Source organism: Polyodon spathula, chromosome 20 (assembly GCF_017654505.1).
Source record: "Polyodon spathula isolate WHYD16114869_AA chromosome 20, ASM1765450v1, whole genome shotgun sequence".
Lineage (NCBI taxonomy): Eukaryota > Metazoa > Chordata > Actinopteri > Acipenseriformes > Polyodontidae > Polyodon > Polyodon spathula.
This window is the reverse complement of record NC_054553.1, coordinates 22,694,965-22,839,143: the sequence shown is the minus strand read 5'-3', so window position 1 is coordinate 22,839,143 and position 144,179 is coordinate 22,694,965. Positions and strand designations below refer to the sequence as shown.

Sequence of the window (144,179 nt, the reverse complement as noted above, 5' to 3'; positions counted from 1 at the left end):
CCAGTACGGTGACCAACAGCTTAATGACTCTGTTTATCCATGCAGAGAAACACCTTGACCACTGCCCCCCCTAATTGCCCCCTGAATAGACCATCCTAGCAGCCTTTTAAAGGGCCAGATGCACAGAAAGGTGACAAGCTCAATCCCATTACACCAGAGTGTAAGTACTGTAACTGAACATCACAGGATGTCATTTCCAAAAGCTTTCTACTGCCTCCTAAAGGATCCCCACAGTCCAGGTGTAAATCTAATCAACTGTGATCGAATCTCAAATGCACCTTCATAAGACATTAAAAACAGTTATAATGTGCCAAGATAAAGATCTCTGACATACAAAGAAACTTTGGCCCATTATTGTGTTCATTTTTGGGGATTATACTTGAATAGGCCATTAAACATAACTTGACTCACATGTGAAACCTGACCTTAAAGCATATACATTTTGAAGTGGTCAAAGGGGGGACCATTCAAGCAAGAATGTATTTTAAATTTGAACTGGAAAACTTGCAGAAAACCTACCCATATATTAATAAGTTTGAATAGAAATGTATGTCTTAGTTAATTCCCCAATATGTTTAACAAGCTATAGATTGGGTTACTTTCACATACTGATGACTTTTTAAAACTCAAAAGAGCTGTTGTCTCAAAAGGAGTCTCCAACATGTCTTCAGCTTGTATACTAGATTGTAACCATTAACTTGGCTCTTTGCAACACGGCCCTCACTGGGTGTAAGAGATACCACCTTTGTTCTATGAGTTATTTCTTACAGGCAGTGTTGCAGGAAGTCAAGTTAATGATTACACTCTGGTGTACCAGCTTAGAAAGAAGGCTAGAGGCCTGGGTTTGAATCCCCCCCCCCCACCCTCCCCCCTCAGGTTGGTGAGTTTGGTCCCAATCCACAGTGGGCATTTGCCCAAACCTTTTTACAATTTGACAGTCTCTTGACAGATGACTGTATGGTAGGGAGTGGTTTTATAGGCAGTGACATTGTCCTGAACTCTATATATCCATCAATAGTTAGTAGAGTAATGTATATAATAATAATTACTATTGGACAGCAATCACATAGACAACAATATTGCTGTGAATCCAGAGCACTGTTTGGGTTGGGTTTAACTTTTATTAGCTGCTGCTGTCTGTTTTTCCAGAATCTCATTGTAGTTGAGCCACAATCAGAGCGTGTTTAAGATCCTATTCTCATTTGTCCACAGAAGAGCTACACCTGCCAAATTTGCATGGCTGAGCCATGTTTCTGCAAATGAAGTGATTCAAACACCATGGTCTTATTACTACGAGACCTTGTATAGGACAACATCTTCAGTGAAAAGGGTCTTGCTTGAACGGGATGTGGTAAGCAATCAACAGAAGTTTATGGAAAACCATGACAAGGTGGGTCAGCAGACATGTCTCCAACATCAACCAAGGGAATTAGATCTTCACTGAAATCCAGTACAGATTGCATCTTTGTTTGACTGTGATCTTCAACACAGATCAAAGTCAACTGAAGCACACAGTAAAAGTCTGCCACCAGTATGCTTGGTATTAATATTAGCATACAATACAAATATAAAATATAAATATAAAATTAAAGAGAAGTAATAATGTTCCAGTCTTGCATGGAGTAATCTTCACCCCAATATAAATCATCAGCCTATACTTTATTTACAGGAAATAAACTACAGCTATGGGCAAAAGTTTTGCATCACCTGATTGAACTAACTAATTTTGCTTTATAAAGTGGAACGAAACCTGTTGAATAATGTTACATACCACTTTGTAGTTTTCCATATAAAAACTGGCACAGATTTTAAAATGTAACATTTCAAAATCTAACATGAAATACTGTACTACTATTATGGGTTCCAGTTGACTAGTTTCCTTGACTGCAGATGTTAAATAAAAGATCTAAATTATGTTCATATAGTTTTTTAAACAATGTCTCAATCCTAAAATTCTAGGCGATGCAAAACTTTTGGCCATAGCTGTACAAACAACAATCATTCAAAACCAAGAAGAAAGCAACACACACAGATAACCACCCCTTGCCTTTTCCCCCCTTTACCTTTAAACTATAAAATAGCTGTTTATCTCCAGCATCTGGACACAAACAAACAACTAACCTTTACTCATACAACACTTTCACCCAGCTACACAAACACTGAAAAACAGGATGGATAATTGCCAATATTTAGAAAAGAACTGCCTTATAAAGATGGATATCTACAAAAGGGTTCAAGCAAAATGTATCAAGTGGGGGGTGAGGGGTGCAAACATAAAAACATACAAGCTTTCTGTGTTTTACAGAGCCATGTAGTCCAATTACAAGGATAGAAGTATACAACACAGCATGATCAACTTTAAAAATACATACTGCTCTAGTGTAGAATATTTATTTTTTGACTGAATCGTCCTCCCTACACCCTCTTTAAGTGGTATCAATTTTAATACTATGGGAATTTTTAATTTACATAATAGAATATTGAGACAATGAACTCACATGAAATAAACTTGAAAAATAATGGGAATTCAGCCAAAAGTGACAACCAAAAGTGAAATATTTATTATGAAGTTGTTTCACCTTTAATGTACATATTCATTCGTAGTCAAACTCCCAGAACGTAAACACATTGGCTCGCATTTGAGTGCCAATCACTGCTTTTCCTATTACTGACGTGTTTTCAGTGACCTCATCCCTTCATGCGACTTTAGGACGTTGACCAGAAGTACAGCATTAGATTAGCTGCGTGGTGCACTCGATAAATATTCCTCTCCAACAGCTTCAAATAAATCACCATTCAGAAATTTGCCTTTACCATAATGTGTGCATTTTTCACATAGGAAAACCTGAGACCAACTAAAATTATAGCAATATACTATATACTCTAATAGGTAATATTTACTAGGGTTATTTTGTTTGCACCATGTACTTCAATGGCAGTACCATAGGATTTATTATTTGAAAAAAAAAAATTGTAGTGATTTAATGTGAACTTTAATCAATACTTTTTTTATATTTATCTCATAATAATAAACAACAAAATGGATTTGGAAGCTACTTGCTCTAGGTGGCCCGTCTTCATTTCTGACTATGAGATATTAGTAAAGGTTTTATGTATCTCTCGCTCTCTGTCCATGTGAGGCCTGTAGAGTGCTAACTGCGCAGAAAAAGCAATATTTGATCTGCCAACACAATTAAAAAGTCTCCTATTACCTTGTTACCATGATCCCCTTCTTTCAACCACATGTATAGACTTATTCTTCGGGGGAGGAACAGCACTGTAGATGATGTTATTGCAATTTGAACAAACCTGGATTTTCTCAAGAGCTTTGAAAGGTTAGGCAGACATTGGTTGTTTGAGATATTTAATATATATGACCATATTACCTACTACCTGCACTTTTAACATCACTGTTAAACAGATTATCTCTCCTTATTTGGAAAATAATATTTCTACCAAATGTAGAACTAATGCATAATGTTTTCTTTCCATTGGTAATGTACTCCCCCTCCTCAAAACAACAGTTATTATCATTCTATTACAAGAGCTATGAGATTATATAGATGATAAACAAAACCCACGTCTAAAAGCTCCCTGAATATTTTAAATGATCCATTAAGGAAATTGGAAGAATGTTTTTAGTTTTAGAGACAGACGGATGTAGAAATATATTTGTTTGTGTAACTTTTTGAACAGTACAGTGAATTTGGTTAAATCACTTGAGTCTTTTATAGAAAAATGAATCTCATACATGTATGTCCTCTCACAACAGCAACACCTCTCAGAAGATCTGAAGGTCAGTGGGTATCATCTAATCCCAGTGCCTCACACCAGGGATCTTGACACCAGATGCCCACAAGCTACCAGCCCCAGAAGGACAAAGGTAAGACCTGCAGGTGCCTTTTCAGGAGTCTGGCCAGTTGGGGCTGCTATTGCATGCCAAGTATAAACAGTCACTGCCAATTTTGCCTCCCAAATCCATGGTAGCTCCAGAGTCAATGCTACCCTCCCAGTGGAATCCCCAGCCAACTTCACATAGCCAGGTTACAAGCCTGTGCTCCTGTGACTGAATGACTCCCCATCATGTTAATTTTCTGAAAGGGTATGTTGTCAAAATCACATACATATTTTTAGATTTCCAGAAAATCTATTTTTCAAGCCAGCCTCATTGACATTGTGGGTTAGATGTACTAGTTTGTTGTACCTGTCACAATAGTCGCAAACCATTTGCAAATGAGTCTGAAGTCTAGGGTGAAATGTAGTACTGTGACGAACCGAGGTTCCCATAGGCAGGGCTTCTCACAGGCGGAGGTGGGACGCAAGTCCAGGAGCATAGCACCGATACCGCTGTGCAAAAGAGCCGCACCCTTGCAGGATTCATATGTCTTCATATTTGATTGTGTCACTGTGACAGGACTGGAAGGAGTCCCTGTCGTAATTTGCCCTCCCGACCACCGGCAGCGCTGTGTAGGGTTGACCGTGATTGGATCAGGAGGCTGAACTCTGACCATGCAGGAAGTTCCGGGTCAGGCAGCCATCTTGGCCCAAGGTAGAACGATGCGGCCGTCGGGTCCCATCATTGCAATCAGCTGTGCTGTTCTCATTGATTGACTGACGTGGGGCAGCGTGCTGATTGCAGGGGTGGGACTTGGCAGTATTTAAGCAGTATGGTTTTGCCATTCGTTCTTCCTGGGCTGAACAGAAAACACATGCTGTGCTTGTTGTGTTGCTTTCATTCACTGCTGTTATTCACAGAAGCTTGAAAACCTTGGACTCTGTGTTGGATTACCGGAGTGAGGAACCGAGGACTGGCCATTAATCTGTGAAAGGGAGCTAAGAAGCGGTGAGAGGAAACCCACTGCAGTACCACAACGAAACCCAGTGCTTCCTTTGTTGTTATTTATTTTGTAACCGTGACATTTTTTGTTTACTCTTTTTATTTCAAACCTGAGTTTACCATTGCTGGTATTCCAGGTGGTTTTCTTGTTTATTTTTTGCAATACTGGACTGTTCTATTTTTATTGTTTTTGTAAAATAAAACCCTGTCCTGATACCATTGATGGTACAGGGCTCTAAGGACTAATCTCCATTTCCGGCTCCTGTGTGCTGTCATTTCTGGTCCTTCCCAAAAGCTCCACCCACTATCCTCCCACAGTCACCTACCAACCCTGACCTCTACCCCAAAGCACGCTACACTCTCACCTGCCAGCCTCAAGTCTGTCCTCGGACTTGCTCACCAGGCTACAGGCTTCCAAGTGCATGCCGGGTTATTAATAATAATAATAATAATAATAATAATAATAATAATAATAATAATAAAAACTGCTAAAATCATTTAGTTTCAATTTAAAATAATCTTTTATTTGCGTTGTATACCAATGTGTACAATGCAGCAGCATGGTTTATTTTATGTTACCGGTAGCCTATAGTAGGCTAAAGTAAAAAGAAAGTGAGCTAGGTATTAACTTGATTTTACTAGTGTACTGTATACTGTATAGGCCTACTGTACAGATTTATATATTTTTCATAATGTCATGTGTAGCCTACCCAAAACACATCAGTGTTATTTCAGCTCAATGATTTATACATTTAAAATACATTGAGCACTATGAATGTACGTGTGCCATTTTATTGTATATTTTTAAACCCGACGACATATGTCAGACAAACATGTCCAGTTTAGTGTGGGGATACTGTATGATTATGAAAAGCTTTTTCATAGAAACACATTTTTTATTTAGCGGTGATGGGAATAAACTGACTTTTATGATTTATCTTGCTACAATGACGCAACGAATTAGTAAACGGCTGTATTTCTCATAGCAAGGTCTAAATAATTAATTGTACATTTGCGGTATATTTCTTTTTAGAGTTAACATAGGTGATGTATTATGCACGTATGAATTCCAAATCTCATATTGGCATTGTCTTCAAAGAAGAGGTTTTATCGCTGGGGTAACAAAGACAGTCAAGGAAAATGAGTTAAGTCTTGAAATATTTGGTATATTGTATCTGGAACTGAGTAACTTCTTCACTCTTCCTCAATAAAATTGTTCCTGTCCTCCTGTTTCTAATAATCCATGCTCCACGCTCTGCTTAGATGTGCCACAGTCAGTGCCTTGCTGCCTCATGAGCATAGTTGTCTGTTTTTGTTTTTTTTTTTTTTTTTTTTTTTTCTCAGAAAAACTCCTCAGCAGCTGTTTCCCAGCTGTGTCTAACCTCCTGTGCATTGGTAGAGGCAAAGATGATCTGAAATCAGGTTTCGATTTTCATTAAAATACACATACAGGAAGCATAACCCATTGCAGTTAGGCCAGAAAGCCAAGACTGTGCTGTGACTGAAATTCAGTAAACACTTCATGTATGAGTGTTTGCCAAGGCCTTTACCCCTCAGTGTTTTATTTTTTAAAAGTGTAATTTCAGTAAAATACATGCGAAAATGCTACAGTCAGTTAATCGTGAGGTCCAAGGGATAAGGACATGTTCTTTCAACTCAATAATCCTAAATGTCAGTCTCTACGTATAGACAGTTACCCAAATTATGAAAGGACAAAGGATCCTTAAAAAATGATTTTCAATAGCAACACCATGACAATACAAGTATGTTTCCAACTTCAGTTCAAAGGGGAAGGACTGCCCCTCACATACATTACATCACCTTTCATCTTTTCAGTCCCTCTTATCGTATGACTGATTCACATCCTTTCACCTCCCCCAATAGCCACCCTTTTTCAATGACCCCATGGTCAACCACATGGGATCTGTTGTCTTGCCCAAAAGGGCTGACGATGGACCGTCAGACCAAGAGCGTTTGCTATTAAAGTGTTTCATCTTGTAGCATACTCCATGACCATCAAATATATAACATTTTTTACAAATTCTGTGTCATGATGATTTGTCCAGAACTACTTAACATTACAATACAATGATTCTGTACCAGGGGGCAATTGTAGAACAAGGGCAGCCAAGGTGGTGTCAACCATTGACACAAGAGGAAAATGTAAAATGTTAACTTCTTGACACTGGTGATCCATTGCTGTACTATTGTACCTTATCATTAACTGAGCTAAAGAAACACTAAACATTGGTTCCAAATCCTGCTAAATGGTGTTAAGTGGTCATGGTTTGTTGGCTTGATTTGGATAATGCACAAATATTGTAATGGTATCTCAGTACGTTTTCTATTTTATTTTTAAAAAGAAGAGTTTGAGAGTGCAGTGCATTAGAATTGCATTGGCCCAAGGTGCCACCTAGCCTCCTTCCCATTCATTTAACAATGCTGCCAAGAGTTTCACAAGCCTCTGTTCCACTGTTATTGTCTATTTTTTTTTTTTATTTCTGGCAAGAATTTAACATGGTAATATACTATGATGTTAGGGGATATCATCTAGAAAACATTCTTAATGTCATATATACAGTGCCGAGAAAAAGTTTGTGAACCCCTTAGGATTTTCATGTATTTCAAACCTAAAATGCTATTAGATCTTAATCTAAGTCCTAATAAAAGATAAAGATAACCCGATTAAACAAATGACACAAAAACATGATACTTTTTCAACATTTATTTATCCACAAATGAGTCAACATTCAATATCCATGTGTGGAAAAGTATGTGAACCTTTAGATTCAGTAACTGGTGGCACCCCCTTGAGCAGCAATGACTTCAACCAAGCGTTTCCTGTAACTATTGGTCAGTCTCTCACATTGGTTTTCAGGAATTTTGGCCCGTTCCTCCTTACAAAACTGTTTTTACTCTGTGATATTTGAGGGCTTCCTTGCACAGACAGCTCACTTCAGGTCCTGCCACAATATTTGGGCTTTAGGTTCGGACCTTGACTAGGCTATTCTAAAACACGGAATTTCTTCTTCTGCAGCCATTCTTTTGTAGATCTGCTTGTATGTTTAGGATCACTGTCTTACTGCGTGACCCATTTTTGCTTCAGCTTCAGCTCATGGACAGATGGCCTGACATTCTTCTCTAGAATCTTCTGATACAATGCAGAATTCATGGTTATGTCAATGATGGCAAGCCGTCCGGGTCCTGAGGCAGCAAAGCAGCCCGAAACCGTCACAGTCTCAACACCATGCTTGACGGTTGGGATGAGGTTCTTCTGTTTGAACGCAGTGTTTGGTTTTTGCCAAGCATAACGTTTCTCATTGAGGACAAAAAGTTCTACCTTTGACTCGTCTGTCCAGAGAACATTTATGTGCTCTTTAGCGAACTTCAGACGGGCAGAAATGTTCTTTTTAGAGAGCAGTGGTTTCCTCCTGGCTATCCTTCCATGAACGCCATTCTTGTTCAGTCTTTTTCTTATAGATTCTAATTATCCCCTTAATTGAGCTGATAAAACCAGGGGTTCAGTTACTTTTTCACATACCCTGAATCTTAATTACTCATTGTTTGTATAATTAATGCATCATTTTGTTTCAAAAGACATGGAATTGGTTAATATAAACCCTATTGGATATTTAAGAAAAGACTGGTTTTGATTCAAGAAGGCTATCATGTTAAAACTATGGAATTTCCATAATTATCATTGGGGTTCACAAACTAAAATAAGGCATATACTTATATATTTGAAAGATATTAAAGTATGCTTTTACTGTGGGTAAATAATTGAAACACAACCAGTTCAATGCCTTGTTTATCCCTCCTTTGAGCCCAATACACTGGGCGGCTGGTTGCTCAACAGGTTGAACATTTGCCAGTTACTGTACATGCAACCAGACAACTGGTTCTTTAGATTAACTAGTGATCTATATCTGGTGCCTGCTGCTTGCAACACTAAGCAAGCAAACAGTTGCTGTGTAGTTGTGAAGCCTATGGGAGCCTTTGAAAATTATTGTACATCCCATTATACTGACATGGACGTTAGGCAACTGCATACTGCAATCAGTGTTTACTAATAATATGACATAATTACGTTCCAAAGGGAGGTGGACATTATTGTGACTGCTATACATAGCCTGGACTGTCCTATCTACACCACAGTAATGTATCTGTGTAGCGAACATGTCTACACTTGTCTGTAGTTCAGGGCTCTATCCGTACACAGTGCTTGATCAGTGAAGTAACAAAAAATGTTTTTTAATCTACAATGCACTAAAATGAAAACAAATTGGAACTTTAAATAACGTGCACCTTATAAATAGGGCCTGGGGTTTCTCAGATTAGACAAAGCACAAATCATAGATCATATTTGGCTGTACTGTATGTCGAAATTGTAGATGGCAATAGTGGCAGCAGTGCAGTATTGAAAGGAATATATTGTGAATGAGGGGGACCACTAGACATTTTCACCGTGTATCTGCATATAATCAAAACATCTCACTGAAAAGTTCAATTAAAATAGTTAATAGAGCATGTTTATCAAAGACTGGTCTCTTGCTTGTTTACCTGTACTATCTCTATCATTAGGCTATATCAGCTACGCTCTCTCATTGAGGCTGAAAGAGAACAGAAAAGGACACTTTTTACCACAATTTCTTTAATGGTTATCCATGTTTTTCAATATGCTTTACCATGCTTTTCAGGGCTTTACCATGCTTGCCTATGCTTTACCATGATTTCATTATGTTTTATTACACTTTGCTACACTTTGAGTTAGCTTTTATAAGGGGTGTGGCATCAGTTAAAATACCAACAATAGACCTAACAAAAATCCTCTCAATAGGTCTCAAATGTTCTTAAATTAAATGTACATGCATTACAGTAAACATGTATTCATTGTGTAATTGTATTTTGTTATAGAAATGGTGCATTTCCATATTCCAGCATTACCTCTTCAAAACATCACATGAAACAAAAATATAGAAAGCAGAAATTGGTTACTGAGGAGAGGTTATCGTGTAGGAGTTGAAACGACTATAAGATTTCTTGTAAAAGGAAAATATAATATTTAGTTTATTTTGGATTATATGTGCATCATGTTATCCTTAAAAAGCATTTACCCATCTTGAATTGTTTTCAATGCCTTTGTGTGACCTCTTGAAATGCCTGTAAACAGAAACGCAAAAAAAAATAAAAAAATTTACAAATCAAATACATCACGTTTACCATATTGACTTGCATAAAAGAAAATATGAGCCACACGACAATGAAAATTATGCAAGATTTACAGGAATTACTTTGTTATATCCATTTCCTTTAAGCACCCAGACAATGGTATTGAAAGGTTTCCCATATCCCCCAAGTCTCACTTATTAAACCTGAGATTTCTTTGCCCTGCCCTAAAGCATATGAAATTCTCTTAAGACACACAATGCGCTTTTAATGTTTTAACAGGCAATTCAGACACATCATGTCAGATCTAAGGTTTCTTTTCTTTATCAATCACATCTTGTTTTCTTAACCCAGCATAATACTGCTTCCTTAAACTCGGAGAAGTATACAAGCTAATGTTTTGTTTTAACAATAGCACCATGAAAAAAAAAAAAAAGTACTGCAGCTTTGGTGTTTAGTGACGTCCCTTTATGTTGTATCTCAGTGAGGGCTCTTTGTTGACACTCAGGAAAGCTGTTGCTCTGCTTGAATAATTAGTCTGTATGGAGTTGCTCCTTCCCCAGACTAGTGTCCCTGATGCTGTGTCAGTTAGGACTACCTTTCTTGCATATGTCCCTTTCATCTTCTAACAAAGACAAGCGCAGATAAAAACAGCTTGCTTCAAAGTCACACTTCTTAGCGTTTGTCATTGCTGCTGTCTCTTTGATAACTGACTTTGTTTAAGATCCTGAAGGGAAGATGACAAGTTTTGATTCAAAGCATACTATAGCAGTACTGGGTGTACATATACTCTTGTGTTGTGGACGTGGAGAACCAGCATATATATATATATATATATATATATATATATATATATATATATATATATATATATATATATATATAAAAGCACATCCTTTCTTCTCATTCAATAGAAGTCTTCACTGCACTCTACTGGCTAAATATTACTAAAACTGTATCTTGCTTAACTTCTGCACAGAAACTAGAGCCTTGTCTCTAAATTATGAAAGCATCAAATATTACAGCTTTGAGTGTTTCAAAGCCTCTATGCAGCATTCTAAAACCCAGGCTGACTCCAAACTCCACAGAGACAAAAAATAAGCTCTCTCGAATGCAGGGAGACGAAAGAAGCCAGATTCTGGGAAGCATCTGCACATTCAGTTCATGAAGTCATGTTTGTTCAGAAATCTAGGATGTCAATATTTCCACAGATAACTCCAGCATTCTTTGGCTCAGTGTCGGGACTGGCGTTCAGAAAGGTCAGCGTAGCTGAAGACATTTGGAAGCTGTTTAACTATAGCACAGGAGATTCAAAAGGAATATAACTTGTTTCCCTTATAAAAGTTTGCCTTGTAAATGTGCATAATAATTTCCATGTTTAACTTATACAATGTATTTTTTATATCATATCATATCATACTTCTCTGTGATTTACCTTCCTTGACTATGCTTTACTACACTTTATATAGTGGTATAATAAAAACTTGTAACGGCCATGTTAGCAGTCAATAAGCTCTTCATGGAGAAGGAAAATATGGGACTTTGTGTGTTAAAATTAATCATCAAGTGCTAAAGATAACATTTCCCAAGCAAAAAACCCTCATATTTATCATATAACACAATAAAAAGACTTTTAAAACTATGGCAACCAGCACTTAAATGCTGCGTTCCCATGACGACACTGGCTGGAGCACTCGACCGGCAGGTTTGTAAACAAAGATGGCAAATCTCATAGAGCACTGGAAGGTGACGGGGATTATTATTATTATTATTATTATTATTATACATCTCATTAAATTATGTATGTATGTGTGGTAAATCATTTTAACATCAAATTAACCATTAAGAGTAATATAAATAAAAACAATATTCAATGTACTATCATTGATATGATCATTTTTAAGCAGAGTATACAGAGTCAGTTTGATATTAATTTTTTGATTGTAACATTATACATTATCACTTAGCACGGATTTAGTAAATTATGTTTGTTTAAATCGTGGATTTATGTATTTAATATAGCGTTGACAGCACAGAATTCCTGAAAAATAGTCATGCCAAGGTCCACCCTGCATCAAGCAAAATGGCAGTTTTAAAATTGTGTGTCTGGATAGAGACATCCTGGATACTGCACTGCTGCTTTTTACAGACATCTGTGCTGACTATTATACGACCTGTCGCCAACAGGTAGCCTGTGTTTGTATTTATGTGTTTCATAATTCTTGTACTAATACATAATTATAATAATAATAATAATAATAATAATAATAATAAAATAATAATAATAATAATAATAATAATAATAATAATAATAATAATAAATAATAATAATAAGGTATTAAAAAATACATATAACAGCTTTAACGTTTTTAAATTAAATGATAAGTTGTTAACATTATTATTATTATTATTATTATTATTATTATTACTTTAAAGTTTTATCATTCCCCACTTGTATACTTTCTTTCTCACAAAATGGTACTGCTAAGCCACCTCTTGTCCACCTTTGAATCTTGGTATTGGAATGTGGAATGTGGTATGTGGAAGCCTAACAAGCACGGTACATAATCATTCTCCCTAGTTACACAAGCGCTGTTCAAAGATGTTTAAAAATGTAACCAGTGGCATGGAAGTGAACGCTGCCTACACAAGCATGTCCTTGGTTTGGGACAATTTTCATTTTAAAAAGATATTGCTTGCAGTCACTTTCTTAACCAGTTATCGTTGTTATTTGGGAGACGGTGGTAATGCACATTTGAATCTTTGTAGTAGTAGTTTGTGCAACCAGGGGCAACACAATGTACACCTGACCTCCTATTGCATTGCTCACCATTGTTAATATTCCTTTCCTTCACTTTACACACTTCTCCCACTGCCTTTGCCAACTAATGACGTCACAGGAGTGATTTTCCAGCAATGACGGATTAGAGTTTGATAGCCCACGGAATTTAAACAGCTGGCTTGACATATACTGATTAAAAACAATCAAAACAAACCTGAGATTGCTTTGCTTTCCCATCTATTTTATCATTTACAAACAAACTGGAAAGTGTTTCCTATCACCTTTAATTTACCATATTCATACCAGCTTTAATGGACCTACTCTTAGTGGCTAAAGAGGTAATATTACTGACACCAGTATGACACACGTACTTACCTCTCAACTTTGAACCATACGGTCGGTCTGCATCCAGTCCTTGCCTTTGCACTCAATTATAGAGCTTTTAACCTCATCTTTTCACCAGCATTTGCCAACTGACAATTGTTATCAAACTACCTTTTATTGAAAAATAGGGACATAAATAGATTAGTTTTCTATCTGTCAGGACTGTATTTTATGGTTTAAAATTAAGACCCTGCGACGGTTTATTGTTATGTTGTATTAAACACACACAGAAATGTAAAAAAAAAAAAAAAAAAACTATGAAGCAGACTGTTCCAGCATGGTGTAATTTATTGCATACATGCATCTATGTATGACACATACCTTTGAATTGTATATAACATACATTTTGCAACATTTCAGTTTGTTCATTTAAGTAACTGTACGCTTACACCTTGTGAAATATATATCAAGAAAAGGAAAAGCTGACAAATAGATTCTGTTATACATATTAAAATTATGCTTTTGGCATATTTATACAAATTTTTCCAGTACACGGGACTAGTGAAGTGAGGCAGATTTCAAAGCAAATACGAACAATTTTACTAGGAACATTTTAGTTTTAAAGAAGTGTAACAAAGTGCCCGCCCCTGTGTATTATCTGTTATGTGTTGCGTGTGGTGTGTTTAAATGTTGGTGTATAGACATTGGTACACGGGATATAAACGGGTCTGTAACACGAGTGTTTAAAAATGTATATGTGTATTTAGGCACGAGGATTGCACAGCACTTCACGTGCAAGTAAAATGTAGTAATATGTGAGCACGGGGAATTGCACTTTATTAATTCACGTGCTGGGATTCAAGTGAATAATTAAGTGGTAATTGAATCCCAGCACAATAGTATATATAGATGCACGTTGGCACATACTGGGGTTGGGTGTTCGGTGAGCGGAGAACGGGATTGGAGACGGAGGAAATAAGGAAAGTAGTAGTAGTAGTAATAATAATAACAACAACAACAAAGTATCTGCTCACCGTGTTTGTCAGTGTCTGTCCGTGCACCGTTGTGTTAAGTTTGAGTCTGTTTTCGTTTGTCTATTTATTTTGGCGTAGAGTGCCGTGTCCTGTGTTTTTCGTGTTTGTTAAACCTTTTATTTTGTATTAAACCGGCGCCAACAGGCGTCTTCATCATTTCATTTCATCCGTCCTGTGTTTTGTGTATTGCCTTACCTTTCCTGGTTCTGACGCCGCCCACTTCGGCCGTCTCTGTGACACGTGGTGTCCTGAGTGGGATAACAGCGCCTCCAAGCGTCAGACCAGGAGAGGTTTTTTTTTTTTGTGTGTGGGGAAAAAAAAAAAAAAAAAAAAAAAGGGGCGTTTTTGGATTACAAAAAAAAAAAAAAAAGAAATGGGGAGAAGCAGGAAAGAGGATAAAGAGGTGAGGGACAGGGAGGAGGAGTGCCGCCTAAGGGCCAGACATCCCCAGCGATGTAACCAGTCCTTGCCGGGGTGCCTCCTCTGCAACCAGGACCATCTCTTTGCCAATTGTCCCTTCCGGTGGCACTAAGGGAGCCCATCTCTTTGCCATTGATCCTGCCCCTACCAGGAGGGAGAGGAGGAACTGCCGCAGGAGAGGAAGGTGAGGAGGTGGCAGAGAAGGGGAAAGGGGAAGAGGAAGGCAGAGGTCCCACCGCTGTCTCCACAGCCGCACCAGTCCCCTGCAAGTGAGGGAGAGCCGCACCAGTCCCCTGTATCAAGGGGAGACTACACACCGCTCCCACCTCCACCACCAGGAGACTACACGCCGCTCCTACCTCCATGGGCAGGAGCAGAGCAGCAGGAGCTGCCTCTGCCTCCGCCACCTCCACCGGCAGGCGCAGAGCAGCAGGAGCTGCCTCTGCCTCCGCCACCTCCACCGGCAGGAGCAGAGCAGCAGGAGCTGCCTCTGCCTCCGCCACCTCCACCGGCAGGGGCAGAGCAGCAGGAGCTGCCTCTGCCTCCGCCACCTCCACCGGCAGGGGGAGAGCAGCAGGAGCTGCCTCTGCCTCCGCCACCTCCACCGGCAGGGGGAGAGCAGCAGGAGCTGCCTCTGCCTCCGCCACCTCCACCGGCAGGGGGAGAGCAGCAGGAGCTGCCTCTGCCTCCGCCACCTCCACCGGCAGGGGGAGAGCAGCAGGAGCTGCCTCTGCCTCCGCCACCTCCACCGGCAGGGGGAGAGCAGCAGGAGCTGCCTCTGCCTCCGCCACCTCCACCGGCAGGAGCAGAGCAGCAGGAGCTGCCTGCCTCCGCCACCTCCACCAGCAGAGCAGAGCAGCAATGCCTGCCTCTGTCCCTGTCCACCAGCAGAGGGTGAATGCCTGCTGGGTCCCTGTCCACCAGCAGAGGGTGAATGCCTGCTGGTATCACTTCCCCCACCAGCAGAGGGTGAATGCTGCTGGTATCACTTCCCCCACCAGCAGAGGGTGAATGCCTGCTGGTATCACTTCCCCCACCAGCAGAGGGTGAATGCCTGCTGGGTCCCTGTCCACCAGCAGAGGGTGAATGCCTGCTGGGTCCCTGTCCACCAGCAGAGGGTGAATGCCTGCTGGGTCCCTGTCCACCAGCAGAGGGTGAATGCCTGCTGGGTCCCTGTCCACCAGCAGAGGGTGAATGCCTGCTGGGTCCCTGTCCACCAGCAGAGGGTGAATGCCTGCTGGTATCACTTCCCCCACCAGCAGAGGGTGAATGCCTGCTGGTATCACTTCCCCCACCAGCAGAGGGTGAATGCCTGCTGGTATCACTTCCCCCACCAGCAGAGGGTGAATGCCTGCTGGTATCACTTCCCCCACCATCACGAGGAGAGGAGCTGGAGCTTCCTCTGCCTCCACCTCCATCAGGGGGAGAGGAGCAGGAGCTGCCTCTCCCTGCACCAGAAGGACCAGGACTAGATGCTGGCGGTCCTCAGCAGCCCTTGCATAGGCTGCTGAGGGAAGCACGGGGAAGAACCTCCCGGCTGCAGTGGCCGAAAAGAGGGCCAACACCCGCACCCCAGCTTGTCCTGACTGCCAGCCTCGCTTCGCCCAAGGATGCCAGCCTCGCTTCGCCCAAGGATGCCAGCCTCGCTTCGCCCAAGGATGCCAGCCTCGCTTCGCCCAAGGATGCCAGCCTCGCTTCGCCCAAGGATGCCAGCCTCGCTTCGCCCAAGGATGCCAGCCTCGCTTCGCCCAAGGATGCCAGCCTCGCTTCGCCCAAGGATGCCAGCCTCGCTTCGCCCAAGGATGCCTCTGCATCGCCTGGGGTTGCCCGCCGCTCTGCATCGCCTGGGGTTGCCCGCCGCTCTGCATCGCCTGGGGTTGCCCGCCGCTCTGCATCGCCTGGGGTTGCCCGCCGCTCTGCATCGCCTGGGGTTGCCCGCCGCTCTGCATCGCCTGGGGTTGCCCGCCGCTCTGCATCGCCTGGGGTTGCCCGCCGCTCTGCATCGCCTGGGGTTGCCCGCCGCTCTGCATCGCCTGGGGTTGCCCGCCGCTCTGCATCGCCTGGGGTTGCCCGCCGCTCCGCATCACAGCCGGAAGTACTGTGGCCGGAACCCCACGAAGGGGAGCTGCCGGCCACGAAGAAGGGGGAGGAGGTCTGGAGACCGCCAACCCCAGCAGCAGTTTCGCTGCCGGAGGAGGGGGAGGAGGTCTGGAGACCGCCAACCCCAGCAGCAGTTTCGCTGCCGGAGAAGGGGGAGGAGGTCTGGAGACCGCCAACCCCAGCAGCAGTTTCTCCGCCGGAGATCGTGGGGGAGGTCCGGAGACCTGCTCCCTCTGCAGTTTCTTCCCTGCAGGAAGAACGGTGGTTGAAGCCCCACCAAGGGGAGCTGCCGGCGCCGAAGGAGGGGGAAGGTCAGGAGACCACACCCCAAGCAGCCTTTCCGCTGCTAGGACTACCCTGGCAGGAGAATGCTACCCTGCTGACAGCATTACGACCTGTGGGCCCCTGGAAGCCTCTGGTCCTGGCCAAGGACTTTGGGCGGGACTTTTGGGCTTTTAAGGGGGGAGGTGGCCATTGAGGCCATGTGTGCTTTGCACAGGAGGGGGTATATGTAACAAAGTGCCCGCCCCTGTGTATTATCTGTTATGTGTTGCGTGTGGTGTGTTTAAATGTTGGTGTATAGACATTGGTACACGGGATATAAACGGGTCTGTAACACGAGTGTTTAAAAATGTATATGTGTATTTAGGCACGAGGATTGCACAGCACTTCACGTGCAAGTAAAATGTAGTAATATGTGAGCACGGGGAATTGCACTTTATTAATTCACGTGCTGGGATTCAAGTGAATAATTAAGTGGTAATTGAATCCCAGCACAATAGTATATATAGATGCACGTTGGCACATACTGGGGTTGGGTGTTCGGTGAGCGGAGAACGGGATTGGAGACGGAGGAAATAAGGAAAGTAGTAGTAGTAATAATAATAATAACAACAACAACAACAACAAAGTATCCGCTCACCGTGTTTGTCAGTGTCTGTCCGTGCACCGTTGTGTTAAGTTTTAGTCTGTTTTCGTTTGTCTATTTATTTTGGCGTAGAGTGCCGTGTCCTGTGTGTTTCGTGTTTGTTAAACCTTTTATTTTGCATTAAACCGGCGCCAACAGGCGTCTTCATCACTTCATTTCATCTGTCCTGTGGTTTGTGTATTGCCTTACCTTTCCTGGTTCTGACGCCGCCCACTTCGGCCGTCCCTGTGACAAGAAGGCACAGATTTGTATTTTCTTTTTTTTTTTTCAAAGGAGGCTGAATGACTGAGCAAGCTGCATGAATGTTTGTTTCAAATATAATAAAAACAGCTGTATGTTAACTCATACTTTCCTGGAAGTTTAAATCTGTGTTTCTGCTACAGTTACAATTTCAGTGCTAACTTAAATTTAGCCTTTTTCTATTCATAGTACTGTTTTAAAAACTTTACAACCTTAACAATGAGTATTGAATTACTGTGCTGTATCCTTGTGTTATTCTCCAGATCCAGATTGTAGACAGCAGGTGTACGTGTTTATTAAAACCATTGAAAACTCATTTTCAGACTTACAAACAGCCTCCATTCCTAAGGTGTGTATCTATACACACACACACTGCTGTGCAAAAGTTTTAGACATGTTGCATTTTTCTACTCTGATGCATTATGAACATTGATAATTTACTCAAAGCCTCGACCACTGTTTTCTACTATAACAACCTTGACTTGCATATGAAGGAAAAACGTTGAATGAAATAGCTTGCATCACTCAATTTTAAAGCTGTGGTTTCTGAAGCATGATCAACAAATACAGAGAAACATCATCTGTAATTGACAAACCCAGGACTGGAAGACCCAAAAAGCTGACTAACATAATAAGCAATATTATATCCTTAAGGAATAGAAAGACGACAACCTCTGAACTGACAACAGAACTGGCAGAAGGCCTACGTGAAAGCTCTTTTCAAAATGGCTGCTTTAGTACACGAATAGTCAACCAGGTAACACGCAAAAACGATCCATGAAGTGGTATAGAAGAGTAAAGCCAGAGCACTGTTATGTTTCTCTTTTTTTTTAGCGATTTCCCTGCAGTGATTTAGAGAACAGATGTAAAACCCCAATGTACTAGAGCAGCCATTTTGAAAAGAGCTTTGAAACAGACTTTAAAGTTATAATTGTAAAAAGTTATCAGGATGTTAACAATGAGAAGAAAAATTACAAGTACATTATTTAAATAGTTGTAACAATACGCGGGGAAGTATATTGCCATATATTACAGTACCCCACTACTTACTAAATAGATACAACTGAGTATAATTTTTCAAGATGGGGCAACAGTAATTTATACATTCCACTGAAGTCTGGTATTATGCAGAGACAGTGTTTACCCCACGCTTGTGAGGATAAAAGAAAACTCACTTTCTTCTTATTCCTCCTCCTAAGAACTGTTATTGAACTCTAATATATAAGTGAGGCCCCTGGAAAGATGCTTCCAGAATATCTAATATATTTCACAGCCTTAGGTAATCTGTGTGCGGAACAGCAAGAAATGGAATGTCAAAGTGACACTAACCAGTTACTCACTCTGCAGATGACATCACTGTACTAATCAAGCCTGACTGTCAATGAAGAGTTGCATCTGTCTGTATGGTATTTATACAGCTACCCTGTCTCGTGAAATCAGTTATCCTTATAAAAAAAAAAAAATGGGACTGTTATGTTCCAATCATGTGAGATCTGTCCGTCACACACCAATCTTCAAAGTTTTACCATACATCTAGCCTCCTATAAATGTTTGCTTGCATCTGGATAGAATCAGATAAACTCTCAATGTTATGTACTTATTTTTAACCTTTCAGCTACTGTGTTATGTGATTGTGACTACCCTCTATATGTGCGTGCACTGGTTTCAGTGTGAATTGAGGCAATTAAAAAAAAAAAAAGGCAAATATATTATGTTGCAAGCATTTCGACCAAGAGCTTCCCTTTTGTCCTTTAGCAGAACCCTAACCCTGTTCATATTGTTTCTGTATAACTGACAGGGGTAAAGCACCCTTCTTCCTAAACAAGGCACGCTGCAAGGTGGAGGCAGGGAGGAGGGGGAACAAACAAATGACGAACGATAAGGCCGTAGATGAAAGAATGTATTTATATGGTTTGATGATTACTTATTTGATTAGGGTTAGAGTTAGGGTTTTTCCTTTCAGAAATGAAAAAAAGTTTTCAATATAAATCATAAAATCACAATCTTAACTGTAAACTGATATTCTGACAAAAAATGTATCTCAGAAATGCTGTGGCTCATGGTTGATACATACATCAACTCCAGACAAACTGCAAGGTCAAATAAAATTTGGTTTTATTCTTGAGAAGAAAATATTACAGATAGCCCTAATGCAGGGGTTGGTTCTGGCTGTGACAGTTTGATTGAATAATTGCATGAACAAGGAAGAAATGGTGTGAGTGACAGTCAAAGATGTTATCATCAGAGATCCTAGGAATCCGTTTGCTGTGGAATCCATGAAAAATGCAGATTTTCTGTTTTTGGAGATTTTAGTATTACATTAGAGGAGGGTCAAAAAACATGCAAGGCTTTTTTTTGTTTGTTTGATAATAACCAAATCAATACATGTATAATATATAAACATTAACACAGGCAACTCTGCTTTAAATTTACCTAAACATACCTGTCTAATAAAACTGCTTCCTGTGTTCAAGTTCAGTTTACTTCAGTATTCAGAGCTGTTCAAAGATGCTGAAAACAGTAAAAATCAACCCTAAAGACTGGGTCAGTGAGTTTGGCAAATACTAATTCACATCGATGGCAATGTGTTGTTTTGTACAAGGCTGTAATTTACACTCACAGGCAGACCATTGCAGAACACATGGGAAGTGCTAAACATACATTTAATGCAAGGAAACGTAAACAAGATGAGGCTGAAACAGCAGGGCCATTGAAAATACTGAAATGGACCACTGTGTTTGGATCATTTCAGCGTCTTACAGCTGCCAAAGAACAGCGTGAAACTGTTGTTTCAGATTCTGTTAAAATGTATGTAAAAGCTGACATTCCTATGCACAAAGTGGATCAACTGGGAGTTTTTTTAGCAAGCACATTAGGGAGGTGATGCCTTTCCAAAGTCAGACCAATTGAAGCTGGAGTGCTGCAGCTCTATTTAACAATAGCCGTCTGGATGCCGAAGACTAACGTCAGTCAGAGTTGAACTAACTTTTTTTTTTTTTTTTTTTTTTTAATAACAAGGAACTATTTGTAATATTTGAGTAAAAAAAAAAGTATGCTTGTTTTATTGATTAATGGCGCTAGTAAGCTTGTATCTTGCTTATAATTTGAAACTGTAACCATTTTTATTTTATTTATTTAGGACACGCATTTAAACAAAGCGACTTACACATGTCACACTGTAATACAAGGTTACAGTTCAAGAATAATTAAAGTTATGAGACACAACATGTGAAACAAGAACAATGAATGCTTCTTGTGTTAACTATTACCCAGTAATACTGTTTGTGTGTCTTGTATTGTGGCAGGGAAAACTAATTTTTAGCGCTTTTATTTTACTCGTGGAATAACACAGATTTTTCTAGGAATTTCTTTTTTTTTATTGCGGAAAACTAGGATCCCTAGTTATCATACATAATATGAGCAAATAGCAAAGCTGTTTGCTTCTAAGCTTGTATCCTGAAACTGGATGCAAACGTGTGCAGCTTAAAGGGTTACACCCATTGAATGGAAGGAATGGGACAAAATGGGGTTTTCACCAAATGGCCACTTAATTGGGTAACAAAATCTGAAGAGCTCAGCAAAAGCAGCTAAATCCTACCATTCAGTCCTGGGCTTTAGAAAAATGTATGTCTAACATACATCCATAAATTCAAAATCAGAGCCTTGAATATGACCAAAAAAAAGGATGATGACATATAGCATCAGTATGTTCAGAAAAGCTTATAATTAGGAACGGCAAATAGTTTAAGACCTAGATTTCATTAGGTAAGCAAATAAGGAGTTAGTATCATGGTAAAGTATATTAAAATGTAGAGTTGATGTATAGTTGTATAGAATAGCTTTTTGTATTTAAAAGTATGGGGAATACAGAGAGATACCACCATATATCTTCACAATCCGATACACCCTATAACGTATGATAAATACTAATTCAACAGTTTATCAAAACTGAAGTGCTTTTTTTTCCCAGATCTTTGCTAACATAGAAGTGTGCCACAGAGATGGCTAAATGTGACATGCACATGAACATTAAATGGCTCAGATGTTGTTTTTTTTTCCCAGTGGTGTATGAATGAAAACAAAGTACAGTGATGTAAGGCCAATCGTGCCAAAGCAGCCATTTTGGTGTCGTCGTCAAGTGAATACGCTGTTACCATGGTATACTGCAGTAAAGCTTCAAAAGAACATTTTAACCCATGAGCTGTGAATTCATAACATAAATTAAGTTACTGGGGCCTGAACAATTTAATTAAAAATGTAGTATTATATTCATGAAGCAAAGGTATAATTAATTGACTGGTTTTGTTTTTTTGCTAAGTAATGGATTTTCTGTTCCACCTGGTAAAATGAAATATTGTAACATGTCAGTTTGGAAAATACATTTATCAACACTGGCAAGCATTTGTCAATGTGCTTTGTGAAAATTCCAATTACCGAAAATCTTTTTAAAGCTGACATGCAATTACAAAAGAAAAGCATTGTCTACCATTGAATATGACTTGGCAAAGTTGACAAAAGATTCCACATAAACCACAAACACTGCATCTTTTATTGACGAAATGGGCAGAGCATGTTAACAGACAAGTACAAATTCAATAAATAGAAGTCCAGCCACAGCTTGCAATAAAATATTGATTTCCAGCAACAACATGTGAATGTCCCTACAGGATGTGGTACCAGCGCAGTATAGGGGCTCTGTAATTAAAGCTGCCTACTTGCCTGAGAACACACAGCCTTTATTGGATTATTCTTCTATGGAGTTGCTGTAAACTGACTAAAACATGTGTGTGGAATACTTTGAAGATATGAAATGTCCAGAGAGTACTGTAGTTTTGAGAAGTGGAAATAGACTAAGACAGAGGGAAGGTGACAATTCTTCACACAGAGTGGTGAGGGTATGGAATGGGTTACTTGTCATGATGTTGATGCTGAGTAAATGGGATTCTTTAACACCCAAATTGTCAAAGTTTTCAAACCAATAAGCTTCAGTTCTTATGCTCTGCTACACAGATGGAGTATTCTGTTTACACAACAAATACAATGCATGAAAGAGAAAGTACAATTAAACTTAAATTAAAATAATTAAATTTCTTCAGATGTATTTCTGCATCTTCTTGGTAATTGGGGCAAATTCCAAACTGTATATTCCAATATATGATCCTGTAAAGATAAATCATGCTTTTGTACACTGTGTGATTACAGGTTGCTCATACATATCAACGATCAAGTATACTTTAAACATATATGCATTAATGATCCATTGGGCTAGGTTCTCAAAGCCATGTCCTCTAAATTGCCATTAACACTTTTTTTCAGATGATATAAACAGACCGAATATAGTTACCAACCCATAAATAAAAAACACAGGCATTTAATTTAGGGCTTGTGATTAGTCTAAAATGTGTTTATTATTTGTTTTAGAACTGCAAAATATGTATTTTTTATTTCAGATACACCAAATTGTTTTGTTAATTGAGCCTACTGACTAAAGCAATATAAGAAATACAGAGAGCAGCAAAACTGAAAGTAATAACACAAGGTTCCCAACCCTCACAGCAGTTATATAAACATTTGCCATAATGCCTATATTGAATGGAAAATGTATTTTATTTAAATTGAGTGTTAATTCTTTATAACATATACAAAAGATATATATATATATATATATATATATATATATATATATATATATCTTATACATATATATAATATATATATATATATATATATATATATTATAATGGTCTATATTGTAATTTTTCTGCTATCTTAGCATGGTCTATAGGTTGTAATTTTCTGCTAAGACATTTTAGTATTCAACAGTTTTTGGAGTAGTTAATAATGAAAAAACTAAAATCTCTGTTGCATTGTTCTGGTGCAAAGTTGTTATTGCAGTGGGTGGGTTTTAGAAGGTTTTCTCAATACAAGTGGGGATGCTGTTGTTGTAACCCACATAAGCCCAGCCCAGGTTGTTCCTGAGCTTTGAAAGAACATGTTTTGTATTTATAATCCCACAGGATTTTGTGTTTTGTTAGTAAGTGATAATGGGGCTCTGAAGGCTGGATTGTTTCCTATTACCTTCATGTTGATTCGTGGCTTTGAAGAACACAAACCCTGCTGTGATGAGTCAAAGGGGTTTCGGTCTGTGATTCAGCCTCCCGACAGTAGATGGCATCAAACCAACTCGGGACTTCCCTTACCAAGATCTCGTGACCATGGCAAAAGTCATCTTTTGAGGGGCGGCACCTTGGTGAGGGGCGGAAGTACGAGTATGTAACTTCCAGCCACTGGAGTCAAGTGAAGGAGAAGGACACGTGTCGGTTGGGGATTGGTGTTCCACTGACTACAGAGGCGGGACATTACATACTAAAGGGAACGTACTACTGTGTTCGGGGTTGGTCCGAAAGTAAAGTAGGAGGAGTAACGGGTGGAGGGAGAGTCTGGTTTTGTGCAGCGGGAATTTTTGAAACACTAACATTTCTTTTTTTTTTTTTTTGTTTATGTATGGTCACCACGAAGACAAATTAAAGACGAGTCATCACAGTTTGTTTTGGATTCCACCCCTGCACTCCTTCCCTCACACCATTTTGTTTTTCGTTTGTTATTTAATCCTTTTGTTGTGTATAGAAAATAAAAATAAATTATTTTATTTCTGTACACATAAATTACTGTCTGGACATTCCATTTAATACACTCTCGCCTCACACCTGCCCTGATACAAACATAAATGCTATTGACAAATACTTGCCTTTGCCCTGCCACATCTTCTAATCCATAACTATTAAACACTCAATCGTTCTAAATGATTTCGAAATACAAAAAGAAATTAAAATGCTTTGGCTAGAAGTCTTCTAGTATCTTTCAGTATTTATGGGCTTCCTCCTTTACTTCAGCAGCCCTGCAGGATCACTATGCTGCATCGTCGCAGTAGCATTACTCCACCCCCACAAACAGCTCTGGAAAATCAAGTGTTATTGTAATGAAAAACTCATCTCTAAATGTGACCTTTTAATGAAGCTCATGAAGGAGATTCTAGACTACAATGCAGACACCGAGAATGGGGCATGTTCTTCTTTAATCACAACAACAGCTGTGACTTTAATAATGACCGTGGGCTGAAGCTTGCTGCTAGCTAAGCTAAATCCCCATGATATCCAAATCTCCCACAGGTTTTTATTTGAAATACAATGTCTTGTTTTAGTAAAGCAGATCTCTTAAAATCAAGTAAAAAACAAATAAAAATGATTCATGACAGGGGTTTCTTCTCAACTAAACGAGTTCCATCCCTTTCCCTCCCTGGATACTCCAGCACCACTCCTGACTTCTTACATGGTGCGTTTTAGGTTTCCCCTGCAAAGGGAATCCCAGCCTGATTTTAACAGATCACAAGATTGTTGTTGTTCTAACAGGATGCCGCCAGCTTTACCCTAATATTCTTATTGTAAAGACAAATGGTATAAGCAATAGAGAGCAGGCAATTTCCATTACATCCCAGAAAAAAAAGTCTTTCGTTAAACACCACTAGGTTTTATCAGGATTGTTGAATTAACGTTTCACACAAGTGTGGATTTCTGAGGAATATAAACCATACAACCTTATGATATCATCTGGAGTTTTTCACTTTTTCCATCTACAGTAAAACAATGACATATGTGACTCCTAAATAAACATGCCAGTAACACACATAATACATGTAGAGAGCAGTGTCACAGTGAAGGCAAGGCTTGTTTCTGAGATCCTTTGTACAGCCAAGATTTCAATGAAATCAGAGGAAATGCACGGAGATAATATTTATACTAATAATAACAACAACATCACTTTCAAAATTATAATTTATTTTCCTTAAAGGAGAATTTCAGCATAAGAATGAATTTCAAGACAATTATTTTATTCATATTGAATTAGAAATTGCCATGCATGAGCCACACTGAAGATTTTTAATAATGTTTTGTATGCTATGGTATAAGTACAATGTTAACACATTATTCTTAATGTAAATCACCAAAGAGTAACATATGCATTTATCCACATTTAAAAAAAAAAAAAACTGTCCAGTCATTTTTGCCTAGTGTTCTTGCCTGGTCCATTATTCATAACACCACTGTAATTCACTCCTTAAGGGTTAACTGGCTGGTAACATGTTCACTTAGTTCAGATGACTGTGAGCACAGATCATTTTGAAAATACATTCAAATCTGTTAATAGTATACCATTATAATGCTGCACCCCTTCAGAAAAAATAAATAAATCTATAATTTTTATTTATTTTTATACCTATGAATGTGTATATATTTTTTGGTCTAAGCAGCATCCATTTATAAGTTCATTTATAATAAAGCTCTTTTCAGTCTCTACATCCTTCTAAAAACAGTCTTTTACACTCAGTGTAAAAATAGCCACTTAAGTAAATTTGGCAACTTCCTTCACAGCACAAGAATAACCACATACCAGCTTCTTCAGCTGAAAATACCATCTGAGTTCTGTCTAAATAAATTAGCTGCATCTAAACCTTTTATATATATATATTATATATATCTATATATCTATATATATATGCGTATATAATAATATATATCACGATAATCTGCCTTGCGTATTAAAATGCTGCATCACAATGCTGTTGCTGGATTTAGTAAAACACATGAATGTTGTTTAATTTTCAATGTCGTTTATTGCATACATGTATAAGGATCACACATGATTACAGATGCAGTATTAGAAGTTTTTGTTTTATACATTCATGGTCTATTTCAGGAACTAAAAAAAAAAAAACCAAAACATAATTTCCAGGCCATTTGTGGTGCCATGGAAACTGTAGCATCATAATGTCCTTGTCAAATGGCCTGAGGTATTTGACCTTGACATTGGCTGCATTAGCAATGCTGTAAGCTGTAACTGTGTTTTAATTGGTTTTCTCTATTGTACATTGTTTTACCCAATGGATGTTAGATCAAATAATCTTCTCCAATAGCAATAGTTTAAAATAGCAATACAAGTCATGGGTAGTGTGAAGCATGTATAATCTTCATTTGATTAGTTGAGAACATACAGATAAAAACAAGATTCTTAGAAATAAATGTGCAACACTACATTCTTGTGCACTTCCATTCTCTATAGGTCTAATTAGTATTATTTTTTTTTTAAAGAAACATTTAAAAAAAAAAAAAAAAAAAAAAAAAAGGAAGGTATTTGGTACAACATTCAGTTTCATATAGTGTTACACTTGTTTCACTAACATGCTTTGACCCTGAGGTAAAATGCCCTAGGAAGTGCAGATTTCCTCAGAGCAAGTCATCAAAACTGAGAAATTTCTTCAACCAAATGTAGAACCATAAATCATGTTTTAAAATGAAAATAAAGGTTTGCTATAACACGTGTTTCTTTTAAAACTAGACATCAGCCTTCAGTTAATGGAAGTATAAAATGGAATAGGTTACAGCTGAACAAAATTCTGCAACAAGAATACACCCCAAGTCTATTTGCCTTATTTTCCCAGTTTTAAGGTGACTGTATTGGCTTCCAGTGAAACAGCACATTGATTTGAATGTGTTGCTCCTCACTTACAAGACTATTCATAGTTCTGGGCCTGTTTGTGTGAGTTACTTATTCCCTGTAAACTGACTTGTACTTTGAGATTGGCAAATGCTAGCCTGTTGGTTATTCCAAGAACTCCATTAAAACCTAAGACCTTTGAGTTTTTCGAGCTCTTTCACTTTGGAACCCACTTCCAAATTATATCCGGCATGCTGAGTCTATCACTATTTTTAAATCTAAGCTCAAAAGATCTCTTTGATCTGGCCCTTCACAAGTAGTTTGGAGCTCATTTAGGTTTGCAGTTCATTTTTTAATATTATTGTAATTACATTTCATTGTAAAGCACCCTGGGATGCTTGTCCATGAAGCATGCTATATAAATGATATTGCTATGGTATGATATGGTATTTTGTTAGCTTACAAAAGAAAAGTGCAGGATTCTGAAAAGAAAACTGAAGGGATTAAAGACCATGCTGAATTTTTTTTTTTTTTTTACCGAGACTGGAGGACATGCTAAAAATTGGTATTTGACTTTCCCAATAAATAACCAACCCAGCATAAGATGTGACTTCAATATGTTGGAGTTTTATTACTGGAATGTCATTTTATTATTAGTGGCAGGCTGGAGGAATAGATTGAGGGGGGGTTCACAGGAGATGCTGGAAGCAAATTCAAAGGATTGGCTCTGCTGGGAAATAGAAGATAAAGCAGAGATTCTCATTCCAACAAAGCAGTGTGCTTGTTTGTTTTTTTACAGTGAGAAAAAATATGTTCTGTGTGCTAGTGTGTGCTTATGAAGAGTGACAGATAAACATAGTCCAGCAGGAACCTGGGACAAAATATAAATTCTATAAATGCCCAACTGAATTACCAAAGCCCTTCCACCCTACTGTAGTGAACTGGCATCTCAACCCATTGAATTGAGTGGAAAGAAAGGTAAGGGCTGGAATCGTAAACCATAAGGTTCAAAGCCGAAAGTCATATTGTTTAACTGAGAAGCCAGCTCTGTGGTTGAGAGGTCTTGTGCTGGTGTCAGTATTGTTAATTCACCAGCCCCTAGGAAGAGATTCATTACAGACATGGTTTGACTGTTGACTTATTGATCCTTCATGCCATGTCACGAAAGCTGACCAGAAGCATAGCACTGAAGTGCCTGCAAGAAGCACTCAATAAAAAAAAAATGACCACAAAAACATGAAGTTCACAGTTACCACAGTGTGCATTTTTTTATATAGGAAAATGTAAGACCTAGCAATATATTTTATGTAAGATTTACGAGAAACTTCGTTACGAGAATATTTTGTATCATGTACAAAATCAACTAGAAGGGTCTTAGTAGGAAAAAAGATTCTGATATATATATATAATATATATATATATATATATATATATATCAGACAGAGAGGGAGTTTGAAGCTGAAGTGGGATGAACCTTAACCATCTGTTAATATCATGGTTTATTTTTTGGAATAATTTTTATTTAATTCTAATAACTATCACTAAAAATAAATGTCAATAGTAAGTAGGTTCAAATTACATTTTCTTACATCTGTTCACTGTACCTTTTAATTCTTATCAAAATGACTCAGATACTTTGTATTTTTTTTATAAAGTCTGTGTTAAGGTGTTTTCACCTGAGCTTTGGGGCTACTTCAGTTCTAATTGCCAGCAATAGATACAGGTAATGTAGGCTAGATCAGTCAAAGTGTCTTTGTCTTAGTAAGTGCTAGCTCTGGCAGACCTAGTCTGCATTACAAATATCCATGGGAGATCCTGAATTCAAAGCAGCTCCTGAACTAGGGTGAAAGCCCTTTCGCACAGACATAAAAACAAAACAAAAAAAAGCAAGCACAGAACTTGCTATAAGAACCACCTAGAGTAATTGCACACATCATAAAAGGTAAAAGAGCCAGTAAAACCAAATTAAATGTGTAGCTATTTAACAGAACTATTTAAATATGTTATCATTTTAATAAACACATACAAAAATATGCTATTATCTTCAAATAGGTAGAATTTCATCTTTTCTAACACCAGAACTTGACTTTTGCATTTCTACATATATATCTATATCAGTCTGCTCTGTGGGATATGACGTTTTTATAATTCTTGCATTTTAAAATTAATTTTGTAAAGCAATGCATATGCATTTATGTAGTAGAAAATATTCCCCATGCAATACCAAAGAATGCTACTTCATGAATGGAATTGTAGATAAAACTTGCACAAAGTGAAAAACTGGTTCCCAATTCAATTACAAGGCTATTTAGGCTCTGGGGGTGACACGTCTAGAATAATTACTATAGAAAAAAAGGACAGAAGTTTTCACCAGGCGTCTTTACAAAACATAAAAGATCTAACAATCTATAGCAGATGCTGGCCGCTATCCTTATGGAATGTTTTCACATTCATCTTTTCTCTTTTTAAACATAAAACATTATTTGGCTTTCTGTTATGAAATCCTGGAACAGTGTGGATAATTAGTTTCAAATGGTCTACCTAATATGACCTCTTCAACAGAGAATACAAAGATAATCACTGTATGTATTATTATTATTATTATTATTATTATTATTATTATTATGCTGTGTATGGGGCTTTTTGCCATGTGGAATATTCAAGTAACAGCCCCTGGCAACCGAGGGAATATTTGCACATGGCCAGTACAATCATTCCCAAGGCTATCTGTGGTAATATACACATGGGGGTTAACACTAAGTCATATGTTTTTAAAAGGATGTGAATATGACAAAATACATAAAAACAACCTGGGAGTGCCTAAGTGTGAAAATATGGCAATTGGGTTCTTAAAAGCAATACCAAGCCTCTAAAACAAACAACATTTATTGTTATATTCTCAGCAATAAGGAAAATATACACTCAACTTTTGCTGTTCTTTTCTGAAACTGGGCCTGTAGCATGGACTGTGTCCCATCACAGAGTCTGATTGTTTTTGTAAAGTTTTGTTAAATTGGGCAGGGATACAGTCGATGTGTGGAACATGGTCAGTCTCAAATTGGATAAACATTTGCCAATTTGTGTCTGACCACCGTATAACAGAGGAGCGGAGAGGAGCCAGCTCCCTTGTTCTCTAGCTCGCATGAGTAGGCTTTGTCAATCCAAGAGGCTTTAGATCCTTTTACCCAGACAAAGAATACAGTGAAGAAATAGAACAGGCTAATTCCACTCAGCACGGGCAAGCTCTGATCTGGGGACCAGGAGCTGGTTGCAATGAAGTCGGTCTTAAAGTCTAATGCATTGACTGTGTTTAGCTTTATAACACACCCTGGTGATTTTCTTTTGGTTTGGTTCTCTTTGTGCTGGTTTTCCATATAGACTGCAGTCACCAGTCAAGATAAGATAACAAATAAATATATAGGTATTGACTCAGGATTATACCCTGGTGTCCAGGTTCAGAGACCAGTAGCTACTCCCAATGAGCCAGGCTTGGATCCAACAATAATGACCCTTCATTTGATATTGGAAATGTCTTAACTCTTCAGCTCTTACAACAGCTACAGAGCAGCTCTTGCCCAGTGACTGCTCCAGAGGAGCAGCTGTCTGGATTACACAGCAGCTGAGCTGGGGTGTGTCAGCTTTGCAGGGGAGTTCAATTGCATGCTGGCTGAATGAGACTTCATAATGGTTTATTTTATTTACCGAGGCTCACTCTGAGAAAGGGTTAATTGGAATAACACAATGCTTAGAAACATTGCACAGCTTATATAACAACAGCCTGGGTAAAAATAAACAAACAAGAAACATCTCATTTTAATGGCCAGAAGTGATCAAAACACCTGGCATGCATATCACAGGATTTGCTGTGTGTACGCCATCTCCAGTTCAAGTAAGAGACTGTGGAGATTTTACCAGATCAAAAGCGCTTCACAAGGAAACCTGACTGGGGAAAGCTGTAATTGGGTGTAAGAAACAGCGTTTGATGTCACAGAGTTTCTTGTCTATAGATGCCCTTCTGTTGTCATTGTAATTCTTGGATGTTGGTGTCCTGCTGTTGTTTGCTATTGAAAGTAAAGGGCAGTCATCTCTTTGCAGCATTTCCACAGCTTCTCTGATAGACATGCTGCTCAGGATGACAAACAGATACAACTGCAGCCATCAGGCAATGCTGCCATCTAGTGGAAAGCTGACTTGCAAAGAGGAGAGTTGAAGCTGTAATGTACAACCAGAGTCACGTTCATTTTCCTACAGTATACAACAATATTGGCACACTATTCAAGTTTCTTTAGTTTCAGTCATGCAAATATGTTATGCAGAAATCCAAAACTCACAGATTTGCAAAGTAACCAGCCAATAACCAGTACTTACATTGAAGACTTAAATATATAATACATCCAGAGTCTGTAACTGCAGTTTAAGTGCTGTAGTGCATTTTTATTCACAACAAAATAAAAACACAGGAACCAAAAGAAGAGTTTCAAACAACTCGCTGATTTTCACAGTGGATCTGGTGCTCTTGCGGGTCAGTGATATAAAATCTATGTAGCGCCAGTGGGGATGCTTACAAACTTCCAGTTCTCCTGAGCTACTGTGGGGTAATTACGTAAATGTTATATACATTACTAGAATGTCAGTGCTTTATAAATACAGACCATTAGTTATATATATATATATATATATATATATATATATATATATATATATATATATATATATATATACACACACACACACACACACACATAGGTATGCTGTTCCTCACAAACAGAGAGAGTAAACATGATTAGCAAATTTAATGATACCAAGTTATACAAATGCTTTCATGAAACCCTCAAATCAGGAAACAAAATCTAAATCTCTGCAATTACATTTACCAGGTCATCTAAGGCAGAGGATAAATCAGATTGCATAATGCAGCTTGTCATAACACCAGCAGAATCATTTCTGCAAGCCACAAATTCAGAGCAGCAGTTTCACACTGCATTTATGACCCCAAGATAAAAGATAAGGAGAAATCTCTCCGTAGGTCCCTGGTATGGAACCTTGCCAGTTCCTTGCCACAAAGTAACCCTGAAACTCACAAACTGTACCGAACTGCACTGTAAAATACACAGCCATATAATCACAGGGATAACCAAGGATTGATTGTACTAGGAATAGGAAAAACTAACAAATGCTTGCAAATCCATTTCAGTTAAGTAAATAATCTCTTGCCTAAAACATTAATTTATTTTCAGGAAAAGAATGAAATACAAAACTAGTTCAACCCATAACAAACTGAAATGATATTGTACCATAGCCTTGTGTTGTAGCATAGCATTCCCTATCAGCCACATAAAAGAAACACAACACACACACACACACACAATGTTACATATATGAAATTGTGTGAACAGAAGTAGGTCCGGTTTTGTATTTTCAAAAACATCCATTAAAGTAATTACCTAACAAAATAGTTCAATAAATGTTGTAAATAAATCTCGTTCGTTATATTCGTCTCAAATGTGTGCAGTTCTGAACGAAACACATATTTTAGCAAACTGTATTTTCATTTAAAAATGTCATATCTGGTAGTACACTGGGTTAAACGGTTAGACTGTCTTGCATCTCCTGGGTCATGTCACAGAGAAAGGGAAATTGTCTCCACCCCTTCACTGGCTGCTTCCCTTACTGACTAACCTGTTCACCTCCAGTAATAGGACCCAGAAAATACTGCTGGAGTGAAACGAGCAAGCAAATAAAGCAGGAACCGACTTCATGGAAGGCAAGGCAAGAAAACTAGGAACTAGATTTAACCTGATGCAGTACCAGATATCTTTTAAAATGAAAACCCATGTTTGCTAGAACACTTTAAAAACTGCAAATCTGAACTAGTTAGCTACAATAACTTAAGCTTCATATTTCACAGTTTTACTGTCCCCTTTTATGATGTTTGCATTCATTCGGAGTGGTTCTTCTTCCAATGACTCCAGCTTTGTGTTTCCTCTCTGTTTTGTTAAGTCGGTGTTGAGGTTCTTTGAGTTCGAGAGTTGCCGATGCTGATCAAGTTTCCTTAATTTTTTCTGGCAATACACTGTTGTGCACTAGTGCGGGTGCATACTAATATAAGGACTGATTTGCTGATCTAGCGCATATGTCTGTGGCAGACAGCTAGAACTGAAGAGCAGGTCCTGATCTCATTGTCCAATCACCTTAACACAATACCAAATAAAATACCATCTTTAAAAGTAGGAATAATCCACAGTGGAGTTTATAGCTCTGGCCTTGGTCAACTAAGAGACGCTGCTTGGGGAAATATAAGGGGCGAGCCTTTGGCCAGCAGCAGGAGCATAGCTCTTGGTAGCTTACACTATGTAACACAATTTTTGTTCCTGGGTAGTAAGTGTTATTTCCTAATTGCTTCTGCCTCAAAAGTATAGAAAATGGCTATTAGTCCCCACAAACTTTGCTTTTGTGACCAGGACCGTGATATTTCAAAATATCACTATTTCCAATGGGAAAACGGGCAAATGTGTGTCTTTTTGTTCACATAAAAAAAGTCAGAAAAAAACAACATATGAATCCAAATTAACATGTATTTATACTAAAGTAATAAAAAATGACTACAAAATATTTAGAAGAGTAGTTTTTCGAGATTTAGGATTACTGTATTTACAGTATAATCGTAAATCTCGAAAAACTACTCACTTCTAAATCTTTTGTAGTCATTTTTGTATTCCTTTAGTATAAATACATGTTAATTTGGATTCATATGTTGTTTTTTTTCTGACTTTATGTGAAGCAAAGCAGCAAAGCAAAAAAAAAGCAAAGTTTGTGGGGAATAATAGCCATTTTCTATACTTTTGAGGCAAAAGCAATTAGGAAATAACACTGACTACCCAGGAACAAAAAAACTGATAGTACGGCTGCCTTATTCTTAAAAAAGTCCTTCTCAGGCAACCTTTTTTTTTTTTTTTTTTTTTTAGACTCGTGGTTATCAGCAAAACGGCAAACGGAATGCTTGGGTATGTGTGCAAAGTGTGCAAGTGTGCTTGTGTACAGTACAAATCCAAGGAGGCTATGATGAGGTATAATGCAAAAAATCAGGAGAAAAATTATAATTGGACATACTAAATACAATTAAAAAATGGTATTGTTGAAACAGTCGCCTGCAAATTGTATCTTCATGGTTTTAAATCTTCATATAATAACCATGCAGCAGCAGCTGCCATGAAAGACGTCATATTGAGAGGGTGGAAGCGAGAATCATACATTATCAGGGAAGGTGCAATCCCTTGTGATGAAATTTAATTGCATCATGCTATTTTTATATAAACCACTGCTGGGATGCGATGGCCCTGCTAGAGTTTTGTAGAAATCTGAAACTCCATTTTGCTAAATGACAAAACTACTGATTTCAGATGAATATAATCGATATCAGCAAAAGTAGCTTTACACAGGGAGTACTGACCTTCAGCCAAACTGAACTAATAATACACAAGGAAATGAAGTAATACAACATTTCAGAGCTCAGCAGTTTCTAGTGTTTGCTATTTCAAAATTACATTTCTGCATATCTGATACCATTTAAAGTGGAAATTGTATGCAAGGTCAATAGTACTACCGCAATAAATTGCCATGTTTCCCTGCTGTACAGCTCAAAGGTGGTTTCAAAGTGCTCAAGACATATTCCAAACTTTCAGCCTTATAAGTATCGAACAGTTGGAAGAAAGGTAAGCTGTATTAAATGGCTCAAATCAAATCTTGCCTGCCTCAAAAGGGTAAAAAATGCATAAGCAGGAATGTGGAAGGCAGGAGATTTTTATTTATTTTTTCTCAATATACTCTAGTTAAGTATTCTTTATTAACCTTTTCACTTTTAACCTTCAGTAATTGAAAAGGTAGTTGAGATGCCTTTTTTATGTACAGGGTGATTCATTAACACCACACTATGTGAACAAATTTGCAGAAAGTTTGCAACTTTTAATGACTCTGGGCTGGCAGAATGTGGCCTTGTTCAGCTTTTTTAATGATTGTATGTAGAGGCAGAAAGCAAGCGCAGAAAAAGAGAACTCTGGAAATGGAAAGCTTTTCCGATGTGTGCAGGAATTAATATAAAGTAATGCAATATGCTGACTGGAACCTACTTTACCCTGTACACTCAAATAAAAGATGGCAAGCTGCTGTTATTCATCCACTAAATGCCCTCCTACCTATCTTAAGAAACCCCCCGCTCTAGTGTGATGGACCTTATCCTGCTTCCCAGATTGAGGGGAGATTTCATTACAAACTACATGGAACACTGTCATGTGACTTGGCCTGTCTACTTTTCATAGAGGCACAGGCACTTTGCCCATGACAAACATGTTCTTCAACACTGAATGTGGTCCTGTCCACATTCACTGTAACGAAACCTGAAACGAAACAAAACAGTCTGTAATAATGCTTTGTTTTTATAGTGCATTGTTTAGGAAATCACCCAGTATACAAACTAAAGTGGGTGCAGCTAAGAAAATCATTCTATAGCTCTTACATGTTCTATTTGTGATGTACTGTAGGTCTGAAATGGGTAATTTTGAAAGAAACACAAGGTGCAGCAAACAAGTCTTTGAATTTTAAACCCTGATACCTGGCACTGCACTAGGATTCCGATGTGTGCTTTACTCTCAGGTAGTCTGTTACTGCTTCACTTATATGGATGTTTTGCCACAGCAGTGTCTTCTGTGTCAAAGCATGTTACTGGCTGAAAGCATGCCAATCAACAGATGAAACAGCTGATTGGTTGCAACGCTACCTGAAAAAGAGATGTCTTGAACCCTAGCTGCTACCAGATTATTTCATCTGAGAACAAAATAATGAATGGAAACCAGCACAAAGTAGATGGAATTATTTACACCCACTTTAAGGGTGTAGTATTATTAAAATGATCTCTAATACCAGAGCTTGAAGCTGTGCTGTATATCCTACCACTACTAAAAGAGTACTTTTGGCTCACAGAGACATGGAACACAGAAAGCCAGCTTCAAGATGGGCAGAAACTCCCCTATAAAGGTTCACCATAGTAAACCAAGTGTAGTAAAGCATAGTCAAAGCATGGTCAAGCATAGGCAAGAATTGCAATGCCCAGAGAGATATGGAAAAGCATATTTAAAAAACATGGAAAATCATGGTGAACTATGATACATTCATAGTATAATCATGTTAAAACGTATAGTAAAACTTCAAAAAGTGCCAATTTACCTTGATAAAACTTTTACAAAAGGTGCTTCCTTCCCATAAAATGATATTAAAATGGCATAGAGGAATTACATTTGAATGTAAAATGTGCCAAGGGTGAGTCATACAGTAAGGGGAGCAGGTTTGCATTCTGGTTGTGTATAGTCGCCATCTTAGCAGAGGATTCCTGAGGGAGCACTGGCAATGCCACTCCCACAGAGGCAAAACCAGTAGAAACTGTTTCTCATCGTGGCATGCTACAAAGGACCCTACCATCTGGGCTCCTGCTGGGCTGAAGCAGACACCTGCAGGGCTGTCTTCGAGAGACAGAGTTTCCTGGCATCCGCTCTCAAGTTCCTGGGTGGAAAGAGACAGCTTGTTCGTGGGATCGGGGGACGCCTACTTTAGTTCTCCTGAGCTGTTGTGGGAAATTGCTGCAGTAAGGGAATAATTGAGCGTTGTAAAACAGAGAGAAAAATCAGGAGGTAACATAATTGATAGGAAATTCAAAAGCTAAAATGCATGGTCAGTTTCTGAAAGAGATTATTACATGCACTCTGTTTATGTGCTATGTGTAATGCGCCATGCAAGGCATAGGTCTATAATTCAAGATTAATCATTATTTGTCACCGATGACATATCATAAGTCGTCAACATGAATACACATCCTTAGTTGAAGTGCATTTGTACTTGTTATTAATGACTAGCTTTATAATTCTAGCCTTGTATTGTGTTGTTGCTTTTGAAAACACTTCTACTGAAGAAGCAGAAACAGTTAGCTGTCAAACTGGAGCTGGTATGCCTTGTTAATTATAAACAACACCCACCACCTTATTGTAATATATTGTTGTTCCCACAGCAGGTCACAGGCATAGGACAGACTTCTCAATCTCTGCTTATATGGGAACTAAAGAAAATCATTTAGTTTGGTGTTTTCTCTACAGCAAAGATACAAAGTGATTGTTCATACTGGCTGGATCAATGGTTTTTGTACATAAATGGTTCACTTGGTTAACATTCAAGCATCTAACTAGGGATTGAAATGCTTAGTGCCTGGGATTGCTGTGTAAAAGCTGCTATTTCACTAATGCAGGTGATGTCACACATTGGGTTGTATATAGCAGATGTCTTTGTGACTAATCCAGTATTAAAGAAGTAGCTTTTTAATTGAAACTTTTCATTTCTCTTACTTTTTAATATGGTACTGAGTTCTCATCATATCTGTGTTAAACTGAGCTTGCTTTAAGCTTGCCTGGAAATCCTAACTGCCAGCAATGAACAGCCTTTCTCATTCCATTCAAACCACGTGACAATGTGACCTATCAACTCTGCTAGCCCCACCTACTCTATATTGATAGAGAGATCAATTAAAGAACATTTGGACCATATTATTTTCCAACTTCTTATATAGGATTGAATGTCTAAATTACATGGGCTTTTCTGTAACAGCCAAGTAGCATTTTATTGTTCCTTGGAATTATTCTGCCTTCCACAGACCCAACCCTGATCCTTGTCTCACGATGACCTTCATCCAAGTCAGCAATGACTTGCATACAATATTTGTGGTTGAGGGTCGTTATGTGAAGTTGACGGGCCATTCCCTTTCAACGGTACGGCACCCCGTAGTGGCAGTTTTGTTTTAATTATCACACAACGCTAGTCCACATGGTCCTGTGAATGTATTACCCAAAACAATGAGCTATGCAATGATCCATTCTAAAGTTACGTTTATTTTTTTATTTTTTTTAAAATATAACTCTTGTGAAATGAAACTATTGTGCAGCCCAGAAGACTATTTATTTATTTACTTATTTATTATAATTTTTTATGTGGTGTATATCTGAAGTGCTCTCTCGAATGCAACTCTTAGAGGAAAGGCTTTTTATCCCGGCTCTGCTGTCACCAGCGATCTCTTTCATTTTCTTCTATTAATAGTTTGTATCAATAATGGCCCAGGTAACTGGCCTCCCATTTGGAGCATTAGCCCATGACGTGAACCCTTGATGATTTACGTAGTGTGACAGAATGAGCAACAGCCCGTGCAACAGCAAACAAATCATTCGTCTGCATTCAATAACACACAAAAACACTTGCAATCAGTGAATGTTTTTCTTCAACCTCTTCCCACCACTCTCAACATGCACAGTATTACTACTTACCTAAAGAAGGCAAACTCACCCCATTTCCATAGCTATAAATAAAGTCTTCTATTGTACATTTTGGTGTAAGTTCTCTATACCGGGTATGTATGCATTATGATTGTAATTGGTGCCATTCATATAAAACCTCAAGGTAAAAAACTGACTGAACTTTTAATACTGATGAAGGTTGTAATGGATCACCGCCTAGGCTGATGATTAACATTGCTATATGACACGTACTTACCTCTCCATTAGAGATTGCTCTTTAGCGAAAGGACTGCAAAGCGAAGCTGAGCAGTTGCATTATAAAATCACAAAAACAAAAAGATACCCAGCGATTGCTATTAAACACAAAAAAAAAAATTTAAAAGAAAGTTAACCCCAAAGATGCTGGAAAAATACTTTCTTGGTCACCATATTTTATGCCTTTCTATAGATATATATATATATAGCTATATATATATATATATATATATATATATATATATATATATATATATATATATATATAGAGAGAGAGAGAGTTAGAAGTTAAGAAAAATTTTATTAGCAAACAGACTTCAAAGATTGTGATGAAATTTGGTATTAAACTTTTATTTTGCACGTTATTGGGAGTACCAGATTGTCTGCACACCTGTATATCACACCTACATGCACCTTGAGAAGTTATTCCACAGACTGTAAATCAGTTATTGTATACTATTCGGTTCATAATGTACATCATTGGCATTACTCTTTTCAGCATACTGCTAGCTCTAATTTAGAATGAAGATTCCTTTCATCCTGTTATTTGCTATTAAAATACAATTCCTTTTTAGGAGCCAGTGTGGTCCAGTGGTTAAAGTCCAGGTCTTGTAACCAGAAGGTCAAATCCCACCACTGCCACTGCCTGACTCATTGTGTGACCCTGAGCAAGTCACTTAACCTCCTTGTGCTCCATCCTGCCAATGAGATGTTAAATCAATGTCCTTTCTAAGTGACTCTGCATATAGTTCACAGCCTACCTCTGCGTAAAGTGCTTTGTGATGGCGGTTCATTATGAAAGGCTCTATATAAAAATAAAGATATTATTATTAGACACTGCATTTCAGTACAAATGCAGCAGGTGTTGATTACATATTACACAGCCATAATGTGACATATGTAAACTTGCAGCCTCATTAAAAACGAGTCTTGTATCACTGAATGAGTCACACACTTACTAAAGCTGGCACGTTTTAACAAAGTACAAAATGTTCTGGCTGTCAAAAAACAAGAGAGACCGAGAATGCGACTCTGTGACTGGTTTTGTATATAATATCTCACGTTGACTTCAAAAGGCAATTTAGAACTCTGGGTGCAGGTAATTCCTGTGTTGTTTTTGTCCATATAAAACAGTTGGTACCTGGAAAGACATATTGTTGTAGACTTTAAACCCCTTGTTCTGAAACCACATACTGAGGGCTTTGAACTGCTTAATTGACTATGGCAACCTGTGGAAAAACAAAACAAACAAAAAAAAAAAACAACAAATTGAATATGTACATTCTGCTAAACTTCCAGGACTGTCAATATAAATCACTAGAAGACACAGAAAATAACTAAATGGTGTAACAAAAACAGAACAGGTTACCATCCCATTAACTTGTATCCAGTTTAAATATATTCGAAAGTACAGCTATTTTTGTTTTGGGTTACTCCAGTAAAGCGAGCTAAAAAAACCCACCTGCCTTCAAATAAAAAGCACCAGTATAAATGACATGTTAGCGTGCTGCAGACTGTACCTTCAGGTGGCAATTTTCTTTATGTTCAGAAACAGCACACTGAGCCCATTTCATCATGTCTAAAGGCTGAAGCAGTCAGCCTTGAACTGTGCATCATGTGTTCCATCTCCAGATGCCAGGACATGCTCCATCTTCCTGGAAGCTTAGTGACACCATAGCACTTATGTTTTAAAGGAAACAGGTTGTCGTAACACGATCTCCACTGAGTGTTTGAACACAATGTTGACTGGCAATGGAAATAGGCAAGAAACAACTATACATGACTGGAACTCTTTGGGAGTGTGTTTAATTACAGCAGTGGATTTGAATTGGATCAATAAGACAGTGCCCTTTGTGTGTACCACTGATGGAAAACACGGTCTCTTTAGAAAACGATCTGTGGATTTAAAAAGGACAGTATTTGAATCTGCATCTATGACCAAGAGTTTTGCATCACTGAGAAATTTAGGACTGAGACATAATTACACACACACATATGTTATATATATATATATATATATATATATATATATATATATATATATATATATATATATATATATAACATAATTTTGATCTTTTATTTAACATCATGTAATCAAACTACACAATTATATTGCAAACGTATACCTGAAGCCATAATAGCGGTACATTTCATGTTAGTTTTTGTAGTGTCAGTTTTTCGATAAGTATATGGGAAACTACAAATTGGTATTTAATTCAGTTTGTTAACATAACAATATATGGCAGGTTTTATTTGAAAATTAGTTAATTCTATACATAGCTGTAGAAAAATGAAAATGTATGCTTGCTATAACATGTGTTTCTTTCAAAACGGCACATTTCAGACCTAGGAAGCTAATGGGTAAGATATATGGAATTATTTTGTTAGCTACAATAAGTAAGAATTAGGAGTTGAATACCAATAGCTCAAACCTCCTAGGGACCATTTCTGAACCCTAAACACATTCTTAAAATAGTTTTGAAATTTGCAATTTTATAATTAACGTTTACTTAAATAAACTCTTCCCATAGTCGTTGAGCTACTCTGTTGCACATTCCTCACAGTGCATTTTGCAACAGTTAATAAGCTCTTAATTTCTAATTAGTTAGCAATTCCTGACGGGATCATTTTAGAATGCTATATTACATAAACATGTGATAGACACACAGCTGGTGACATTACATTGACAAGTAGTCATTATAAAATGAAACAAACAGAGCAATCTCATTGGCTAACAAGTGTTCCAACCTGTGCAGATAGGTCACCCTAGCAACACAGCTTGGAACTTTGGCAGATTCCTTTGACAACCAATTCACTTTGGAAGGTGCGGGGTAGGTTAGGGATGCAGATATTGGATATTGAACAGCATTCAATTGCCTCTTCAGTGAATAATGTCTTTATCAGGTATTCCACTATGTGCTCCACAATTCATTTGTACTCTGATAAGCTGCCCGTCATATTTGCTTGAAGGAATCTCCAGTTGCTTTAGTAACAGATACAGTATACACACCAAAGCCGAACTAAGTTCAAAATGAAAGCTAAAGTAAAATAAGAAACTAAGTCAAGTAGATATTTCAGCTAGTGCCTTCTTCAGTGTACTAATTATGAACTGTGTATGGTCTTAAGATTGCAAGTGTATCCAAATTATAAGCACATGTTGTACTTACAGAACAACGTTTACACAATTGAAAGTGAAGAAATTGTGAAATTTATTAACACTAATTATTTTGCCCTCCATACTTTTGTTTAGGGGGCCAGAATAAAATGGAGGGTTAAAACAATATCTTACACCAGCACTAAAAACAGCCAGTATGTACTGTTGACAATTTAAGAGGAATTACTGAAAGTTGTAGATATCTGCTACCACCTGCTGGTAATTTCTTGGAACTGCATGATATGATCTCAATTCAATACAAAGAAAAGGGTGTGCTGTTTTTTGTAATAAAAAGCAGTTTCTGTATCCATTTAAAATTGAGGGTACTTTTAAGGGTTACTATGCTCAATAAAATACTGTATGCACTATCTCATAAACTAATCAACCTATAGGATTATTATTCATTACATCATGCACACTTTGAAATAGAGAAGACACTTGCTTACCTCAGGATCACAGAGCTTGCTTTGAACCGTATGGTTTATGGTTTAAGTCCAGCACTTTCCATTCAGGGTTGAGATTATATTTTTAAATATGGAACAAAACCACCTGCTGTATCACAGCTTAATGTGAACTGCAGTTTATATAACGTGCACTGAATCTACATGCACAAAAGAGGAATATGCTACAAGGTTGAATGTCAAATGACAAATTCTGTGTTTTCTTGGACATGGTATTTCGGCTTTGTAAACATTGCCACCCGGTGGCTGAATGTTCTAATTACAGCAAGAGCTCAAAAGGGAAAGTAATACAAATCACAATGAACACTAAAGTATTCTTATGTAGTTTTCCACAAAGCCCTGCCCCTAACAATGGGCTGATTTATCAATGTCTTTAAATCAAAATGCAATGGAAATACCCAAAGCATCCTCCGCTGGGATAACAAAGCCTGAGTAAAGGCTACCAGATAGATGGAAGATCTGTCTCCATCCTGACCTTCAATGGGAACAACAATCTAAATTAGAATTATTTTTATATTCTAGAACAAAATCTAGTTCTATTTATGCATCACATATACACAATGTCCATGGGGTGAACACCTTACTGGCATATACAAGACTAATAATAAATGCATTTTAGCTATGCAGTATACGACTCATATCTTTGTTAAAATGTATTCGACCCTTGTAAAGTTGTAGATTAAAAGGATGAACTAATATAAAATTGCTTCTCTCAAAATTAATTTGGTAGGTTTTACATATTAAACAGAGTTCTAAAGAAATATTTAGCAGGTCATGGTGTTATGTTAGCAGATTATTTCCAGAAACCAACATCCTATGTTAATAAGAATGTTTCTGATGGAAACAGAGCACCTATAGCATTTGGAGATAAAAGAAGAAAAAAAATGCAGGTTGAGTAAATTGACCGATGAACACGCAGGATATTCAGATTGGTTTTCCTGTACTACCTCAGGCTGTACCACCTGATATGGGTTTCTACACTGGCAAAACAGCGAAGAGAATGGTAGAGAAATTAGAATGGAGTGTAGCAGGGAGAAGAACCAAGACAGGAAGTATCAATCATGTCTAATCCCTGCAGCAAATCAGAAAGACATGCAAGTCTGAAAAGACAAACATTAAGAGTTGTGTTTATTCTGCAACAATAACTGAAAAGCAGACGCATCAGAGTGCCTACACAAGGGGTATGACAGTGGGTGCCCATGCAGCCATTTCATTCTTCAATGCAGTGGCTGGAATAGTAATGTTGAAAAACATCCCTGAAAATCTTCTCTTGCAAGCAGGTCCTGCAGACCAAACCTGCACACATGTTCAAAGGCATATTGCAGTGGCCCATGCTACTTGAACAAAAGTGAAGAGCTACAAATAGGAGGCTTCAGTAGCTGGTTACCAGTCAGTGTATTTATAGTAGGAAAAAGGTGTTACAGCACACATCCTGGAGATCTTGGGTGAGTGAACACACAGAAATCAATATAGGGACCTGTTCTTTTTCAATGCCATACCGAAGTTCCCCTTTTGAACTTGCTGCCATATAAATACAGGTAGAAATTATTACTGGTAGTTGTGGGGCCGACCAGAATGTTTTTCCACTTTGCAGGGTTTCAAGTCGGATGGTTTCAATTAGCCTGAAGGCAAACGTCATTTACACCTTTAGAATAAGAGGATCGACAAATGATAACACCTGGACAGCGCTCTGCCTTGAATGAACTGCTGATATGGTTTCTTCTACGGTTTGTGATGCCCTACGCTATATAGTTACCAGTATAACAACCAATACATGCCGAGTGTAATCAAGCCTATATAAAACATATAATCATGAAATTTCATGAAATTATTCCTAAATAATGTTTTTGATACAAGTTGCTATACATACCATTCCCCCCCCCCCATTGTCAGGTTTCTGATGCATGTTATATAATATGGATTATTTAACACCTTTTGACTAAGATTTAGAAGTCTATACAGGAAGTCCAGTCAAGAATCCTTGCTTGACACAAACCTGGTTTATCATATTTTTAACTATTCTCGTATTTCTTTAAATTTACAACGGGTCTTTTTTGTACAATTTACAGGGGAGTTGTTCAGATTCTATGTCTGATTACAAGTTTGCTTTTACTAATAGGAATTTCAGTTAAGTATTGTATGTGTCGAGTAACATAACAGTCCCACGAAATGCTAGAAAGATAGAAGCTAACATCATTAAACATTCAATGATTTACATTCGTTTTACTTTAGGATACTTTATTACAAGACAGACAAAAGTTCACGCCTTTTAGATTTATCAATTAAGACTTTTCTAGGGATTTTAGTATTAATTTCTAAAGGTTTTTTTTTTCTTTTTTTTAACAAAAGAATTATATTGCATAAAAATAACTAATCAGTTGGTAGCTATGCAATATAAATTACATTTTTAACAATGAATTTTTTATCAAATCCAAATTAAAATCCCTAAAGAATTTATTTGATTAGTACAAAGAGCCAGAAGGGGTTTCTAAAGGATTAAAATGACTTAGCGGATAATAGCTGAGAGAGGAGTACAATTACTTTCAGCAGACTTGGGGAGGCAAACTGGTGCTGTGCAAAGCTAAGACGAGCAGGGTAATTTTTTTTTTTTTTTTTTTACGTTTTATCGTTAAACTTTTCAGACTTAACAGAGAAGGTGATGAGAATTACAAGCTACAGTTATTACTTGCTATAAAGACAGATGAAACAGCCTGACTGTTAAAGCAATTGGTTCAATCTGGTCTTAAACCTTACCCTAATGAGCAGTACCTATGGTAGTGAGCAAGAACTTAAGTCATATTACAAATCTTAGCCATTATACGTTTAACGGTGAAAATGGCTTAAGGCACTGGTGTACAACATCGCAACCCTAACCCTTGAGATCCATTTCAGTCTGGATTTTTATTCGAGTCAGGTCCTAAATCAGTTACATGATTCTTAGCAGGTTCAATTGACTAACTTAGGATCTGCTTGGACACCTGGACTGGAATAGATCTCAAGGGCCAGGTTTGTGCATCACGGATTTAAGACATTAGCCAGAATACTGTCTGTTTAAAGGTGCATGTTTCCTGGCTGTCCGTTTACTACCCTTGCTGGCTTATTTACATTCCCTAAAAGGTAGTTTGAGCTGCAGAAGTCTTTACAAATTTTAAAAGGAGTTGACAAGCCCTAGCCATTACTGTAAGTGTGGCACTGAAACCACACAGTTGGAAATTAAGTGAAGACACTTAGGACAGAGGGTAGGAGACACTTCTTTTCATGGAGAGTGGTGCGGGTATGGAATGGGTTATCTAGCCATACTCATGCTGTATCACCGGGATGCTATAAAACCTAGCAGGCACATTTGAGATTTGTTAGAAACAGGATGAGCTTAGATGGGCCAAATGGTCTTGTCTGTAAATCTTCTTCTCTTCTTAAACAGCATGATTCTGCTGCCAACTAGAGGTTACAGATAGGACCTGTGTTGCAGCTCTGTGTAGTAAGCAAATTAAATACAGCACACACAGAGGGTCCAATTTGAATGAGGATGCTAATAACACTGCCCCCCTTCCCAAAGAAAATAGTGTAGTGTTCTTGTTATACTGATATTACTGAACAATTAAGCCCTACTAGAGGTGCTTATTTATAAACATATGGGGCATTACATCCTTAAAAACATATACTAAACACTGCACTGCATATCAAAATCACAAATGCTGGAAAAGATATTGCAGGAACACATACTGTACACTGCAGGAGACAGAAAGGATATCTTATGAACTGGTTTGAACACTATAGCGTGATTCGTATAACTTCAAGGCAGTTTACAGATGGCTGAGAATCTTTCAGCCAATCAGATTGCATGTTTCACCTGCTGTATTTCATGACACACAGAGAAACCCAATTCATTCATTTTTTACCGTGCTGTGTTCTCAATAGCCAACGCTACCTGCATTAAAAAAAACAAAACAAAAAGAAAACAAAAAAAAAAAAAACAACAACACACAACACATAATACCCGTATCATTTCTCCAAATCTTCATACCAGTACCTTTTAACATCTCACTTGGATCATAATAGAAAGAAACAATATAAAAAGGCAATAGCGAATATTAACCAGGGTTGTTTATTTGACTGAAATGCAACATTCATCTCAAATGACGAATAACAAACTTGTGTGATGGTCAGGTGCACTGACAGAATGAACAAAAGGAAAGGGGAAAGTCAAATGATGCAACTGACAATACACAGTTTCCAAATACAATTCAGTTTAATAGATTGCTATGGCTATGATGCTGTTAAAAGCACATAGCTACCAAGGAACATCAGAGACTGTAGGTACTGCCTGATCTATTTTGGACAGGCATAGTAACTGAAAATCCCCTGCAATTGACATGTAAGTGATACCAGAAAAAGAAATACTCATAATAAAAAAAAGGGAACTTGAAAATCAAAAGTGATGATCTTTAACGTGCATAGCTTAGTAAACAAGTGCAGGGCTTCAGAGTAAACAACCCATGAAATTATTTTTTATTTTTAATTATTAATTTTAGTAAGTATTTACCTATTGTTCATCATTTCATTGTCACAAATGTTATCACTCAGCGCAAAACAATAAAACCAAGCCATTTATGTTTCATATACATATTTATATATATATTTCATGTACAAAGTTACATTCTGAACCACAGAGGGTCATTAATAGAAATAAATACTGAAATGGCTACACTGCAAAAATGAGCTTTTCTGATCACAGAAATAAAGCCCAGTGTTTTGTTTCTCAATAGACAGTAATTCTAACGTTGTAGAATTCTGTTTTCAAATTACAGAGCCAAGTAAAATAGAGAATAGTGTCTAACAGACAGAAATGTACAAAACAAAAGAAAATTACATAGACCATAAAATATTTTAAAATAGGCTTAAAAGTCTTAAAACGCGGCTTTATCAACAAATTAATAAAGAAAATTCCTTTCGAAACATTATGTAATGTGTATAAAATGATTTGAAGTGCCCCATTATTGTGTATCCCTGTCAGCTATGTTTGTTTTTTCAGAGATGTGCATTTCACAGAGAACTGGAGAACTAGGTTCACTTTTAATGACTGCATCTCTCTTCATAAGCCACAGGGCTCCCTCAGGACTGCATAAAAAGAGGTCTCTTGAAGAGAGATTGCTAAGTGAGATTTTTCCTTTGGTAACTTTGCAACACTCACGTAGAAATAAATATTCAATTACACATCACTGTAAATACAAATGTAGTTCCTTAGAACAGTTAGCATAATAATTCTTTAAAACAAAATGGTTTTTTTTTGCGTGTTTGTTACTAAGGCAGCCTATGTTATTTAAAGTGTCTACAATCTGCAAGCTATTTCTCTCAAAAGATAGGAAGACCTATACAGGGATAGAAGGAAAATTAGGAAACAGCAGCTCAGGAAAAAAAAGAATGAACTTCACCATGCATGTATACCTATCCCCAAAACAACTAGGTCTGCTACTTTACAAGATCGTGCTCAAATGTACACACATTATCGGTACACAAACTACCATGACAGAGATATGAGTATTAAAAATAATAATAAACCACAAGTACATTACACTGCAGTTAAAATTACAGAATCCTTAACTATTAGTGACAAGCAAGACAAAGCAGTGTCATTTCACCAGACTATCCCAGCAAAACAGAATATCATATAGGTCCAATGGTTGTCTTTCATGTCTAATATGCAGAACGTTGAATGCACGGCAGTGCTAAAACACAGCATTTGCAGTCACAATTCAAAATTAGGACAATGTCTGCTACATCACTGTCCACTTTTAGGCCAGGAGATCTGTTTTTACAATGGAATGAGTATACATAGTGAAACCCATCAGACATTCTGGTGAAAAAAATATCAAATACATCAAACCAAATAATCAAAAACAGTATTTTTAAAAAAAACACACACAACACACACACATACATACGAAAGGTCATCTCGGTCTTCCTGTAACTTGCTGATGGCATATGTGGGTCACTCGCTGCTGTACATTACCTGCCACACTATTAGATGGCTCCGCTCTGCTTTAGCAAGAGAAGGATGAAGCTGTAGTGTATCTCCTATTTCCTCTGACTCACCCCCTTCATCCCCTGAAACAAAATTCAGGATCTCAAATAAATGAAACTCAAAATATTAAAATCACTGATGTTATTAAATACCGCAGGACTACATACAGAGCAGGGGACACACATGTATTTGTTTGAACACGGAAATCTAGGTCAGTATAAACTATAAAGGTCATATTGGAGGTCACTGTAATCACTCCAGCCATGTTACAATAAAGGATGGGGGTAAAATGTCTTGACTACCTACTGTATACGGGACCAAACTTCATGGGGAATCTAGGGTAATGTACCAGCTATTCCAGTTGTTTCAGTACCATTCAAACTATTTTCTTGACAGCTCTAAACTCTGACATCACATTCAAAAGACATTTTTTATATCTGTGGATGTATAGTCAGCAACAAAAGTATTGGTACCCTACGCTTATTATACCTTAATTCAAGTTAACAGTAAGGACAAGCATTTAGTAAACATAACCATTTTTTAATAAAAAGAGCAAAATACACAGCTTCTAGTAATTTAACAAATAATCTGTGTCAAAAAACAAACACACTTGTTTAATTTAACGTATTTGTCCATGACAAAAAGTATTGGCACCCCTGCTCTAGCATTTGTCTTCCTTTTGCTTTTATTACAGTTTTCAGACCAGTATGTTACATCTTGTTGGTGAAACCTGGACCCATTCTGTGTTGCATATTTCTTTCAGCTCAGACAGATTTATCTTTGTTTCCTTCAAGAATTGCAGAGTTGACTTTGCCACATGCTTTGAGTCTTAGTTGTGCTGGGAGATAAATTTTGCCAATCAGCCTATGAGCAGATGATATCCTTGTACTTTGTAGAATGCTTTGATGCAAGGCTGCAGTCATTCAATCTTCAAGCACATGAATGTCTCCAGTCCCAGAACTGCTAAAACACCCCCATATCATGATCAAACCGCCTCCATGTTTAACTGTAGGTACAAGACTTTCCCCCTTTTTTCCCCCCCCAAACATACTGTTGTCCATTTTGGAGGAAAAGTAATATTTTAGTCTTTTTGGACCAGAGATTTTTGTTATAGAATGCTTCAGATTCCTGTTCATATTTCTTGGCAAATTTCAGACTTTGTTTTGTGAATTTTCTTTAAAAGTGGTTTGCAGCGAGGTCTGCGTGCACACAACTCTTCTGGTGTTCAGGTGCCTTTGTACAGTTTGTTTGTGCACTATTATCCCAGATGCTTCTAAAATTTCTCAAATGTGAATCAAACTCCTTTGTTTTGACCATCATCTGCTGTGTTGCCAAAATGTTATTCTTCAACAGGTGCTGGATCTGACTCTTGAATTTACAATGCAGCTTAGCTACTGTGTAATGGTTTTCAATCAGTGTAGTTCAAATACATTTTTAAAGACTTTGAATGTAAAGGTGCCAGTACTTTTGTCAGGAACAAATATTTAAAATTGCTTTCATTTTTCTATTTTATTTATTTATTTTTTTTAACTACCAGAACTTGTGTATTTTGGTCTTTGTCATAGTAATTGGTGGCTAACATTCATAAAATCCTTGTATGTAACATGTTTTCTTGAATGATCTTATATTAAATTTAGGGTGCCAATACCTTTGTCTGCGACTATTATTCTTGAAGAGGTAAAACATACACTGTGCTGTAGTAATGAAGACAGGCCTGTATGGTGTGTAACAGGGAACGTAAATGTAAAAGTTAAACCAGACAATTGGGGCTACTTTTACATTACTATATCTTTACAGGGTTGAACCTTTCTGTACTGAACTTGTAGATATCACAACTTTATATGGGTGGACCCTTTAATGCAGCTAATTGCCATTAAGCCTTACCCATTCTAAAGTCAATGTAGCCTTCTCCTCCACTCATAACTAGCAATGACTTCATGAGCTCCTGGCTCGGCTGCTCGGAGGTGGAAGGTCCTGCTTTGTCTCCCGCTGACTCGGCTACAATGCCACTTGGGGGGCAGATCACCTGGCCTGGGTGGAAGCATTGAGTTATTTGTCAGCATTAAACCATCAAGCAAAACACAAAGCATTTTAATTATAGCAGAAATGCAGTTCTAAGATATTAACAACTTTTTTCAGTAAAGTAGATTATATATACACTATATGGTGATGAAAACAAGTGTAGCAAAATACAGTATTACACTTAAAATATCTGAAAAAGAAAAGTTATATTTAATCAGCAAGTAACTGCACACGTACTTAAAAATGTAATGCTGTACACAAGCTACCTAATGTTTTCTTTATTCGCGATTCAGTACAAATCAGCCAATCAGTTTCCAGCTCTAGCGGGCTTCTATCAGATAGTAGATGTCCGCTGGAACATCACAACATTAACTATGAATCAAACTTAATCAATCCAGGCAAGTACCAGCTTTTTAATTTTGACTTGCCATAATAATCTATTGGACAGCAAAAATACTAAACCAAGGCCAATTGGTCCACATTATCCACCAAAAACAGCCAATCAATACTTTGCACCAGAGAAAGCAACCTGTCCTGTACCCGCAACTGCCAAGTCAGCCTGTCAGCTCAGAAGCACAGACAGCATCTTTCAAAAATAAACAGAGTTTGTCCTGATAAACTAAGTAACTCTGACAAATAAAAAGTAATTTGTTTAAATAAAGTTATTAGGTTTTTTATCCCTCATTATGTACGTGATCCTTTATGAATTTCCAGGACTATTTTGCTAAAACTTCTCAGGAGAAGGGTACTCGACGTTTTTATTTATTTTTTTCATATTGAGAAATTGTTTTCTAATAGCGATAGTGCCATCTCGGTGAAGGCTCTACCGTGTGTTAGCTGACACTGACTTTCACTAGCGCCCTCGTCTTTGTCTCGGGTAGCAGAGCTCCAGTCGCAGTCAACCGCCACGTGGTAGAGCCTTTATTGATGGACACGATCGCTTAATTAGCAAATGCAATTTTAAAAAGTTTACAAAAAAACTGTAGCGCTATAACAACCCATTGGTGGTGTTAGTTTCTGTTTAATTTCCAGCACCATTTTAATCTATGTTTTAGACATATTGGGAATATTTGTAACCAATCAGAAAATACATCACAGGTTGCCCTCCATCACTTACAAATCACTGCAACATGTCTTTATATACAAGACTATATCTGTACAGCATTTCATTGTACATGGAAGAAATACTGAACATGAAATAAAATTGGCCTACACTGTACACTAAGACCAACACATACACTTGAACTTCATATTTCTGACAACAGTTAAATGTTTAGGCAACATTTTAAACATTTAACACTTGACTAATAATTAAGCATTTAAACTTCTGCTACTAATAGCCCTACCACCCGTTAACACACACAACTGCTGATAATACTGTAATGTACCTTGATGAGAAAGAGAACATTCAGATCTCATAAAACAGTGGAAGACAGTGGAATTGGCTACAGTCGGTCATGGGTCCTAAGCAGAGACTCACAAAAATAGATTGTGGAATTGCGTTTATGGGATGAACTCTTACCTGGCACAGCTGCAAAGAATTTGACAGCATCGCGATGTCCATGAAAGCAGAGCTGAGCGTGGGCCATTGAACAGTAAGGGATAAAAGTGGCTGGTGTCACCTTGTCACTGCTTTCATCTCCATACACTCGGATTACACCCCCTGGACGGTTCCCGGTCCCAGCTATTATTTTATTAGCTTAAAAAAAAAAAAACACACACATGAATATATAATAAATTTGCCTTTGGATCATCACAATTCTTTCCACTAATGAGGCACTGAAAAAAACTGCAGTGCAGCCAAAAGGCTAAAGGAAAGCAAGGAATTAAAATGGGCACAAAAAGACAGCAATGATCATTTCAGCTCAGCTGCGGTGAACTGAAATAAAAGAATGCATGCTTAACTTAACCTGATACAAGCAATGGAGCATGCTAAAAAGTTATCAAACTAGCTTCTAAAACAGAAAGAGTTGATAAATCTAATGCTATCCTGTCGCATAGCTCCATTCCAGTTAGAGAATGCTGACTTTTGTTACAGAGAAAAGAAAGCAAGTTAAAATGAAATACATCTTTTAAAACGGAGACATACCAAATGAATGTGACTTGAAATAACTGGCATACAAATAAATGATGGAATTGTGGAGAAGCTTGTCTGCAGCACAATATGACACAACTAAATCGCCTAGCAAGTTTGTGGGCATTTAGCAAACATGAACCTGCTGCGATGCTCTGACCATTGAGGTGGGTAGGGAAGTTTAGGAACAAACAGGAGGGGAAGGGGGGGGTCTAACAAGGCAGTGAACAGCCTGAAGTGGCTACAGTAAGCCAGAGAGTAGCTTGTTTTAGTTTGTGGTCCGCACTTACCCCGGAGCCCAAGTAAACGTCCCTGGTGGAGGGTTACAGCTACAGTAAGAGAGTCGGAACGGGGGGGGGAGAGTGGACAGGTATGACAGCAAAGGAGAATTAATGAGAAATATGAGGATTCCTTTAGTCTGAACACCAAGTAAAGGGGACTTTATATCAATATGCTAATATTAAATGTCTTTCTTGTTTAGAATGTGTGTGTGTTTTTGTATTGTTTGTTTTGTTGCCATGTTTATTAGCTGTTCCAACAAAAAAAAAAAAATAATAATAATAATAATAATTGAAGACTCCTCAAAGCTGATTTTTCTGAGGTGGGCAATCGTGTTAAGTGTTGAAACCCACAAGTGAAGCCTCATTTCGCCTGCAATTCGGCCTGATGAGTTTTCAGAAGTATTTTTCGCTGTAAGTTAGTAATCATGGCAAACAATAATTTACACTAAAAGTAAGAAAATATAGACTATGTAAAAGCAGACTTTTGCCTTTTTTTTCCCCTTAAAGCCAAACTTCTTAAAGGTTAATTATTTATTTAATGAATTAATGGTACAGACACGCTCCGACTTGAATGAAAGGATGTGATGTAATGGAACAGTGCATTGACAAATGTTCCCAACAAACACAGAATCCTCTGTTGCAGAAGAATTGTGTTTTTTCATGCGAGTGTATAATAATAAAATCAATGATTGTCATGCATTTAAAACTTGTATCTCCACACCAAGGCCATTCATGTTCTACAGTATATTTACAAAATCTAGCCTTAAGGATTTACTAAAATGGACACACACAGCATGGCCACATTATTTGTGTCTGTATCTAATATTAGGTTGGACCACCATTTTCCCTGAGCACATCCTTGACACAGCATTGCACAGAATCAAAAAGGTGCTGGAAGGTGTCATGAGGGATGCTCCATTCAATCTTTAATATTTCATGCATGACAAATGCATTGTTAAAGTTCAACTCAAACACAATTTTTCAGGGTGCAGGTACAACACTGTTGGGTGAACTCGATCCGGACTGGAGGCATCACATATCAAATGTTTGCATCTCTAATTCAGGGTGGTGCCAATGGGGAAAGACAGACTCCATACAGTACCCAGGCAGTGTACGTAATCCTACAAAATCTAGTAATTAACATCAGTGGGAGAATACAAGTACCGCATTTGTATACATGACAACAAAAGCATTGGTCGGGATGATGACAAACTGAAATTAAAAAAGTGAACCGACTTACTTTCAGTGAGAGGAATGGAGATTATCACCCCATTCCCTGTTCCCACCCACAGACGATTACAGGACACCATAAGCGCTGTGATTCTTACAAAAGAGAATCCCAGTTTGCCAGTACCTGGGAGACAGAACAAAGAAGCATTAACAGAGAGAAAGATACTAGGGATGCACCGAATCCAGGATTCGGATTTGACAAGAATACCTACTTTTTGAGCAGGGTTTGGATTCAGCCGAATACTTAGGATTCGGTGAACCGAATCAGAATCCTATATCCGCCCAGATGCACATCCATTTTAATACATCCCTCAAACGTGTGCAGTTTAAATAAAAACACAAATCTGGTATTGAATGTAACTGTTGTATTTAATAACAAGAACAGGTTTGATGAACTCTGTCGCAGCTCTCAACTCCCTATTACTGGTGGCGCACGCAGTAAACAGTCACGCAGCTGCTAAATGCAAACATACCCCTGCATGCAACAGCACAGTCACATCACACTTTTCATGGAGTAAAGTTAAGTTATGCAGGAAACCTGTAATATATAGTAACGGCAAACTTATGGAATTGTGTACTTTGTTGCTTTGTCTGTCAAATGTGTAAAGATCATACTGAGATATAAAAGAAAAAAATCGGTACACAGAAATATATCTTTTTTGTAACTTTACAACTATCAGATGTGCAAGACGTTGTTGAACAATATGCTTTAGTAAATTAAATGACCTTATTGTAATGTGCCAATACAAGTTGATTTATTTGGGAACTGCCGTGTTTTATTAAAATATTTTTTTTTAAACTATTTCGTAGCCTATTTGATATTGCACACACGGTGCATTTAAATCAACGTGGGTTTTATTTCATAGGGAGATTCAGGTCACTCATCACTAATTTTTTCCTCATAGCTCTCAGACAGGGTTATCAACAGGCTCCAGAATCTCAGGACACTAAGGCAGGTCAGGTTCAACACCATTATTATACATAACTTTGCACTTACCTGCACTCTTTCATTTAACCTTGTGACAGCAGGTAAAGTTTCTATTTGTTTAATATTTCTTGCTTCACACAGTCCCGCCCAGTCAGAGACTCGGAAAGCCAGCTGCTGTATAGGTCTGACTGATGGAAACGATCCTCGCAGACATGTGTGTGCTTTTGGTAACAACTAAGTAAAACAATTCAATTAATTTAGCAACAGTTAGCACAATTCACACTCATTTTACTGAATGCATTGCAGTTTAGAGAGGTGAGTTACAAAACCTGACTTTCCTTAGTGCCCCATGATTCTGGAGCCTGTTGACAACCCTACTCTCAGATCAGGTGACACAGGTTGAAACGTCATTCAAAGAAAATAGTGGGTTATGGCAAAGATGAAGCTCTCCTTTCTTGTAAAGGTAAACTGTTCTGTATTTTGACGTTTCTGTTGTGGGGGGTGGGGGCTAGCAGTAAAATGTGTCCGTTTCAAACTGAAATCTTATTTGGGGATACATTTCCATTCGGTAATAAAAATACTATTAACTAAAAGGCTCAAAACTATAAATTGTGCATATCCCAATGTTAATAGCTGCCAGTCTGTTTTTCATTCAACAGGGTCTTCTTCAGTTTTCTTGACAGATTTTGTAGATTCGGTATTCGACCGAATCTTTTGAGATGGGTTCGGTATTCAGCAGAATCCCCAAAACTTGGATTCGGTGCTTCCCTAAAAGATACCCAAATCAAATGCAGAGCAAGTCATAGTAAAATTATTACCATTTGTAACATAATGCAACAGTGCAATCCTTAATTACTAAAATGTTGGAGCGCATGCTTCAAATTCATAGAGACACAGATTTAAATTAATCTATGCACACAAGTTAAGTGTACAGTCAGTCCTCGCACTTACGACACAATTGGTTCCTGGAAGTCGTGTTGTAAGTCGAAGTGTCGTAAGTCGAAGCACATATTCCCATAGGAACAATGTTATAAATTGGGGTTATGTTCCTGACTCTCCAGCCAGATAATATAGTTTTACAAAAATAACCCGTTACATTGTACTCATGAAAATATGTATTTAGTGTCATAAATGTTGTATCGATGTCGTAAAGTTGAAGCAGGGTAATAATGCGACAGATTCGTAAGTGCCGTGTGTCGTAAGTCGAACCATCGTAAGTCGAGGATCGCCTGTAAAATGTTACATTTAAATGATACTGAATTCTTTAGAACCACTCATTGACCAGACCGGGCAGTTCAGCTGAAGAAGAGGAACACAATCCAGAAAAAGGGAAGTCTTACAAAATAATGTCTTAAATTCCTACAGTGTGTTATTCATTTGCTTCATCGTTACTTGAGTATCTTGTTGAAGTACATTCTGCATTATTACATGGAAGCGCTTAAATATACAGCTTAAAATACTGACTTTGAATGTTAACTTTACATTGAGTAAACTGATCCCTGTGGGTTTTTTTGGTAAATTTAACACATTTAGGGCACCAATAAGCACCTTAGTATAAACAAGCAACAAACATCCCCACTACTAGTCAGGTATTCAATTTAACAGTGGTCACAGTTCATCTTATCGTCAGAAGGAAGGCAATATGATCTCAGTGTCAGGGGCTTTATACCACTGTAATGTTACTGAACAAAGCAAAAACTCTTGCATACCTAACATTTTACTGACATATGGTTCAATGTCCACATCTTGCAAGTGCTGATAGGTGTGCGCATGGTAAAGCCGCAGCGTGGAGTCCAGGCGGATAGAGACCCAAACACCGTCTCCTACCCACGCCAGCTGCCTCACCTGGCTTTCCTTTCGGGGGTGTGCATCAAATGACTTCTGTAATAGAGAAAGGCATCACATTCAGGTGTAGAATTATAAAAAAAAATATTTACACTGCTTCAAACAATTACAGCATAACTGCACAGGTACAGTATATTAAGGTTATACATCTCCAAATCCTGTATTGAAATGATGTCACTCCTCAAGTCAATTTAAGTGCTATGCTAGAAATGACCATCTATGAATGCTTGTTTACACATATGGAAATTTACAAATGAGCGGATGCCGTTCAGCCATGCTCGTCCAGTTCAGTATCAACATGAGTGTCTGAATATCATGTAACTGTGTGGAGCAGTGTACATATTGGGTAATGGTACACAATTGATATAATTAACATTACAGTGGTATAATGTGCTGTAGCAGCAAAGTCCCTAATAATGAAATCCTCATGAAATCTTTACCCACATTAATAAGAATAGAGGTCAAACTCTCCCTAAAAGTAGGTATTCAAGCAGACACTCTGTGTATTTTAAAATTACAACTGGAAGATGTGCAAAAAAATCTCTTGGGCCGTGTGTCAAATTTCTAAGGTTTTAATGATAGTTACGTAAAGCCATAGTTCATTTCTTCTTTACCCCAGCTTTGTCATTTTAATGGATGTTTTAAATTGATGCAATGATGCACTGAATATAATGCAAATAAAGTGGTTTTCAGAAACAGATCCCCCCTTACTTCTATTTTCATAGCCTTTGGCTGCACAACATAGATCTTGTTCCTGTATCCACACCACACTTTATCATGTACCACTGTCATACAGCGAATGGAGTGGTGAAGCCTCCCCAGGTCCAGAAGGTGGTAATTTGTTAAATCCCATTGGCCATCTGAGGGGAAAATACATATACACAGTCATTATTAACTCCTTCAACACTGCAGACTTACTAACAAATCTAGGAAAAATAACTGTATAGAATGTAAACAGCAGACAAGCAACACTTCCAGTTTTGGATGGATGGAGATATATATATGTATATATATGTGTGTGTATGTGTGTGTGTGTGTATATATATATATATATATATATATATATATATATATATATATATATATACACACACACACACATATATATATATATATAGTATAATATATATATATATATATATATATATATATATATATATATATATATATATATATATATATATATATATATACACACACATACACAACATACATACATACATACATATACACACACGCAGTGCCTTAAAGTATTCAGCCCCCCATCCCTTTTTTCACATTTAACAGTCTCACACAGTCTGGGATTTTGATGCATTAGATTGGGAATTTTTATTTTTAAGTCACACATTCTTTGACTGGGCCACTCAAGAACATTAATTCTCTTCTTCTTCAGCCACTCCAGTGTGGCTTTGGCTTCGGGCCATTTTCCTGCTGAAATGAATTCCCTCCCCAGTTTCAGAGTCTTGGCTGACTCAAATCCTCAAGGATCTGCCTGTACTTTGCCCCATCCATTCTCCTCTCTATCCTGACAAGCTTCCCAGTCCCTGCTGAAGAGAAGCATCCCCATAACATGATGCTGCCACCACCATGCTTGACAGCTGGGATGGTGTTAACTGGGTGATGTGCAGTGTTGGGCTTGCGCCAGACATAACGCTTGGAATTTAGACCGAAAATTTACATTTTTGTCTCATCTGACCAGAAAACCTTTTTTTTCCACATGTCTGCAGTATCATCTGCATGCTTTTTCACAAACTCCATATGTGCTTTAAGATGAGGCTTTTTGAGTAATGGCTTCTTTCTTGCCACCCATCCATAAGGCCACATACGGCCAGCTTTGTGTAGGGACCGGCTTATTGTTGATTTGTGAACACTGATTCACATCTCAGACACAGACATGTAGTTTGTGTAGATTCTACATGTAAAGTCTAATTTGAAAGCGTCGTGGAGTACACAGGTCCAAACAAAATGTGAAAACTGCAGGGGGATGAATATTTCTGCAAACCGCTGTGTGTGCATATGCATATATATGACACACACACACACATATATACATACACACACATACATTTGTGGCAGAGCTCGAACCTAGAGCCTAACTGCACTTTAAACAGTCCCTAATTATCAGACTGGACGGCTAGGCTCTTTACCAGTGGCAAACACTTTACACAATACCTTTCTTTGTTTTAAACAGTACTTCTCTTCATAAACCAGCTCCCTGGTGATCTCCCTCTAATGAAACTGGAAGCTCACTTTTATAGTATGTGGCAGTTCCCAATTGACACCAATTATCTTGTTTGGGAACAGCCACATTCTTACATGTTTTTTTGGCAGAGACAGGAATTAACCCTGTCCCTGCCAACCACCACCAAAACATAAACACCACCAAGAGTTTAGTTACTTGCAGAGCTTTTCCACTATATGATAGATAGACTGATAGATAGATAATATGATGTATTGATGTAGAAGATACAGAACTTATTTACATTTTTATCTAGAGGCAACTACAATTTGTGCCCTCCTATACACTGGTCACTTGTAACAGAAGATTGGTTATTACACAAATAAAAACACAGTCAATAACAGGTTTCAAGACCCAACTGTAAACAGGACTGACAAATCGTAAACAGTTGCTTGATTCAAAGTGGTTTTTATAATGTTGAGGTTTTGCTCTTATTCAAAACATATACCTCATGCAATTATGTATATGATCCCAAACAATTTTCCACTAGTGAGGTCAAAATCACAGCACTAAGTCACATAAGTCCAAAATCAATTGTTTTTACAGAAAAGCTACAATATATAAGGTCCTGTAATGCAAGTATACTGTACGCCTTGTTTTTACTTTCTAGAACAGCCTAAGATCAAGTACATCTGCTTAAAGCAGCATCATTGAATCACATTTTTAAGTGCACCATGAAAATATTCAATTTTAATATTCCCATTTAAAATATTCCAGGTGTCCTTTTAAATCAATACAATACACAAAGATCTTCAGTTCAGCCCACATCTAAAGCCACTCATTAATTAATTACAGGTCCATTGTAGATGATCTGTGATAATCTGAAGGCTGTACCCTCTCATTTTATCAACTGATTTCTTCTAATGAAAAGACTCATCTTACCGACTCCCCTGTGAAAGATGGCTAAAGTTCCATCGGCTAGCGCAACTAATACTCTTCCTTTAACATGTCTGCAAAAAGAATACAAAACAAATTAAAAAACTAATTACACAATGATTTTTGAAGAATCATTGAATTCAAATGTTCACTAAAACAAAAACCTGCTTTGATAATAACATTTTTCAAATAACATTACTGAAACGCTATCATGAACAGATGCATTATCTTTTGAACAGAAAATATTATTTAGGTAAAACTACGTTATTGCAGATATAGACTACCAATTTTTACTACAACTGTTTATACATAAATAATTTTTATGAAAACACAGTAAGGTTTCTGTGAAAACTAACATATTCTTATTATTTATGCTGTGATGATAGCAATCTTTTATACCAACAACAACACACCAAAGTTCCTTATGATCTTTAATGAATCAAGCTATTCCCGAAGCTTACCACTAGATGGGGTGTTGTAACAGAATAATATAATGGACTGTCATTCTTATTTTTCTCTACGTTTGTTGCAATGCAATTATCCTACCTTGGAAGAAATTACTTACACAATACTGAGAATCGAATCTTTGAGTTTAATTGAATGGAGACACTTCCTCCACTGGGCCACAGAAGAGTGAACATACAAGCTGAAAATATCAAAAGACATTTTAAGAGAGACACTGGCATCACTAAAATAGTCATGTTACCCAAATGCATGCTTTTAAAAGAAGAGTTTACACTCCAGCATCCAATAAAAGTATTTTTTTATTAAATGTATGTATGCAATATTGTTCTTCACTAATAAAGTGCTTTACCCTTTCCATGTCTCGTGTTGTCAATATCAGTGTTACAACATAATAATAATAATCTTTATTTTTATATAGCATCTTTCATAGTGGACCACCATCACAAGCACTTTACATGATACAAGACTAGGGTGTGTGAACTAGCTGGGATTTGAACAGGGTACCTCCTGGTTACAAGCCAGTTTCTTTAACCACTAGACCACACAGTCTCTTTGGTTGATCATGGTTTATAAATCAACTGGGCATTACATTTATCAAAATATATTTCCCAGGAGCGTTCACCAGGAGAAAATAAATAAGTGTATAATTATAGTAGTGTATACAGATCATCCTCTCTCCGGCAACAATGCTGCTTTTCTGTTTCCACAAAGGGACATTCATTTCAATCAGAGCAACAGCAGTGTTGCACGAGGGAGCATGAACTGGATACAATGCGATGTTTAGAAGAAAAGTTCTCTCTCCTGGTGAACGTTACAAATTAAATACTATACAAATGATTGTTTTTAAATCTCTACTTGACATACCTATTATGTGTGAATAAAAATACTGAAACAAATTCGAGATTATGTGAAAATGCTGTTGCTGTGACATGGCAAACATGAGATATAGCAACGGTAAAGCAATGAGTTTCTTCTAAACACTACAAGGGGTTCTGGAACGCTAAGCAAAATAAAACAATGTAATAAAGCAAATGACACCAGGACCTGCAGACTCTGGCCAGACTTATCCATGCTGTTGTATGTGTGATCAGTTCAAAAGAGATTTAGCAGGGAGCTGATTTCTCCAATTCCTGCTATCTGGTCATATGAATATAATATACTAAGCAAGCAAGGAGAGGTCAGGAACCCAGGACATGTCTTGAACCCAGGACATTTACCAAACATGTTTCTAAAAAGCTATGCTTTGTGCATAAAGAACACAGTAGTTCTATCACTGTTTATTGCTATTTCTCATTAAGGTCAAGGGCATGTCTATTTCCCCACTAACTACTTATACAAAATGTAAAATGGCATGACATTAAAATACTGATTTAACAAATGGCACAAATGCAGATATCGAGAGCTCAGGAGTAGTAGATTGTAATGGCTTAAGTTTCCCTACCAATACATCTGTCTTGCTGTATTCCAGACTATGTTAGTTGCACAACAAATCTGTCCATGGGCACAGCTCTGAGGACCAGTGTTCTACAACCTGTACTTATCTTCAAGCAATACCCACCATCCGTTCTGGGCTCCAAGCCACATTGTAGGCAAAGCACTGCTCATCTTCTGTGCCTCCTCTCTCATAAGGTCCTGCTCATCGGGAAGTGCAGACACGTCATCTTTAAGTAAATCTGACTCACTGCAACCAAGGAAATGAAACGCAAAAACAGACCTTAGCACCTTCAGAGCAGGTATGAGATGGGAATAACCTTCCTCACCTATGAATCTGAAACAGCTCATTCATCAGTTTAAATGTATAACTGTTAGACCATGGTATGAAATACATAAGTGATATATGGGTCAGAAAAGTGAAAATCTACAGGTTACATTAATTCAAATTAAATAGGGAAAGTATTATTTGACATATGTAAACAGTTGATATGAACACACATTTCTGTTGTGTCTCATGCAGAACCCCCTCTCACATGATCATTTATCATATTTTCACTAGGAGGGCAATGTGTAGTCTTTTACAGTAATGACACCGATGGAGTTCTGAGATGTTTGATGAAATGATTGTTTACAGACACTACAGATTGAGACTTGCGGCCTGCCTGTCTTGTATGTGTCCGCTGTGCGTTACCATCGTTGGTAACGCCACATGACCTATTAGTTTACTTTCTGTTTTGTGTTTAATAAATCCTGCGTGCCTATGTCGCCATTTCTCTTCATCTTGCAATGCGGTTACCCACACATGTGACACGAGTACCATGTCACAACACCGTTTACATGTTGATCAATGTGAAGGAATCTTCATAAAAGTACTATATAACGACGTTCAATTCAAATTTGCCGTTCTGTCATTATTCTGATACAGAAAAATACCAAACCCTATTATAATGAACATCCTGATATAACAAACATTTCTCCAGGTCCCAGGGGGTTCGTTATAATGAAGTTAGCCTGTAATTTTTTTTAATATTTATTTTTATTCCAGGACTTTTTTTTTTTTTTTCCATAAAAATGTTTTTTAATCATGGTAAGACCAACTTTTGTACAATGCGGTAATTTTCAATAAGGATAGTATTTCTGTAATCAGAGCAGTTACTCTTCAGAGAGATACAGGTTATTGTATTGTACCTTCACATTTCACAGATTACCTGTTGTGAAACACAGGCGAGCTCTCAGATGTGTTCTGCACCCCCAGGGGGTCGGTAAAGACGTGCTCTGTGTAGATTCCTGGCTGACTGGTATCCGCAGCATCGTCACCTGACTCTGCATTGGCTTCTGTCGCCTCTGTGGCCTCCTCTGCTGTGAGAACACCATCATCTGTAGTGACACTGCTTTCTGCATCCACCTCTCCTGGAAGAGAGCAATACATGCTTTTCTTAGGTAGACACAAACATGCAACGTTCACCGATCAGGGAGCTGAAACTGTTAATTAAGACCAATTCTACCACCGCTTAGTTTTCTAGTAACTTTGATCAGTAAGTTAAAATAGTCTACCCCACTTGTGTATATCCCACCTGTCTATTAAATTCCGAAAATCCAAAACAAATTACAGCTTTCTGTTAGTATTATGCCTGTTTTTCATAAATGCCAGGTCTCGTGTCATGCCCTAGTGTTACTAAACAGCTTTTGTAAAACAAATGTGAACGGTTGTTGCTTCCCCGTACCTGTGAGGCGCTCTGCAGTGGGAGAGTCACTGACTGGAGTGCGAGCGGTCTGAGGTACAGCGGTGCCCTCGGTAGTGCAGCCAACCACAGTGATCCCTCCCAGCATGCTGTCACTTCCTGCTGAGCTGTTACTGGCCACGCTGCCTGTCAGGGAGGCATTGTCAGTCTGACTGGGTTCCACGTCTCGGGGGATCTCCTCTCCTGCAGGATAGTCTGTCTCGCGTGCTCCTGAAAATACATGCCTGGATTGGAAACGCACAAGCCACTGAGGAATTTCATATAGAAAATATATCACTTGCATCTAATTAGTGGATTGAGGTTGTCTCCACTTGGTCCACTCTCCTGGATGGTTTGTGCATGTGCCTCTGGAACTAGGAACAGGTCAAGCCTCTTCTTGGTCATAAAACGGTCTTAACTATTAAGTGATAAAGTAAACTTTTTACAGTCAATATATATTTAAGAAGCCATTCTTGATTCTGTGTCTTTCTAAAAGTGGTTTGATTTTTTTCCTTGCTTGAACAACATTCAAAAGGTATCTTTAAATATCCAGCAGACTGCCTCACCTGGTACACTTGCAATGCAAAGGACTTGAGAGCTGCAGACAAAGAAATTATCCAGAATGTTGCCTGGCTGGTTGGCATCTATGACTATGACTTTGGTGGTAGAGTGCGTGCTTGTGCAGATCCAAACCAGACTGGAGAGCTCCTCATGTTGCCTCAACTCCTTCTCCTGCTCCTGTGTGACATTATAATATTAAAAGGTCAAACGGAAATGGGAAAAAGATAAGTGCCATTGATTTGTCCAGAGGTTAAGAACAGTGTGGCAAATCAAACTAGTTACAGAATACATGTGTACAGAGTTCGAAGCCAAAATCTCAAAGCGTTGGCTTTTTCGTTTCCTGATTAAGCCCTATGACCCCATTATAGGCACCCATTTTATGTCACAAGTCAAATTAACCAGCAGAGGACTTTTTTGGTTTTAGTGTCAAGACATTTGGGAGAAATAAAATGATTTAAGCCTCTATTTTTTTCCCTGTAAAAATAAAAACTTTAAAATGTTGCATTCTGGTACCTTGAGTTCCTGTTCCAGTCTGTCCAAACTGCTCTGTGATCCTTTCCTCTGCTTGATCCCATCAGTTTCTGTTCCAGTGACGTTATAGAAAACGCTGGCCCCAACAATGGAGCCTCCATCCTGGGTCTTTCCTCCTGACAAGTTCACCCCCGCTGCACACCACAGCTACAACACACAGAAATACAGGAAATCCAAAAATGCAGGTAATCCAAGTATTCCTTCATGGATCGATAAGTGCTACGTTTTTTATAGATCTAAGTTGCATATTTTCATACAAATACATAGTAGAGTCTGCTGTAGTTCTCAGAATAAAACACACAGCCATTGACATTTTTATTGAGGATCATGAAGACGTGTGTATGGAATGCATTGAAGCGTGTTATCTAGGATTTGATTCGTTTTGCCATGATCGTGTAACAAACACGGGAGCACGTGCACGTGTTGCGCTCATAGTTTCATGTGGTATTTGACTGATCTAAACAGTGGCAGATCTAACTAAAGCCACTGGCATATTAAATTAGGGCCATTTAGATTGATTGATAACCCAGTATATCCACTTTAATTGACATTTATTTTCAAGGCACTGGTACAGCTACTCTAATAGAAAAAAATAAAAGTATAGCAACTTAATTTATAATACTGAATAATTGAATGTTTCAGATTTTATTTTGATATAATTTTCAAAATAGATGTATTTATTTATTTATAACCACTACACATATTTTCCTCACTGTTATGAATTACAAAGGTGGTGAAAAGGTACTATTTTAATTATGTTCCTCAGTTATTGGAAAACAGCAATGTGAGCGCTCCACTTTCCTGTCTAAGAACTATGAAATAGTCTTCGATGAAATAGAAATCTTGCCATACCTTCATAGATGCATCTTTTTCATCCAGCGGTCTAAGATATACAGGTACTGGTAAATTTTTCATCTTGTTTTCTGCTGGTCCACCATTTGCTCCCTACAGACATAAATACAAAAAATAATACAGCCCTACAGTAATAAAAAAAATTAAAAAATTACAAAAAAAAACATAACAGGAGACAGTCCGAAAAAGATAGTTAGTTACAGAAAGGGCCAAATTAAAGAGCATGAAAATTAATAATGGTTAAGAAGACATAATTGGGACTAACAAGCTTCTTGTTTAATACCAGAATTGTAAAATAGTTGTAGCATTTTTCTTTAAGATGGTAATAACCTGCTTGTACTTCTGGGGCAGACTCCATCCGTAGGCCTGTATTCTGCCATCTTCTTTCTGTACATGTGCCTTGACTTGTTGATACTGTACCCTTTTCTGTTCTCTACGAGAGGCTACATTGCCAGAGTCAGTCCTGGAAAAAATGCTTAAAATTAGCTGATAAAATAATTAAAATCAAGCCCCAAGTGACCATCAGTCCACACCACAAAACCACCATATAAAATCATCACATGTTGACACCTTTCTTTAAATGTTAATATTCAAATACCCATATATGACTTGCATTTAAAGAATTAATTTGCACTCAACCAGAACAGGTTTAAAAACATGCTAAATAAAGCCTTAAACCAGAAAAGCAAATCCCTAAACATGCACTTGTAAATGATGGATCTTCTAATAGGCAGTGGGAAGGTTTTGGCTATGAACACCTTGTTATAACACTAGCATGTTTTGTTAACCCACAATTACGAGCGCGTATTCTCATTTTCAAATCAATCCAAGAAGTCGTTCACAAGTAATGAGTCACAGGCTTTCACAGAAACAAACATCCATACAAGAAAACATCCAAGCTGTATTTTCAGCATCCCCCTGGTACATGCGAATACGCGAATGAAACCTGAACTTACTCATCATTAAGGAAGTCAAATGCTTTTGATTTGTCACTTGGTAGTTGAGATAAAGTGGTGCTTCTCTTCTTAACCGTCGGGGTGATATGCGAGGTTGGTGCATTGTACTTAACATTGACTGGGGGCTCTGGCTTCTTCGTGGTAGTACTTGAGGGGCTGAAGAGCCGGCTGAAACTGGGTTAAACAGAAACGAGAGAGAAAAACTAACAGGAATGTAGACATAGCAGCTGAATCAGGTGGATCAACAGTGGAGCACATCATTGGATTGAACTGCCAATACCCCCATGCAGCGCTACAGATGGTGAGACCAGTAAAACAAGATTCCCATCTACTGCATTTTGTTAAAAAGTAAGTAGCTTCAAAATATTTATTTTTCTTAACTTTTTTGTAGGATGTTTGCAACATTCTCAGTAGTTCTTGCAGCAAACACCGTGCAGTTTTTAGTTTTTGATATAATGTGTGTTTATGTGCTTTTACCCGAGTTTGGGGCTCTCTTTAGGTGTGTTTGATGCAAAGTAGTTAATAACTAGATGGAGCTGACTTTGATTTCTACAAAAGACTGGCTGATCTATGGTCAGTGGTAGGCAATTACAACTGGAAGGCAGCTATCAAACTCTGGGTAAAAGCACATGACATTTGAGTAATCACAATAAGAACCACTTAATACAAACCAACAATCAAAGCTATTTACTCTTTAGCTCAAGTACTTCAGTGCATCAACTCCGAGATTGTCAAAGGCTCGTAAGAAACCTCAATCAAATATAATCATCATCACACAGCACCAACCGTATTTGTGAAGTCCCTTCAGCCACTGAATACAAAGCCTCTGAACTGCTAACTTGCAATAAATAAAACAAGGCATATTTCCACATTCCTGCATATGCATATGGAGAGATATTCTGAATATTCTACATGCACTCTATTCTGCTGAAGCTTCACTGAAAAACAAGCATGCACTGCCTTAACATAGATACCAGACATAAGGTTGACAAAAGAAACTGGGGAAACACTTTCAGTTGTTTGTTGGATGTCTTTTTGAAAAGACGACATGGATTCTACAAATCTGATCCATTCTTGAAATCTAGAGGTTAGACCACAATCTCGTAACGTTGCAGCTAATATCCAAAGTTCTGGAAATGAATTGAGAAGGAATCGGGTCATCCTCATTCTTGACTTTAATTTACCAACTCGCGGCTTCCGCTGTTGACTGACATGCTTTGCATCCAGTAAAATGGTTTTGAGTGAAAGATACTGTTGAAATGAAGTGAAGCAGTGACAGACTACCTTTCAAACGGAAATATGTTTGTTATAACATGTCTTTTAAAACGGAGACAGGTTTAGGAGACCGATTTAGCTAATGGAAGAACAGGAAAGATTTATGGATTTATTTAATTAGCTATAACGAGCTACAGTGTTTACTCCAGTCTTTAATGAACAGCAACTGATTTTACAAAACTAGAGTCAAACAACTGAAGTACTACTATTCACAGCCTTTGAAGTACTCTAAAGCGTTTGTTTCTCAGTTTTCTATCACTCACATGGAATTTTCTTCTTTGAAATAGTAAAAACTGGAGTAAACACTTGAAAATATGGCCCAACCACATTTGGGGTTGTAATAAAAGCAGCTGCAGATGAATCCTTAACTACCAGCGAAAGTGTCTTAAAGTTAGCAGTGTCTTTTAAAACTAGACCTAGAGGACCACCTGGTTTATTACAAGTAAAATAATGACATTTACTGAAGGCCTTCTAGATGCTGTTCAGAATTTCCACATTACAAATCAAACTTACTTTTGAAAAGCCTTTATTGGAGTTTTCAATCTCAGTGTTATGTAGTACAGATTGGCGGTGTCCCTCATTTTTTGTCAACCAGATGAATATGGTTTATTAAGCAAACATGCTTTTTCAGTATTGATTACTCCGTTTTTTTATTTATTTTTTTTGTTATGCCAGGCATTCTAGAATTGTGTGGCATTTATTATTTATGCACATGTCAAATCTGTTGCATATGTTAAGTCCATTTTTATAAATCAAATCAAGTTTGCAGGTCATGAAAGCTTTTCCAATTCTTCTAAGAAGGTTAGATGTTCTCACTTTTTCAGAGCGCTGTTTATAAACACTCTTTAAAACAGTCTATTTTTTTTTTTTTTAATTACCCTTTACAGGAATTGTGAATCCACTGGGATTGCAATTATTTTAAGGATAAACCCAGGATAACCACATACATGGGGTCCATGGTGACACCTTAATGTTGGAAAATGTTCCAATAAAATACACCTGTGGCTTATCCCAATAGGGTGTAGGTTTATCAAACAGATCCCGAAGACTGCAAAATTGCTTCCCTAGCCTCATCCAAATAGGCAATATGATATGAGACTGAATATGAGTGTTAGGAGAAGAACACAAATTTAAAAAGCACTGCAAATAAAAACAGAAATACACCACATAACCATCTTTGCGCATTTCCAAAAATCCACCAAAGAATACCAGCAAGGGGGCTGCATTTTATATCAAGTACATATTGTACATCAGATATTAAACAGAACTGTTGATGTTCCTTCAAAACTTAATTCAAATCAAAACCTCGTAATCAGCCAGAAGGCATCTTTCATATTTGGAAACAATCACTGTAAATAGACCCAACTGATGCTTGTTTTGATTCAGGAAAGGCAACACTGTGAACTTTATTGGACTTGCACTACATGTTTTGTAAAGGTTCCATAATACCAAAGAGATAGGACTGAAGTCATTGTACTTCGTACCTTGCTCTTAATTGTACTGTAATTCTTGATATGTATTTTTTGTACACAACTGTCATTCGCCCTGGGTAAGGGCGTCTGCTAAAATAATAAATAATAATAATAATAATAATAATAATAATAATAATAATAATAATAATAATAATAATAATTTTTGGGGTTCGAATATTCTTTCGTAACTTAAACGAATATATGAATGGTACTCTTAAAATTTGAATCTACCTGGAAAAATATAACTAGCATCATATCATAGTTAAATAAATAAATAAATAAATAAATAAATAAATCTATTGGGATCAAGTTGCCCTAGTACCCCATCAAATTACCTACTTAGAAAAGGAGAACAGCCACCACCTAGTCACCAAATCATTTTAATGTAAATGAAAAACAGAAGCAAAGCAGATATATAGAACCTGTTGTGGTTTTAACGTTTGGAATGCTTTGTCACAGACATTCTGACTGAGATCTACATTCTGCTAATAGGTTCCAATGACGACATGACTTATAATGTGCAGCCGAATGCGTGTTATTTATTTCCGACGTCATTTATGCACTGGTTTCCTTTCAATGGTATATATTTGAATATTGAAATATTTGTTCCAGCACTTACTCAAGGTCACAGTAAACCTGCAATGTCTAAATGTGAAAACTAAACTTGTGGGGTTTTGAAGGCGCAGCAATGCACTCCCTAACATTAGTTTAAATGCAGTCCCAAGGCTGGTATCACTTTTGCTGCTGTTAATGGTAGAGTGACCAGTAGAGTGACTGAGGCAAAAGAGGCTTAAGATTTACCTACATGCTGGAGATCAAAAATAAATAAATAAAAAAAAAAAGGGGGGGGGGGGGAGAAAGAATTTTATAAAAATCATAAATTAATAATATTTGCATTTTCTTCAAATTACAAATTTTATACTATCTATCTATCTATCTATCTATCTATCTATCTATCTATCTATCTATATATATATATATATATATATATATATATATATATATATATATATATATATTTTTTTTTTTTTTTTTGCTGCTTACAACTGCCAGATACTGGATTTCTTCTTTTCACTCATTGATGGATTTTCTCTTGAAGCTCTATTGGGAAAGAACAAATCAAGAAAAAAATCTGTTAAGATATTGTACTACAGATGATTTTACACCAAAGCTGTGTTTCTATCTAAAAATCCCACATCATTTCCAAATTCAACAAATACATCACTAGCATACATCCCTGCCATCGCTGTAAACTGAAATCTCGAGCCATCAGTGTGATGAAAAAGATGATCATCACTACATCAATAGTAAACACAACAGTAATTCTCAAAAACTTAACAATGCACTACCAAGTTTCATTGCAATTAAAAAAAACTTTTCCTCAGATATTTGAAAAAATGTAAGAGTGACATACAGATGGATGGATGTGCAGACAGACAGAAACCCCTGAATAGCCCTAGAATCTGATAATGTCAATAACTTAATAATGTAATGCTATGTTTAAAAGACAATTGGATAAGCTCTTCTCTAGATACATGCAAACATGTATAAAAAGTGTGACAAACATACAACTGCTTTCACTGTATGTACTGGTCAGGGGAGAAAACACTCTCCACTGACTGGTCAAATCAACAAAGCCCAAGACAACGATGTGTCTCAATGTCTACTTTTGTAAAACAACCTTGTGATGCCCATCACAAATCTGTTATAATGGCTGGCCATATTTCTTAATAGCTGCTGCATGATTTGGCCCCATTCTGACTCTTCTATGCATCGTGTGTTCAAGAGAGAAGGACAGGTGAAAACGTACACAGCCAGAAAGAAGGTTTACCTGATCATCTCAGTCCATCGTACTGCCTCCTGCAGTTCCATTAGCCTCTCTTTATACTGATTGCGCTCCATCAGCACGCGTGCCATCTCAACGCGAGTAAAGCGCTTTCTCTGGGCTGTGGGGACATCGCTCTGCAGGAGAAAAGGAGCGCAACTTCAATTATGCAGATTAAGAACTATTCGTATTCAAAAGGTGGGTGTTGCATTATCAGAATTAGAAGAGTTTATTTTCACAAATTTAACCAAAAGCATTGCTTTGGGTTGTACAGGTGCAAGATTCCCATCCATTAGGAAAAACAGATCAGCAAACTATATGTTCCAAGGTGTAGATTTTAGTGTTAAAAGAAAGAACTACTATATTGTAGGTTAGAACTAAGATTAACCAGTTCACTCTAGCATCATATGGTTCTGTGGCAGCTGCTGAACGCAATCGGTTGTTCCAGCAGGCAGGTGGGCGTGTCTCAGCAGAGCGTCAATTTAAAAACATAGCGATCACGTGATCGGGCTGCTGCAAGGCCTGCCGTTTTCACGGCACCCTTGAATTATAGTTTGTTGTATTGTGTCCACTGTCTGCTACCGTTGCTGGTAGCGTCTCATGACATTATTGTTTGTTTTATGTGTTAATAAATACAGCGTCGTGCTGGTGTGTTTCACTGCACTTCTGTGTCTCCGTGTCTCCATTCCAGCTCTCATCTCTCTGCTTCAGTCTGGGAACAATACAGGTTCATTTTAAATTTAATAGTTTAAGAATGGACAATTCTAGCGTTAACCAAGTAGGTGCTGGGTAATCTTAGAATTAACCAATTTTTAACAAAACAGTAACCTATGTATTCAATTTGAATTTAGACAATATTGTTGTACCTATTTAATGTAAAGAACAAGATTAAACATCATATATTACAGTATATTGGTAAGAAATTGTAGGTGTTGAAATCTTACTCTTGCAATAGTGAGCAGGAAAAGTAGAATTAAAAGCACTAACCACTGAACTGTTAAAAGTCGGTGAAACACTTACATCATCATCACCATCTTTAGATTTCTGTCTTGCTTCTTCAGCTTCAGTGCGGATCCTAAAAATAAACAGTGTATGATGAACAAATACTTTACTAGTCATTTGTAAAGGCCTTCCAGAAGACAGGATTTACAGTAAAGCGGAGAAAATGACAATCACATCTTCAGGAACCTGGGCAACACTAAAAATTCACAGCCAATACTGTACCCTCTGTTTTCAACAGCATGTCAAACTCAGCAGGGTTTGAACAGCAGGGGTATTCTTCACTATGGCAACAAGCTTGTCATTACTACTTAAATGAGGAAGAAATTGAAGCGAGACGAAGACAGTGGGAATCCAGTTTAGCTACGTATTATAGTTATTTAGCAAGCCATTAATTTATGCTGATTAAAGTACAGCATTTTAATAACCATACAGTAGATTTACATGACAACCACTCAACATTGTCCAAATTAAAAATAATAGGTTATGGTATGAAGACTTAATGGAATTCATTACCCAAATGACCATTAAAATGAAACATGAATAAAAGGAAGTCAGAGAAAAGATACGCTCTGAGTTCTAAAGTTTAAAGCAGAGTTATGATTTGAGAGAAAGTTTCTGCACGACTCAGGTAGTGTATGATAGTAGGTTCTGGTATAACTATCCTCGGCAGATATAAATGTTTTGAGACAAAAGGAAAAAGAAATTGAAAATTATAAAAAATGAGGCCAACTATATAGGCCAAAAAAAGCAACCTGACAGGAACAGAATGCACTGAAATTTTCCATTGGTCTCATTCTCCATTCAAACAAAGAGCTCAAGAGCTTGTCTGACAGCTGCACAAATCTCAAGCAGCATACAGTTCAAACTCTGGGCTCTATTTGCTCAACTTTGCACAAAGACAGTTCTGCTGAATAAGATGCACTAACAAAGCGAAATGAATAACCAAACCAGAACATCTGTGACATATACCCTGGCACAACTTTAAATACAAAATTAATGACGAGTATCATGAAAAAAGTAGACAATTCACCCAAGGCACATGATACCCCAGATAGTATCCACATACACCCAGATTATCATAACTAGTGACAAGTTTCATCACAATTAAATGGCTCTTTATGTAAAGTGTGACAAACCTTCAAGTAACTAATTGGCCAATTGAAAAAGGGTGAACCTAGACTATCGGGGAAAAAAAAAAAAATTATAATAATAATTACATTATAATAGAGAGAGAGAGAGAGAGAGAGAGAGAGAGAGAGAGAGAGAGAGAGAGAGAGAGAGAGAGAGAGAGACATACACACGTTAAGTAATCTCCTCTTTAAGTATATGTATATATAAGTATAACATACCAATGGATATATAGCCCAGATTCAGATGCTCTTAACGTGTAAAAAAAAAATCTAATTTCATCATAACTGGGAAAGCAGTTCTTAAGATTTCTCAAAATCATAACCTACAATATCTATCTATCTTGTAGGCTACATTTTAAAACTAGTGTTATCGAAACAATGAATGAATTAATATTCCAGCAGTTTGAGTTGAAGGAACGCTGGACCTCTGCTACTCACTTTTTGAGCTCCTCCTCCAACTCTTTGTTCTTTTCCTCTAGCTTCTGTTTAGCCTGTTTCACAGCAACGAGTTCCCCCTGAAGCACCTCCTTCTCACAGGACAGCTCGTCCATTCGGGCAATCAGGTCATTCTTCACCACATTCAGCGCATTTCTGTTTAGGACCAGAAAAAGAAATGAGCTACTCTAAACTTGTTTTACTTATACATACAGTGCCTTTTAATAGTATTTAAAAAAGCAAGGTACGCTCAACAAATGGTACTTCAGCGTATACACACACACAGACTGAATAAGTACATTTCTGGCAGAGGTACTACAGCATGTGTCTTTCAAATGAGTCGGCAATAGGATTACAAATATAACGCTGGGATATAGACAATATGAGATACAGCAAAGGTAAAGTAATGCGTTTCTTGTAAACAGTTCAAATACTTTAAATGGTCATGGTCAGCAACACAGTTTTAAGTGCCCAGATGAGTTTGTAAAATCAAGAGACTGAAAACATTTGAAGACTTACTTGGTCTCCAGAAGCTGTGTGTTCTCCTGAATAAGATTTTCAACCTCTCGGCCCATGCCTGGAGAAATACAGATAAATGAAACTTTTCTAATAAGCACCATATCACTGTAGTATAAACTTTACAATAGGCAAAATTCCAAATGAACCTGGTAATAGGCAAATACAAAATACAATTTGAGCCTCTTGAAAGGGCAGTATTTTTGTTGGAAAGAAACTGCTTGTTTAACTGAATGAGGTAGTATGCTCTGCAGGAATACCTATTCAAGCTTGGCAACAAACCCACCACATGAGTGCATGGAGAAGGCTGATCTATTGTCTTAACAACCCACTAGCTCAGCAAAAGTACAGAGATTAAAGAGCGTCTATAGTGCGTAATAAAGCTGATGGAATCTTACCAAAGAAATTTTGGTCTGTGAAACCATGCAATCCATGTAGAGCAGAAAAAACAGAAACATTTACACACAGTGAGCAGCAGCGAGACAGAAAGCAAATGCAAGGCAAAGTAGCAGGGAGAAGTGCAAAGTTTGAGATGTACATCAAGCACTACACAGAAGAACTGCAACCCCACTCACCCTGGAAACAGAGCAGCTAAAAAACTAACCGTGCACACTGCAATCAAATGGTTTCAGTACTCAAACACAATGGCACAGGTAGATCAAAATCTTCTTTCCAAAGTTATGAGTGGTACATATTTTTTTTTAAAATGTGAGTCCAGTAATGTTCTAGCTCAGTGGTTCCCAACTTTGGTCCTGTTGACCCCATGAGCCTGCTGGTTTTCATTCCAACTGAGCTCTCAATTACTAAAACTAGACCCTTAATTGAACTGAGAATTTGCTTAAAATTACATAATATTACAAAAACTAGTAAAATTCACCGTCAAGTAACTTTTTACTTTACATTTCAAGTTGCTTTGAAAAGATTTTGAAATCTGTGCCAATGGCCTTTTGCTTTTTAATTACTGCACACAAAACCACAATAGGCAAACACAGGGCAGAATTGACATGCTCACGCTTACTAACAGTACTTCTTCACTTCTACTTTACAAATAGAGCTTTTAAAACATGCAGAAGTGAAACATAGTATTCTATATACAGCACATGAAAATACATGTTATGCATTCTTTTAGAAAATTGATCCCATTTACAGTTAGTTTAGACTAATCAATACCACAGAATACTATTGAATACTCAATTGTTAGCCATTACTTCTTAAAATGATAGAGCAAAAGTGTGTTTTAGAATGAAATGACCAACAGCAAACTAACAAATACAACAAAACATACACACCAGAGTATTCCCCTAGCGAAACAACCAAAGAGGAAAGGAGAGCAGGGAAAAAGAAACCCTAGTTAACTGCACTGAAAACACGGATTGAAGAATTAGGTTCCAATTTCGGAATTAGGGTTGCTTACCAATTTAATTCAAGGTTAAATAATGAGATAGTTATTATTAATTTATATATTATTAATTAATAATAATTAATATTTATTATTATAATAATAAACAAATTTTTTAAAATTTAAAAACTTATATTAAGTCTCTCTGCCATTCAAAAGCACCAGATTCACAGACATTCATGTAAATTCTATACTGCCATCAGCTTTGAATCAACTGCATCGTAAAACTGAAAAAATACTACAGCTGACCAAATAACCTTGGATTAAAATGCATACTAAATGATTTATTTTCTGTCTTTTTCTTCAATTGAAGCTGCTTTAGAACAGCTATTACGTACTACCACGTCTCTTATAAAGCACTTCCCGGTCACCGATAGTGCTCATGAGAAGACATTTGTATTAAGAGAGACAGCGTATATTAAAATGTGTATAATATTCAAATTAACATTTCAACAACTTACAGAAATAACCTTGACTTCACTTTCATTATATGGAGGAGATTTACTAGAAGATTCAAGTCACCAAATCTTTGGCATCCTATAAATATTCAAATTTAAATATTGTCTATTTTTATGTTATTAATTTGTATTGATTCTTATTTTTCCAGTCATTTTTGGGGGATTTTCTATTTTGGAAGCAAGAATGACATGGTATAGTACAGTACACGTTTCCAATGATTAGCCATTGCCACACACACACACACAATGATTTCATGCTTTCTTGGACAGTGTGAAAACACAGAAGCAGACCAAATGATTAGCAAAGATCACAGACAGCAATACATTCCTTTAAAGCTTCAGCCCGTCACTTTTCAGCTTTTCAACTCTCAAACAAGTACCTTTTTACATCCCTTACAAAAAACATACAAAAAAATAAAAGGGTTTAGAAATGAGTAACCGACATGTGGAGTTCTTCATCAAGGGAATGTGTCAGAGGTAATTTGGGGTGGTGCGTTACACTTCATTAAAATATCAAATATCATGCATTATTTATTAATGCTCTTAGTTTACGGTTCTTTTAACAAGTTAACTGTGTAATGGAATGCCTCTTCCTGGTCACATGAGATCCTATTTCGATCTTGTACAGTATTCTGTGTGAGATTTCCAAGCAAAACAAAGTGAAAATGGTTTAAAATAAAGATGCGACTGGGAACTAAATGTCAGATCTGAGGAGGTATATTCCTCAGTCCGCTGCAGAAATCATTTAGGACAGTCAGATCGGGATATTTTTCACAATATCATTTGATTCAATAGAATGGTTAAGAGGAGTGTCAATTATTGGGATTGTCGGCAGTTAAATACAACGGATTGTGCGATGCTGACAAAGTGATTGTGCGATGCTCACAATTACACCCAGTAGCCCTTACCTATCCCTTCTAAACCAATCCTACTTTATGCATGTGCATATTCAGCTTTATTTTAGTAAATCTAGTATGCTGCATTGTTCTCTAGAGTGAGTTTATATTGAGAATTGCTTCCACTTTACTCAGAACAGGCTACTGTTAGGGTACGTTGGTTGATTTGACTGTCATTTATTTAAATAATAAACAAATGAATTGATTCTTGCCTGTTGGGGGTCTACTGAAAATTCTAACAAATAATGCTGAGTGAACTTGAAAGATACAGAAAGATATGTTGGGTGGGGGGGGCTATTTAAAACTATTATGAAGAAATCTGTTTTATCAGAGTTTGTTTTAATGAAAATTGACTGCATCGTGGTATCTTTGCAACATTGAAGTATTTTCTTACCCAGCAAGTCTGCACCCTCATCCACATCTCCAATGAGCCCAGAACCTGCAGAGGACAGCTCTTCAAACAGAGACTCTGTGTTCCGGTCAAACGCTCTGTTCTCAATGCCTTTGTTTGGAGTGCTTTACAAAAGAAACCAAAGTGAAAGGAAACAGCATCACTTGCTACTCCCTGTCATTTACTATTCAAAGAGTTTCTTTCTAAAACTTTGAATTCTAAAAACGTAAGATCTGATTGACCACATGTGAAACTGGGCAAGCCACACATTCACAACCATTAATGTTCATTTAAAAGTTTCAGCTGCTGTAAAACTGACTGAAACTATCTAGAAAATGATTTTGGCATTACAGCTTCTCATGACAACTTGATTTGAATGTTATAAGTCTCACTCCCTTGTAGTTACTTGTTTGTTCAGATGAGTCAAAACATTCAATGTGATTCTAGCTAGAAAAATAAACTTCTATTAGCTACATAGTCTCAAAAGTGCAGTTTTGATTTAAAAACAAAAAAACCCCAAAATATCTCCAATATTACATTAGGTTAAGAAAGTTTTCATTTTCTGTGCTTTACTCTCAGGAAATCTGCTATACTTGAACTTCCAGGGTTATTAAAACTCAGGAGTGTCTTCTGGTTCAGAGCACGTTACTGGCCGAGAGCCTGTCAATCATTAGGGGAAGCGGCTGGCTGGTTACTGACTGGAAAGGAGGCTCTGAAGGGGTCGGGGCAATTTCACGGTCAAATGAAAATGCATGTGCGGTAAAACAGAGGTTGCTTGAACTACACTTTTGAGATCTACAATAGGGAATTGAAGGGTGTGGCTTGGGAAAGTTTATGGAATTATTTTGTTGACTGTTAAGGTTAAAAGTCCCTAAACATTTATGCCCCAATTGTTTTTTGTAAAAGAATAACCTTTTAGGATTATAGAACTATATTAAAAAATAAAAAGACATAATACAGTAATTTCTGCAAGATTATTATTTTGTTTTTCCCCTTAAGAAAGGTAGAAATTTGATTTAGGAATTGAAATTGTGTGTTGTCTAACCTGGCTCCTTTGTATCCACTGAGGTCCATATCCAGCTCTGGGGTTGACTCAATAATGGCCTGAACTTCTGATTTATCTTCATTTTCAGCTGAACCTTTAAAACATGATTTTAATCCTATTATTTCCTTTACCAGATCCACAGTGAAACCCTCATAATGTGGTCATGATTGTATACCCTCCAATGAGACTTTGGAAGCACTTACAGTTGTGATATGTGGAGGGCAATAACCCACATTTATTATATTCCCATGTATCTTAAATTGAAATTTCTGGTTTTGATTTTGCATGACTTGACACCACCTGTAATGGAACTTTAGGAAAAAGGTAAACAATGTTTTAATCATGGCCACAATCAAACTTAACCCAGAGAATCACGTACTAAAATGAACTCAATATCTCATAGCATTAAAACACGACACAAGTCACATGACCCTCATAAGGCAGCTGTCTTAATTCACAGGACACACTGAAGTGTGGCTTTAGATTTTATTTCTATATCACTAAACATATGAAGTATTGGCAAATACAGGCAATCCTCGACTTACGACGCACGGCACTTACGACTCATTGCATTATTACCCTGCTTTGACTTTACGATATCGATACATTTACGACACAGAGAGACAGGAGTCGTGCATCATGTGGATATGCTCAGTGTCCGAACTGCAGTACTTGTCGTGGTTGCCCTGACTCCGTCTAGAGTTTTTTTTTTTTTTAGAATTTATTTGCCCTTAATGTCTGCTAAGAGTAATGGACTCAAAACGAAACCTAAGCTGTGAACTTTGTCACATGATGAGGGGCTTAACTTCAGGAGATCGTAGTTCCTGCTAAGAGTACCACATACACACACTGAATATATCATTGGAAAGCCCAGACTCTTGACTTTTAAACAAGCCAGATAGGTGGCTGAGTGTAAAGAGTTAAATATTTGCACGAGTACAATATAAAACAGGTCATTTTTGTAAAAATATATCGCCTGGCCAAAGAGTCAGGAACGTAACCCCAATTTATAACATTGTTCTTATGGGAAAATGTGTACCGACTTACGACGCTTCGACTTATATCTTGACTTCCAGGAACCAACTGTGTCGTAAATGCGAGGACTGCGCGCACATTAACATCATGAATAGGCCTAAATACTGGTATCATATAACAAATTAAACTGAATCCTAATGGCTCCATTGGGCTACTTTACATTTCAAAAGATTTCTCAAAACAATCACTGCTATCCATCTGACAATACCATATTGTACAAACAAATGTCTATTACCATAACTGTATTACACACCTCCTCTCATGTTCAGACTTATTATCATCATCAATCAGTTTATAAATTCTACAGTATCCAGGCTGGGACTTGGATAATGGATCATTCATTGACAATGGAGACTAGAAGGCCTGTCTGGTATACAAGCTTACCTATTGAGACAGTCCTGGCGCCCGGGGTTACCTGTCCTTCTATGATTTTGCTACTGTCTGGTTTACCGCTTGAAGTGTTTAGGTTTTTGGTCAGCCCCTCTGCCTCGTCCTTTATAGGAGTGTCAACGGAGTGCATGACCACATCCGATGCAGCAGTCGACAGAGGAGTGACAGATTTCGAGCCTCCTTGGCTGACGTCTGAAAGCTCATCCTAAAATGAAGAAGACGTGAAACAATTCATGCCTAGAAGAAAGATGGGAGGGACAGGTTTGAATCCCAATAAAACCACAGACTGGCTATGTGATGTGTTATGAAGAGTCCAATAACAATATATTAGATAGAAGCATCTTATTTGCAGTGGTCTCCAGTTTCTAAGTTGTGATTATTTTGCCTTGTTCCCATTGCCTGGTGCTAAATTGTGGCTGCCCACAGCTAACCGCTGAAATCAAAAGTGTTTCAATGCTTTTTGCCAGACCCAGCCAATCTCGGAAATTCTTGTTGTGCAAAAGGTCACAGAGAGATTGTTGGATTGTATTGTGTTTTGTTTTAAAAAGTAACCAGTGGTAACAAATACATTTAACCATAGGTTCATTACAAATAAAAAAAGGACTCTGGTTAAGAAGAGCACAGCCAAACAATCAGCCAGGTTTTGTCATTGTGTCTATCATGAATAATTACAAATAAATAAATAAAAGCAATGCGACCAGACTTTGTCTGGTGTGAACACGGTTTAGTGAATACAATAAAGTTATAAGAAAAACAATAAACAAATAACTAGTTTGGCTACATCAAGTATGAAACCTGACCAGATAGCTGCACTCAGCCGCTTGGGTGAGCCGTGTTTTGTTGCCTTAGGCAGCTGTAGCCAGGCAGTGGAAACAACACAATGGACAGAATATTAACTTCACAACTAGATCCAGAGGGCTCCAGACAAACCTCCTTAAGAGAGACAGGCAGCATTTTTGGGGTTACAGGCACAGTGGCACCTAAACCAAAAAAGACAGTTGCCACAAAAATGTTTTAGTCACATTCTGGAGCCTTGCTATAGGCCTAGATAAAAATGAACAGTTAGACACATTAATACATTTATCAAACTGTACAATACCAGGTCACAGATAAACAAACATTCACCACTATGAATACTTTAATAAAAATAAAAAAATAAAACATAAACATTGATCCCCCGGTTCCATCAGATTTATTCCAGAAAACAGATCAACACAACTAGACAAAATTCAGGAGAAAATAAAAACTAAAATGGTACTACTACTAATCAGTCTAAAAACAAAAAGACAGACAAGTTAGCATCACTAAATTATTGGTTATAATAGGAAAACTACCATGTTGAATAATCCCACCACACACCGCGAGTTAAGTCTCATGCAACTTGGTCAGCAGAACAAAGCACAACAGATTGCATGCAACGTAATATTGTTAACATGTGACTAACCAGAGAGACACCCTAGAGTAGCCTGTGCAGAATCTGTCATCACTTTCACGGTGTGATCTCAACCAGGGCTTTCATGACACCAAGAATAGGCTACCGATTGGCAAATAAACCGTAAGTGGCACAGATTGTGCATTGCCATGTCACCCTATTCCTTTTTATTTTAAAGATTTTTTTATGCTACAGGCTGCATGCAATGCATCAAGTTGTGTATTGTGGGCTGCTAAAAACACAGGAGACTAGTGAAGGCCACAGCACACATGATAGTTGGTTACTGTTTCCAACTCCGACTACTAATTCCAGCTACCTTGCTGTCAGCGGCCATCGCATTTTCCCAGCCACCCTTTTGCATTTGAACATCTTCTGCCTCCAACTGCTTGGGAAGAGAATTAAAATAAACTGCATTTTAGGGTGCATTAAAACAACCAAATGCATCTTTATCCATGTTCTAAACAGGTCCGGCGCTGGGTAGTTTTCAAAAGGCTGAAATGGGGAAAGGATTAGGCTTTAGATTATAAAACAGGCTCGAAATCCACGACATACATATTGTAATATGTATGTCAAAGTAAAAGTAAATAAAGGGGTGCCCAATTCCGGTTCTTGAGGTCCAGAGCTCTCCTGGTTTGTGTTCCAGCTGCACCCTAAATTACTTAATAGAACCTGATGTGTGCGCCCTGGAGTATGTTTTCATATCTTAACATATTTTTATGATTCCAATACAAAATATTTATTTACAATGACAAATACAAGATCCTATACGTTCAAAATTTATTTTTTGCAAAAAGAGATCATCATCATAATGATGAAAGAGGTTGTTTATCACACATAATTGCAGCAGTTCACAAACTATATCCATTTCCTTTGCCTTTCTAATAAATATTGGCATTTAGTGGAAAAGGCACAAAATATCAGCCCAAATACAAATCAAAACACACTAAAATGAAAAGAAAATATCATAATATACCCATTTTGTATTTAATAGATAATATTGGCATTTCCATTGGGGAAAATCAATCTGTTGGACTTACTATACAGGGCTTACCTAAGGTAACTCCAAGCAATGTTCTTTCCTTTATTTGGACAGACTGTATGCAACACATATAAAGCAACATTAAACTTGTACAACTGAAATTCACCTGACCAGAAAAGCAGAAGCAAATAACATTCTTTCTATGCATTCCTCATTTTCTCAAAAGCACTGTGGAGCAATGTTTCATTTCCAAGCTTTACTTGTGAGGTACGGTAGCATAACAAAGCCTGCCTCGTATTTATGATGCAGCTACAAAACCAAATCACTGTAAACCACTTTAGACAGATCAAGAGGAAGACAGAAAGACTGTATACAAATAAAAAGCAAAAATTACAGACAGATCATGATTTCCATAAACCATAAGATGGTGTCCACAGACAAAACTATTTGCAATACTCTACGGAACTGCAAAAAAGGTTTGATTTGGTAGTTAAAAGAGTTGCACGAGGAGGTGGAAAGATTATATCTATTGACTCAGCAGGTATATCAGGACGCCTCAGGTCTTCCCATCTCAGACAGGGTCAGGCTGACATTTCACAGGTATCTTAAGCGGACAAAAGCCTGCCTCTGCCTATGGAAATTTTCTACGTGACATGACATACGGATTAAAATTAGAAGGAACTGAAAAAGTGGTTGACTGAGGAAGTGAAGAGATCCATCACAGTCTACTGTCTTTCCTAACTTTCTAGTTTTAGATTTTTGTATTTATTGTTTTTCTGCAAAAAAAGGATGTCACAATCCTACTGCATTATTATCAATTTGTTTAAAGCATACTTGTGGAATTGCACTTGTTTGGGTGTCTGTACTATCACTGCACATACCATACAACAAGAAAACGATTTCATTTTCCAAACTGTCATAAACCAGACATTTTGTGCTGTGTACCACAGCTACAACTATCACAGTTAAATTGGTCACATACAGACTCTGTTGTTCTTATTCATTTTAAGAAAATAAGTTAAATGAAAAGTAGGTTATGCTTGCCATCTTTCACTAGGCACAGTGCAGATGCTAATGATGTCGGTGAATATAGGGATCTAGCATTCTAGTTTTTCTTTTTGCGTAAACACCTCACTGTGTCCTACATCAGTGCAGTAGACATACACACAATGCAATATACACATACAAAAAACAGGCAGGAAGTTTGCCATTTTAGCTGACCTTGCCTACTGGCAAATTAATGAGATTACTACCAGTGGGCTGCTGGAATTTTTCAACAGGAACACACAAGCTGTCCTTTGTGAGATTTTTCAAGAGTCTGTAACAGAACGAGCAGGAGTTGGGGGATTTCTCACAGCTTTTATGTCTTTAGAATATTAACACAAGCATTGCCGCATTTTAAAAGGATTTTCTTCTTTTTTTTTTTAAGCATTAAAACAAAAAAACACCTCTTTATTGTAAACGTCATTCTAAAGTTATTCAGTAAAATAATTTTTCCACTACGTAACAGAGCTGTATTTTTCACCATCCACTGCAGCAAAAAAAAATCCAAGTGAACAACAAAGTATCCTGGGGACATAATAGAAAAGAAGGGACCTCTAATGAAATGGCCAGTATGGCAGTAAAGATGTCAGAATTAGTTCAAGTCACTTTTAATAAGTCATTGTGAAAGCTAATTGCCATCGATCTGTATTCAATTATAAAAAGGTGAGGTAAAAGGCAGCTTTTCTTGTTGTGAAATTAAGAGATTTTCTTCAATATCTGCCGACAAAGAATATCCAAAAGAGAATTAGGGTAAGTGTACCTTTTAAGCCCAACAAATCTAGTCTGAACCCTTTTTTAGATATTTAGCTCAGGTTTTCTGCCAGCGAAGAGTGGTATAAATGAAAGATTAAATCATGAATTTGCTGTTTCATGGCTTTATATAAACTAATATTATTTTTGATTAAAAAAAAAAAAAAAAACTTTCAAATTAGGAGCTAAATCTGGACTGGTCTTCACAGGTACGTAATGTACCATTTAAACCCACATGTGTTCCTATTAAGCCCAGCGTTTATCGTTTCCTTTTTTAAAAAAAGGTTGGAATTCAGAATTATCTTTTTAAAATATGAAAACATGATGGCTTAGATGAATAATTTATTTCCCTTTACACACTGCATATTACAACAGTTTTTTTTTTTTTTTAAATAAAATACAAACTGATTTCACTTATCAAATTGTGTGACTTTAAAAGCCACATAAAGCACATTCTTCAGCACGGATTGAAAATCTTTCTGATCTTGTCACGGCTGCCACATGCATGACATCATAGCTTCTTCCTCCCGTTTTACCTCTCCAAACACAGCTTTGTCCAGGAAGAAGAGATGGAAGCTTCAGGAGGAGCACATTTTCCCTCTTTGCTTTTAGAGCTAGTTTCAGAGAGACATGTGAAGTATGTCCATCAAAAACAAGGACTACGAAACTTCATATGAGACTTTGGAGGACCCTGTCAAAAACTGATTTTCAAAGTATTCTTCAGTGACCTTTTCATCCAGCCCTGATCATACACAGCATACCTTGCTAATTCTGGACCATTCTGACACTATGTGCTATAGAAGCATTTACCTTTGTATATTACGTATGGAGGCAGGCCTACCCCAGCTGCCAGTCATCCATACGGTTATTTGTTCTCTTCCAGTACCCCCAGGGATTTGGTAGATATTTTTTGATCCTCTTGGAGCTGGGATTTGGTCTGATGCAGGGTCTGTGATGAAGCCAGTTTCATCTACATTAAATATGTTTTGTGGTTTGTCATGGACATTGCTTTCATTCAGTGCATTTGTAAGGATTTCATTAAACCAGTGCTCCAGTATAGTAGGATCTGACGTTGCCTTGGCTCCTGCATACAGAAATTGTTCAGATTTTCTGACTGAGCTCTATCATGAACCTGGCATATCACTCTGGTTGATCCGTCATGAACCTGGCATATCACTCTGGTTGATCCGTCATGAACCTGGCATATCACTCTGGTTGATCTCTTATGAACCTGGTGTACCACTTCCTTCTTGGTTTCCAGTTGATAAACAAAGTGTCAGTGTTGTTGGACTTAATATATTCTTCTACAAGATCTAGAAGACCGTCTTTAGTAAACCCCCAACCCTACAGAGATACTGTAGGACCTGTGTGATATAAAAAAGTGCTATAAACTAAACAAATATTTTTAGAAATATGAATTAGCAAACAAGTTAGATATTTCAAATCAAGCACTTAACCTACACTGGTATTTGGCCTAAAAAGCACTACTTATGGCTAATTTTGACCTACAGGCTGTAGCCTGCTGTAATATCAAAGATGAGCTAAGCCTATGAATTACTGTTAAGGTCTACCTCGGGTCCCTAATGTCTCTCAACCTTTTTGGTGACTCTCTGTCTAAACTTCCTGGCCAGCAGTGATAGGTTGGTGATGATGCCTTCTTGACAGAGGCAACACATCTCCAACATGCAAGGGCGTGAACTGTCGTTCTGACGTTTTTTCCCCCTCATCCTGTGCAAATTCAAAAATTAAAATTAAATAATGTTACAGGTGATTTTGATTGGTTTTACTACCTTACAAAAGTACTTGCCTTTAAATACATGTTTTAAAATTGGTTTAATTTGGATTATCACCAAAATGGCTTAATGGGTGTGTGACAGGATAGCTTTGTGGTGACGTCAGAGCAGAATGCAGGAAGAAAACACAGGCATTGCAGATACAGTGCAATGGCGCTTGCGCAGTTTTATTTTTAAATATATATATTTAAAACAAAGAGACACTGCTCACCAAGTGAAGACAAAGGTTTTAAATAAAACAAATCTTGCACACAAAAATACACAGGTCAGGCTGGCAGATCGCTTTCAATGATCCTGTTTTGTATTTTTCGTTTCTCTCCTCTCGCTCTCCTGTACTCTCCTCTGTACATCCACCCGGAGTGCAGAGAGCTGCAGGTTTTTATGCAGGTGACCAGCTCCCGATCAGCAACAAATTAAATCACTTAAAATTGGGAGATGGCTACCTTCTGCACAAGGTTTTTTAATGTGGATGGGGCTTCCCATCCACGCTGCAAAACAATAACAAACAAAATATGCGGCTATGCTGTCCTATATACAGATACATTTACAAACAAATCATAAAACACAAACAGAAAATAACACAAATGAGACTCAGGGGTGGAGGGAGTGACCCCGTTCTAAAAATAAATAAACAAATCAATGTGCAGGGCTCCTCGTTACAGGGTGTAACACCATTTACTAATTATAATGCAGAATTATATCATTAGTTTACTCTTCTAATAAAAAATACAAACACAAGACATCTTACTTCAGGTAGAATTTTATTTATTTATAGTCATTGAGGGTTAAATTATTAAATGTGGGCACAGAGCACATTGAAATGTGCAGTGGCTATGCGATCTGAAGTGGTCATGTACCTTGTAATCCCGCCTTGAAAAAACAGGAAATTGCAGAAAAGCATGTAAAATTTTGCTAATGTATTTTTCATTTTATGATAAAGTAAGGAAAGTCAGCAGAAGGTATGGAATATGCAGAATTTTAGACTTTTTTGTTTTATGTATAATACCGTATAACTAACCTGAAGCCTACCACATGTTTAGTTTCTAAAATCTCAGATATCCCATCTTAGTAGATGATAATATTACTTATAAAAAAATACTAATTAGACAGATTTTTCTAACTAAGATTCAGAACATTAATCTCATAAATTTACAAAAAACACTACTACTTGCTTTAGCAGGCAGTAGGGATGGTCTGCGGTTTAAATGTATTGTTTGTTTATTTTTAGAACGAGACTGAAGCATGTACCTGACAGTTTACAGGACAAGTGACTTCTATCAGAGAAGACTATTTCACCATAATAGCACAGAAGAATTGCATTGATTTTAAAATATTGCTCCTCACTTGCGTGAGTTACTCATCCTAATAATGGCCTCTTGGTGATTTTAAGAACTTGATTAAAAGCTATAGAGTGAGGGCATTTAGTTCAAGCTCCTTCAATTGAAAACCCACTTCCAGGTTCCATTCAGAAAGCAGAGTCAATCAATATTTTTAAATCTTAGCTTAAGGTTTTGTTTTTGATTTGGCCTTTTATGGCCGAGCAGTATTTAATTTAGCATATTTTTGTAAACCACCCTGGGGTGTTTGTACATAAAGCACGCTATATACATGAAAGCCAGTGGTCAATGCAAACCACATTGGGCCATTTGTAAAGCTGCCTTTCCTGACAGTGAAATCAAGGCAGAATTATTTAGATATATGTATTGATACCTACTGTAAACCTGTCCAAAATGTGTTCTTGTTCGTATTTTCCGATATAATTTGCTTGATACTAAAATGATGCAGCTTCAGCTTGCAGTTCAGTCTTGTATCTGTTTAATTACATTATTAGGAGATGTGTGTTTTATAGAAAATACTTTAATTTTAGTATATTTTAGATACAAATCACAGGTTTCGCCGCATGAGATCTCTAAAGAAATGTGCTTCTGCTTATGTTTATACAACCATTCTAAAACAGTCTTTTCAGTTTGCCGGTTACTTTCAAATCTGAATTGGCAGTACAGCACAATACAATAATACATGCCATAAAATTTGCTTTTATATAGCGCTCTTCATGCAGAGCATCCAGGAGCTTTACAGTAAAAGGCCAATCAGTCAAGCTCAAAAATAAGCCAATGAAAACAAATATATTTTTAATACTGATTTAAAAGATTCAACTGTGCCTGATAAAAATTTGGACAGAGTTCCAGAGGCACAGGGCATAACAACTAAAGGCCCTTGCCCCTCCCGATTCTGAGCGACTTCTGGGAACCACCCATTGTTCAGCAATTACTGATCACAAGCTAGAACTTTATGTAGTGCCAAAGCCAAATGGAAACCAAGAAGTCCCAAGAGCATTTATTGTTTACCTACCAAATTCTGCTTTGAATTCTCAAAGATTGCCCAGGCGATGTGATCCTTACTATTTGATTTCCCTCTTTAGACCTTACAAGTAGCAAGTTTAAATAAATACTCATCAGCATATTACAAAAGCTCAGTGTCCCTCCTCCATGACTCTTCAAGTGTTGGTGTGCATCACGTGAGACAGGACTGTTTTTTTTGACACCCAGTTTTACATGCTTCATCAGATTGGGGTTGGATTTGTATGCAATGTTCTCCGTCTAGGCAATCTAACATAACCTCATTAAAATGCCCAAAAATATATATTTTACAAAACACGTATTATGTAAAATCAAATCACTAAAGTAAGTGAGAAAGTCTAGAGAAATGATGTTGCACTAGATCAAAAACACAAGTTTACCGTAGTCACCAACAGTACAGTTTTTTTTTTTTTTTGTTTCAACTACTGTAACTGTAATAAATGTGCTTCCCACATAAAAATATAAATCATATTCGCCTGTAACTGCAGTGACTATCCAGCATACATCAGACTACAATACAAATTGAAGGGAACTGGTTGAGTTTGGGGGAACTTGAAGACAAGGCTGGTTGAGAGTTGAGCCTTGTGAGTGAAATGAAGCCTGCCAGCCTGCTCGGACTCACCTTGAGGCTTGTATTGGAGCGAGGGTGGCTGAGGTTGTTGAATCTCCAGCGCTCCGTACCGGGGGTCTCGGCTCCGTCTTGTTGGGCATCCGGTGTGAGCAGGGGGTCTCCTCCAGACAAGGGGAAAATCCCCAGGGAAACAGGCCGATCTTTCCTGTGCACAGATATGGAAAATAAAATGAATAACGAAAACAAAATAGTATAACACTTAATGTTCACTAGTTTATTGATATGTCAGAAATATCACTGCTGTAGAAAAAAGGCACTTTAGATATGTTATTACTATTCTACTGCAGTCAAACAGTACAATTATTTTACCAGGCAGTACTTTAATGACAACAAGAAAGAAAAGAGAGATACACTATAATACAATGCTTTTATCTGTTCCAAAAAAAGACAGAACTGGTAGTGTTGAGTAGACATTTTTTAGACTATTCTTAAAAAAAAAAAAAAGGGCATTATCTTCCTTACTTGACTATCCCATGTGATAGCTCCATGCTAGACTTTAGGTAAAGTAATCTCTTGTTGTATTAAACAAGTGTTTTATAGATGTTGTAGAGAAACATAATGTGAGTGTTACCACTCTAAATGAGCTGATTTTACTTATCTAGTCCAACGATAGTAGTAATAATAATAATAAAAAAATAAAAAAAAACACACAAAATGTTCCCATTAACCAAAAGTCTAGAGAACAGCTTTAGCTTGTTCTACTTTGCAGGCCTCAGTGATATTCTACTGGCTTGATTATCTGGTGGTGTTTCACTTGGAGCAATGTGAAACAACATGTTGAGTTTGCAGTTTGTTTAAATGGCCGCTTGTGCGACATTTGGTCAGGAGTTAAACACAATGTCAAATGCATTAGCTGGATAAGCATTAATGAAGAGGTCATTTAATGCACCCACTTCACGTGTTTAAGCAATCTTGACAACTGGGTAATCCAGGGTTAGAAACTCGCGCTCGCCTAAGGCACATTAAATCTGATGAGGACTAGTTGATGTTTTTGTCTCAGTAGTCCTCTGGGTGAGGACTTAAGTACCAGTGTGCCAAAATACTGAACAACATATGCAATTTTTATCAGGACTGTTAGGAAACATACAGAAGGCTGCACATCTTATTCAAAGCTCCTCCACTCAAGCACCTCCAAATCTGTACTGTTCATGTCTGATCACTATGGCAACTTCTGACGAGATTATACTGGAAAGATGCATGTGTCGCCACTCTTATAATCAGGGCAGTCTAAACACAATAATAAGATTATTTTTTGCACCAGCACGTTAAAAATGCAGTATTTTGAACATGCAAATACGTTACTCTTTAAACATTTTACTGCTTTGAATTGTTGTGGTGAAATATTTGGGTGAAAAACAGGGGTAAATTGGGCTGCCTAAAATATCAGAAGTACAGGAATAAATAAAATGCTAATAATGTTTGTAGAAAACCACCACAGGTCACAAGCAGGTCATTTATGAAGCCTTCCTATTTCCACTGGAACAGAGATACAATAGGGTTAACACTACATTTTTCACTTACTGAGGCAAACAATTTCAAACAGAGAGAGAATATAAAAAATACTGTATGGTACAGTACTTTTAAAGCCAGAGACAGCCTAATTCACTCAACCATTGTTTTAATCCAAAATCCATTACATTTTTTTTTTAAAATAGGCCTATACATTAGACAAAAATATTTGTTAATCTTTTAAGACGACTACATTAACTGTTAAGTGCAGCCGTTAAACTGCTTTTAGACTTGTAAGGCCATCATTATTCAGGCAACAATTATATATATATATATATATATATATATATATATATATATATATATATATATATATATATATATATATATATATATATTCAAATGACCTAAAAACTGCAGTCATTTAAATGCTTAAAATAAAAGGAGGGACATCTTTACCCAGGAGACATCGCTGAGAAAAAGGAACCCTCAAGGGCAGAGAATACAATTCATATCTGTGGATGAACCCTAAGTGGTTCAGATGGAAAATGTCTACAGGTCTTAAAGATTTAAAATAATGGAAGAGTAAAATGCAATGCACACATATTTCCATGTTGCTGCAAGCGGTGCTAGAGTTCCAAAGTTTGTTTTTTTTTTTAAAAAAAAGCAGATGTCTGCCTGTTGCCGATGTTACAATGGCTCAGAAATGGTTGGTTAATTCTTTGCACAGTAAATGGGCCATCAGGCTTTCTGTTGTGTCAATCAGTTCCCTGAACACAGCGAGAATGCTAATCTGCTCGGAACTTGCTGCCTGAGTGCAGATTGTGAGAGCCGTAAACAACAGCATCCTTCTTCTGCAAGTCTAAACACAAACATTCGATTTAATGCTAATAAGTATGTTTAGTTCAGATTCTTACCAATTTATATGGATTTGTATACACTTTAATTTCTTAAATGTATATTCTTGATTCTGGTTAGAAAAGGATAGATTTACATCTTAGCTCCTGATACCTCAAACTACCTTATTCTCTTGTGAAATACCTAAACATTTGAACAGCAAACTACATTCCTCAAAACTGAATGACTGCCTTACCTTCAGATAAAACAACAAAACTGATTCTAGCATTGCAGCAGTTTCTAGCTTATGTTACAATATGTGAAAAAGGAGGATAATATCTTTTAAAAAGGATAAAATGTACGCCGAGTTTTTTTTAAGGGCACATTATACAATTGCCTGACCGCTAAAACACAACGCTGCTCTTGCCAAAAATCAGTTCCACCCCGCAGCAACAAATCCAACCAGGCTGTCAGAGCTCTCTGATCACCTGCTCTCTATGACCCATTGCTGGAATAAAGCAGATTGGAACCATTATTAACACTTTGAATGCTAAACTGCAGCAGCTGCTAATCATTACACAGCACAAGCAGACATGCTTTTATGTAACATATTTTGTTAAAATGTAATTCAAATTCTGAGGGTTTAATAAGTTAAATATTTATGCTTTAAACTGCATGCATTTTTTTCTTCTCTTTTGTACTTAGGCTGTAAGTAGGCTTTCCAGAGTGGCGCATCCAGCAAAGGCGCATGGCGTGCAGGAATGCGCCCTACAGCCTGGAGATCGCAGTTTCAAATCCAGGCTATGTCATTACTGGGGGTTGCAGCGCACAATTGTCTGAGCACCGCCCAGGTATGGAGGGCTTAGGTCAGCAGGGCAATCCACAGTTCACCGTGCACCAGAGACACCTGTGGCTGATAGGGCAACTGTGTTGTCCTTCAGCACTATAGGTCTGGTGGCTTCGCTGTGGATCCACAGTGCAAAAAAGTCATGGATTGGCAGGAACGCGTTTCCAAGGACACGTGTTTCAGCCTCCGTTTCCTGAGTTGCCAGGGGGTTGCAGCGGTAAACAGGGATAAAAAATAATAATAATAACTGTGCATTCTAAATGGGGGAGAAAACCAGGGTAAAAAACCATTGGCGATAACTACATTTAAAAAAAAAAAGTAGGCTTAATGTGTGAAATTCTATTCCTGTCATCAATACATGCAAGTCATATTTTATTTGGTTAATTTGTAAAGGCAAAAAAGTGTCTGTTTTATTATTTATATCATCGATCAATCATGGAACAAGACATTTATTGTAATACAGGGTTAGTTGTACTTTTCAGGCTAATTAGCTAAATGACCATTTAATAATAATAATAATAATAATAATAATAATAATAATAATAATACTGATTGGATATTTAGATAATGGTTTGAATTTAGAATACATATTATATACAATTAACAGACCCCGCAGTTGTATTAAGTGTTATATATGTACAAATGTACAAGTAAATCTGACTACATCTTTTATATTTAAAAAAAAAAGTTCAGAACCAGGGTATAAAAAAAATCACCCAAACAAACAAAAACGGAGAATCTTGTTTGCCATTTGATTCAATGCAGGGTACCATCATGATCTGCATAACCACCAGTTCTTCAAATAAAACCAATTTTGCTACCTTCATAAATAAGGTTTCTTAAATTAATATTTTAAAAGGATTGTATATCATCTGCCTTTCAAATTGAGCACAGTCTCTTATTTAAGATGTTATACTGCGTACTGCTCACAGCCTTCAGTGGTGTCACATTAACTACATAATAGTTAGATGTCAGTTTGCCAAATAAAATTGTCGGCTAGTTTAATTAGAGACCCACTTCTACATTACAAGGCCAAGTTTGATCTTTACTTGTGAAATGACCAGTTTCTAATAATACACAGGAGCACATGATATAGGTCGAGTACATGCCAAATAAAGCTTTACAAAACATCTAACAAAAGTAAAAAAAAAAAGTTGATCAAAACGTATCACACAAAACACTGTTTCAAAGGGGAGGAATACGTTATTTACAGGGATGGGGTTTGGTGTCGAATTGCAAAGCTTCCAATCCTCAATTTGTTAAAAACTGATGAGAGGGCAATTTGGTTCAGACATTTCTGTGGCCTGATCTTTAGCGTCAGTGTGTAAACTACAGTAGCTGGTTTGAACCTTTGTACACCATTATCCCATAAAACAGCATCAATACCTCGCTTGCACAGAATGACCGACATAGCAAAATGATTTCAATGAAAAAGCTTTTTTATGCAGTACAAACAGGGTTTATTAAAATGCAGCTCTGGTGACAGACAATGCTTACAAACAAACAAACAAACCAACCAACCAACCCCACGACGGAAACGTATTGATTACTTCCATCAGTAAACAAGACATCATTCTGTATCCTTTGTACAGTATCAGTCTATTTTAACTGAGATTCAGCTTATTAGCACTGTAACCTGGACAGAAAGATTACAAAGCAATTTTCCATAAAAACAAAAGACCTATATCACTTGCTAAATAATACTGTACAATAAATCAGTAGTCTATACTTTGCAAAAAATATCTAAACATCCTACAAGTAACAATTTAAAACTATGATAAAACAGCCATTTATATGATTCAAGTTCTCCATCCGATGGGAGATAAAGGAAACACACATGCAGGCAGGCAGGCAAAGCGGGGGATAATATCTGAATGCCACAGGGATACCTGATTATCCTTGGAAGGTTCTGCGTCAGAGCCGGCAGGCCAGTAGAAACGGAATAGTGCACAAGCAGCAAAACAGAGAGAGAAACCAGGATCGCTGAATTAATGACCACCGCCCCGCCAACAAAGCCAAACACAAACAGCAGCATGCAGCCAGGACTCATGACTATGCCCTGGCATTGTGGAGCTCCTGCAAGGAGAAGAGACACTCTGTGGAGAAGGCTGCACAGGGGAGATCGACGTGGGTGTATCCTAGCTCCCAGAGACTGTCACTCTCCCACAAAAACAATGCCATCAGCAGCAACAGCAGCAGCTCTGTGCAGCCTAGTCCTGCAGCAGCCACTGAGCAGTGACATCATCGCCCTGTGAAAGGCATGCAAATCGCAGGCTCCCTCTCCTCAGCATCAATGCAGCAACTCACAAAGAGAGCCAATTAAAAAGTAAGCTTCCCACAGGAGACGGCGTTCAAGTTATTAGCTGACAAACAGATCTGAATAATAGTGTTTCCGGAGCCATCAACAGATAAAGCTCTTGTTTGAAATGAGCTTGAATGTTTTTTCACATGTACAGTTTTGCATTGGAAACAGTGTATTTTACAACATACAGTAAGCTGCCATTGCTTGTGTATGTCCTCATAAGAAGCTGAGATTATATTTCCACCTAAATAACTGAAAACTTAACAGAAGAATATACTAGATAGTGTTTATTTAGCCTTCAAAGTGATAGAAAACATTAAATATGTGGCAAAGTAAAAAACACAGGTCCTTTTCAGTACTGACTTGCCTCCTTTCACCCAGATTCGTACACAAGAATATACACAAAGTCACTGCTGCAGACAACACACTACAGTAGCAACCCACAGTCAGATGAACAGCCTCCTCTAACCAGTTTAAGCCAGAAGTATTTTCTGTTTCAGCCAGTTGCATCACAAGTCACGTAACAAAATCAGACAAATTCTACTTCTGTGGTAATATCTGGTAAACACTGAGCCCTGCTTTTGTCTACAGATCAGAGTTTCACTAGAATTCCATTTCGCTTGCAGTAAGCCCTGTACACTGGGATATGCAAGTCCTGTTTCACCCTGGCTGCCATCACGCTTTATTTTCATGCTTAACCCATTAGGTGCCATTGTCCTCATTTGTGGAAAGGCTGTTTTGTAATTTTTTGGAGCCTTTTTAAATGGTAGCTACTGTCCTTGTTATTTCAATTCTCTTTTGCTATATTATTATGATAAATGCAATGTATGAAATCACATACAATACAGCTTGTGTTCTGATTTTAACAAACCTATTTGGTACTTAATGGCTTAATATGTCACTAAGTACAAGTAGACAGGAAACAAAGAAGCACATGTACATTCAACAGGAAATGTTTTCATGTGATTTACATTATATTTTTTACATGAATTGTAAACTTTGCATTTTCGTTTTCTGTAAAATAACTTGTACTACAAAACCCAATAAAGTTATTATTATTAGTATTTTTTTTTTTTTATAAAACAGGAAACAAAAAGGACAGTGGCTACAGAACTCTCTCAATTTATATTTGAAAATAAAATTCCCGGCAACAGCATGCAAAGTAATTCTTATCTGACAGTTTCTAATGTCTTCTTTCTTCAAAAGAGCTGCTGCAAATGCACAATGCCTTTAAAACATCAAGAGTAGGAACAAGAGAACAAACACCTCAGTCCTTGATGTATCCAACAGATGTTTACTAAACAATTGTCCAAGGTAAGCAGTCCAATAATCACTATCCCATCAATTTAATCCAGCTTTTAAGCAGCTACTATTTAATGAAACAGGATAAGAAGACTTTATATGCCTATTATAAAAGCATAAGAGGGCATTTAAGCGATACATAAATCTTATTGATATTATAACTAGAGTCCTGAGTTTTACGCGACCTGTTTTTCTAATTGTAATTCAACTGTTATACAAGACAAGATGTTCTTTCGATTTGAAAGAGGCATTTGTTTGTGCTAATATTCCCCTGTAAAAAAAATGATAATCCCAAACTAGCATTTCTGAACAACCATGTAATAAATGGGAATATAATATGATAATATATAAACTGAAAATTGTGCAACTGGTAAAGATGTCTGACAGCGTATCTGTAGTTATTGACAAGTCTACAAATGCAAAAGGTCAGTATGTTCTGCACATTTTGTTTGTTCTCCAAGGACTATTGAATACCTTCAAACTGAAAGTAATATTAGCCGATACAGTTAATCTGCACTCTGAATTACTCATCGGTGGCACAGGGCGTTGTGAAATGTTTAAAACGCATTTGAAGTTAATTTTAATAATGTGACTGGATTTGTCTCCGATAATGCCAGTTACATGATCAAGGCATACAATGACATTCTTTGAGGTTTACTGCCAAATTCAGTACATTTCACGTGTAATGCCCACATAATAGCCCTTGCCAGCAATATCTGAGCTAATAATTTTCCGAAAACAGACAAGCTGCTTGCAACCGTTAAAAAAAATGTTTAAACATTGCCCAAGCAGAAAACTGTTTTATAGACCACATGACAGAAGCAATCCAACAAGAAGGCTGTACTTTACCCATAAAGTTGCCACCTGAGCCAAAAAGGAAAAGGAAATGCACATTTCACCAAACATTGTAGTGTTAAAGGATCCAAAGTTTCAAATCTCAACTCTCCCTATTTGCAACGCATGCCAAGGGACTGGTGGATCTGATTCAGTGGTTTGAAAGCCGTGAAGTGAGAGTCGATCAAACATATAATAAAAGTTGCAGAAGTAATCAATGAAAAAACCTGGTTCCTTTTTGCAATCAGCTCACAACTTTGACAGCAGTAAGGATATTCAACCCACAACAAGTGTGTACTTTGGATCTGGAAGCCCTCCCATTATATTCTATTCCAGTATTTGATGCTGACTGTAAATCAGAAATGGACAAATACCTACCATATGCAATAGAAAACGGTGGTAGAATGACTTTGAATGAATTTTGGACGAAAGCTGAAGAATTATTTCCCAATTTAACACGAAAGGCTAAAATATATATTTGTCAGTTGTTACCAATTCTATAGATGCTGAAAGAAGTGTTTCTTCTTATTGCCAAGTTTTTACAGAACAACGTCAATCTATGAAAGAAGGCAGGTTAACCAACTAACGATGCTTAAATTTAACAGCACATTTAATGCATGGGATATTTTCTTTCATGAAACTAAGTGACACAATGTGCTGCTTGCGAACAACCTTGCATTATTATTATTGTTATATTTGTAATATTATATATGTTACAGCATTGATGTTATGATTTCAGCATTTTATATAAATTGTTCCGGGAATCAGTGCCGTTTTCTTTTATATTTTGTTGACAAATTATGTGTTCCTACTAGTAAACTGAAACATTTAAATGATTTATTTACACATTCTGAGAAATAATATTGAATAAGACATATTAGTAATAAAGGGATGCATGACTAAATAAATGCACAGAGCTGCTTCTGCCACCTAATCAATGCACCAATGTGTGTTAATAGAATGACTAACTGAGATGATTATGACTTCCATTACATGAGAACTTCATGCTTATTTGAACTCGGCTCTCGCCAAGATAAGCACCAACTAAGACGTAGCTTTACAGTAAACTAACGTGATCAATCTGCATCTCCATCCATTTGTGTTTCTTTTCATCTAATGATGTAGGTATCCTTCTGCCTGGTGCTGACGACTGAAGTGTAATGCTGGCTCCAGGGACTAGCTTATTTTGCCTCCCCAGCACATCAGCATGACAACCGTCTGGATTGAGCTAAATAAGGTACATCTCTGGGGTCTTCAAGTGAGCATCTTACATCCTCGGTGTTTCGTCAACTAGCCCATTAAAGGAATCGAGAGATGATTAATCAATAAGTGGTTTAATTAAGCAGACTACTTGACTACCTTGCGGTGGGAGGAATGAAGTGCAGCCTAAGAAAGCAGGTCACTTAAAACGCAGGACCCTAACTATAACCCACAACCAGTTACAGATTTTCTGTGTTGTGTATTTATATATAAAACAAACATGTTAATATACTTACCTAACTCTTACAAGTGTCGCAGATTCTAGAGTATCACCCCCTGTTAGCTGCTGAATTTTAATGCGTTCCAAGTGTTCCATATAGTTGTGAATCATCTGCATAATACAAAAAGAATACATGCTGTATAAATAAGACATACAAATTGTAACAGGTATACAGGTGATCTTGTATCACAAGACAAGTCTTCTTATGAAAAGCCAGTTAAAATGCAGGTGAAAAGAGGGTATTATAAGGAACATTTTGTTAACACAACAGGAAATAGGTTTTAATTAAAAAAAAAAAAAAACATGACTAACATTTGTGATGAAACGTGGTATTAAACATTTATTTGCATATGTTATTGGGAACATCACATTGTGGAGCTACATCGGTGTCTCTGTCCGTCTGTATATCACACATTGCTACATGTATCTTGAACACAATAAGTTATTCCACATACTTACAAAGTCATTTTAATATACTATGCAGTGATACTAACATCCCATTTGCTAACCAATGACACCTAGGTGCTAAATACCACTTATCAAATTTTCATTAAGCTATTCATTAGCATTTCTTATTCTATACTGCTCTGTACATTCTGGTGATATGTCACGGTCGCCAAAATCATAACCATAGCTGCTGTGTGTGATGGCAGTGGAAGATACCTGGTCTCCCTCATGCTTCTTAAATCATTTCACACACAATTCTGACACGGTGTATTGATTACATTATTGTCTTGGAAGTAGCCATCACCATCAGGGTACAAGTGTAGCACTGTTGGGTGAAACTGAGCCACAATAATACTTAAAGCAGCTCTTTAGTGTTGCAGGAATCACATGATCAACCTAATTTCTCTTATTGAGGACTATGTCAAATCCAATCAGGTAGACATGTTCTAAAAAAGTGTGGCATACATTCTACAGGAGTGTCTCACCTGTACCCCTGGCAGGATAGAGTAAATAAATTGGGGTCAATGTATTGGAGTAGCCCATCTTTATTACACTCCTTTTACATTGCTTAAAACAGCGAGCGATGGGTGTATTCATCGCACACATTATTCTCATTGCTTTTGTCTTTCTTTTTGCAACTACCACGGCACTTTACTTTCCATCACAACAGGAATTATGTTTTACAACTGTAAATTTATAAAAAGATGCAAATAATAATTTTAGAACCGGACAAATGTAACATTACCATGCTGAATCTGACTGCCATCTACAGGGCATCAGCTGCATTACATGTTTTCTGTCAGTGTAGGCTAGTATGTGTACCTGAAATAAGATGTGGTCGAAATTTGTGTGTGTCTTTGTCTGTGATAAAACCAAACTGTTTTTTGAGCCCCACACTGTTAAAATATTAATAAAAACAACTCTCATGAGTTTACTTTTGTTATATATTTATTTAAAAACAGAGTAAAAATCTGGATCTCCTTAAAATCTCCATACAGAACATAATATGCAATGAGAAACAGGACTTGAGGATAGTTTGGTCAGATGCAAACATACTGTAGCAACCTAAAGTACTTCTGTTTTATCGAACAGGGGTCCAGGCAGCCATGCATTTGCAAAAACCACTGGCCATATTGTTCTTGATATATCCCATTTTTAACCAGAGATAATAATAATCTGTGCTTACTCCTCAAATTTATACATACTTGATAGAAAGTAGACCATGGCACATTATGCAGCAAGCTGGCATACACTCATGACAACTTCAATCTGACAGCCACAGATCCTTATCAAAGTAATTAACTCAAAGTGTTCCATTTTCATAATAATCTTATATTATGAGGGAGGGGTGTCCCCAGTGGCTCAGCCATTAAAGGTGCGATTAGATGCTTGCTGGTCCTCCCAGGGTGATGATCTTGGCTGAGGGCTCTATAGGAAAGGTTACATTGACTTTGCGCTCCCTTAACTTGGCGACGAGAATTGTCTTGTTGCTTGAGCGACCCCTATTGATCAGCTGCTACACGCGTGTATTCCAAGGCTTTACCTCTGATGTCCACTGAAACATCTGATGCTTAGTTTCAGCAAGTCAAAAGAGGCGACCTGCTTGGTACCAGAAACAGAGGTCGCCCATAAATCTTTATCAGAAGTTGGAATGCAACAGCGAGTACAAAAAAGGTGTACAATAGATAATATAGACAATTGACAAATAAATCTATAGATTAATTATTTGTGCTTCCTAGTGATGTCTGTCTTATTGCCATATTTTATTTAAAAATAAAACATGTGGATATTTAGATGTTGAAACTCTGTAGTGACATTACACGCAGAATGTGGTCTCGGGATTTCTTGAAACTGATGGGAGACAGCACAAACCGTACCTTGGGAGGCATGATCTACATAGAAATAATCCCAGCTATAAAACCACATGAAGAATAAATATCGACCAAGCATTATTTTATAATAAACAGAAGCGGCAACAGTAATACCAACCACACAGCAACAGTAAGTAAAGAGTACCTTTCTGGATTGTGATCCCAGATCAATCACTTCCATTAAGTGGAATCAGATCAGATTACTCATCACTGGAAAGCATCATTGTTGGTGCCGCGTAAACATACATTAGCAAACCACAGGACTGAAAAGAGGCTCATTTTTGTCTCTTTCCGAATCCGTGTTAAATCATACCAGAACTATTAATTTGAAAAAGGTACTAAAAAATGTCTCTCAGTGCAAATATAGGGATATTTCTGTTACAGAAATCATAATTAAACCGACACCTGCACTAAGCAGTCAAAAGTAAACCCCAAAACTATTTTTTTTTTTCACAGAATAAGCTGAATGGATTACTTCAGTTCAGAAACTCTAAGTATAAGCCAGCAGGTAAGGCAGGCAACTAATAATAAAATAAAGCAGAGACTGACCCAGAAGGAGCTCCACATTCCTTTCAACTATCCATGAATTGGTCGTCAAGAATAACCAAGCCAGGTTAATTTAGACCAAGTGCTGTCTTAAAGTTTACCTCCTGCTCACAGTCAAACTGCCTCCATGCCTGAATTTCAGTGTCGGTTGAAAGATTCAATATGCAAGCTTTTGCGACTGCTCCGAGTGCTTAAATCATGTGTATTGAAAATTCAAAAGTCTAATTAGTTAATAAAATAAACATTCAGTTCAGTTGGTGACTGATTAATTAAAGTTCTGCTATACAAATAAATACACATTGTTTAAAATAATTTCAAAATCTCACCTCTGTGTGTCTCAAGTGAAGTGAATTGTACTCTTTCTTCAGCTCTGCCTCCCGCTCATCTAACCTGATGACTGAAATGAAAATGACTGTCAAGACAATGAGCAGTGGTGGTGAAATTTTACATGAAGTACTGTATGCATTGTTGTATCCATTTAACAAATAATCAAAAGGTGACAGACAATCACAGATCACATCTGTACACAATATCACAAAAACAATAGTCTTTCGAATACTGTACTATAGTGGCAATAATAGTTTGCTTGAACCGTTTACATTAATTTATTTTTCATTGAGATACCATTTTTTAAAAGCATGTCCACGACTTGTTGTGTCAAAAATAGTGGTCATACTGTAGAAGAAATAATAGGCTTAAACGTTTTCATTTATATCACAGCAAGCACTTAAATCAGAAAGAAAATCTTAGATTGTAAATCAGAAAAAAAAATGCACCGTCTAGCCGACTGACGACAGCTACAGTACAGTGTCATATGAGTGTTATTTAAACGTCTTCAAAACAGGACACGTGCAAAGTTACACCAGAGAAGGGTCTAATAGTATGAGGTCTTCATTTCAAAGGCTGAGACATTGCATTTTGCTACCACCAGAGGGCACATTGTGAAAGAAAATCACCACCTGAGTTTGCACTGCTAAAGTGTTGTATTGGCTGACAACAACAAGAGAGAATGCAGATCTGGGCATAACCTCTTGCACAACAGTCAGGTCTGGTATGTACTGTATTACAACTATGAATTATAATCTGAAAGATGACTGAGCACAGTTAGGTTGTATGGCTTAGGCCTGATTTTTATTGCCATCTACACTTGGGTTGAGTCCATTATCTACACCTTACAAAAAGGAGAAAAAAAAAAACTATTTAAATATAGTATTTAAATACACAGCAATATAAGTATTGGCAATATACAGCAAGATTATACTTCTGGATTGTACTGAAGGGGCCTTCAATGAACGAGAAGTTGTTTAAAAGGGAGATACCATTGTCCAACACTTCCAAATCCAGCCTCCTTTTTTTGGTTTTGGTTTTTACATGAATGCAGACCAAACTGGTGCTTCTTACTGGTACCTAATGATAACTTCCTATTCTGTAACCATATAATCTAAATCAATCTATCTATATAAAACAAAAACATCTACAAGTAAATTTAAAACCAAATACGGATAGCATGCTTGATGAGCTTGGTGACTCATTTAAAAGAGAGTATAGAATAGTTTTTAACCATTCATATAAACTTGATATTTAAGTACGTTAGAGGCAAAGTCACAGAAGACTGCTCGGTCTTCAAACATGAGAGACCTCTAACAAAATAAAAAATCAGGATCTTACAAAACATTAAAACTAGTAACATGTTTTCTTCAATTTGTCTTTTAGAAGAAACAAGGTCATTTCAATGTTGCTGTACTTGGAACAGTGATGTGTGTGCCTCCTGGGGAGTATGAATAGGGTAACTTGAGATTCCCCATGTGAGTTTACCCCATGCATTCACCATACCCAGACATTAACCACGTGCTGTTCCAGCAGCTGGCACTAGTGGGCAGCATTGCTTCAGGAGTTAAATGGAAGGCTAAAAAAGAACTTGGCCATACCTACCAAACTATAAAACCATATATTCTTCATTCTGAGATATTGTGAAATATTTGGGTATTCCTTCCAGCTGCCCTTTTGCCAAGGCCTTTAGAAGTATCTACCCTCTGCCATTTTTCATGATTTCTTTTTTGCACATGATTTATCGCACTCAGGAAGATGAATTAATGATTTTTTTGTTTTTTAAAATCGATCAGAGCCCAGAAGTGTGATTAATCAATTCATCGTTACGTGGATATTTGGCGTACCACTGCACTTGGACAGACTTTTCATTAAAATCTTGTGCATATTTTTTAAAAGAGCAGATGGTTATCTATTCAGTGATACCAAGATATTTAGTGAGCAAGAATAGAGTGAAATTGTCTGGCAACAAACTCCCTGGCTAAAGTTGTACTACTAGAAAAAGGGGAACATTTTAGGGTACCATTCAACTTCTGTTGAGTGAAGAAAGATCATTCATTTACTAATAAAGTGGTTCCTTGTTTCTAAATGTTTTGCTTATTAAGAACCATATATATTTTACAGGAATGCTGCACTTTGGCAGTGAATAAGTTGGTCACACACCTCTCATGTGGAGAACTACAATTGCCTTGAAGGTATTCTTCCACTTAATTAACTTTAGTGTCAATGTGCAAATTTAACGATGTTGTGCTGCAACATACTGTATGAAATAACATGTTCCTTTTTTCTACAATCCAATCTGTACCTAGAAAATCACTCAAAATTGTCTAAGATTGTTTAGGTATAATTCCCATTTATAAATCTCCCCAATATTCTTCAGGTGAGTTGGAGATTTCAAATGGCTTTCCAACTGGAAAGTATGAGTTAAATTCAAATAGGGCCCCCGATTTTGATCCATTCCAGGACCCTTACATACCATTTGAATTCTTAATACTAAGTGAAAAATGTCTATACACATGTCACTGAAAACAGTTCTACTATTTGCACTGTTATCCGTGTAGATGTTTGCTGCTGTACTTACTCTGATCTGCATAGTTCTTTGCTTTATGCTCCAGCTGTCGTGACTGAGACTCCAGGAACTCCACTCGACCCTGCAGGTCTTTCTTCTCTTGCTCCTGAGAATCTTCAAACTCAATGAATTTCTGTTCAGGTAAAGAAAAGGCGGCAGACGTTTTAATCTACGACAGCAAAGCACGACGAATTTCCATCAGTTTAAGATGAACACCTATATCAACTGCTGTGTACATTTAAGCAATTAACGACAATTCCCAGTGTAAAGTGCTGCTCAACACTAATTGCTGGAGTGCTTTGCAGATCTGTTTCAAATGATTGCAACGTTTACAGCCTCTTTCAAACACTCGGCCCAAGAGCTGCCATTTCATGAAAAATATTAAACCGTCAATCCTCCAATTGACAACCTAACGAGAACTACAGTATACAACAGCTTTGTATGAAAATGAAGCTGCCTAATCCTTCTGCCACACAACAGCTCATATGGAAGATAATTTCAACAACGATCTTCCACCTGAAGACTGCAAACACAAAATTAGAGCTCTGTGTGAGAAAGTTTATATATCTATATCTCACGGAAAAAGTTATAACCATTTGATTAGTGATTATCCACATGCCAAAATGTATGCGAAATAGACAGATGAATGAATAGACACACAGACAGACACCCCTCGTATCCCCAGAATCTGATGCTCTCAATAACTTAACACCAAGGTTCATGACATTTGGAAAAGCAGTCATCCAGACATAGGGGCAGAATTATAAGGAAACCACCTTATAATTGTGTGACATGCATGTGAACTGTATGCTATCTCTTGCTAGAGTAAGTGGCAGGTAACCTATGTTCACTAATCATGCGACAGAGTAAACGTGTTTATCAAGATTGGAAGTTATGAAATTGACTGATCTGAGAGTATAAAAGCTGTGTAGTTGTCCACCAACTGCAGGCTCAGAAAAAAAAACAGACTAAGCAGACAAACAAAAAAACAGACAAAAGTAGCTCCAGTGTCATGAGTAAATACAGAAATTGGGTCAATGTAGGCACAGCACACAACATTTTTTATTGATTTATTTATTTATTTTTTTAAATACACTATCAAAATAAGGCAATAGTGTAGTTTACTGTAACTTTATGTAAATCTAGTTTCAATTCTGCCCAGTTACTGAGATAATGTGGAATTTGACCTGGATGTCAACGATTCAGTTCAGTGGGTGGTAAAGCATTCTTTGTCACTGTCCGATTTTAAGTTTTGTGTTATAAATAAATGGTACACACCCTCACAGATATAATGGAAAAGCAGCACTGTATCAATACACTCTACAGTAGTAATACAAGGGATTTAACTGCTCTTTAATCAACACCATATCAATTCTACTTCATAGTATCAGTAAATTATACTATTTATTTTCACTGTTCATGTAAGCAAATCCAAATGCTAAAATCAACATAAGATTGTATCTGCCCAAAAGTCTGTCAGTCATCACTTGGTTTAAATTCAATGATAATTATGTGAATAATTCATATTTTACATTGGTTTTAATGCCCATTTCCAACTAAAAGACCAGCATCCTCAGACTGACCCTTTACCGATCTGGTTAGCTCTGGTTAGCTTGACAATCAGATTGTGCACCACCCAGTTCCTATTAAAACAGTTCCTGTAGTCACTATTAAACAGATAAGACATATGTACATTTTACAAAACTAGAACTAAAACTAAAGTAATATAACCCTTATTTGTTTTTCATTATGCAACATTAACCACTTTTTTTTTTTTTCTCCATTCAAAACCATAAGAGTTAATTAAAGACTGGACTAAATGCTTTAAATACATTCCTATGTATTTCTAGTCATTTCAGACTGAGGCAGAATCAAAGTTCTTTGTTTTCCATCCACACAATAAAATGTGATAAATGAAATCTGTACCCCTATGAAATCCATTTTTAATGAGCAGCATTTGTATTAATTCTTAGGACGCGCAGGCAGTGCTCTGTTCTGCCAATCCATTGCACACTGTATCTAGTGACCCCGGAGAAACACGACATGGGTGCTGCAATCAAGGGTCGGTCAAAGAAACAGCAAGTTAGCTTTGTTAGTCTGAAACTTGAAAGCTTATGGTATGCCATAAAATGGATCTGCTAAATACAGTATTTACATTTATACATACATGTATTTTAAATCTTTTTCTTTTCAAACATGTGATTAATCAATTGCGTAGATCAGACGATTAAATTGATCAATAGAAAGGTTAAAATCCCTACATATTTTTGAAAAAATTGTTTTTTTTTTTTGTTTTGTTTTTAAATGGGCTCCTAAAAATGTAACTTGGGCGCACAAATGTCAGCATACAGCTCTTTACAGTGTTACTTTTCTTTTAGCCTTCTCAGAAGATTGTCTTTTGCCCCTGCTTCAAATGGAGTCTTTCTCATCTTCTCTTCAAAGCTAAGTGGTCAGGTTTTTAAGTTTCTAGCTGAATAAGCCTTGTTCAGTAAATTGCACAAGACAACTGCACTATATATAATCCATTAAGTCTCTTCTCAGCTTGCTGTCAAATTATCAGGGCACGGACTTCAAATGTTATACAACTTTAAATATAAATAAACAAATAAAAAAATGCTTTAGAGTGCCCAATTATTGTACCCCCAATTTTCTACCAAATTTAGAATGGCCAATTACACTCCCTCACTGCAAGTCCCCATAACAGCCCAGGAGAACTGACGGTCAGTGGGCATCCACTGTTCCCACAACCAAGCCAACTGTCCTTTTACACCCAGGAACTCACAGCAGATGTTGGCGAGCCACCAGCCTCTGGGGAACAAAGGCCAGTCAAACAGGTGTCCACTTGAGATCACTAGGAGCCTGGCCAGTAGGATCCGCTGCAGTGCAATCAGGGGAAAAAAAAAAAAGAGTCTGGTTTTGGTTCCCTAACAAGCAGAAGCGCAAGAGCCAAATTGAGGATTCCTTTGGAATCCCCAGAGAAGACCAGTGACTTCATAGCCTGGACATGATCCTGCCCTCCCCTGACTGTATGGCTCACGCTGCACACCACAGGGTCATGCTGTTACCTAGCGATTCGGGGGACCCCTTCTTTTAACCCAGGGTTCTCCCCAGGAATTCCAGGAATTCTTCCATTTTTAACGGAAAAATAAACTTTAAAAAAGCCTTACCTTAAATATATAATACGACAAAGAATTTGAATAATGTGTTGTCTTTCGTTGACTAGATCTGTTTGCGCTTTTTTTATGTTCTACATTCTTTTTCATGTCTTTTTTATTATGGTAAATTACCATGCTTATTTAGGCAATGTAATGATTTGACTAGGGAAAGATAACGTAGGCTTATTAAAAAAAAAAAAATAAAAAAAAAAATAAATAAACACACGCCACAACACATTTTTTACACAACAGTAATTGCACAGATTTGGTCACCATCATAACTGTTGCATGAATCCAGACTAATAATCCAGCAACTCTGCACTTAAGCATTTGTAATTGTATATCAGCTGCTGTCCCATCACGTCTTTCTTCTTAAAGGCATACAGCCTCTATACGTGAACCCCCAATATCTCACCAGGGAACATATTTTTACGTTATCAGGACAAAAGTAACACGCTTTTTTTTGGTGCATATGTATAGCTATTATGTACTATAAATCACTATATATCAGTACACTAATACGACAAAAAATGGACTGAATGATAATACCTGAAAATCATAATATTTTTAATAAAGTAGCCTGGACAAACATAGCATTAAGTGGTGGATTATTTTGAAAACCCTGCCTTCCTTGTCACTATTTTTGCTTTGAAAATAATCTGCTGGTTTTTTTTGGCAGTCTAACATTTTAGCCTCTCAAAGTGTTTAACATAGAAAACCTGCCCAAGGATTCTGACTGGTTAAATGTTGTGTCAAGACGTAACTGATGTCATGTGATTGCAAGATTTTTTTTTTTTCATCCAGCAATGTGCAAGTGATCTAGTCAGCTAGAAGCGCAATCAATCCTTACTGTTAAAAGGCACAGTAGCAACTGCAAGACGGGTGGATCAGGTTTTTTCAGCCGGGCGGCGACAGCTATCTCGCCAGGCGGCCCATCTGGCGGAAAAGGCCTGGGGAGAACCCTGTAACCATTTATAAACCTGTTAACATCAAAACAGATCAATAATCTCTAAAAGATGGAGACAAGTTATGCATTTTCCCCATAGCACAGAGCAAAGTGTTTTATTTTTAGAATACTTGCAAGGTACAAATAAGTGTTGATTTTATTGTGGGGTTGTGAATTCACAAGTTTGGTGCTAATATTAAAGCTACTTGCTGCTGACTGGAAATATTTCCCAGATTCACTTCAAAACAGCCATGTGCCAGGAGCACGCTTTAAACAATGGAGTCTTGTTAATGTCAAAGGATACTTCTCCATTCCATGTGATTTAAACAATTCCAGTCCAAATGTAATCTGCTGATCAGTTTGTATAGATTTATCATCATGTGTAACCAATGTTCAAGGCTAAAAGAACTTCACATGTTTGCAGATGCCTTTGAGGGTTTTATTCTATTTTTGTTTTAAAAACATTCTTTTAAATGGATAAGCCCCTAAACCTTTCTATACATCTAATTTCCATACCATCTCCAATCTCCCTTTTCTCTACAAAACTCTCGAAAGGGCTGTTGCCAGTCAGCTGATGAAACATCCCACAGACAAACAATCTGCTTGAATCTCTGCAGTTTGGCTTGCGGCTGCATTGTAGTACTGAAACTGCTCTGCTCTGGATCCCCTGCTTAATGCTTATGCTGCTGCTCCCTCTGTCCTTGTCCTACTTCACCTAACAGTCGCCTTCGACACCATATGTCAGAGCATTCGTCTTGACCACCTTCAGAAGTGTGCTTGGATCTCTGGAGCCTGTCCCTCCTGGATTATCTCTTGCTGTCTGTTTTCTGTGCTGGATGAGTGGTGTTGAAAACCTAGTCCCTCAAGGGTCTGTTCTTGGGCCTATTCAACATCTACCTGCTTCCCTTGGGTCACCTCATCTGCCAACACAGCCTCATGTTTCACTCCAATGCTGATGACACCCAGTTGTACTTAAAACTCGACCCTGGAAGCCCTTTGGACATGGTCCGGCTCTCAGCTTGCATTAAAGACAGAGGCCTGGATGTCTGCCAATTTACTTCAGCTCAACACTAGCACAACTAGTAGAATCTAAAACTCAACTTAATCTCAATATAGCTACACTGTAACTCAGAAACAGTCTGCTGCTACCTTCCACTACAAAGCCTTGGGTGTACTTCTTGACAGAAGCCTCTCCTTTGATGCCCACATCTCCTCCGTGGTCAAATCTTCCTTCTACCATCTTCAAAACTTCTCCAAAGTCCGTCCCTACATTTCCCTCCCGGATACAGGAATACTCTGTCATGCATTTGTCTCCTCTTGACTAGACTACTGCAACTCTCTCTATGGTGGTCTCCATGTGCGCGCCATAAACCGACTGCACCTAGTTCAGAACGTCGCTACCAGGATCCTTACCAAATGTAAAATACGTGAGCACATCATCCCCGTCCTGCCCAGCTGCACTGGCTACCTGTAAAGTTCAGGATTACTTTCAAAACTCTCCTGCTCACCTACAATGCCATTGATCACACCGGTCCCGAGTACCTCTTCAACCTGCTAACTTGCTATGTCCCTACCCGCAAGCCGAGGTCCTCCAACTCTGGCTTGCTTGTTGTCCCCAAGCAAAAGTGCACCACACTTGGAGAATGCTCGTTTAGCTTCATGGTTCCAACTCTCTCCCACTGTCACTCGTTTTAAATCAACACTCAAGACCCACTTGTTCCCTCTTGCTTTCGATGATCTTAAGCCCCATATGTTATTAGCTGTCGTGTCGTTGCTACTTTTTTTTTCTTTCGCATCCACAAGGTTTTAGAATTTTTTTACACCCTAGCCTTGTATTTAATGTATTATGCATTGTTTTTCACTGTATTAAATGTATTATGCATTTTTCACTAATGTATTATGCTTTTTTTTTTTTTTTTTTTTTTTTTTTTTTTTAAACTGTATCTTGTAAAGCACTTTGTGATGGTGGTCCACTATGAAAGGTGCTAAATAAAATTAGATTAAAATTAGTTTGATTTAAAGCCCACCAATCCCATTCAACCACCAGACTAAAAATGCTAATTTACCTTAAACAGAGAGCTGGTTTAAACAGAGGTCCAATAGTCTACTTTATACTGTAATTTCTTTGTTTTTTAATTGAGATTTTTTTTTCTTAAGTTATGGATGATGCAAAATAAAAGCCCTAATATGCTTTTTAGGGGTTGCACTGTATGATGATAGAAATAGAAATAGACATGGCCACCTTGATGTCACACCCTCACAGAATTCTCATCTCCATGGCAAAACATGAATAGAAAGCAATTGAATTCATATTAGTGTAATATTTGTTTAAACTTTTCTTGGATTTAAAATTAACACGCATAGTTATGTTGCATGTAGAGGTGGAGGTACTGGATGATATTAGTAAGCATTCATTAAAAAAAAAAAAAAACTTTACATACAACAACTACAATTCAAATTGTGTGACTCAATTCAATACAACAGAAGCAAAAACATCCCTGCCTGCCTCCCCCAATCCACCACACATTTTGCACATGCAAGTACTTTGGTTTCTAAAAAGTTGGGTCTATTAGACCCACAGTTTGCAGTACTATTAAATTTGGACCACACAACAAAGCTACACTAAAATCATTGTCAACAAAAATCAGTCTTTAAATCTGTTTTTATAACTGTGCTATAACATTAAAAGAAAGAAAAATTATATATTAAAAAAAAAAAAAAAAAAAAAAATCACTGATGATGGCATTAGCAATATCTGGCTTCTAACAGAAGTACACTCACAATCCTCAGGGTATGCAAAGTACTGTACAACATTAAACGAGAGCCAGGTGCACCGTTGTTGCACAGTAGTTCAATGGAGTAAGAGTTACTTTAGACAGGACTTTGAGGCTGCCCAATACTGTACATGTTGTATACAATCATTTAGAGGAAGCAGTCCCTTTAGTAGATTTCAATGCCTAAAAACGTAGGAGTATTAAGTATTAATACTTTGGTGCTAAGCTACTTAGCAAGTCAGACGTTAACGAACTACAGAGTAATCCACCAAGGGGAGACAAAAAGTCAGCAGCATAAAGAAACCCTTTGTAAATCCAACAATGTATGAATTTGTAGTTCACTTACAATTTTAAGAACACACTCATGTAATTTTTTTTTAAACCCTGACCATTGCCTTCAGCTAAGCCAAAGGTTGTTTGTGCCAAGTCAGCTCTTTTGGTCTGTATGTCATACGATTTTCTTTTGGATTTCATTTTACGATACTTCAGACTAACACGTGGTAAAAACGCATACAGTTGGCTGCTGGTTCTAATTACTGCCACATCACAGCCCAGGGTGCTTGTAGCAACAATTGATTATTTATCAATTTAAATATTTAAGTTGATAAGTTCCAATATTAAAATAGTTCGCAGAGATGAGTATTTACTATGAATGAACACTCACAGTAAAACACAATGAAAGTTTAATAGCAGCAGTTTATTGAATACAGAAATATTAAAAACAGAAATCTCAAAAGTCAGAAATAATTCTTAACGTGTGTGTTATGCATCAAAGATAATAGCATCACACTTAACATAACTTATCTAAATATACCTGTCTGCAAATAGCAAGTTTACTTTAAAGCTCTTGATTCTTCTGTCGCCAGCGGGATCAACAACACAGTCCTTATGCATTATCCTCTTAAATTCTTCAGCCATGCACGTGGCCCAGCACAGTCTTTAGTTCTTATGTGATGCAGTAGATTTAGACTTGCTTGTTAGAATAGTCCCTATTAACACACACCAGGTACATATCCCACCCTGACGTGCTCTCTCTCCATGGTGAGTAAATGGAATAGGCTACCTTGTCACATTGTCGAGGCAGAATCGCTTGGCTCGTTTAAGACCCAACTTGACAAAGCTTTGAGATCAATCGGCTACTAGGAGCCGGACGAGCTTAGCTGGGCCAAATGCCGCCCTCTCTTTCGTAAATATTCTTATTTACTGGACAATACTAGTAATGGAAGTTTGAGAAAATCATGTAATATAGTGGTGTACCAAATATCAAAACAATAAGCCATATTAGGTCAGATGTCAACGTCATGGTCACCAATACACTCAGCATAACCTGCTAATACTGAACGAAGCCAGCATCTCACATGGTCTCAAGTTCGGCTTTGGCATGGCAGCATTGTAAAACTACTGCCAAAAAAAAAAAAAAACTTGTGTGTGCCCACAGTACATCACATGGCTGCCACCAAATGGTTAATTCACAGTCAATATTACCCACGATCAACCTTGGCCAGGACAACCACGAACAGAATTCACAGACTGCAATTGCAGCCAGGTAAAGGTCCCCAACAATATCGCGTATGGCAAATACAGTGGCTCTCAAAAGTATTCACCCCTCTTGGACTTTTTCACATTTTATTGTGTTACAACATGGAATCAAAATGGATTTAATTAGGAGTTTTTGCCACTGATCAACACAAAAAAGTCCATAATGTCAAAGTGAAAAACAAAATCTACAAATTGTTCTAAATTACAAATACAAAACAGAAAATTATTGATTGCATAAGTATTCACCCCCTTCAGTCAATATTTGGTAGAGGCACCTTTGACAGCAATTACAGCCATGACTATTTGGATAAGTTTCTACCAGCTTTGCACATCTGGGCACTAATTTTTACCCATTCTTCTTGCAAAATTGCTCAAGCTCCATCAAGTTGGCACAGCAATTTTCAACTCTTTCCACATATTCTCAATTGGATTGAGGTCCGGGCTTTGACTGGGCCACTCCCCCCCCCAACAATGGCTTTCTTTTTGCCACTCTCCCATAAAAGGCCAGTTTTGTGAAGCACCCGGGCTATTGTTGCCGTAGACACAGTGTCTCCCAGCTCAGTGGCAAAAACTCCTAATCAAATGGGTGTTCAATGCTGTTTATATAATATTTGTTATAATATGTTTTTATAATATTTATTCATTTAGCAGATGCCTTTATCCAAGCGACTTACAGAGAAAAAGGGAGAATTCACCCTGATGTTTTGATGAGGAAAACTAAAAAGAAGCAACGGAAATTAATTTGGGGTCTGTTTTTATTTTAAATTTGGTTTGGTAACCACCCCCCCAACACCCCAAATTCTGAAAAAGTGAACGAAATGCAAGCACTGCTGAACAGTTAACACAATCGCTCTAAGAAAACTAACTGCAACACTTAAAGCTTTGTCTGCTTAGGGTCATGCAATAATGGCATGTTTGTACTGTTTTAAATAAGACAACACCATGATGTAGTGCTTTTGTTCTTTCATTCGGTTTGTTTTTTCAAGGCATTTAAACAAAATCTGTATCCTGCAACGCAAAATATTTGATTGTCATGATTTATTAAAATGTGTTTAGGTAAATCTGTCAAACCTCCATCATCAAAACATTTTTTTAAATGGTCTTTTGGCCAACAACCAAACAGTTGTAGTTAGGCTTATCTGGTCAAATGACCCAACATACTGTATATAGACAACACTAGTTTTTATACATAAATAATAGCGCCAACAGCGTTTTGTAATATAAAAAAGTGTTAAATCTTTTCCAAAATTCAATCATGGTAAATTAGTAATTGGTTTATAAAATATTTAGCAATTTACAGCATTATTAACAGTTAAACATTGAAATGCAATTCAAATGACAAAAATGAAAGAAATTACAGTAAAGCTTCCCTGGAAAATCTGTAAAATCACCTACCTTTACTATTTATATTTGCATATCCAGTTTCCCGGTCTACTGTTGCCTTTTGTGCAGAATTTTTTTATTTATTTTATTTTTCTCTTGAGAATGTGCTTAATTAAAAAAAACACATATGAATAAGTACCGTAAATCAACATGCATGTTACAAAATCAACATTTTAGGCATGGTCTCTTGGAAACTAGGGAGTTAAAACACAAAACAGTTATTTTTTCCCCCCATCATTACAGTGCTAGCTAAGCTTTAGTGCACATCTTGATTACAGATCTTAAAGTTCTCCCTTAAATATTTGGGAATGTTTTTTGGCCAAATCCCACAAGGAGTAAAACAGTAAGAAATAAAACATGGTTACATCCTCATTAATATTCTGTATGGTTATATGAAGTTGGATACTGGTTTAAGAAAGACTGTGCCAGGTTTTGTTACAAAATGGAGCAAACTTAATGGCTTGTGTTTTTTTTTTTTTTTTTTTGCATTGAAACATCATATCTACTGTACGTTGCATAAATCATTACTTTGCCAAGAACCAAAACACAACTGTAGGGCCCTGTAAATTAAGTAATTATACATCAAAAGAAACTTCTCACTATTAGAACACATTTATTTTTGAAAAAAATAAAAATAAAAGGTATATAAAATGATGGACATTGACTAAATGTTTTTGGTTTCTTTTTAAATAAAAAAAATCAGTCATCCTTGACCATGACACGCTTGAGTGACTATGACCGAAGCATATGCACTTAATCACCTAATTGGTGAGACAGTTGATTGGACACTGGCTAGGGAGTGATTTCAGCTGCTGAATTGCAAGCCTGAATAAAAGCAATAAAGAATCAGAAAAAAAGAAAATATGCCACATCTAGCAAGAGAGCAGTGCCTTCATGCAATCGGCATGTTGGAGGCTCTTCGTCTTGGGTGCTCACAGCCAGCAATTTCAAACCTGGCAAGACGGTATAACTAGGGGTCTACTTTAATCGCAGTAAATTTACGTATTTCACAGGTAGGTTGCGGAATAAAATGAGGATTTCGCGGACCTGTTTAAACATTAAATAAACCTAATTAGACAGTACTTCAGAACACTTCAGAAACAGAGTGCTGTCATTTGTTAAAGGCCAGCATGCAGCATCCCCCTGCAGTTGACTTGCCCATACATTGAGACTGCACGTTCTGCATCCACTGAATTGGTTAGAAGTGGAAATCGATTAGAAACAAAAGGGCATCTGGCATACTTTAATAAAAGGCAATATATGCAGCACATTCGTTGTCATGTTATTTGTTCCACCCAATCATTTATTTTATTAGTACAGAGTCAAAACAAAGAAAAACGTGCCTATTCGGATCTAAAATTCCAAAATGAGAAAAAGTAAAGCAGCAGGCTGAAGCGAGGTGGCTGTGCTAGATCGTTTTAGTACTGATTTAACTTGCCAACAGGAACACTTTATCTGGGATGACTTTTCAGTTTGGTTTCTGAAAGCTGTTTATTTTAGGTTCTGTTCAGCAGCATTTGTAGTACTCTTATTTAATGTGCGATTCTGAAGCTAAATAGCGATCGATCGTATTTTCTCCAAAGACACATTAAAATATGCAAAACAACTACCTCCATCTGCATAGTTTCTTTGGGAAATATCCTGAAACGATCAATCACCGAAATATACTTTTTTTCTTTGTCGTCCATTTCTACTATTTTACCTCCAAATGTTGAAAACTAGATTTCAGCAACCTAAATCAAAACAATGCAGCACTAACTTTGTCCCACCCCCCTACTGCACAATACAGGTCACAGAAAAGAAGTACAGACACACTGGCCTATCTACACAAGGAAGATACGTAGTTTGTGTCGCTTGTGTTGTGCAGGTTTCTTTTTTTTTCTCCACTCCATACTTGTTTGGTATGCACTGGCCCCTAAAAAAGGTGAATTTCAAGGTGACCCATAAAACTCACGATTCCCGAAATCGCGATTTAGGTAGACCCCTAGGTATAACCAGATACAATATGCCATTGGCAGGCCACGAACTAGCAGACCAAGAGTCACAACACCGGCCCAAGATCGACAGATAATTTTGGAGCATCTTCATGATGTCAATTGTTAAATCAGCACAATAAAGGAAAAGTCACTGCACCTGCTCTAAAACAGAGCTTGTTATTTTTCTATCACATCTAGTGAATTTTATCCAAACATAAGTGATACATTTCTTTTGATGCACAAATAGAAGTGATATGCTTCTTTTGATGCTCAGTGTAGCACATGCCTTGCTTTCTAAAAAAAAAAAAAAAAAAAATCTATAAATTTGTTTTAAAGTTACGATTTTATTCTAAAGCCTATTAGGTGTGGCCTCTTTTTCCTTCTCTATTCCTTGTCTTAACAGCTCTACATTGACTCAATGACAAATCTTCCAAAAACATAACTTTTAAAAAGGCTCAAGAAACAGATTCCTGGACGTAAAATACAAAAGTACAGATGAATCCCCGAGGGCACAATGGGGAATCGGATGGAATGCTTTGTAAGTAAATGCAAAGAAAATATGTATTCTTGATGTGTCCAGAGGTTAAAAACAACGTATCAGAAAAGTGGTTAGCAACTGTAATGGAACATTACATTACTTAGAAAACCAGAGTAAACAATGGCATGCCAACTCTAGCCAATAACTTGCTTCACTCAAAAAATTATGCCAAGATGGACTAGTACAGTGATTGGCCATTTTCTTTTAAACATAAGCTGCCATTTCAGCACTGTTAAAATTGACATGAAATTTTGTATGCACAACATATGCATATTTCACAGGCTTGTTTGGAAGCTGGAAGTTCTAGGAGTCTACTTTTCACTGGATTTGTCTTGAAGCAGGTGAATCTCATTAATATTACAGTTCATTGGTCCGAATATCTATAGGAGGAATTTGCTGGACAGTATGCAATGCAATTTTCAAATGTCCCTTTATATCATGTAACAAATGACAAAAAATAAAGAAATAAAAATACGGTAGAATACACAAATATGGTTACAGGACTCCAATGGCATTGCTGCGAGCATGAGTGCGCACCTGAGCTCAATCAGGTGTAAAAGGCCACAGGTGTAGGTGTACCTAACTTGGCTGAAAATGATTTAAATCAATTGATTATACCTTTCTCCACCCCCTTGGTTCTCTAAAACTACAAAATAAAGTATAGTTTAGTTGTCTACTTTAGAGAAAATAGTGCTATAGTTTAAAATACATCCCATTGGAAACTGCATCAACCCCATTAAAGCAATGCTATATGCAGCAAGCTGTGTCGGTTCTATAACCCCCTTTTCACATTGGGAACACTTGTAAGTGTACCAAGTATGGTACACATACCAAGTGTGCTCGGCGCTTTTCAGTGGAAACCTCCTCGGATCGGTTCTCTTTCAGACTGGATGTGTGCCGAATTGAGTTCACTTCCATCTTTTCAAGTGTACCGAGAACACTTCCCTTTCACATCTGCAATTGTACTGAGAAAACAAAAAAAAAAAAAACAGCTAATAAATAGCAAATAAAACAAAACTTGGTACAGTTTGATACATAAAAACATGAATTTAACATTCGGCAGCCTTAATTTAATATAATAAAAAAGTTTTGCACTTACTGTTCATAAGCCACTTCTCATGCAAATTTATTTATTTAACATATTCTATTCTGTGGTAGAAAGGTCATTATGCAGCTGATCTATATGATGCACTAGCAATATTACGATCTTGGCAAAACCGAACACAACGCAATTGTTTTCATTATAGCACTGGGGCAAATGCGCATCTTAATTAAATGTAGTCACGTCACAGAATTTACAAATTAAAGTAAAACTACAATTTAAATGAAACCACTGCATGAGAGAAGCGTGAATGAAATAAAACTCTGTATTATTATTATAGCCTACTTCGTGTTCTTCTTGTGGGATCTGCTGTTTGCACAAAATCTTACATGGAGTTTGTAGTTTTTTTTTTTTTAATCTTTAAAAAAAAAAAAAAAAAAAATAACTTTTAAAGTTTACCATCCGTTATCACAATTAGCTAAAGCATAAGTACAATATTTCTAAAGCTGCAGAAGAGGCAAAGGAATGCTTTTCTTTGTCTCCATGAAGTGACATCTTCAATTTCAAGGTATGCTACAATGATGGCAATAATACTATTGTATAAAAGATTCTTCTGGTTTTAGTTCCAACTGAGTTACATCAGTTAGTGAACTAAATATAATCGTCAAGTGTATCAAAGTGTCATTCACAACTAAACTGAGAACATTTCTTTCACACTGAAGCAAAAATAAGCGAACTGTTCCCTGAAAGGATGCATGTTCATTTTAATCGTTTCCGGGAACGTTTGGAGCTTTCACACTTAAGGGCAAAATGTTCTAAACTCAAAACGAACCGTACCGGGAAACGGAATCAGCCAAGTGTGAATGGGGTCTAAGATTTTACTACTTGTACTTGCACTGTACTGTAGGAAGAGATTTTATTTATATATAATTACACACACAGTGCCTTGCAAAAGTATTCAGACCCCTGACCAATTCTCTCATATTACCGAATTACAAATGGTACATTGAAATTTCGTTCTGTTCGATATTTTATTTTAAAACACATAAACTCAAAATCAATTACTGTACGGTGACATTGGTTTTATGTTGGGAACGATTTTCAAGAAAAAGAAAAAACTGAAATATCTTGCTTGCATAAGTATTCAACCCCCACACATTAATATTTGGTAGAGCCACCTTTTGCTGCAATAACAGCTTTAAGTCTTTTGGGGTAAGTATGTACCAGCTCTGCAGTGTCAGAGTGATTTTGGCCCATTCTTCTTGACAGATTTGCTCCAGGTTGGTTCGACGATGCTTGTGGACTGCAATTTTCAAATAGCGCCACAGATTCTCAATGGGATTGAGATCAGGACTTTGACTGGGCCACTGTAGGACATTCACCTTTTTGTTCTTGAGCCACTCCGATGTTGCTTTAGCCTTGTGCTTGAGATCATTGTCCTGTTGAAAGGTGAATTTCCTCCCAAGCTTCAGTTTTTTAGCGGACTGAAGCAGATTCTCTTGCAGTATTTTCCTGTTTTGTTCCATCCATTCTTCCTTCAATTGTAACAAGATGCCCAGTCCCTGCTGATGAGAAGCATCCGCACAGCATGATGCTGCCACCACCATACTTCACTGTAGGGATGGTGTGACTTGAGGCATGGGCTGTGTTAGGTTTGCGCCACATATAGTGCTTTGAGATTTGGCCAAAAAGCTCTATCTTGGTCTCATCTGACCACAAAACCTTTTCCCACATAGCAGCTGGGTCACTCTCTTTCTGGCAAACTCGAGACGGTACTTTTTGAGTAATGGCTTCTTTCTTGCCACCCTCCCATACAGGCCAGTGTTATGCAGAACCCTTGATATAGTTGACTGGTGCACCATTACTCCACTACCAGCCACTGAACTCTGTAGCTCCTTCAAAGTGATTGTTGGCCTCTCTGTGGCTTCTCTCACAAGTCTCCTTCTTGTTTGAGCGCTGAGTTTTGAGGGACGGCCTTTTCTTGGCAGTGCCTGGGTGGTGTGATGCAGCTTCCACTTCCTGATTATTGATCCAACTGTGCTCACTGGGATATCCAAACACTTGGATATTATTTTGTACCCTTTCCCTAATCTATGCATTTGTATTACTTTCTCTAACTTCTGCAGAATGCTCTTTGGTCTTCGTTTTCCTTCAGATTCACAGCCTTACCAGTGATCCTTCAACAGTGGGGTTTTTATCCAGAAAACGTGACAGCAACTTTAATGGTTCACAGATGGAGGCCTATGGTAAGGTAATTGTGTCCTCGTTAGGCAATTTCTTTCATCGGTGCAAACTGGGAGCTTCCACAGCACAGAGGTTGAATACTTATGCAAGCAAGATATTTCAGTTTTTTATTTTTCTTAAAAATATTTCCCAACATAAAACCAATGTCACTTTACAATAATTGATTCTGAGTTTCAGTGTTTAAAAATAAAATATCAAAAACAGAATTAAATTTCAATGTACCATTTGTAATTCGGTAATATGAGAGAATTGGTCAGGGGTCTGAATACTTTTGCAAAGCACTATATATATAAATTGCCAATTCTATCTTCTTTCTTGCTTGCTTTGGGAATGGATTACCTACTATAGTCATGTTGTTGATGTTTAAATCACTAACTTGACAAGTTTTGAGATCAATCGGCTTCTAGGAACCGGACAAGCACAGATGGGCTGAATGACCTTCTCTAGGTCGGAAATCTTCTTGTGTTCCATGGCAATCTTCAATTTAGTTCTGATCACATTATTCAATGGAATCAAGCCATCACCTGCCCATTTAAATAGAATGAAAAATAGACCCTCTCAGTACTTTGTCCAGTTGATCAATTTGATTGCTATTGGAAATGTCATACATCAGGTGCTACTGCAGACCTGTTGCCATTTCATGCTTAATTTCTCTTCTTTGTGCTACTACTGCCATACATCTATGTGGGGATCACCTAAGCCACTGGCCTACTGCTCAACCCAATTTTGAAGATTCAACACTGCTTTCTAACTTTAGCATAGCAACTGTTTGCCTGCATCTGGTACAGCCTGCTTCAGTAAGTGGAGCAGCTGTTCTTTACAGCACAGTAATGAAATGCAATGTACTGACCAGATTTATTGGAAATCATTTAGTGCCTGAAGAAATCACTTCTGCTCCCAGTTACAAACTTGTTAAAAACGGTATTCTGTTAAAAACAGAATTAATAGTTAAAGTGTAAACCACATTTATTACCGTTATCACAAACTCTGGTCTTGAACTACAGTTACAGCAGTGCTGTAACCAGTGCTTTCTCCTTGATATACTGTGAAAAGAGGAGTAGAAAATGTTTTAAATCAAAGCCCATTTCATGATATACCTTTTATTTTTCCTTTTCTTAAAAGACAGATATTTCTTTGTATTCAAGCATTACAATAATTATTTCTACAGATGGGTTGAAAGTACAGGATTTAAATCATGACTTCTGCCGACCTGGCACATTACAATATTTATAACCATTCAGAATTTTCCAAAATAGGAAAAATAAACTTGCTTCCTATAAAAAAAAATCTTGCTACTTCTGTCTGTAATTCAAGGACATTCACAGAAGAGGAGAGATTTCTCTTGACTTTCTTCACTGGGAATCCCCCCTTTCTGACAGTCAAGTTTAAAAACTTATCACCCTCTGTTTCTTTTTGTTGAAAGCAGAGATTCTGGAGACGAGCACAGAAACAGACTGGGACATGCAGAGGTTACTGTCTGGAATCTTGTGTTCCTTCAGTTTTCTGCCACTCATGAGACCTTTTAACTTTAACTTTTAACTCAACACAGCGTTTGTTTCTCTGGAAGTTAAAGGATCCTTCCTCAACATCCGTAGCATATGAATAATAGAATGCAAGATTCGAGGCACTAACCCAGTCCCAGTCTTTTTCATTCACTGTCTGTGTGGCCCAACATGGTCAGAAGTGAATGCTTCCATTAATAGAACATTAAGAATGTATTTTCAAATGGAGTCATGAAAAGGGGCACTCCATTAAAATGGAACAAAATGACAACATTCTAAATGAGCAAATGAAGTTTCATTTAAAGCAGGCGCTCAATTCCCAACAGGTACTGGAAATGCCATAGATCCTGTAAGCTGATAACCAAGTGCTCCATTTAACAAAGGGCTACAATATGCAGTGCAGTCTACTGTAGTAGGACATGCACACACTCTGGACAAACAAAAAAATAAAGCATGTTTGTAATTTAAGCAATGCTTTCACTTTTTAAACATTTAGTAGTTGTACTGTTGCCATGCATCAGTCAATAGCAATGTAGTGGACACAACATGGCTAGAGAAAGATTAAAACAGCAAATCCAAAACGTCATGTCTGATCCTCTTTCCTTCGTCTTCATATGTTTGCAATCATTGCCAGTGGGTTCTGTGGCTCCAGTATTGAGTAATCAGTCTTCTATTGTCTTTTCCAGGTTTTAGCACTGAACAACCTTCCTCATTCCATTCAAACCATGTGACAATGTGACCTTTCAACTCAACAAGTACAGGAGGCCAGCCAGGGTCAGTATAAAAGGGTTATTCACACCGGACAAGGCGCGGCAAAAGCAATTGTTTTCAATAAAGGCAGTCACGCGCAGCAGCAGAGGGAAGCGGCATTCAAGCGGCACCGCTGAGCAGCGAGCAGGAGATAAAATATTTTCAGCTTTCACCGCGCAGTGACATAAACTACCAGCAACTAGTCAGGGGAAAGCAGGAGGCTCCTTTGCGAGGAAGAAAAAAAAAGTACAATGGAGAAAAAGCTTGCGATTCCGATTTCTGATTTTCCAGAGCTGTATAATACAACATTATGCAGGTTTGAAATTTGCCTTCATCAAACCGGAGCTCCTGTATCAGCCAGTGATATTCGCCGTACTTTTTTCTTTTCTTGAGGAGGTCATGGACCCACAGCAATGTTACAATTTTTTTTTTCTTTCTCCGGTAGAGCAGGGTGATCGCAATTATCTTTTTTTGTTTGCTGTTCATTGTTCCAATTATTGGGTTGTTAGATGCACAGTACCAATGGTTGTTGCCGTGTTTACAGTACCCCCAAAAAGAAAACTATGAAGTAGTTGCATTTTTTAATCATGTGTAATGCTCAATAATTTCAATGCATAATGATGCTTTTAACTTGCACTGTCTTTGCCTATACCCAGCAAACTAGACAAAAGAAAGAAATGGCAATTTTTAAAAGCATTTATTTTATTTATTTAAATTTTTTTTTTTTTCAACTAATTTTTGTGTCTTCTGTATAAAAAAAGTTTTCCCTTCCCGCTGGCATTTACTGTTTGTCGCTTGTACATGCAGCCGTGGTGCAACAGACTGCCCACTGGCTTTCCCCTGCCGCGTTTGGTGTGAACAGTGGTCTGCGGTGACTGCAGAGCAGCACGCAAGGAGGTGGCATGCACGCTGTGTCCGGTGTGAACGGCCCTTTACCCCTCAAAATAAACACTACATTCCATTGCTACATTAGAAAAGAAGAACTGCTGGAATGATATCTTCAACAGGAAACTGGTCTATTCTACTCGACTTCCTCCGGGGGATTTGTTAACTTTCCTTAGAGCCAAGGCACCTAGATGTATCCAGCCCTGCCTGGCTGAACAACCAACGTTACCATGAAAACAACTCAAAACACCACAAGACAGCTGCCTATTTGAAATATTGAGTTTAGCCTTTACAGTATGCAAACATTTTGTGTATACAGAGAAGTATAATGTGGGTATGCTCTGGAGGATTTCTTAAGGAAATAAAATCTTTACATTAAACTAAACAAAGAGAAAGCATTGGTAGGAATTCACTTACCCTATAATAGAGCATAGATCACAGCAAATGGAATGCACAACACAATTGATTTCTAGAGGATTACCAGACCTTGGTTTAAAAACCCATCTATAAAGATATTTGACACTTTTCTGAAGCATATGCAATAGATGGTATGTACAAATTCCACATGTTATTGGTCAAGTCTAATTCTGTGTTGACCCTTTACCCAGTTAACAACACGTGAGACAAAACTGCGAACATGTTAAAAAAATCAAAGTACTGAACAACTGTAAGTGCTGACTGTGTGAAAGAAATGATTTCTAATGACATGATGTGTTGCCGCACGTGGTTCAAGGAAGGGTAGCCTGTGTTGAGAGGCTTTTTATTATACAATGTCATTTTTATGAAACAATAAACATATAAATGTAATCCCCAGAGAAATGTAAGGGTGAACAAAAACCACAAAGTGAATCAACTGTTATGTTCCCTCACCATAGCAACTCCCCACAGTACTGTAGCTTAAGAGAACTAAAGGTCTATGGGTATCCTCCGATCCCATCTACATTTTTTTACACTCAGGATCTTGATAACCATGTCTGATCGTTACCGTCCCCCTCAGGTATGAACTTGAGCTCACCAGGAGCCTGGCCAATGGAGGCTGCTGTAGTGTGGTGAGGTAAACCTTCACACACCACAGCCAAAACGACACTCCCTGTGGAACCTTAATGCTTTTGCAATTGCAAGGCATAACATTCCCCAAATACCATGGGAAAACACTGTAGGCTGACGACGAAGGATGAAATAAAATGGGCAAAAGACAAGTACTGCTACATTATCGCATTTGCCAAGGCGACGACTCCCTGGGAACATATGCTTTTGCAATTAGGTCAGTGCAAACAACATTGGAACGTAACCAGGGAAACATCTCAATTAGCATTATAAAATGATCGAATATCCAATAATAAATGTCTTAATCACTGAACTGAAAGAGCCCACCCCAATCAAGGCCATAGGTCCGCCACCATTCAAGGGTGTGCTCCCCACCACCGTCGAACCGGCGAGGGCGATACACCTTCAACAGGAGATCGCCAATCTTCAAAGGAAGAACGCTGTACGCTTGGTAAGCCCAATCCACGCCCTCAGCGGCTTTTACTCCAGGTTCTTCCTGGTGGGTTATTACCATAACCCTGGTTCCCTGACAGAGAATGACAACCATTACCCTTTGAGGTCATGTCCCCAGATGACCTCTGTTTTCGAAAGAAAATGGCGATGTGCTACTGTGAAGACGTCCCTCTTCAACAGGTGGTGACTTTCCCCTCACAGCAGGGCCCTGATAGGGCAGCTTTTTTAAATCTGCTCAGTGATTGATGGTCAGAGAGGCTCTTCCCATTCGGTAATGATTGTCATTCTCTTCCAGGGAAAGTTTTCTTCGATCATGCATGAAAAGGTCAATAATATCAAAAAAAAAATACATACTGGAAGTCTGCAGGATGGGTTTTTTTTTTTCCCCCCAGGCAGATTTCCATGGGTAGAATTTAAGGGCGGCTACTTTTTACTTCTGAAACTTGAGTACTTAAAGATATGATACAGTAATTTTACTGAAGTCGTTTTCTAGAAAGATCCTTTCTTTGACTTGCTTAATTACCCCCCCCTTAACAGTACTTTTACTCAAGTAACACTTTTGAATACTTTTTCCACACACCTGGTTATTTTGTCAACGTTGGGTTGTGAAGTTTTGCTACTACAGGTATATCTTATAATACAGCACCTTTTCACACTCCATCATTGCCTCAAGCAAAGTCTGAGCCTTAAACTTGATCATTGAAGAGCTACAGAAAATGATTGCTCTTTATTTCAACCAAGTTAGATCTGAATAATGCAGGCAATGTAGAAACCCTGCTTGTAATTTATATTAAAAAAATCATAAATAAGGAACGATCGAGACATCAGCGACAGCCATCTTAATTAACTTTCGAAAATGAAACATGAAGGCCTATTACACTTTAGAACTGATGCATTCAAGCTGCATTGCCGTAACTGGAGCCCTAATTAGATCTGAATCACCTCTTACATTATATTATTAAGCAATTCCATTTTAGGGCAGTTATGATAGTAGGTCAAGATAATTAAAAAGCATGATGGTTTTCCAGAGTCTGCAATTGTATCAAAATACATTCTTGACTTTGCAGCTATTTTAAAACTATAAATCGCAGACTAATACTGCAGTTTTAATAGCCACTTTATAGCCTTTCAATAGACTATTGTAGACTGAATTCAATGTGTACAACTTGATCTGTTTGGTTTGCTAGAAATATGCTCCAAAGGCATCACTTGAGAACAGGTGCTAAACCTTCAGCAGTGTAATTCTAAACTAAAAAAAAAAAAAAAAAAACACACAACAACCCACACACAATAGAATGAGAGACCAAGCTGACAGAACAGCAGTGTGACAGGGCAAACTACAGTCTACACTTTATAAATCTTTTTAAGAGATCCAACACAACTAGCGACATTACACCAATATAACAGCTGCAGACCAGTCTTTTTACCAAAACATTGTTGTGACACCATCTCTGATATTTGCAAAGTAACGTCATCCAATTGCAAGGCTTAAGTCAATCATTGTACCTAACACAATCTACGTGAATAAGCCAATCTTGAAAAAATAACTAAAAAATTAAATAATAAAAAAAATAATTAATTCAACTGATTGAATACTTTCTCCATGTGTGCCACTGTATGTTTACTGTTTATCAAGTACAGTGGCACCTGAACTACAGCGTAGTTTTTAAAAAAGGGGTACCTATACACGGTTGATAAACTGTTCTTTCTGTATTAATGTGCCAATTTTCTATTGAGATGTATTTTGCACATAAACCCTCTCATGTGAAATGACTTGAGACAGAGGTCCTGATTCTGGTACTGCTGGTATGCTTTTCATGTTAACCAACTGCTTTTTGCAGCTGATCACAACCTGATTTTGAGGCTGGTTCTAAATAGGAGCAACAGACAACTGTAACGGTCTCCTCTCTGAACTCTGCTAGTGCATGAAGGGCTAACTACATCCCATCAGGGCAGAGATAGTTTGATCTACAGAATTCGAGGGGAGCATGCATCCACAGGCTGATAAGAACGGTGGACAAGAGCTCCTGTAAACTGCATTACAGTTTATTAAACTAGCTGTAGAACATCTGCAAGGGTAAGGTGTTTTTTTTTTTTGGGGGGGGGGGGGGGGGGGGGGGGGCACTATCGCGTGCCCAAATGGAGCGAGCGCTTGGCTGAAGAGTATGGGGTATTTTAATTCTTACACAGTCGCGTTGTAAGTCGAAGCGTCACAAGACGAAGCGCATTTTCCCATAGGAACAATGTTATAAATTGGGGTTACGTTCCCGATTCTTTGGCCAGATAATATATTTTTGCAAAAATGACCTGTTATATTGTTGTCATACAAATATTTAACTCTTTACACTCAGCCCGGTGGGTATGCACACATTACTCAGGCATCTATGTTGCTTGTTTAAAAGTACAGACTAGGGGCTTTCCAATGATGTATTCAGTGTGTGTATGCGGTACTTCTAGCTGGAACTACGGTCGTCTGAAGTTAAGCCCCTCATAACGTGACAGAGTTAACAGCTTAGGTTTCGTTTTGAGTCCATTGCTCTTATCTGACATTGTTAAAAGGGCAAATAAATTCTAAAAAACAGTTACATGCATTAAAAAAAAGCAAAAACAAAAAAAAACTAAAAACATATAAAAACTCTAGACCGAGTCAGGGTGACCACGACAGGTGCTGCGGTTCTGACAACGAGCATGTGCACATGTCGCATGACTCCTGTCTCGTCGGGTCGTAAATGTCGTATCGATATCATAAAGTCGAAGCAGGGTAATAATGCAAGAGTTTTAAGTGCCATACATCGTAAATCGAAGCGTCGTAAGTTTAGGATTGCCTGTATTGTATTATGTTACATTTTCTTTCATGAAGTCCCAAGCCCTTGCACAAGTTATTTACAGTGGACTCCTGTTCATTACTCCAGCATTTTCTGCTGAAAAACAGGCTTTCCAAATAAGGCTATGAGGACAGGCTTTCCAAATGAGGCTATGAGTATCAGTTGTGAGAGTGCACCCTAGTTCATGCTGCTGATTTTAGTGATAACTTTATATTTGTGTATGTTGTACAAGAGGCCTTTCAAGTTTAATAGATAGGCCTACCTTACAATGGCATGGCTTGGGTGTGTCCATCAGGAACAAGTCTTTCCTGGCTTCAGTTCAAAACCAGGCGGTGTTCTAACACCCATCTAAATCCTGTACATTTGCAACTCAGTTCATTACAAGACTGTGACGAAGTGTTACTGGCAGTAGGAATGTTAGGTTCAGCTGCCTGTTGGCAAGGCTATATGCCAGTGAAGTGTCAGAAAATGATCAGATCACTTTTACTGCTGTTTAGTTATATCTTCCAAAAGGGTGAATATCTAAAATAAGAAGTGACATATTCACTATGAAAGTTTTACTGTGTGCAAGCAAATACAGCACATCCAATGTAATGAAGTTGAAATAATACCTTTTCCGCTTTTAATTAAATGACAGGATCAGAGTTAGGCCAACCACCCATCAACAACCACCAATGTTCAGTGTTATTTGCTTAAATGCAGTAATGCAAACTGTGTCCACAAATAAAAATAAAATAATTACAATAGTCTGAGCTTTGAACTTGAGTTAAAGTTACAGGATGGAAAGTAACCCACACTAAACACATAAGGTTTAATGATGAACTGTGAAATGAACTGTTTCTAAAAGTGACAAACACATCAGGAATTGTAAATAGGGTTCTACAGCCACATGGCTCTGACACTATCAAAAGCTAATTTGCTTGAAATAAACAGTTTAAAATAAGAACAATAAGAATATTTCAAAGCAATATAAAAGCAGACAGAATGCCCACACAATGCTGTTCTTCTGACAGGCAGGGCATGAAGAAACCGATTGTTCAGGGCTCATATCGTAGAAAAGTAACAGTTTGCCTACACAGCTATTGTCAATAGGGATCTGGGACACGTGTCTAGTTTCAGAACTGTATGCCACATTCAAGAAACATGTGTCATACATGCAATCAGAAATCAAATGAAAGCCTTGGTACAGACCTGCATACACATCCCACACTAACTAGGAAACACTCAGTTTTAAATTAAAATACGACATTTTGAACACATTGAAAGAGACTTTCAATTGAAGCATTTGTCTTTGAATTTATTAAGTATCCTGCACTGCTTGTGTGCCATTACCTGGAGATTTGCTATGCCATCCTGCCCAGGAAGGTGAAATATTGCCATTTTGCAGCCCCATACAGAACCAGGGAAAGAAAGTGACTTCAGATTTGGACCTTGGTAAAACTAATTAAAACTGGTCTTAACAATATTATTCCTGACATTTCTCAACAATTGTTAGCAGCCCTCGCCACAGCTCTAAATTCATAAATCAGAGCCTTCAAGAAAAAGCAAAATCACCATGCCATGCATCCACTGTATGCACATGTGAAAGTCTGACGTTCAGGCGATCAGACTGACTGGCAGGTTAGCCCTTGTTTATGAATGTGTGAGCCTAACTTGTGCGTTTGCAGCCTTACCTCCAGGTATCAAACCTGTTTGGCAGCACAGCCAGGGTGTGCACAAAATCATTTAAGAACCAGGTTTTTCCTTAGCAATGCCAATTATTATTAGTAGAGCCCCCAATGTAGCAGCAAGACAATAAACACCACTGCTAAAGCACAATATACAGTACTTAGACAGCTATATATCTGAGAAGATATGGAAGTGTCCTCTACACTGTCCCTTATGAAAGCAAATACATTGCATTCCTTCCCTACTAAGAACTATGTTAAACTATACTAATGCACAAGAACCATAATGTAAAATCTCTGACCTGCTATATCTTCCTACAGCATATTGATGAATCATATTATAAAACAATACTTTCACTGGGGGGGGGGGGCAGCATGTAATAATGATGGCTCCAGTTATGAATTTACCACCACTTGTTATTTTGTTACCAGAGAGTTTCATGATTAAGCAAAAGGACAGTCAGTCACACAGCCTGTTTATGCAAGAATAGAATAAAGACACATGATTATATCATTTGGTAACTAACAACTTGCTTTATATTGTCTTGACCAGTTTCTGGTTAGTAACTCATTACATTTGGTACTAATAACATTAAAATACCAACCGTGTGTTTTGGTCCAAAGAGTTTAACAACAAGTTGTGTTGGCTTTACATGCAGCAAGGGAGACGAGTGCAGCACCTGCTGCTTGTTTACTGTCAGTTCACTGCCCGTACTCTGCAGAACGCGTTCACAATCTTGCGAGTGCATCATTCAAGCACTTTATTCAAGAGGCATTGACTGTCTTTCACTGGAGGCCTATGGTGGTGCAAGAAGCTTTGGTAGCTTTACTTATTTCAGAATATTTAAATCTGACCGCTGCGTAACTACTTCTGCCTCTTACGACCACACAATGGAAACGGGGCGAGACAAGCACCCAGACGAACAGCAGCGAAATACAACAAACAAAACACACCACGCAGATCTACTTTGAAATCAGAACAATAACTGCTTCAACACCCAAATAAAGTCTTCCTGATACCACTACCCACCATACACGACTCCACTGGCCAAACACTACAGCTGAAACTCGTCTTTGACAATGTCTTGAGAACTTCTGCTGTATCGTAGTATAAAGACCAGACAAATCGTGACCCACCGGCGGTAGAACAGAAGCAGCCTATGACTGCGCTGCTCTCTCAATCAAGTTTGTGTAGCCGTGGCCCACGGATACTGACACTTGGCAGTTCGATGTCCTGCATCCCGAGAGGATCAAGCATTAATATATGCCGAGACCGAGTGGCCTAGTACTAAACACCCTCTGCTCTTCCCAGAGCTGTTATCCCGACTCACCTCCTCGGCTTGTTTCCTCAGCGCCTTCTCCCGCTCGTACTGTGTCATGAGCTGCTCGTTGTCCTCTTTCAGCAGTTCCAGCTCCACTTCGTGCTCCTGATTCTCCGCGAACACCGAGTCCAAATTCTCCAAGACGGCCACCACCAGCGGCATGAGATCCTTCACCACGTCCTCGTCGTATTTCCCGATGAGACGCTCGAACTCGCGGTAGATGGAGCTCGCCAGGCCCGACACCCGCTCCGACATCATAGCCGCTGTCCCTGGGTCGTCCTGGTACACAACGCTATCCTCTAACTCCATTCTCTCCCCTGGTGCGACCTAATTTATCTAGCTTTGAAATGCAATTCAGATCTGATATGTTTCCTATAAAAGTCAGGACGGGTAGTGGCAGTCCCTCCCTTGAAGGGACCGAAGCTTGTATTTTCCCTTCACTGTTCCTTCTTATTCTCCTTTAGCACAGCTGAGTTGTTGACGAGACCATCACGTGATGACATCACAAGTCAGATTCTAATCAAGCAAGGCTGGGATTTGGAATAGTGGATAAGGATTAGAGTGGGTGTGATGTGTCACTTCCCTAGAACATGTTTATGTTTAAACACACCTTCCTGTTTTTATTGTATGCACTTGCACATTTAAATCATTTTAATGTTGACGTATGATCATTCGTTGCCTTCTTTTTATTATTTTATTTATTTATTTATTTTGGCAATAACACCAAAAATGGGATTAAGATCCACAAAGTAAGACTAACGGGGAGTTTTCCAATACGTGTTTTCCTTCTAGAAGTTTCAATTTTTTACCAATCAATTTTAAGTATAAACTGTATTTTCAGTAAATGTTTTAGAATATTGGTGAAAACGGGAAGCAAATTGTCTCAGAGTGTTCATGTGACACTCGCAAATATAACTTCCACTAGTGTGAAAATGCTAAAAAATTTCAGTTTACTGATTTTCTGGTATTGTGGATATGACTACAAAGGGGGAAAAACAGGCAACAACATTGTAGTGTGTTTAGCAACCTGGCGTAGTAACGCTGTAGCTATAAATCTGATAACCGACCTTGACACGTAAACACTATTGCTGTCTTCTGCTTCAGTTTCTCCAGTTTTTAGGCGGAGAGAAAGGGATTACTTATTAAAGTGCGCTCTCTGCTGGGTCAATCCTGCAACTACAAGCTGTTTAAAAAAATAATGCAGCCGTGTCTCCTGTGAATTATTAGGCATGTCTAATATTTTGATGCATATGCCACAACATTACAGCCTAATTTAAGCATAAACTGGTCTATCATTTTCACACATTGTTTCTATATCACTGATTGCTGACTGAAACAAATTCTCACATCCTGAGGTTTTCATGCAGGTAGGTATGTAAAAGATGACGTCATTGCTAAATAGAGTCCAGTACAGCTAACATAGTTTGGTGATGCATGTTTGGTGAGCATTAAAATTCCACAAAAGAGAGAAACTACGTGATACTCAATACATGACAAACCCTGAGGCGTTCTATTGTATATTTCACATCAACTTGTGTACCTACAAACTGTGATGCCAGCACGAATAAATGCAAAACGTTTTGATGAGCAAGCCGTCTCAAAAGAGCAGTCATACCTCAAACTGTTATCCACGTTGTAAGAATGAAGAATGACTGGTGGTGGGATATTTATTTACAGTTAACCCCACTTATTCTTTCTAAAAACCTATCCTTGAATTTTGCTGTATTTGATTTTAAGTAATATTTTGGATAGACCTCAGTTCTTCCAGAAAGGTGATGCCCCGTTCTGGGCTGGCTAACGAATTTGCTTGTGCACTGTATGGTAGTCATTAAATGAATTGAAGTACTCCATAAAACTTCTCTTGCACCTCCATTAACTACTTCTTTCAAAACTGCCCATTTAAGACCTATATCACAAATGGAAGCGCACAACAGGTACAATTTATGGAATTATTGTGTTAGCTACAATCACTTTAATGGTCCCAAATACAAAATGTAGGATTTGCAACCCCTAATTAGAATTAGAACACTCTGTTGTTCAGCGTGTATAAATGGTTCTAAATAGAACCTTAACAAATTAGGGCTTCCTAAGAAAGACCAACACAACATATGGTTCTATATAGAATAGCCAGACACTCTATTTTCTAAGACTGTATAACAAAGCTTGGGAATATTTTATCCCTCATGGAAGGGGGTATTATATTGTAGCTTAATATTTTTTGAGAAGGGAATGAATGAAGTTTGAGCATAGTGCAAACTTTCAAGTATGTAAAAAACACTACTAATTATACATTCATTTTCAAAACATTTCTCTATAAATGTCCTAAATGTGAACATAACAATACAAAAATACAACATAGTGTTGTAGACAATTCTGATACAACAAAACAAAGTTTCTGACCAGGATGACATATTTGAAGAATATTGTTGTGTACTCTCAGGTTCCTCTGTGAGATAACATTGCACATGAAAGACAGGTAGACATATGATGTTTGCACATAGATACTTTCTGCATTTCACACAGGTAATGTATGTCTTATTGCCACTGTTTGAATGGCAAAAGTTGCATCTTGCACAATCTATGCCAATTGCTGCAAGCAGAGATGCACTGGCTCCTTCTGAACATTGTTGATAAGGGCAATTACTGCAGGAGCTGTAGGCATTCTTGATCTTCTTTGAATGAGGGGTGTCACTAGTGCCTTGCCCAACATCTCCAGGACAATTCTGCATTGATACAGCTTGCCACCATTTCACAATGCATTGATGTCAGTCCAAATGACAAAAGCATTGTATGCCAACACATCAACTTTACAGGAGAAGATGACCAGTGGCCAGTGGAGAGTCACATGTTGATAGGTGTAGGTTGCTGTCAGTTTATCCAGGTTGACAACTACCACTTTGGAGGAATTGTAGTCCAGTATCATCTCTGGCTTCTTGTCATCCCTGGTACACACTGTGCATCCATGTGCTCATCACAATAGCATCCTTGCTTTTTTTAGACAGTTTGAAGCAACTGCTGTACTTTCTGTAAAAGCACATTTTGAAGAGTGCACAATTCAGTTCTGCATTTTTACAATCTAATTTAGAAGCTCATGCTTCTTTTCCAAGCATGATCAACTTGCTTTTAAGTAGCTCACCACCAGGTCTGTAGGATACGAAGACATTGTCATACATGACATTAAGACATTTGAGTCCTTGAGTCATTTGCAATGCTACTCACATCCCTGGTTTCTTTTCGGTACTTCTCCAGGCAGTTTCCCTCTGTACACCTGCATATTTCGTGCTTATAATTGGATTTAGCATTGCAGGTTGCCCATATTTGTATGGCATACTTAGCAGGCTTGTTAGGCACATGCTGCCTAAAGTGACATCTTCCTGTAAGATTTGGTCCTGGTCGTAAAGCAAAAGTAAAATATAATACATTTATCCTAGAATTCTCTGACAGCAGCTAATTTTTCTCTTTTTCACATGTGTGGGCTCTGATAGCAAAAGGAAATAATTCTAGCAATGATGTAAAATGTTTCCAGTGACACGGTGGCTGGAAATATAGCCCTACCAGTTTCTGTATTCCACAAACTAGCAGTTGCTTCTCCTTAATTCCCCCTGCTAACAAATGTAACCCAGTGTATGCAAGACTATCAACATGATCAAGTGTTTTCCACTCTGCACCAAGTATACACCTGCCTTCCGAGCTGACCATTTACAGTATTATATTTTTGATTATTTGTGTTTTTTAAAGATCCAGTGTTGATACTATATCATGAAATCGGGTAACAACAATATCTGGTAGACCCAGGAACTATTTTGATGACACTAAAATTTGACAGTCTACCTTGATTCATTAGTGGAGATGCTGCCAAGTGACCAAGTGAAAGCATTTCATTTTCTTAATGCATAAAAAACTGCAGAAACACCAACGTCACATTGTTGACCAGAGGCATTATCTTGTCAGTTATAAAAATAAATATCTCAACGCTGTTATTTTCTGTCGTGACCCCAACCTAGGAAAAGTTAATAAAACATTACAGCGGTGTAAAAAATGTAACACTGAGGGTAAATGGAAATCAGCATCAGGTCAAATCGACCCTAAACATAATAGCAAGGTTAACGCAACAAAAACTTTGTAAAAATTGATGTAACTTTCACCTGTTGTTTTACTTTCATTTGAAACAGAAAATTATACACACACACACACACACACACACACACATATATACGATATATATAAATATATATATATATATAATATATATATATATATTCATCATATATATAATATATATAAGTTAACTACTGTAGAAATAGCACTCTTGACAGGAAAACATTGATTTGTTAGACAGACACTGAAAAGAAAACAATGTTCATTTTTATGAACTGCAAAAAAAAAAAAAAATCTCTGTAACAATATTATGATTAGCAATGCCTTGCATTATTAACCTAAATGTATATACTGAAACACACACGTAGGACCGGTTATGTTGCTCCTCTGGTTACCATTGTTACTTCAACTGTGGTGTACGGAGGCCGCCAGAGACCACACACTTTCTAAGGGGACTGTATTAATAACCATTTCCTTGTTTCGACCAATGAGCGAGCAGTGGATAAGCACGTGCGCATGCGCTCTGTAGATATGCTACTTTTGTTGATATTCTGCAGGAGTCCAATTTTTGATTTTAGTTTGGTTTTCAGTTCTATTTTCCGTCTGCGATCCTTTAGATTGTATACAGTCAGGTAAACGTAATAGACTCTGCATGAGGGGCTGATGGAAAACACGAGGGATTTGGTGAGTTTGAACATTACACTTTGCTTTAGGAACAAACCTGGTCATTTTCCTTTGTTGTTGTGATTGTCAGCCTGCAGCAACAGCGGCCTTCTGTCACAAGAAAGGTAAAACAAGCCTTATTTAACAAATGTCGCTTGTCAGATGGGACATATATTCTCTAATTTGTAAACACACGTCGCTTCCTTACACGGATTTTTGTGTGGTATGCTGAACCAAATTGAATTCGGTTGAAGGCCCGTCACAGCTGAATATTGGTTAGCGCTGAATTAAAGAAACGCTTCCTTGTTGCTGTTCTGTGTTCAAGGTCCGTAGCGTTTATTTTAAAGCTGTAGCTTCCATTTGTTTTAATACAAAGACGGGTTTGTTGATATCACGAATTATACATTTAAATCTTTTATTTCCCTGTATTTAGTTTCGGGAAAAGTAGAATTGCATTGAATGCGGAAATGCAGTACCTTGTTGTAGTATTGCTATATATTTACCGCATGCTGTACTTCTTTGTGCCAGACAAAGCAAATTGTGCCTAGTATGTTTTCGCTATACTCTATTCAATGTATTGTCACTAGATTTACTATGTAGATATACACAATATAAAAAAAAAAATAAAAACAGCCGAGAACATTCTATCATGCTGGTACGAGAAGCTTGGTATGTAGAAATACATTGTTGTTTTAAAAATGAACTTAAAACCACCGAATAGAAAAACACTCTGGCATATGTATACAATACATGAAGTGAAAATGAGTCGTTAACAATTAATTTAGTTCTTGGGTAACGTAGCGCGTAGCTAGGTGTGTATATTGGAGGCAGTGTGGTCCCAGTGGTTGAAGTCCAGGGTTTGTAACCAGGTCACCAGTTCAAATCCCACCTCTGCCACTGACTGACTCACTGTGTGACCGTGTGCAAGTCACTTAACCTTCTTGTGCTCCATCCTGCGGATGCGATGTTAAATCAGTGTCTATTGTAAGTGACTCTGTATGTAATGCACAGTTCACAGTCCACTATGAAAGGCACTATATTATTATTATTAGTAGTAGTAGTCGTAGTAGTAGTACTATTGGTGACAGTCTCATGTTTTATCGTTTGGCTTGACTAGTTAGAATTTTTGCTTCCATGAACCTGAGCTGCCCCTAATTTTATACCAAGAGCCAGCTTGCCACTCTCTTAGAAACTATCTGGTATTATGGCGCTTGAAGTCCGATGAAATATAAATAAAACAATTTAAATTATTTACAATCATCAGAGTTCCGCTGAGTATTGTCTTAGTAGTGGGGAGCAACAATTAAAATAATTGTTACATTTGCTCTACAAGTCATAGGCATTGACTGGCGATCCTCTCAGCAGTCCTGCTAAGTGAAAGTGCTGTGTAGTCCACTTCATTTTTGGGTATTTTCATCCTTTTTGCATGCATTAATATATGCAAGACAGTCCTTTTGGTTTGAAATCTGACATTTTTTAAAGGGTGTAGCTGTTGAAAGTGTCTAGCATTCAACATTAAGTTGTCATATACCAAAATAGTCAACTAAAGCCCCTTTCACACTGGCACTTCTACCCGTGTCAGGTGTCGTAACCGATACTGCCTCCCCGTATGATAGTGCCACCGTAAGTTGACAGATGCACCATAAACCTACCTTTATGAAACTATGTTAGTTTTATACCTCTAAAATAACTACTTTGATTTAATCTTAACTATCAAAACACTTGAAAATCTGTTTCCATTTCAATATGTAATCTGAATAGGCTGAATTAGTTTTTTTTATTTTTCATTTTTTGTAGACTGAACATACTCCGCGGTCAGAAAGGAAAAGGCGGGACTCATTCGGGATGTTTGATGGCTATGACAGTTGCAGTGAGGACACAAGTAGCAGCTCCAGCTCAGAAGAGAGCGAGGAAGAGGTTGCGTCTATGCCAGCAAGCCTACCAATCATCAAGAACAATGGACAGGTTTACACATACCCCGATGGCAAAGCAGGCATGGGTTAGTGCTGTAAAAATCTGTAAAACTGTTAGCACCTGAATGCATTTGAAATACAAAAGGTGTCATTTGGTGAGAGGTACAGACATAAGCGTGTTCTGCTTGTTTGATGTGAACTGGAAGAGGTTAATGGAACTGCACAAAGGCTGTTTGGCCAAGCAAGGGGAACACATTCTAGAAAAGGAAGGGGCAACAGTTCCTAAATTAGTTTGTTCTGGTCTGTCTGCTACCACCAAATAATGCCTTTAGTGTGTTTTACTTTTGATATTTTTGTAATATATTTGTACTCTGTAAAAAACAGTAGTATAGTTGTTTTAGCGACTTGCTATATTGTCCATCAACTTGTTCAGCAAGTTACAGAAAAATAAAGTACTTTCTGATTTCTAGAGTGGCAAAAAATGTTTTGAAGTTCTCAGAAACTCAACAGGTTCATGTACATTTTAATTTTTTAAAAGCACACAGGGGTTCTCTGTTCTCAAAGCGTTTGTATTTCTGCAATTAAAAAGATGTAAGTATTCCTGTTAGCACAATATTAGGTGAAACATACAACTGCAGAATTAAACAAATGAGCTGATTTGGTTCTAGTTTAAAAGAAACAGTTGTTTTTCCCCTTTCGAAAAATAGAAGTAAATTATAGACTGTTGTTAAATTCTTTGAGAATAAGATGCTGGGTGTTGCTGCATAGGTGGTTACTGGGGGCAACCGACAACTATTTTGCTGAAACTTTGTGTATCACTGAATGACTACATCATACCAGTATACCAATACAAGTATCAGTAGAATTCTGTTTTTCGGTATTGACAGTATTTAAAGCGACACAGAGAAAATATATATATATATATATATATATATATTATATATATATATATATAATATATATATCTATATATATTTGATTAATGCCTGACGGACTGTAAGTTTCTTGTGCGGTCCTTTGTATCTTTGCTGTCTCGTTTTGAAATTAAACTGTGTTTGGTGAATATTTATATGTTACGGTTCTGTAGCAATAGCCGGGACAGATGCTTGGAGACAGGCGGGATCACACCTTCTAAACGTCGGCACGTTAACATCAAGGCACTACCTTGGATCAGGTAAAAAGCACCTTTTCTGTTCTAATTGCCAGCGTGCAGGTTATAGAAAACTTTACGAGCTGACGTTTAGAAGGTATGCCCGGATTGCATCTCAGCAGCCTGAAGAAATGTAGGGGTTAGATGTGTTAAAATGAAACGAACTAACCAATCAGGAAACTAGAGAATCTTTATACATTATTTGTATTCTTATTTACAAATAAAATACTTTTGAGTGCATATTGAAAATGAAACATGTATTAACTTTTTGCTGTTTATGTATGAATTTGTTTTTTATTACAGTGCTCAGTTTTTTGAGATGGATAATAAATGTGGTGGTAAAACCTGTCATTGTTAATTTAACAAAAGTCATTTTCAACAAGTTTAATGTATTTCAATGAATCATATCTAAAGGAAATTCATTTAAGTCAGGTGGTTTATGAAACATGGTATTTTTGGTTTATACTGAGAACATTTTAGTGGAAACACCAAGATTTCAGCATGGTCTTTTTAAATGTGCTAATCATGTTTTTAAACTGTATGGGGCAATAATATAATATTTTTAATATACTAAATACCATAACCAAGTGTTTTTTTTCCTATTGTGTTTGTAATTCAGCAACCTGTGAAATGTGTGGTATGGTTGGAGTGAGAGATGCCTTTTACTCCAAAACCAAACGTTTCTGCAGCGTTTCCTGCTCAAGAAGTTATTCATCTAATTCCAAGAAAGCCAGTATTCTGGCCAGACTCCAGGTAACAGTACGTAATTACTGAATGGTTAGGTTACATTCATATTGAAATTATTTCCACTGTATCAACTGGAGTCGTACAGTATATTGCATCGCTATCAAAAGTCTACCAAAACTGTTTTTGGCACAGAAGCTGTGGCTTAATTTACAGTATCCTGTTAGCAGAAAAGCCACACAATTTTTTAAAATAAGTTTTAAAAAACATACTGAAAGTATCTGTACTAGAGAGCGGTAATGCTTGTGAAAGCTCTTCCATTCACCTTTACCACTTCAAGTCTTTCACTTAGCTTTGTTACCTTATATAAACTAGCTACAGTTTTGAACAGTTTCTGAAAAATAAATGCATTAGGTAGAAAGCTGGTATCAGTTGATAGATTTCTAAGTTTTTTAGGTGTTAACAAACAAAGAGAATGCTTTTATATTTTATTGTACAGTTTATAGATGAAAGCTTGTTTTTATAATTGCAGGGTAAACCTCCAACGAAGAAGGCAAAAGTATTACAGAAACAACCTCTAGTGGCTAAATTGGCAGCTTATGCCCAATACCAAGCAAATCAACAGAACCAAGCAAAATTAAAAATAGGTAAGGTTTCATAGCCTGATATTAAAATTTTGATTTATTGTACTGCAATACAGTATCGGCTTCAAGAATATATAGTAATAACTGGCAAGTACAAAAATAAACTTGTAATCCTAAAACTGTGACATTCATTTACTGAAGTTAATGTGAGTGTAGCTTATTATGATTTAATACCATTAACTGATGTTTCTGAAGCACCTTTTAATGCAACTATGTCAGGAGGCTCTACAACACCAAACCAAACCTAAAATGTGTAATTGCAGGAGTTGACAGAGGCTTTAAAATGTTTTTACAGCTGCTTGTCAGTTCAATTCATGACACATGAAAGTCTGTTGAAATTTTTTTTTTCAGGCTTAATGCTGAGAATACAATAACCAAGGTTGCTAGGACAACTGAATCACAAAATCACCTCTAATTATGGAATCCACAAACAGAGACTCCAGAAGTTCTAAACCATTATTATTATTAATCATCATAAACATTTAGAGCACCACAGATTGCTAATGACAATTAACATTAAAATGGCATGTTTGGTTGTGTAGGTGGCAAGCTGAGTAATGTAGCAATGTTTATTTATTTTTATTTTTTAATTGAACGAGGAGTTCATAATGTTATGTGGCTAATATCAAGCATATGTTCATTGACTCAAAGTACTGCAACACTCCCAGTAATGCTGCTGCTGCTACATAGTCACACCAAAAACATTCAGACAGTTACCCAGTATTTAATATACATAGTGTGTGTGTGTGATATATATATATATATATATATATATATATATATATATATATATATATATATATATATATATATATATATATATATACACACATACACATACACACACACACACATATATATATATATATATATATATATATATATATATATATATATATATATATAATAGATGGTGAAATGTAAGGTAACTGAATACTTTTGGTGTACCACTTTATACACAGCCATGGCCTATTGGTTACTACACTCACTATCAGTTTATCTGCTGCTGCATTTATTATAGGAAGAAATCTGGTTTTATTTTGCTCTTAATGACTTCCATAATTATTTTGTATTTCATTTTACTGGTGTACATAAATGTATTGATTTACAATCACATATTAGCAGGGTTATACACTGGTGTTGTACAATTATTGCCAACAAAGTAATAAAATATATATTTAGTAACAGTTTCTACTGGCACCTCGTTCTCATTGTAATAGAACTTGTACTACTACATATAAATATAATGGTAGTGTACTGTAAGAGCTAAATGTTGCAGTGAAGGCATTTTGATGTATTTTGCCATTAACAATTACATGTCTATTTCAGGGTTTAATTGGGGTCATTACATTAGCAGCAATAACAGTGTTGGAGCACCTGTTACCTGTTTTAAACATGTAAGTAACACCATATCTATATTTCTAGTATGGCATTTGAATAAACTTTTTGTATGACATTTAAACCCTTCATCTTGCTATTTTTATGTACTGAATACAACCTTAAAGAAATTATTATTATTAAACATACATTTTTAAAAATCCAAGACCAGTTTACAAATCATTCCTAGACTATGATAATGGTCTGCTGTTTTGAGTGGAGTTATCTTTGCTAGACCAGAAGATAAAGATATATAAATATGCTGTCCAAAACCTGATGATCATACAGTACACACTATTGGCTATCCAGATTATCAGAACATGTGCTGCACCCATGGAAGATAACTGTATACTGTAAGGAATAAAAATTCATTAATTAATTTTTATTTTGTGTTCTGACTAGTGTATTACAATATTGAACTAGTTTGTGAAGTTGCTGCTGTTCTTCTCGCTATTTATTCTCTTTAGGCAGTTTTGATTTGATTTTATAATGTCTTTACATTTCTGTTGTAAAATATAGGTGCCCATGTCATCCTGCTGGGGTGACGTTGCTGAAGGTGTAAGGGTAGAAGTACCGAACACCGATAGTAACCTGCCAACAAAAGTCTACTGGATAGCGGGAATTGTCAAGTTAGCAGGTATAACCAAATGCAACAAGCAAAGAACTTTGCTTCTTTGTGTGGGATGCAGGGCAGCTGCAGAAGCAGCTGTTAAAAACATCAAGTTTTAGTGCAGCAGGCATTACTAAAAATGCACCTGACGTTAAGATCCCCCTGTATTTTTTACAGTTTACTTATGGAGTCTAGAGGCATATCGTGTGAAAACTGTCTCTGTTGTAGTGTTGTACTATGTTTCATTAATGGTTTTTTCTTTCTTTCAGGCTTCAAAGCATTGCTCCGGTATGAAGGGTTTGATAATGATACCAGCCATGACTTTTGGTGCAATCTCTGTGTTCCTGAGGTACATCCTGTTGGCTGGTGTGCAACCAGTGGGAAGCCTCTTGTTCCACCAAAATGTAAGGATTTAAGTATTTAAACAGTGGTTGTATTAAAATACACGAAAGTAATAGATTGCACATGTACACTTTGAGTGAAAGTAAACTGGAACAGTGTACATTTTGTCATTTATATTTATTTCTTTTTGTCTTGCGTGGTTTATAATTTTTTTTTTTTTTTTTAGCAATTCAGCATAAATACACAAACTGGAAAGCATTTCTTGTGAAGCGACTTACTGGTGCTAAAACTCTTCCCCCAGACTTCTCCACAAAGGTAGGCTGCACATGAACTATGGAAAAAATGTGGTTTGCAGTGAAAATTCCTAGTCCCACTTGTAACATTCACATGTGTTTTGCAGGTACAGGAAAGCCTGCAATATCCTTTTAAAGCTTTAATGCGAGTGGAAGTGGTTGATAAAACACATCTGTGCCGGACTCGGGTAGCGATTCTTGAAACTGTCATCGGGGGCCGATTGCGGCTAGTGTACGAAGAGAGTGAGGATGGCACAGATGACTTTTGGTGTCACATGTACAGCCCCCTCATCCACCCTATTGGATGGTCCCGAAGCATTGGTCACAGATTTAAACGATCAGGTATGTATGGCACAATGCGTTTTATACTTTTGTGAGAATTGTATTAACCAATTGGAGTGCTAACCAAGGATTTAAAATCCATTGAAACTTCCTGGTATTCAACCACTTTCTGCGTGGCAGGCAACATGCCTTGATTGCAGCTAGGCCACCTGAGTAACACTACACCACCACAGGAAGTGTTTTTTTTGTTTATTTATTTATTTATTTATCGGGAAATAGCCACACCTTTTACTTCTGTAGTATTGCTTTGAAGTATCTGCATATGAGACGCCACGCGATACCCCGATTGCTCTCATTCATTTTGCATCATGAGAATATTTCTCCCATATTACCGGGTTTAAAACAACAGTAGCTTTGTATGTAGATCAATTTTTGCAGCTAAAACATAAATGTAATACAACTCACCCGAACCCATCACAGTAATTGAAAAAGCACTTCAAAGAGCAGAAAGAAAGTTAGGTAAAGATACACAGGTTTACACATAATTGCTATTTATAATTAAATGTAAGACAACTTTTATTATTTTATTAATGCTGCCTGCTAAAAGCTTCAGTAATTAACGTTTTATCATTTTATTCAGAGCTCTACTAAATGTAATACAGCCAGTGTATTTTAATTTAGTGTGAATAGCAACAGAGAATTCAAAAGTATCAATACCATCGACAAGAATAAATGAGTATTTTACTTGAATGTAATAAGACATTATGGTGTTTGCTTCATTTTAATACGCTAATGAATTTACCCACCTGAAGATTTGTTTTACCTAATGGGCACTTGATTTTTTTTTTTTAAATGATAAAACACAGGTCACAGCTTTTTAGTTTTGAATTGTGCTGGTAATTGATGGCTTATTATACAACTGATTTACGTTAATCAATACAACAAATGATGAAATTAACTGGTGCTGTTACATGTTTAATGTAATTAACCAAATATAATTATCTAAATAAAACAGAATTTCACAATATATTAGAATACATCATTATTACTACTAGAATCAACAGTAAAACACAATTTATTTTCCCACATGTCAATCGTTGGTTCAAAGTCTCCATTTATGTCTACTGAACATTGTAAATCGAGCCCTGTTGTAGAAAATCATTTATCTGGTTATTTTTTTTTTTATTTAATAAGAGTCCACAATACTTAATTTCATTTCAGATGTTTCAAAGAAACAGGAAGGTCAGATTGATGCATCTCCAGAATTATTTATTAAGGTAAGAAATTAAGTTTTGCTGTTGTTAAAATGAAAATCTGTAACCACAACATTGCATGTGTATTTTTATGTGCAAAAGTATGTCAAATGCCAGGTAGACAATTATTGAAATCCTCAAATTAGGGGACTTATCTGTTATTATCAATATTTAATAAGACTTGTAAATGATGGACATCTGCAGTATTTTTAGTTACTTGTTCCTTACAGGTAATCATCAGTTGTTTTCATTGAGTTACAGTTTTGCATTTGATTTTAGTAATATGAGGTCAGCTTTCCTTTTGTTACCCTTGATTCTGTGTTTGATCTGCAGGTAAAAGAGGTTGACCAAAATGGGGAATGGTTTAAAGATGGGATGAAGCTGGAAGCAATTGACCCTTTAAATCTCTCTGCAATATGCGTAGCTACTGTAAGAAAGGTAAGGATCAAGTCTGGTCAAGTTGTCTTTGTTCAACTGTTACATTTATAGCCTTTAAAGAACATTGCAGTGTTTTTGAGCATTGAGGCTGGGGGCATTGGGAATGAACTAATTCCTTAACTAACTGTTCTTTAAGAAGAAAAGCCTTGACATGAAATGTAGTGCTGTATGGGTGCAGTGTATCGTGTGACTGTCTGCCTTCCCTAGATCACCCTTGAAAATTAGGTGTGTACTTGTATTTGATAGTGATTTTATGATGGTGTTTAATCAATATCACAGGTGTACATTTTTCGTTCAAATATTTTAGTTCAGTTTGTTAACTGTTATTTATTTTTTCTTTTCAGGTACTCGCTGATGGATACCTAATGATTGGGATTGATGGCTCAGAAGCAGCAGATGGATCTGACTGGTTTTGCTATCATTCCACCTCCCCTTCGTTATTCCCTGTTGGCTTCTGTGAAATCAACAAGATTGAGCTTACTCCTCCCCGAGGTGAACCTTTCAAGTGACAAAGCCATGAACACAATTAAGTGTATATGAAAAACCTTCACGCAAACAAATACATAACTGGAAAAAAGTATGAGCTATATACCGTATGTGAAGGTCACGGTCTGTTTAACTGAGACAATTGATTTAAACGCCACTGCCTTTTTCAATTTTTTCATCATTAAATCGTCCCGTGTACCAACGTTACAAAACAGTGCCGGAGTCTTGAAGTATGTAAAACAGCTGGTGGGTTCTTTTCTATTTTAATGAAA

General features: G+C 37.4%; 2 protein-coding genes across 15 annotated transcripts in view; one reads left to right on the top strand and one right to left on the bottom strand.

Annotated features, from left to right (window-relative positions):
* Positions 1–46,606: 46,606 nt before the first annotated feature.
* On the bottom strand, positions 46,607–130,178 carry LOC121295815 (C-Jun-amino-terminal kinase-interacting protein 4-like). Of its 11 annotated transcripts, none has more exons than XM_041220877.1 (32): positions 129,684–130,178; positions 103,639–103,759; positions 101,057–101,127; positions 97,883–97,977; positions 88,807–88,960; positions 81,575–81,643; positions 79,821–80,031; positions 78,402–78,495; positions 77,360–77,481; positions 74,216–74,273; positions 73,700–73,852; positions 72,150–72,204; positions 71,136–71,266; positions 70,349–70,405; positions 70,110–70,112; positions 66,558–66,731; positions 65,932–66,064; positions 65,602–65,694; positions 64,732–64,896; positions 64,224–64,395; positions 63,661–63,888; positions 63,145–63,346; positions 62,061–62,183; positions 60,603–60,683; positions 60,044–60,111; positions 57,634–57,782; positions 56,787–56,958; positions 54,160–54,273; positions 52,929–52,967; positions 52,087–52,263; positions 50,427–50,573; positions 46,607–48,625 (listed from the first exon to the last, which is right to left on the bottom strand). In XM_041220877.1, the coding sequence occupies exons 1-32, from the start codon at positions 129,981–129,983 to the stop codon at positions 48,510–48,512; spliced, it is 4,047 nt and encodes a 1,348-aa protein (XP_041076811.1). In that variant the 5' UTR covers positions 129,984–130,178; the 3' UTR covers positions 46,607–48,509. The 11 variants fall into 11 exon arrangements, with proteins under 11 accessions (XP_041076811.1, XP_041076813.1, XP_041076815.1 ...); XM_041220879.1 differs by having other exon boundaries at positions 81,575–81,640; XM_041220881.1 differs by lacking the exon at positions 52,929–52,967.
* A 4,106-nt stretch (positions 130,179–134,284) lies between these two features.
* LOC121295837 (MBT domain-containing protein 1) overlaps positions 134,285–144,179 on the top strand; it is a 15,520-nt gene continuing 5,625 nt past the window's right edge. For 2 of the 4 annotated variants that reach the window (XM_041220930.1, XM_041220927.1), the window contains exons 1-13: positions 134,285–134,456; positions 136,233–136,434; positions 137,436–137,522; positions 138,118–138,251; positions 138,715–138,829; positions 140,156–140,223; positions 140,723–140,840; positions 141,083–141,217; positions 141,382–141,470; positions 141,556–141,790; positions 142,952–143,007; positions 143,317–143,421; positions 143,766–143,913. In XM_041220930.1, the coding sequence (XP_041076864.1) occupies positions 134,436–134,456; positions 136,233–136,434; positions 137,436–137,522; positions 138,118–138,251; positions 138,715–138,829; positions 140,156–140,223; positions 140,723–140,840; positions 141,083–141,217; positions 141,382–141,470; positions 141,556–141,790; positions 142,952–143,007; positions 143,317–143,421; positions 143,766–143,913 (1,513 nt within the window). In that variant the 5' untranslated portion in view covers positions 134,285–134,435. The remainder of the gene's footprint in view (positions 134,457–136,232; positions 136,435–137,435; positions 137,523–138,117; positions 138,252–138,714; positions 138,830–140,155; positions 140,224–140,722; positions 140,841–141,082; positions 141,218–141,381; positions 141,471–141,555; positions 141,791–142,951; positions 143,008–143,316; positions 143,422–143,765; positions 143,914–144,179) is intronic. The other 2 variants (XM_041220931.1, XM_041220928.1) reach the window with 1 other exon arrangement.

Excerpts from the sequence above, each read along its gene's own strand:
- LOC121295815 (XM_041220877.1), bottom strand. The coding sequence starts at position 129,983 with ATGGAGTTAGAGGATAGCGTTGTGTACCAGGACGACCCAGGGACAGCG. Across the intron at positions 101,128-103,638 it reads AAAGAACTATGCAGATCAGA|TCATCAGGTTAGATGAGCGG; the intron begins GTAAGTACAGCA and ends TTTTCATTTCAG. Across the intron at positions 64,897-65,601 it reads AAAAAGATGCATCTATGAAG|CTGTGGTGTGCAGCGGGGGT; the intron begins GTATGGCAAGAT and ends TGTGTGTTGTAG.